Source organism: Ictidomys tridecemlineatus, chromosome 5 (genome assembly GCF_052094955.1).
Source record: "Ictidomys tridecemlineatus isolate mIctTri1 chromosome 5, mIctTri1.hap1, whole genome shotgun sequence".
NCBI classification, from domain to species: domain Eukaryota; kingdom Metazoa; phylum Chordata; class Mammalia; order Rodentia; family Sciuridae; genus Ictidomys; species Ictidomys tridecemlineatus.
In genome coordinates, this window is record NC_135481.1 from 38793527 (window position 1) to 38914311 (window position 120785).

Here is a 120785-nt window from a genome sequence, read left to right on the forward strand (position 1 = left end):
TAGGAATGTAAAATTATTTCCACGAAGAAGCAGTGTCACATCTTACTGAGATAATGTTATTAAAGGTGTGACTATTTTAAGCTACTGTTAGGTTAAACTATAGTACTAATGATTTCATTCTCAGATTCGAAGTTTATTAATTCTAGGCGTTAACACAACACTTAGGGAACAATGGTTCCACTTGGTCTCTGGCTTTGATCCAGTTACACTTTTCTTTTTTTGACCAGGGATTGAACCCAGAGGGGCTCAACCACCGAGCCACATTCCCAGCCCCATTTATTTATTTATTTATCTATTTATTTATTTAGAGGCAGGATCTCGTTAAATTGTTTAGGACTTTGCTAAATTGCTGAGGCTGGCCTTGATTTACGATTCTTGCCTCAGCCTCCCGAGTTGCTCGGATTATAGGAGTTATGCCACCACGACCAGCGATCCAGTTACATTCTTAAAAAGCCTAAATGTTGGCAATTGTTCCTAGCTTATGTGTTGTCTTTACAACACATGGGGCTGGGGCTGCTGCTCAGTGGCAGATCGCTTGCCTAGCATGTGTGAGGCACTGGGTTTGATCCTTGGCACCGCATAAAAATAAACATAAAATAGGGGCATTCTGTTTACAACTACAAAATAATTTAAAAAACAAAAAAATTAAAATTAAAAAAATAAAAGATCAGGAACATAACAAGGACATGGACTCCCACCGTTTCTATTCAACTTATTCTGTTCAACTTTGTAGTAGAGGGGGTAGCCAGTAGGAATAAATAAAGGTAGAGAAACATAAGACTGGGAGAAATAAAACTGCCTTTATTCAGAGATGGAATGATCCTTTGTAGAAAATAATAAGGAATCCACAAAAACCAAAACTTGTATGTTTGTTATGGTCCCAGCATACAAATCAGTATAAGAAAGTATTTGTGTGTACCACAGGCTGAGAAAGGAGGATGGCGACTTCAAAGCCAGCCTCAGTAAAAGCAAGGTGTTAAGCAACTCTGAGACCGTGTCTCTAAGTAAAATACAAAATAGGGCTGGGGATGCAAACCTGGTGCCTCACATATGCCAGGCAAGTGCACTACCTGCTGAGCCCCAGCCCCAGCCCTTACTCCCCATCCTTTTTAAAAATTTTATTTTGAGGCAGGATCTCCATTTCACCAGGCTGGCCTTAAATTTAGGATTCCCCTGCCTCAGCTTCCAGTGAGCTGAGACTAGAGGCCTGTGCTACCACTCCTGGCTCAGGACAGCCACTTTTGAAAAAGAACAAAGTTGGAGGAATTCACTACCTAGTTTCAAAAATGACTACAAAAGCTATAGTAATCAAGATGATTTAGTACTGTCATAAGGATAGGCAAATAAGTCAATGGAACAGAACTGAGAGCCCAGAAAGAAACTGTTAATTTTTTTTTTAAAGAGAGTGAGAGAGGAGAGAATTTTTAATATTTATTTTTTAGTTCTCGGCGGACACAACATCTTTGTTGGTATGTGGTGCTGAGGATCGAACCCGGGCCGCACGCATGCCAGGCGAGCGCGCTACCCCTTGAGCCATATCCTCAGCCCTTAATTTTCAACTAAGATAATACATAGGGGAAAGGATAGTTCTCTGCAATAGAGTATACTGAAAGAACTGATAATAAAATCAGTTTATTAAAATATCTCCATGATTGCTCAAGATAGCCACTGTTCCAAGCCCATGTCCTCTTTATTGCTTCACACACTCAGGATCCTCCCACATTTGCCCTTTATCCAGCAACTGAGGGTTATAGCCCAGCAAAGCAAAGGATCTCCAGGACCCTGCTTTAGCCTTTTTTTTTTTTTCTGATTAGTCATTGCAACATTAATTGTAAAATATTTTCAAAATAAATTCCAGACACAGGTGTTTTTTCTTCCTTGGGTGCAGACAACTAGAAAAGAACCAAATGCAAAATATATGATGTCAACTCTAATAATACAGACTACATCTCATTCATTTCCTTCTAAAAACCACCTCATTTCATATTTAGAAATTGTGTGTTCCTAAAAGAAAAACAAACTTGTTTATCAGCTCCCATTTTTGTAAAATACTGTTACTACTAAGACATACTTTTTTTTTAAAGAGAGAGAGAGAGAGAGAGAGAGAGAATTTTAATATTTTATTTTTTAGTTTTCGGTGGACACAACATCTTTGTTTGTATGTAGTGCTGAGGGGCCACACGCATGCCAGGCGAGTGCGCTACCACTTGAGCCACATCCCCAGCCCCTAAGACATACTTCTATTTAAAGAAATTGTATTAAGCTGGGCTCAGCAACCCACACCTGTAATCCCAGCGGCTCAGGAGGCTGAGACAGGAGGATCACAAGTTCAAAGCCAGTCTCAGTCAGCATCTTAGAGAGGTCCTAAGCAACTCAATGAGACCCTGTCTCTAAATACAAAATAGGGCTGGGGATGTGGCTGAGTGCCCCTGAGTTCAATCCTTAGTACCAAATAAATAAATAAATAGAATTAGTTAAAAGTGGGGGGCTGGAGATATAGCTTAGTGATAAAGCACTTGCCTACCATATGCAAGGCCCTGGTTTTGACCCCCAATACTGCAATTTAAAAAAAAAAGACATTCTTTAAGCATTTCTATCAAGATCTAATTTTGGGGATATTGTTCCTAATTTGAACAGTTCTAGTTATTAGGAACTTCTTCCTTAGAATAAACTAAATCTGTCACCCTTTTATTTCTATCCACCATTAAATTCAATTAAATTTTATATATAATACTTATAGCAGGCACCAATTTAATCCTCTCAGCAACCCATGAGGTTGGTATCATTATCATCATCCTTATAAACCTTATTTTACTATGGAGGAAAAGGAAGGTTATATGAATTGTCTAAGTTCATATAACTGCTTAAGTGGCAAAACCAGGATTTGACCCACCCACACATTGCTGAATTATACATTAAACTACCCTATTATGTCCTCTAAAAAGTAACAGATTCTTAACAATTTGAATGTAGCTAGTGTGGCTTTTTTAGGGTTAAAGTCCTGGGTCTCACCACTGCCCAACCTGAGTTGCCCTGAATCCCTTTACCATTTTGCTTCTTAGAAACACATTTTGACAGTATCCTTCTTTAATTTTTTAAATTTATTTTTTGGTAGTGGGGATTGAATCCAGGGGCACTTAACCACAGAAATTAGACACGTATCGCCATGGCTATGCCCTGCTTGTTCTTTAATTAAAAGATAATGGCAATGGCTGGAGATGTAGCTTAGTGGTAGAATGCTTGCCTGGTATGAGCAAGACCCTGGTTCAATCTTCAGTATCACAAAAACAAGTAGCCAGGTGCGGTGGTACACAACTGTAATCCTGGTAATTTGGGAGATGGAGCTAGGAGGATTACAAGTATAAGGCCAGCTTGAACAACATAGTGAGATACTGTCTCAAAGTAAAATAAAAAGTGCTGGTTATGTAACTCAGTAGTAGAGCAACCCCCCACCCCGAGTTCAATCCCCAGTACCACCAAAAAAAACAAACAAAAAAAAAGTGGTGAATTTGAAATTTGTGATATCTTAAAATACACAGGTGTGTCTTACTTGCTATCTTTTTTTAGGCTAATTAGAATCATATGCATTTGTCCTCTTCAAAGTCTAGGCAGCCCGCACCTGTAATTCCAGCAGACAGGAGGATCACAAGTTCAAAGCCAGCTTCAGCAACGGTGAGGCACTAAGCAACTCAGTGAGACCCTGTCTCTAAGTAAAATATAAAATAGAACTGGGATGTGGTTCAGTGGTTGAGTGCCCCTGAGCTCAATCCCCAGTACTCAAAAAATAAGAAAAAAAAATAATAAAACATACAAAAGGCTAGAGATGTGGCTCAGTGATTAAGCATCCCTGGGTTCCATCCTTGTTATTTACCAAAAAAAAAGGAAGCTCAATGGCAGAGTGCTTGCCCAGCAGGAATAGGTCCTGGTATGACAAAAACAAAGTGAGGGATTGTGATTCCTCTAAATTTGTTCCTTTAAAAAAATTTTTTTTAATTGGGTATTGAACTCAGGGGCACTTGACCACTGAGCCACATCCCCAGCCCTATTTTTGTATTTTATTTAGAATCAGGGTCTCACTGAGTTGCTTATTAGCACCTCGCTTTTGCTGAGGCTGGCTTTGAACTCATGATCCTGGTGCCTCAGCCTCCTGAGCCGCTGGGATTAGACATGTGCCACCATGCCCGGCTGCTCCTTTTTCAAGAAACTGTTTAATCTTCTAGATTCTTGGTGTATAGTTATTCAAGTATCATTTTAATATACATCAACTACAATCCAATCCAATTTCTTCCATTTTAACCACATGAATTCAACGAGACCCAGCCATGTTTTACTGATGTCAGCAATGCAGTGCCTATATCACTGATCTTACATACAAATTTAAAAAGTCTTTGAAATATATGAAAGGGAAAGTAATTTGACATATTTATTTGTCAAAACATTCACATCTGGGCTGGGGGATGTGACTTAAGCAGTAGCGCGCTTGCCTGGCATGCGTGTGGCCCGGGTTCGATCCTCAGCACCACATACAAACAAAGATGTTGTGTCTGCTGAGAACTAAAAAAATAAATATTAAAATTCTCTCTCTCTCTGCCTCTCTCACTCTCTCTTTAAAAAAAAAAAAAAAAAAAAAAAACATTCACATCTCACTGGGCATGGTGGTGCACACCAGTAATCCCAGTGACTGAAGAGGCTGAGGCAGGGGGATCATAAATTCAACACCAGCCTTAGCAATTTAGCGAGGCCCTGTCTCAAAATAAAAATATTAAAAGGGCTGGGGATGTGACTGAGTGGTAAAGCATCCCTGGCAATCCCTAGTACCAAAAACAAACAAACAAAAAACCCAAAATATACATTAGAATCTTGCCGTGTATGATGGTGACTCAAGAAGCTAAAGCAGGAGGATCTCAAGTTGAGGCCAGTCTTGGCAAGACCTTGTCTCAAAGATTAAAAAAAGAAAAAAAAATGTGTCTGTGGTGGGATGCTTAGGCTGAAACTCAGAAGTTAGAATGCTTCTGAGTAGCTCAAACAAACAAAATCCCAAAACAAAAAATGTCAGCATCTCAGTTATCAATTTCTTCTCTATATCTTCACAAACTATGAAATGATTCTAAAATTCTCTTGAGGGATAATGTAAATTAGAGTAAACTGTTTCTGAAATCTACCCTTTTCCCCTTTTGTACACTTTGCTATGGCTTCTTTCTTTCCTATATTTCCCTCTGACTTTTCAATGATAACTACTTAAAATGCCCCTGATCACCCAGGCACAGATTATGTCACTTCATGTTTGTGGTTGTACTTCCCCATCTTCCAGGAAGAGACAGCACAAAGTACACTTAAAAGTTAGCATATTCATTTTGCTAAAATTCAAAGTTTTCTTTGAGACAAAGACAATTATGGGAAAATGTTCATAAAATTCAACATCATGGGGGCTGGGGATGTGGCTCGAGCGGTAGAGCGCTCGCCTGGCATGCGTGCGGCCTGGGGTTCGATCCTCAGCACCACATACCAACAAAGATGTTGTGTCCGCCGAGAACTAAAAAATAAATATTAAAAAATTCTCTCTCTCTCTCTCCTCTCTCACTCTTTCTTAAAAAATAAATAAATATTAAAAAAAAATCAACATCATGACAGTGCCTTTTCTCTTCCATTCATAAAGCTGTTCCTAGATTATTAAGCCTTTGAGCCATGTTATCACACCAACAACTTCTGTTTCTAAGGTGATAAGGAAAAGGATATGACTTCTGTACAGAGGAAAAGAGAACTCACTAAGCTCAAGCAGGACACATAGTTTTGTGGTACAAAGATCCAGGTATATCCTAATTACATAGAGTAACATTTAATTTTCTTTTTATTATTATCTGGGATTTTCACTTAAGTAAATTTCTATTATGCTGAAGCTAAAAGCCTATAATTGCCAGCACATTTTAGACCTTGAGGACTTGAGATCATATAAACTCACATCCTATTACCTTTAGGGTTAATAGGCTGCTTACGATTATTTTATCTATACTAGAATGTGTACAGGACTATCTGGCTTTTCATAGTATCTCCTCATTTATAAGCTTCCCTTCTTGCATCTAGAGAGACCAGAAAAGAAACTGAATCTTCAGTGGAATAAATGGGAATGGCCAAGACTAACAAAACTAGTCCTATGGGCTGGAGTTGTAGCTCAGTGGTAGACGTTTGCTTAACATATGTGAGGCATTGGGTTTGATTCTCAATACCACATATAAATAAATAAATAATAAAGATCCATCCACAACTAAAAAAAAAAAAAAAAAATGGGCCTAGAGGCAGACAGTGTGAGCTCCTAGATGAATACTTCTACTTCTACTTCACATGTCAGGTAGCAGCAGAGTATACTTGTATTCATAGTTAGACAAAGACCTGAGTAAGGAACATCCTGTGTAAAGAAGGAGCCTGCATTACAGAAAATTCTTGAAAAACACAGACAAAATCAATTGAGTTGTTTTATTTTAACCACAAGTATTTATTGATGGATCAAAGAATACAACCGTAATAGGACAATAAGGCACAACTGTGGATTAAAAGTTTGCTATACAGCCAAAGGAGTGGGGAAGCCATAATCTTAGGAACTTTAAAAATGCAAATCAAGGAGACTCTGAAGTACCTCTCTAGCGATCAGTAACAGACAATTCTTTCCTTTTATACAATTCCTATATTACATCACTTGATCACAAAACTGATACTTCTTAAAGAATTTCTCATTCATTTATATTTGAGCCATCAAGCCTGGCCACTCCCCTGTTCCCCACCTTTATCCATCCCTTTGTAGTAATATTTGTTAGCAATTCCCTTCCTAAAGATTGGTTAACACATCTTGAATAGCCTTCTGAAGCAAGGAAACAAGCAAGCAAGCAATGAGTCAGGTGGATTATAAATTCAACATGAGGCGAGGGAGATAAATGAATAGACTCACAAACATACATAGGATGGCAATGGCCAGATTCAATGAAGTCTAATTAAGCTGACTTTGGCAGAGAAGTTGCTCTGACTCACTCAAAGTCCTGTAATGCCACCTCACATTGTCTTACCAGGGTCAGACCCCTTGTTTTTAAGGGATCAGTGGTGGCCTGTACAAGGAGCTATGGAGATAATGCAACCGGGCAGCTAATGACACAATACATTCAATGCTTTAGACCTGTATTGGGATTGAATATGGATTCCAGCATTAACATTTGCCAATTGTAAAGTTCATAAATAATTTTGTGCAAAACTTCAAAACACTGAGGACCATCTTTAACTATTTTGGACTTGGAAAGGTTAGGCACTTCCATAACAACAGTCAAGTGGAAACATGAAGTGAAAAACATTCCAGTGCACTAACAAGGAGGCATAAACCATGCTGCAGAATGTAAACGTAGCAGGTTTTATAAGATGCCCAGCCATCATGTTCAAAAAGTTATGAAAAGGTCCCTAAGAATGCTGTCAGAACAGCTATTCTGTTAGCAATAGTGTCCCAAAGCTAAGCAGACCTATAGGCATATGAATATTTTCTGAATAGTGAACACTGCACTCATAGGAAAAGCCATGTAGGTACATAAGTCGAGAATCAGAGGGCAGAGGCAGAGCAATCCAAGTAGGCCACACAAAACAGGTGGCTCTACACCTTTCAGTTATCAATTTCTTCTCTATATCGTCACAAACTATGAAATGTTTTCACCAAGGCCAGCTTCCAAGAAGGATATCTCCACCCTTTGATGACAGAGAAGTGCAGAAGATCAGGAAAGGGTCACATTCTTTCAAGAGAAGTGTTGATTACCAAAAAGCTCCTGGAAAGATAACATCCTAGGTACTCATTTAAGAGTGAAGGTAGATAAAAACTGCCAGACCACTGAACTATCCTGCCAAGTCAGAAATACATTTAACAGGCATAGTTTGGGGTGTTAACAGTAACACAGGGAATTTTGAGGCTCAATAAAAAGCAGGAAGGCTGAAAGACTAAGTGGAGATAAGTTGTATGACAGGGAAATAAGAAGCAAAGGACATATAAGAAGGAAGTAGGAGCATGCTAAACCTCGCTGAAAGGAGTCTGCATCCAGTTAGAGTTTTGCTGGCTGGTTCTTGGCATGATTCCATCTCTTTCTCAAACTGGATGGATGTGTGGCATTGAGCAGCAGAACAGGGGAACATGGTATTTATAAATGGAGAACTGGTAGATGGATACTGAAGAGAAACAGACTGGATGTACCATTCTGTAATGCCCTGTTTATACACCAAAGGCAGTTTTGTGTACACAGAACATATTTGGGGTTGTCATGCAACAGCAGTAGTATTCTGGGAGAAGGAGAATGAAGGGGTGGAGGTGGGGTTGGTGGACAGGAGGACTCTTAAGTTCCAGTTCTTAAATACTAGAAAGCAAGGAACAGTTTGGTCTCTGTCCTTTAGTGAAGAAATCGGATGCTCATTTTCTGTTCTACATCCACCTTCTCCAAAACCTGGGGTTAAAAAAACCAAAAGAACAATTATAGTTATAAATATCCTAATAGTTTTAAGCACTTTTCTAAATAATGTCCCCCAGACCTCCTGTGTAATAGAATTTAACATTTCCAAATCGAGAGGTGATTGACTGACCTTAACAAATTCTGTGAAAGATATAGCACTGTCCCCATCCTGGTCAGCCTCCTGGATGGTCCTGTCTGCAATGCTGCCCAGCTGCTCATCTGAGATATTCACTCCAACCATCATGCGTAGCACCTACAAGACCAAAAGCCAGGAATTATAGGGGATGTGGGAGTGAGAGGGACTCTTTTACTAAGATTTAAGGTAAAATCACTAAGTCCCTCCCCTCTTTTTTTTTTTCTTCTTTTTTCCTTCAGAGGCAAGAACTAAACTCAGAGCTTTGCACATGCTAGGCAAGCACTCTGCCACTGAGCTAAATTCCCAAACCCTATCTTTTTCCTTTGATACCCTCAAATTTAACAGCTAGAAAGCTAAAATCCTAATTTGTTATCTAGGCCATTTTGGACAATAATGTGAGCGGAACTCTTTGGCAAGGTCACTAGATAGGAAAGCAAAGCCTTGTTGAAGGAGAGTCCTTTGCATTTTGCTAATCTTCATTTTTCCCACCCATAATATAGATATGATGTCTGGTGGTACAGTAGCCATCCTGGAGCTATGAGATGAATCACATGCTACGGATGTTACAGCAAGTCTATGGCAGAAGCCAGGTTTCTTAGACATTATTTAGGTACTATATGAGCAAAAACCTATTCTCAGACTTTTTGTTGCATGAGGCAAACATGTCAGTTGGTTTGGTGGGGCTTTCTTGGAATCCCACCTGAATGCTGTCCTCTTTGAGGAGATGTATTAAACATTAAGCAAGGTATTCCTAGGGTATGGCCCAAGAAATGTAAAGCTCCTTGAAGAGGTACATGCTAAATTCTTTCTTAGAAAAATAACAAGCACAATTAAAGGGCTATGAGAACAAGCAAAGATAATTTAACACTGTTTCATCAAATGTATCTCAAACTTAACAAAAAACCCACCACCCACAATTCTTCTAACATCTTTAGGGTATGAATATACTTAAAAATTTGATACCCTAAACAAAATATGTAATTTTAACAATGTGACTCAGACAATATGCAAAGGTTGAGGCTTCATGTGAAATGGGAGACAAGGAGCTTTTGTGATGCTTCACATCACAGCAATCAGCCACCTCTGCGTTCAAAAGGGAAAAGCTGAGTTTTTCTTTCACAGGAAAGAAGCCCCTCTAGTCCAATGGTTGAGAGGTCTTCCTTTCCCCTACTCTTTTACATCCTTCTCCAACCTCATGAAATAGATTTTTTAAAAGTATAGGACAGTGGGCTGGGGTTGGGGTTCAGAGGTAGAGCGCTTGCCTCACATGTGTGAGGCACTGGCTTCGATTCTCAGTACTGCATGTAAATAAATGATTAAAATAAAGGTCCATCAACAACTAAAAAAATATTTTTAAAAAAGTATAAGACAGATCTGGTACAGTGGCACATGCCTGTAATCCCAGCAGCCTGGGAAACTGAGCAGGAGGTTTATGCACGAGTTCAAAGCTAGCCTCAGCAACTAGCGAGACCTAAGCAACTTACGGAGACTTTCTCTAAATAAAATATAAAAAAGTGCTAGGGATGTGGCTTAGTGCCCCTGGGTTCAATGTCCCGTACCAAAATGAAGAACATGACAGAATTTTCAAAAAATAAAAAAAGCTGAGATACTAATTAGAACCAGCACACTTTTTTTTCCCCTTCTTCTTCTCAAACTAATTGTTTTGTTTTGTAGACAGGGTTTCACTATGTTGCCTAGGCTGACCTCAACCTCCTAGGCTCAGTGATCCTCCTGCCTCAGCTGTCATCAATTCATGGACTCCACTGCATGGTTACAAATCAATTCTTGAAAATTATGAAGTTGTATTATTTAGGTACAAATGCACAACTGAAGGATTAAAAAAAGGACAGCGGTTCAGTGGTAGAATGCTTGCCTCGCACATGTGACGCACTGGGTTTGATCCTCAGCACCACATAAAAAATAAATAAACAAAATAAAGGTATTAAAAAAAAAAAGGACAGTGCTAGAAAAGACTATTTGGGCCAAACCATTTTCCATCTTCTCCAATTTCAAGAGATCAAGCAAATTAATCCATCCTCAAACTTCAGATCTCAGACCAATTATTTTCTAAGGTATTTTACTTTTATAATAGTAGAACTGGATTGTGCATGTACTAGTGTGTTGCATGTATAGGCAGGATGTGACAGGAGGAGTGTGTTTTAAAGTCACCTTGTCTAGTTCAGTAATGAGGATAATAAGGCTCAGAAGTATCTTGACCCCCCCCCCATCTCAGTAACTAGTGGCATGAGCTGTCTGCTCATAGGCCAGTCAATGTTCCTTTCACCTATCCTGGCTGCCACTTATTGTTCCAGTGGGAAGATTATTAGCAAATGAGAACTTTACTATTATTATTATCAATGTTTGGGGAGGGTTATATATATACCCTATATTAATTTTAGAAAACTTCCCGGGCCAGGGATATAATGTGGTGGTAGAGCCTAGCATGCACATGGTACTGGATTTGATACTGGGGTTGAAGGATTTGGGGATGATGGAAAAAACAAAACAAAAAAATAAAACAGAAAGGAAACTTCCTTTTATTTCTGCTTTTATAAGACTTGAAAAAATCATGAATAGGTGGATGAATTTTATCAAATGCTTTCTTCAATGGAGAAGACCATTAGATTAGATTCTCTTCTTTAATCTGTTCACATGGTTATAACTATTTTCTAATTTTATTTATTTATTTTAAAGAGAGAGTGAGAGAGGAGAGAGATAATTTTTAATATTTATTTCTTAGTTCTTGGCGGACACAACATCTTTGTTGGTATGTGGTGCTGAGGATCGAACCCCAGGCCGCACGCATGCCAGGCGAGCGCGCTACCGCTTGAGCCACATCCCCAGCCCATTCTAATTTTAAATCAACTCTGAATTCCTAGTGCAAACTTGCTTTGGATATAATAACATTGCTGGATTCTGTGTGATAATATTTTGTTTTGGATTTTTATATATAAGTGAATAAAAAAGGTTGGGCTATAATTTTTTCTTGTACTGACTTTTTTTTTTTGAGAGAGAGAGGGAATTTTTAATATTTATTTTTTAGTTTTAGGTGGACACAACATCTTTATTTTATTTTTATGTGGTGCAGAGGATCAAACTCAGCACCCCACCCATGCCAGGCGAGCATGCTACTGCTTGAGCCACATCCCCAGCCCTTGTACTGTCTTTATTAAAGTTTTCATGTCAAAGTTATGCTAGCCTCATAAAATGAGTCTTTATTGAAGTATAAATGATGTAAATGGTACATATTTAAAATGTGCTGATGAGTCTTTGTATACATGTACACACCTCTGACACCATCACCAAAAATCAAGATAATTAATATATAACTGGCCCCCAAAAGTTCAACCAGGACATTCTACAAGAATCATACTAAGAACACATGCCCAGCCAGGGGCATGCTTGGAATTCTAGTGTCTCTGGAGGCTGAGGCAGGAGGATCTCAAGTTCAAAGCCAGCCTTAGCAACTTAGCAAGACCCTGTCTCAAAATAAAAATGAAAAGGGCTGAGGATGTAGCTCAGTGGTAAAGTGCCACTAGGTGGAGAAGGAGAAGGAGAAGGAGAAGGAGAAAGAAGGAGAAGGAGAAGGAGAAGAAAGAAGAAAGAAGAAGAAAGGAGGAGGAGGAGGAGAAGGAGAAGAAAGAGGAGGAGGAGGAGAAGAAGGAGGAGGAGGAGGAGGAAGAGGAGGAGGATGACAACAAATCAGCCATTCTTGAGGGTAAATTCAGTACATACTTTTTTTTTTTAAAATATTTATTTATTTATTTTTTAGTTTTCAGGGGACACAACATCTTTGTTTGTATGTGGTGCTGAGGATCGAACCCGGGCCACACGCATGCCAGGCGAGCGCGCTATCGCTTGAGCCACTTCCCCGGCCCCAACTTTTTTAACATTCAATAAGTATCTAGGAACTGCAAGTTACCAGATGTTTTAGAAATTACTGTGTCTAGAAAGATAAACTTTGTTTTCTTCTTTCATTTCAGCAAAATGGTCAGATCCTCTTTTTGCTGGGATAAAACTAGTTGTCTAAACCTAAACAATCCACGAACATGACTAGAACCCTGGCCACATAGTTTCTTTCCTACTTCCTCTTCAGGCTTTCTTATCCAATAACAGTAAATAAATCAACTCTTCCTCCAAAAATATCTTTCTTGCAACCAGGTTTGGGCTTAAGGATGAAAATGTGCCATTACATTTCAGAACTTAGAAGTCAATGTGTAGCAATGTAACAAAAGTAAACTCTTCTCACCAAAGAAATATATTCCCACCTCAAAAGCAAGGGACACTATCATGATCTCCTCGTTGTTTTGGTTTCTGCTCAGGTAGAAATGTAGGAATACTGTGGATGGGTCTTAAGCTGATCTAAGTAATCTTCAACTTGGAAGTCTTCTCAAGATAATGGATGAATTCAGATTAACTTTAAGGGCTGAGTAGAAACAATTTACTTTTTAGGTGTATATTGAAACGGACAAATTTCCCCATGGAAATCCCTAAATGTGTTAGCCTATGGTCTTTCAGACTCAAAACAAGGGGTAATTTTCTCCCCTTCTGAATTTATAAAAGGCAAAAACAATAAATTGCAATGCTAATAGCATGAAATGTTAGTCATCGATAGTAAAGGAATAGGGACTTGTCTGTGGGAACAACAAAGGGCAGTGAATGATTAGCTCAAGGTACACTGGCACAAGCAAGAGTTGGTAATTCTTATGCTAAGTTTAAGGACAGACAAATCAGCAGAATTTACTAGGTATCATCAGAATTATCTGACTGCCAACAAGCTGTTTTGGTAATAACCGAACTATTTTTTTTGGTACCAGGGATTGAGCCTAGGGGTGCCATGTCCAGAGCCCATTTTTCTACTTTATTTGGAGACAAGGTCTCGCTAAGTTGCTTAGGTCTTGCTAAATTACCGAGGTTTGCTTTGAACTTGAGATCCTCCTGCCTCAGCCTCCTGAGCTGCTGGGATTACAGGCATGCGCTATTATGCCCTGCATAACTGAACTATTTGATGTACACAATGTCACATATTTCACCTCTGCCAGTCAGCACTTAGGAAACATTTAGTTAGTGCTTTTTAATATTTTTTTAGTTGTCAATGGACCTTTATTTTATTTATTTACATGTGTTCTGACAATCAAACCCAGTGTCTCACACATGCTAGGAAAGTGGTCAACCACGGAGCCACAACCTCAACCCCTTAGTTAGTGCCTTTAAAAAAAATTATATATGTGTGTATATATATATGTGTGTGTGTGTGTGTGTATTTTTTTTTTTAGTTGTTGTTGGACCTTTATTTTATTCATTTAGCAAGTTTACTATCTGCTGAGAGCCACAGCCGAGTCTGTATGGCTCCTGGGCATTTTGCCAACAGTATTGATTGACAGGCGAGGCATTATCTGCCTCTGTCGCTATTTTTGGACTTCCTGCGCTATTTTGAGTTCTCACAGGGATTCCCCTGGGGTTCCCCTTGGTTGGCGAAGTGCAGGAGGAGGGATTTCCGGGGGAGCTATTTCCGGCTGGGGGTTCCTGCAGGAGCCTCTTGGCTGGTCAGGAGGATTCCCCAGGAGCCTGTGTGAGGTTTTTCCTGCAGTTAAAAAATAAAGTTTGTTCCTGCTTCAGTGGCTCGTGATTTGTGCCCAGCCAGACTGCGGCAACTATCCTCTTGTTCAGAGAGCAAGGCATTAGCAGCTTTTATGTCTTGGTGAATTTTCTTTTCTGATTGCAGGTAGTCCAGACCTTTCAAAATGTCATTTAGCATGGTATCGATCTATAACTCTTATGGAAGACCCAGTGCTGAATCACCACCCAGGTATTTCATTATTACCCACAATTTTGAACTCTTTAAATATGAGCCATAGTATTTTGTCACACGTGAGCTGTCACACTGAGTTGTCACATAGTTTTCCCACATACCTGTAACAGCTCATCACGGGAGATCTTGTCATCTTTATCCAAATCATACAGTCGAAAAGCAACTGGTTGGGAAAAACAAGAAGTTAGTGGAAATTCTGTAGTGTCTTGCTCCTTCTCAAGGAACTAACATGCAAAGCTGAGCAAGGTTGGTGCACATGTGTAATCCCATCGACTCAGGAGGCCGAGGTAGAAGGATTCACAAGTTTGAGAGCAACTTAGTGAGGCCCTAAGCAACTTAGCAAGACTGTCTCAAAATAAAAAGGGCTGGGAATGTAGCTCGGTAGTTAACCAACCATGGGTTTGATCACTGGTACTAAAAACAAAACAAAAACTAAACCAAAACCAAAAAACAACCCTTAAGGGGTTCTGTAAGTTAGGCTACTTCACACAACCCATCAATTCCACTGTGCACCACTCAGAGGAAACCAACAATAAGAGCCACAAAGCTGACTATAAATGTTGCTCTGGGGCCCTGCAGAAGAATCAACTCAAAATGGGTCAAAGACCTAGGAATTAGATCAGAAACTATTCAATTCCTGGAAGAAAACATAGGGTCAGTACTCCAATATTTAGGCACAGGCAACAACTTTCTCAGAAGGACTCCTAAAGCTCAGTAAATAATGTCAAGAGTTAGTAAATAAAATGACATCAAATTTAAAATCTTCTGCAAAAGAAAGGAAACAAGAATGTAAAAAGAGAACTTAAAGAGTAGGAGAAAATCTGCTAGTTACTGACAGAGGATTAATAACTAGAATATATAAGGACTCAAAAATCTTTACATCAAAAAATTAAATGAGGGGCTGGGGATGTGGCTCAAGCAGTAGTGCGCTCGCCTGGCATGCGTGCGGCCCGGGTTCGATCCTCAGCACCACATACCAACAAAGATGTTGTGTCTGCCGAAAAAAACTAGAAAATAAATATTAAAAAATTCTTAAAAAAAAATTAAATGACTCAATTAATAAGTGGACAAATGAATTAAACAAATATTTCTCAAAAGAAGAAATACAAATGACCAAAAAAATATATGAAAAATTGTTCATCATTAGCAATTAGCAAAATGCAAATCAAAACTACACTGAGATTTCATCTTACTCTGATCAGAATGGCAGCCATCAAGAATACAATCAATCAGCTGGGGACATAGCTCAGTTGGTAGAGTGCTTGCCTTGCATGTACAAGGTCCTGGGTTCAATCTCTAGCACCACACACACAGAAATTTAAAAAAAAAAAAAAAGGAATACAAACAACAGTAAATGCTGGAGAGAATATAGAGTAAAAGGAACACTTTTACACTGTTGGTGGGATTATAAATTAGTACAACCACTATAGAAATCAGTACAGAGTTTCCTCACAAGACTAGGAATGGAATTACCATATAACTCAGCTATACCACTCCTGGATGTTTATCTTAAAGAATTAAAGTCATCAGGACTGGTGTTCTGCCTCAGTGGTAGAGTGCTTGCCTAGCATGTGTGAGGCACTGGGTTCCAATTCTCAGCACCATATAAAAATAAAGGTCCACCAACAATTAATAAAATATTTTTTAAAAAATAATTAAAGTCATCATAGCATAGAAATACAAACATACCCATGTTTATACCAGCACAGTTCAAAATAGCCAAACTATGGAACCAGCTTAGGTGTCCATAAATGGATGAATGGATAAATAAATTGTGCTATGTATATATGTATACACATACACATACACACACACACACACACACACACACACACACACACACACACACAATGGAGTTTTATTCAGCCATAAAGAAAAATACAATTATGTCATTTGCAGGAAAATGGATGAAACTTGAGAACATTATGTCAAGCAAAATAAGCCAAATTCAAAGATTAAGGGGCTTGTTTCTTTTATAGAAGTCAGACAGGAAAAAGGATGAGAAAGGTGGTGAGAACTCATAAAAATCAAAGGAAAATCAGTAGAGAAGAGGAAAGGGACCAAGAGAGAGAGGAGTGGAGGGGAAGAGGAAATACTAGGGAATGACATTGGCCAAATTATATTGTGACACTGTATGCATGTATAAATATGTAACAACAAATTCTACCATTATATACAACTACAATGCACAAATAAAAATATGGAAAATAAATTGTTGCTCTGGGAATATATTCTCTTTGATAAATTTGTGCCAAATTTCAAGTAATTCCCTACCATTTGGGAATTCTACAGGTCAAGAAGTTTCAAATAAAAACACCAAGGCTCTGATGGTCTCCAGGTTGTTTCATGTTTCTCTCTCCTAAATAATAGATGAGTTTTCTAGAAAGTAGAATAGATGAGAACTTTACTTGTGTTCATATAAGAGAGAGAATTTAGGAGAGAAAAAAACATTCTGTTTTTGAAGAGCTATTGTGTAAAGTATAACAACACTGGGTGATTATGTAGGAACTGTGAGAATTTCACATTTAGGAGGTGATTATCTTGTCACATAGATAAATTTACAATGATTTTAAATCATGTCAAATAAGCCATGAATATTTATGCTTTTCAATAGGGAAGTGCCAATACTAAAATGCCCAAATGCACTGTTCTAGAGATATTAAGATCCATGGATTTAGATCCTGACTTGAGAACTCATTATCTAGTAGAATACAGCAATACACACTGCTCACTCTAGTAAGTGCTATAATACATTCATAACACTGGGTGAACAAAGTGTAAGGTGGATGTGACTTTCTGGTGGAGTTGGTGAAAATACTAAGGGAAAGTAAGCCTTAAAGAAAAATAGCAGGGAATGTTGGCACAGGCTTGTAATTACAACTACTCAGGAGGCTGAGGCAGGAGGATCACAAGTTTGAGGTGAACCTGGGCAATTTAGCAAGATCCTATCTTAAAATAAGAAATAAAAAAGGGCTGAGGATCACGCACATCAGATAGAGCACTAATCTCTAGGATATATAAAAAACTCAAAAAACTTAACACCAAAAAAACAAATAACCCAATCAATACATGGGCCAAGGAACTGAACAATCTCAGAATATAAAATCAATCAACAAATATAGGAAAAAATGTTCAACATCTTTAGCAATTAGAGAAATGCAAGTTGAAACTACACTGTGATTTCATCTCACTCCAGTCAGAATGGCAGCTATTAAGAATACAAATAACAATAAGTGATGTCGAGGATGGGGGGAAAAAATGCACATTCATACATTGCTGGTGGGACTGCAAATTGGTGCAAGCAATCTGGAAAGCAGTATGGAGATTCCTTGGAAAACCTGGAATGGAACCACCAATTCACACAGGAATGTCTTAAGGCAAAATACATAAGGGCTGGATTTGTAACTCAAAGGTAGAGTACTAGCCTACCATACATAAGGCCTTGGGTTCTACCCCTGCACTGAAAAAAAAAAAAAAAAATCACTCACACAAAAAATACTGTATTTGGGGCTGGGATTGTGGCTTAGTGGTAAAGTGCTCACCTAGCACATATGAGACACTGGGTTCAGTCCTAGACATCACATAATAATAAATAAAATAAAGGTATTGTGTCCATCTAAAAAAAAAAAAACAAAAAACTGTCCTCACTGGGCACAGTGACACATTCCTATAATCTCAGATCTTGCGAGGCCAAAGAAGAGGATGAGAAGTTCCAGGCCAGCCTGGGCAACTCAACAAGCCTCAAAATTTAAAAAGAAAAAAATTTTTAGGTTGGGGTCCATACAGTTCGGTGTTACAACACTTGCCTGGCATACATGAGGCCCTCATTAAAAAAAAAAAAAAATCATCCTCAGGTTAGGGATGAGAGAGCACTTGGGGAAAAAAATACTCATTTTATAGATGCCATTAATCAATAAAAGGAAAAATAAATCAACTGGGTCTCATCAAAATTAAAAACACTTGCTCAGCTTAAGTCCGTGTTAAGAAAGTGAAAACAAACTATAGACAGGGAAGAAAAAATATTTGCAAACCACATATCCATCAAGGACACGTATTTAGCATAAAGAACTTTCCAACCTAACACTAAAAAAAAAAAAAAAAACAATTCAATTAGACCATGGGCAAAGGACATGATTAGACATTTGACAAGCACATAAGATGTTAACATAAAACCACAATGAACTACCACTACATACCTATTAGAATGGCTGAAATTTTTTAAAAATCACAATTAGCAAAATTTCTAAATTTTGGCATTTCAAAAATATTAAATACATACAATCAAACAAATATAACCTTTTAGGATTTTTTTTTTACTTAGTATAATTCTCTGTAGAGTCATCATTGTGTGTATCAATACTTATATGTATCAATAGTTCATTCCTTTTTAGGGCTGAGCAATATATAAAGCTGCTATAAATTTTCACATACAGATTTTTGCATGATCATGTTTTCATTATCTAGATTAAATGCCTAGAAATGGGGGCTGGGATGAGGTTATGGCTCAGTGGTAGAGCGCTTGCCTAGCACTTGTGAGGCACTGGGTTCAATCCTCCTCACCACATAAAAATAAATAAATAAAATAAAGATATTGTGTTCATCTACAACTAAAAAAAATTTTTTTAAATGCCTAGGAATGTACCTTCTGATAATGGTAGTTGCATATTTAGTGTTTTTTGCGGCAGAGTATTGGGAATTGAACTTAGGGGCACTTTACCACTGAGTCATATCTCCAGTCCTATTTTATATTTTATTTAAAGACAGGGTCTTACTGAGTTGCTTAGTACCTTGTTTTTGCTGAGGCTGGCTTTGAATTCCCAATGCTCCTGTCTCAGCCTCTTGAGCTGCTGGAATTATAGGCATGAACCACTGCACCTGATATATATGTAGTTCTTTAAACTGCCAAACTTTCCCAAAGTGACTGTACCATGAATGTTTAAAACAGCTTTATTTGTACTAGCCCCAAACTGGAAACAATCAAAATGCCCTTCAATATGTGAGTGACTAAACAAATTGGTACAACCAAACCATGAAATAAACAAATCCAACAAAATGGAATGAATTATTGAAAAAATGCAAGAAGTCAGGCATGGTGACACACACCTGTAATCTCAGCGACTCAGAGGCTGTAGCAAAAGGATTGCAAGTTCAAAGCCAGTCTCAGCAACTTATCGAGGCTCTAAGTAACTTAGTGAGACCTTATCTCAAAATAAAAAAATAAAAAGGGCTGGGGATGTAGCTCTTAGTAGTATGAGCCCCCTGGTTAAACTCCCAGTCTGCTTCCCCCCAATCCCCCAAGCTATAGAGTTGGGATAAATTAGTGGTTGCCAAGGATTAAGGACTTTTTTTGGGGGGGCGGGGGGTACCAGGGATTGAACTCAGGGACACTCAGCCACATCCCCAGCCCTATTTTGTATTTCATTTAGAGATAGGGTCTCATTGAGTTGTTTAGAACCTTGCTCTTTGCTGAGGCTGGCTTTGAACTCCGGATCCTCCTGCCTCAGTTTCCTGAGCCACTGGGATTAGAGGCATGCACCACTACACTTGACCCAAGAATGAAGAATTGAGGATAGGAGAGGGAGTGTGAAGGTGTGGCTATAAAGGAGTACAAGTTAGTCTTGTGGTACTGTATCTTAAATGTGGAAGTGGTTACATGAAGCTATATAGGTGATAAAATGGTATACAACTTCTCCCCTTCTCTCTCTCATTTATACACACACACTTCCTTGGTCTAATGTGAATAAGCTCGCGGATTGTATCAATGTTAATTTCCAAATTTTCCTGTTACATGATTATTAAGTAAGATGTTATAGCTAAGTCAACCTGAGTGTACGGTATATGGAATCTTCCTACCCATATTTTTCAATTTCCCGTGAATCTAATGATTCCAAAATAAAAATTAAAAATCTACCAGGTATGGTGGCAAGAGCCTATAGTTCCAGTTACTAAGGGGCTGAGGCAGGAGGATCACTTGAGCTCAGGAGTTGGGAGGCCAACTCAGCCACAGCAACACTCAGCTGGGCAATACAAGACCCCTACTTCCGTGTCTCTCCAAAAAGAAAGTAAAAACAAAAGAGAAATCCATTCATATGGTTCTCTTTGCATATTTCTTCACGGGGTTTGTTGATATAAAATAGATGTCAGACCAGGTATAGTAGCTCAGGCCTGCAATTACAGCAAATAGGAGGTTCAAGCAGAAGGCAAGCCTTAAATTTGATTAAGCTTCAATGAAAAGTCATAATGAAAACAAGAAGAAGCTGAAAGAGCCCTGTATCTTAATACTGGCTACTTCTTTCTTTTGTGACACAAATTCCTGTCTTTTGGATTTAGTGAGGCCCTAAGCAACTAAGAGAGATCCTGTGTCAAAATAAAAAATAAAAAGTGGTAAAGTATCGCTTGGATCAATCTTCAATAAAGACATAAAAATGTACAAAAAAACCATAAAAATTAAATAGATTTCAGGATGATATTTAATAAGGGCTACCTTGTTACTCTATTGTATACAATGGTTAGAAAATCCAAAGACAGGAATTTATGTTACAAAAGAAAGAAGTAGCCAGTATTATGATACAGGGCTCTTTCAGCTTCTTCTTGTTTTCATCATGACTTTTCACTGAAGCTGTAATAATCAAATAGCTGATATTCTGGTTGAGTGGAAACTCGGAGGCATAGTGAATACTAAAGACTCAATGCTCAGGTTGCTGGGGATGTGGCTTAGTAGTAGAGTTCTTCCCTAGCATTTGTGAGACTCTGGATTCAAGGTCCAACACCACAAGAAAATAAATAAATAAAGACTCATACTCAGAACCAAAAAGGATTTTGACAGGCCACAAATGTCTGGACTAAATCTAACAAAATAAAAGGTAGGGGGATAAACCAAAGTGCTGCACTTGGGTCTAACAACACATATAAACACTATCTATAGGCAAATCTAAAATGATGCCACCACACATGCTGCCTGTCTACCTTGTAGCACCTCTACCCTCACCCCAAAGCAATAAACTATCAGGCTATGGCAACAATAGCACAACATTAGAACAAGAATAATTGTAATATGGGGTTGGGGTTGTGGCTCAGTGGTAGAATGCTTGCCTAGCATGTGTGAGGCAGTGGGTTCAATTCTCAGCACCACATATAAATAAATGAATAAAATAAAGGTCCATCAACACCAAAAAATATTTAAAAATAAATAAATAAATAGATAAATAAAATAAAGATTAAAAAAAAAAAGAATGGGGCTGGGGTTGTGGCTCAGCGGTAGAGCGCTCGCCTAGCACATGTGAGGCCCTGGGTTCAATCCTCAGGACCAAATGAAAATAAACAAATAAAGATATTGTGTCCAACTAAAAAATAAATATTTAAAAATTATAAAAAAAGAATGCTAAAAATAAAAAAGAATAGTTGTAATCTACCTGTATGCTAATAAGAACACATCTTGGGAACAATATTTCATTTTGGATCCCAGAGATAATGCTACAGCACATTTATAAGAAAGCAGCTAGAAGTTTGAGGGCACAGTTATTTTGTTGTGGTAATAAACATAAAATTTTTTATCATTTTTAAGTTTATAGTTCAGTAATTTTAAGTATATTCACATTGTTGTAAAACCAATCTCCAGTACTGTTTCAACTTGCAAATCTAAATAAAACTCTATATCCAATAAAATCCCCTTTACCCCACAAGGAGGATATTAAAAGAACTGGCATAAAGCCGAAAGAAAGAAATACTGGGTTTAGAGATTTATTTCCAAATACATAAAAGCCTATCATGTAGAAAATTTATGCAATGAGGATCAGGGAGACACTTTCAGTTCAAAAAAAAAAAGGGAAGTTTTTTTCATTTTGTTTTTGAGATGAGGTCTTGTTATGTTGTCTGGGCTGGTGTAAAATGGCAGAGCTCAAACTGCAGGGCTCCAGCAATATTCCTGCCTCAGTCTCCTGAGCATCTGGGACTACAGGCCTTACTGGAAGGGAGATTTTTTTTTTTTTTTTTTGTATTGAAGATTGAACCCAGGGTTGCTTTACCACTAAACCACATCCCTGGTCCTTTTTATTTTTAAATTTTGAGACAGGATCTCACTAAGTTTCTTAGGGCCTTGTTAAATTGCTTTATATGTTGCTGAAGATCAAACCAGTGCCTCACAGGTGCTAGGCACCTGTTAAATTGCTGAGGCTGGCCTCGAATTTGCTATCCTCCTGCCTTGGCCTGCTGAATCACTGGGATTATAGGCATGTATCATGTGCCTGGTCCGAGGAAGAAGTTTTAAAAAAATTTTTTTGGTACAAGGGATTAAATCTAGGAATGCTTAACCACTGAGCCACATCCACAGGCTCCCCTTTTTAAAATACTTATGTTTTAGTTGTAAGTTGACACAATAACTCTATTTTATTTTTATGTGACGCTGAAGATTGAACCCAGAGCCTGACGCATGCTAGGAGAGCACTCTACCTCTGAGCCACAACCCCAGCCCCTCCACAGCCCTTTTTAAATTTTTTTTTTTTTTGAGAAAGGGACTCACTAAGTTGCTTAGGGCATTGCTAAATTGCTGAGGCTGGCTTTGAATTTGTGATCCTTTTGCCTCAGCCTCCCAAGCCACTGGGATTATAGGCATGTGCCACTGCTCCTGGCACTCAAGAAAAAATTTTTTTTAAAAAGAGATGCTTATGGGGTAGGGGCTGTGACTCAGTGGTAGAGTGCTTGCCTGGCACACATGAAGCACTGGGTTCAATCCTCAGCACCACATAAAAATAAAATAAAGGTATTGTGTCCACCTACAACTAAAAAAATACATATTAAAAAAAAGAAAGATGCTTATGTATGGTTAGAGCTGCTATAAAAAAAATTGTTATGGGGCTGGGGTTGTGGCTCAGTGGTAGAGCACTTGCCTAGCACCTGTGAGGCACTGGTTTGATCTTCAGCAACATATAAAGATTAAAATAAAGGTATTGTGTTCATCTACAATTAAAAATATTAAAAAAGAAAAGAAAAGCTGCTATAAGGAAACAATAATTCCCTGTTTGAGAACAGAAGGGTTCTTGTAGATCATTTCTTCTTTTTTTTTTTCCTTCTTTTTTTATGGTGCTGTATGATAAGCAAGTACTCTACCACTGAGCTACATTCCCAGCCTGAGAACATTGCTTAACCCAGGATCCACAGACAAAGGAGTATGTGAATATGAAAGGAAAAATGGCCTATGTTTTCCTTAAAGCTTCTACTAAAATTGGTATTTCCTTCTATTTATTATCTTGTATAGCTGATTTTTTCTTTTTTCTTTTTTGGAACCAGGGATTTAACTCAGAGGCACTTAACCCCTAAGCCACAGCCAAAGCCCTATTTTGTATTTTATTTACAGACAGGGTCTCACTGAATTGCTTAGTACCTTGCTTAGGGCTTCCCCACTGCTGAGGCTGGCTTTGAACTCGTGATCCTCCTGCCTCAGCCTCCTTAGCGGCTGGGATTGCAGGCCTGTGCCACTTCGCCCAGCACTTCAATTATTGATCAACTCTTGTAACATTACAAGAAAATATCTGTTGGGTGCAGTGGCACAGGCCTGCAATCCCAGCAGCTCAGGAGGCTAAGGCAGGAGGATTGTAAGTTCAAAGCCAGCCTCAGCAATTTAGCAAGGCCCTAACTGGTTCAAAATAAAAAATAAAAAGGGCTGGGAATATTGCTCAGTGGTTAAGCACTCTGGGTTCAATCTCTGATATAAAAAAACAAAAATTTCTACCATATTGGGGCTGGGGTTGTGGCTGAGTGGTAGCGTGCTTGCCTAGCATGCCTGACGCACCAGGTTTAATTCTCAGCACCACATACAAATAAAGATTCACCAACAACTAAAAATTTAAAAAAAAATTTTCTACCATATTAACGTCAAAGTCAGTCAAGCATTTAGTAAATATATGCTAAAATGCTAATCAAACTATAGATACAATTTTTTGCCTCAAATAGTATTTAGTCTTGAGAGAAGAAATTGGAATCCATTAACAAAGTATAAAAAATTTGAAGATAATTCATTAGAGTTCTATTTTTTTTCCTGTATTTGATTTTGTTTGTACTAAATTTTCCACCTTTTTGGGAATGTAATCTCCTACCAAAGGCTAAATAATATGTTACCATTTTTGTTCAGAAATCTTTCCTGTCCTAAATAAGAAAGATTCATTTCAGTGCTTCTCAAACTCTATACCTCATTTATCAAGAGAGTGAATTTATACTTCTCTGCCTGGGAAGATCTGGGGAAATAACCCAAAGGCCACAAACTAAAATTTTAAGTCTCATGTGTCATTTTTTCAAATGCATATAAATGTGACATTACAGTTTGTAATTTATATATATATATTTATTTTCCTTGTAAGAGAAGGTTGAGTTCAATCAGTTTCATATAATTTCAGTTTCGACTTGTGTTGAAAGAAAAGAGAAATTCAATTTCAACTTCTTAGAGAAGTGTTGCAAGGGATTGAGCAATATAACACGAATAAATAATGGCAGAAGGGAATTTTAAAGTATCCAAGGAAAGGAGGCAAGAGGCATGGGAACAAAAATTAAATCTTGCACTAACTTACATCACATCTGGTATCTATCAAATTCTATGATGGGTAGAGGATTGTCTACCATAGGTAGGTAGGGCATGGGTCTTGCTCACAACTGTCACTCTAGGACTTACTAGAGTACCTGGCACGCAGTAGGCACTCAGTGAATTATAATAATAACAATAGCGGCAAGCAGCAGGTGGGCTGGGGATGCAACTCAATGGTAGATTGCCTGCTTAGCATGTGGGAAGTCCTGGGTTAGTTCCCCAGTACCATACACATAAACAATAACAGCAACACAGCAAATAACACTTATTGAGTAATTAGTATATATAAAGCACTATTTGAAATACTTGACATACATTATTAACTCCTTTAATCTTTACAACAACCCCATGCAGAATCCCATAATATCACACTTTACAGAAGAGGAAATAGGCCTAAAGATCTTAATATGCCAAGACCTCCAAGGCCAAAAAGAGGTATAGCTAGGACTCAAACTCAGTCAGTTTAGCTCCAGGGTCTAAGCACTGAGTTTGTTCTTGTAAATGTTATTCAATGAATGAAGATGTAAATACATGATTTGTAAGAAATGTAAAGCAAATATTTTAAGTCAGATGACTTTAGCTCCTTACAGTGCAGTTTGTTGCTTCGGCTGTTGAGTGGTTCTGGTCCATTCACATCTTTGCTCTTTTCATTGTCCTCAATGGGTCGGAAATGAGCCAAAGTTCTCATGAATCCACGGAAGTTTACCTGGTCCTCTCTGATTGGGAAATATGAAATACATAACATCATGTCAATCAAGGTCGTGTTTTACTTTTGTTTTTTTGAGAGCTTCACACATACTACATGAGCACTCTGCCAATGAGCTACATTTCTGGCCCCAGGGTAATCATTTCTTATGAACTCAAGATATAGGCAATACCTTTAGTTACATTAGCCTGAAAATTCATTTACCAGGATCTCTTTCCATATATATCATACTTTATGGATCAAAAAACATCTCCATTTAAGCCTCACACCAACCTTGTGAGGTAGATGTTATTTTCTGCTTATACAGTGATGAATCCAAAATAAGAGAGTTAATAGGACATAACTAATCAAGAGTTAGAATTTGAATTTAGTTATATCAATTTTCCAGAAAGAAAAAAGATTTAGAGTAGTTCCAGAGCTATATAATTAGGAGAACCAGGACTTGAACTCACTGCTTTGAACTCTGTAGCAAGCAGCAAATTAGTATCTCAACTCAATGACTCAACCACCATCCATGTCTCCCCTGCAGTAAGTTATACCTACAGACATTTTAAAGTTAAAGCATATTATGGAAAAGTACTTTTAAAATAAAGTTGACCTTTTGACAGGAACCACCATCTTCCAGTAATTCGCCAAAAAAGACGAAATGTAAAGCAAAGGAAAGAAGAGAGGAACTGGAACCTGATATATGTTCTCTAGGACTTTTGAAAAACATGGGAGTTGTTTCTTTGGCCACATATATGTGAATCTACAAGAAGGTTAATAATGCAGACATTAAGAGAATGGCTACTGTTCAAAAAGGAATGCCCATAAATGCTATCATGACAAAACTGGGAGAGTCTACAATGTTAATCAGCATGCTATTGGCATTGTTGTGAATAAGCAAGTTAATGACAAGATTCTTGCCAAGAGAATTAATGTGCATATTAAGCATATTAAGCACTCTACGAGCTGAGGCAGCTTCCTGAAAAATGTGAAGGAAAATGATCAGAAAAAGAAGGAAGCCAGAGAGAAAGGTACCTGGGTTCAGCTGAAGCACCAGCCTGCTCCACCCAAAGAAGCACATTTTGTGAGAACAAATGGAAAGGAGCATGAGCTGCTGAAACCTATTCCCTATGAATTCATGGCCTAGTAAATGTAAAAAAAAAAAAAAAAAAAAAGGCCCATGGACTATAAAAAGGATTTTCTTAATTGGAAATAAAAATAAAATAAAGTTGATTTAGTTATAAAAGCAATTTAACATATTTTTTGAAATTTTAGAAAAATGAAAAGTAGAAAGAAATATGCCATTTGTGGGTCTAATAATATATGTATATTATCTTTCTTTCTCTCTCTCTCTCTCTCTCTCTCCCCCTTTTTCTCCCTCCCTAATCTTCCCTCCATTCTTCCCTTTCTTTTTTTCTTCTTCAATACTGGCAATAGAACCCAGGGCCTCACATGCCAAGCACATGCTTTACCACCGAGTTACATTCCTAGCCCATATTTTAATATATTTTCTTCCATTAACTTTTCTATGTTTTCTGCATAATTGTGAACCTACTACATATATAATTTCATATATTTTTAAATATTTTAAGCATTTCTCCAATCAATAAAAACAGTTTGAAACGTATTTAAATGCCTGCATAATAATTGTGTAGACTTACCATAATTTTATTCCCTCATAACTGGATAGATTTTCCTACTCATTTTCTGCAATCATAAATAAGGCTGTAAAAGATCTCTTTGTGTGTAAAGCTTTTTCATCACTTAAGCTTAGAGAAAATCTTTTTATCATGCCATAGGCTAATTGGTTACCCTGTAAGAAATAATTTTAAAACTTGAACAAATGTTCTGATATTAAAAAGAATGTCTTATGTGACTGATTTATTTATCTAAGGCAGTCACAGAAACCACAGGCGGCCTGGTTCCTGACGCTACCTTGAGTAAAATCCCAGTCTTGGTGTAGCCCTCTGTATAGATGAGGTACATAGAGTCTCTTATGTGCCAGACAGAGAGAGTTTGGAGACCTTATTATTATTGTTATTTTTTGTATGAGAGAATGAACCCAGGGAGGCTTCACCACTGAGCCAATCCCCATTTTTTGTATTTTATTTAAAGACAGGATCTCACTAAGTTGCTAAGGCTTTGAACTCATGATCTTCCTGCCTAAGCCTCCCAAGCAACTGAGATTACAGGCATATGCAACCATACCACACCAGTTTGGAGGTCTTCTAACAGTAGAGTTCAAAGACTAGCTCATGAGCCCACTGTACTTGAAAGAATGACCTTTAGTTCTTCCTGGTAGCTATACTGCTAACATAGCAGTAACTGCTCAAAAATATGATCAAGATCTGAGGAATAAAGGAACATGGAATAGGATTCAAGTCATGCCAGAACAAACTGAATAATGAGAACACATATTACTAGCATCATTTCTAACAAAAAACTAAATACCAATGGTCTATTATCAAATCTCAATATTAAAAATCATAATAAAAAAAGGAAACTCTACCTCCATAAGACCACAGGAGAAATGAAAGCCCAAAAGCCAAATATCTATTTCTAATTAAAGCAAGAAGCAACCGGGCATGGTGGTGCATGCCTATAATCTCAGAGGCTCAGGAGGCTAAGATAGGAGGATCACAAGTTCAAAGCTACCCTCAGCAATTTAGCAAGGCCCTAAGCTACTTAGAGAGACCCTGTCTCTAAATAAAATATATTGAAAAAAAGAGGAAAAGGGCTGGGTATGTGGCTCAGTGGCTAAGTGTTCCTGGGTTCAATCCCTGGTGCAAAAAAAAAAAAAACAAGAAGCAGAGGTGTAGCCTGCCAAGATCCTTGATTGTGACATGCAGGCCATAGATTACACTGCTTCCTCATCTGCACCTTGACTAGATTCCTTCGAAACAGACTGGTAAAGAAGACAATAGGTGATAACCACGGTCAAAGAAAATGTGGTTCAGCCTTACAAAACAGCTTTCCACAAGCTGCTTCTTCAAGTAATCAATGTTGACTAAAGGAAAAAGTTGTTTTCTGGAAAAAAGCTGGCACAAAATAACTACTGATTTTAGTTTTCATTGCAAAAGGTTTGGGTATAGGGCAGGGAATGTGGTAGAGTGTTTGTCTAACATATGCAATGGGTTCAATTCCTCCTACCACACACATACACACAAAAGGCTGAAGTACAAAGCATATCTGTGAACATTATTTTTGAACAGGATTCAGTGCTCCACCAGCATTAAAAGGAGAAGTAGATAAATGGAAGAATTCAGCATAAAAAGCATCTGAAATAAACAGGGCAATATAGGGAGAAAGAGAAAAAACTGAGGGAGGGTATGAGATTGCTCAGGGTTAACATGAACCTAAGAGAGTAGGTTTTAGTCTGATTCAATTTCTGACTACAACTGAACCAGCCTTCCCTCTCTGTCAGTCCAATTTACTAAATGGCCAACCCACAATCTCATTTAGCAAATTTCTTTACTCTCAATTGAAAGCTCTAAAATTTCCTCTCCAGCATTTTATCTGATTGTGTCCCCACTGACAATTCCATTATTAAGAACTGGCACCCTACAGCATTTTGGGTCATACAAACAATTCACATGGAACCAAGAATACACTGTTTAGGAGATTACTTAAGACAAGTTTTATGATACATTTTTGTCATGAAAAGTTCTTAACTGAATCAAAAAATATTTACTTGACACTCTGAAGGCAGTATATTAAGTAGCAAAGAACATCAAAAGCCTAGATCTACATTAGACAAACCTAAATGAAGGAGTAATATGCTTGAAAAAGTGTATGTGGTGAGGGGAACTATATCCTTAGCAAATATCACAATAAAATAAAGGCTGTAGAAATGTTCCAGATTAAAGGAGGCTAAAGAGACACCACAAGTGACCAGGACTAGATCCTGAACTGGAGAGGGGTGCAATATTGAAGTATGACTAATATTAAGAAAAAAATAGATAATAAATAAATGAACTGAATAATAAAGTACTGTATCAATGTTAATTTTATAGAAATGGATAATTACTATGAATACATAAAACAATATTCCTATTAGCAAACATATACCGAGGCATTCAGAGGTAAAAGGCCATGACTATGCAACTTACCCTTAAATGATTTAGAAATACAACCATGTGAATACAGACAACAATTATGTAAGAACTTATGTATATGTGTAAACATGTGTGTATGCAGGTGCATCCATATGTGTTTACAGAGAAAGGAGATAAAGAGGGAGATGGAGAGAGAAAGAGTGTGTTGGGGCAAGTAAGGGGTAAAGGTTGAGGAGAGATAGGAAGGCAAGGGAGAACACATGCATGGGCCGCACTATCCAATACTATAGCCACTAGTCATAGTGGCTATGAGCATATAAATCATGGTTAATCTGACTTGTTATATGTCATAAATATAAATTACACATTGGATTTCAAATTTTAATATTAAAAATTTATAATATCTCAGTAATTTTTAATACTGATTTCATACTGAATATAATAATTTTGGGGGTATGTTGGTTAAGTTAAATCAAATGCTTACTGTCAAAGTTCACTTGTTTATTTTTACTCTTTAAATGTGGCTACTAGAAAAAATGTAACTACACATGAGTCTTGAATAGTACTTTTATAGACTAGTTTTGAGAGAAAGAGCACACAAATGAGCCAAATGTTACCAATAAATCAATATATGCATGTGAGTCAAAGATGCAGGAATTCTTTGTAATATTTTAAATTTTGCAACTTTTCTGTAAATTTGAAATTATTTCAAATATTTTTTAATATTTATTTTTTAATTGTAGTTGGACACAATACCTTTATTTCATTTATTTATTTTGATGTGGTGCTGAGGATGGAACCCAGGGTCTCGCATTTCTAGGCAAGTGCTCTCCCGCTGAGCCACAATCCAGCTCTCAAGTAAAATATCTTTAAAGTCCAATTTTACAATAGTGATAAACAGAGATTAATCTAACACTTTGTTTGTTTTGTGGTGCTAGGGATCAAACCCAAGGCCTAATATACGCCGGATAAACAGTCTACTCCTGAGTCATATTCCCAGTCTGTAATGTAAGAATTTTGAAGATAGGATCACATATATATTTAAGTCTAAAAGGGGGAGGAGACAAGGCTGGGGATGTGGCTCAGTGGTAGAGTGCTTGCCTGGCATTTGTGTGGTCCTGAGTTCAATTCTCAGCGCTACCAAATTTAAAACAGAAGAGATGATTTAGATATGATAAAATTAGGAATGCCCAACATAATCAGGGGATTATGTCTGAAATAACTCAAATAATATCATTATTCCAACTCAGTAATTAATTTAGTTTAAGACAGCCAAAGGAAGGAGATCCAACAGCTGCCCCAACTCACCCCTCTGGAAAGAAGGCATTAATGATCCGGTCCCCCAATGGGTTGATGGCAAGTTCTGGAATCCTCTGGAAATCTTCACGGCTGCCAAAAGAATCACCTTGGGTTAGAGATCAATGGCCCTTAGAAAGAACTCTTACATCTGAAACAGGGTACAACCTAAGAAGAATATTACCTCTTGGAATTTATTTTGGGGGCAAATTATACCAAATAATTGCAAAGAATAGCACTTTAATAGCTGCCAAATATTTCTTGCATCAACTCAGGGGTAAAAGTAGCCATATTTGACTATGCCACATTCCAGTGAATTCAGCACACAGGTTACGTCAACAAACCATCTGACAAGGAAATACTAAGCTGTTCCTTAGTAAATGATTCCTTGAAAACTGCCATTCTGTACTTAGAATTTAAATGTGGGGGAAAAGCTTTTTTTTTTTTTTTTTTTTTTTAACTTTTGAGGAGCTGCCACATCCTGGTGAGATCTCAAGCACCAGGCTGTGGTTGTGGCTCAGTGGTAGAGTATTTACCCTAGCACATGTGAAGCACTAGGTTCGATCTTCAACATCACATAAAAAAATAAATTAAATAAGGGTATTGTGTCCATCTATAACTAAAAATACTTTTTAATAATCTCAAGCACCTACTAAATACAAGGAATTCTTAGATGATATTTACATTCAAGGAAAGAATGTGACAACCAAATGATTTCCATATTTCTAGATTTTCCTCCATCTCCTTTTATATTAGAGCTAGAGAAGTATTTGACCATTGAACATGACAAGAGCAGTCATCCTCACACAACTGGGAAGTTGTGTTCAGTGAATATTAGTAGTTATCATTCACCACATATACATCCTGTACTGCTCTAACTTTGTTTATATACAATATCTCATTTCTTCGTGCCAATGCTTTATCTATACCCTTTTAGGGCTGAGGAAACTGAATCAATTGGGATAAAGTAATTTGCCCTTGACACAACTACTAAGGAGCAGAAATGTGATTTGAATCCAACTCTGTAAGTCAAAGTATGTGCCTTAAAAAAAAAAAAAAAAAAACACATTACTTTCCCATGTTAAACTTTTTTGTGTACGGGGGGAGGTTAACAGGGCTTGCACTCAGGGGTGCTTAACCACACTCCTACCCCTTTTAATTTTTTATTTTGAGACAGGGTCTCACTAAGTTGCTTTGCTTAGTTGCTGAGACTGGCTTTGAACTTATGATCCTCCTGACTCAGAGCCACCACATCTGGCTCCCATGTTAAACTTTTTGAAAGAAAGTTGCTCTCTCAAAACATGTTCAACAGACATTTGTGTGTGTGTGTGTATTTTAGTAATTTATTTTATTTTATTTATTTATTTATTTATGGTGCTGAGAATAGAATCCAGTGCCTCATATATGCTAGGCAAACAGTCTACCACTGAGCTACAATCCCAGATCTCAACAGACATTTTTCAAATTTAGTAACTTTTTTTTTGTTGGTGGTGGTGAGATGGAGTTACCCAGGCTTCCTTCAAACGTGGACTCAAGCAATGATCCCATCTCAGCCTCCATGCAGTCGTGACTACAGATGTATGCCACCATAACTATTTCAAGTTCTTAATAGTCACTCCTAAAAACCTTCTTTAGGGGCTGGGGTTGTAGCTCAGTGGTAGAACACTTGCCTCGCATGTGTGAGGCACTGGGTTCGATTCTCGGCACCACATAAAAATAAATAAATAAAGATACTGTGTCCATCTACAACTAAAAAGAAAATTTTTTAAAAGTCTCAGAATATATATACATATATATATATATATATACACACACACATATATATATATATACCTTCTTTAGATGACATCCTGTGCCAAAATTCAAAGTTGTATAAAACATATTTGTGCAGCACTCTTCAAGAATAGCAATGTTGCCAGGTGCAGTGTTGCACACCTATAATCCCAGCAGCTCAGGAAGCTGAGGCAGGATTTTGAGTTGAAAGCCAACTTCAGCAACTTAGTAAGGCCCTAAGCAACTCAAAGAGACACTGTCTCTAAATAAAATACAAAAAAAGGTTGGGGATGTTGCTTTGTGCACTCCACCCCTGAGTTCAATTTCCAGTATCAAAAAGAAAAAAAAAAAATCTATGTCATAAAGGGTGAAGAAAAGCAGAGGGGCTGAGGTAGAGCATGTACTTAGCATGCATGAGGTCCCAGGTTCAATCCCTACCATTATAGAAATAAACAAAAAGAGAAAGGCAGGAGATTGTTCCAGATCAAAGGAGACTAAAGAGACTAAGCCCAACTGATCCCCTGGACTAAGGAAAAAAACTTCTATAAACAACATTATTAGAAGATAAGTGAAAATGAAACATGAATTATACAGAATATGGACATACTGAATATGGAATATTACATACTAACACTGTATAAAAATGCTACATTTCTTGATTTTGATCTGAGACTATCCTTGTAATAGGAAATAGTCTGAAATATGTAAAAAAAATGTGAACAATTGTTACTCTGGGTATCAAGTATACAAAAGTTTTTTATACTGTTCTTGTACATAGCAATATTCTGTAAGTATGAAACTACTTCTAGATAAAAAGTTATAAAAATACAAACTTCAATAAATCTGATTCTTGCCTCTTAGAAGTTTACTAATAGAAGATAAATACGTCGTTGCTCTGTCTTCTTCATACTAAATGCTAATGAAGGCAAAACAGCATGAAATGCTCCTGTTTTATTCAGAAGTCTTCACACTCTGTTCCTCTTATGGTTTAACATTTACATGGTACTTAACAATTAGCTCATCTTTACTACCTCTGGAGACAGGTAGAAACTGCCCTACTTGACTAAGCACAAAGCCCTGGAACAATAACTCTGGACTTTAATCTTTCATGATCACGTAGGGTAAAAATTTTTGTAACAATGAATGACACAAAAAAGCCATTCATAACTGAATTTCTTAAAATGTGTGAGGCTTTGGATTCGATGCCCTTTACCAAAAAAAAAAAAAAGCTAAAAGATAATCACTTAAGTCCTGATTATTTAACTCAACAAATATGTACCCAGCTTTTATTAAACAATGTCATGAAATACAAAGTCCATATTATCACCAAAATGTAGTTCTTCTTGTTTGACCAAGGTTAAAAAAAAAAATCAATATTCCCTTTTAAATTAAGACTAAAGCTGATTTGAATTGCATGGTTACATACTTAAGTTTAATGTCTAACAAGCTTAATAATTTTAGCTGAGAAAAGACACTTTTAAACACCAGGTCTAGTATCAATTTTGGGGCACACAACTTAGCCTGAAACCCTCAATCTCAATAGTGGGATCTAGATTTGGACTTTTCAATATTAACAAGGACTTAAACCCTGTCCTTTGATACTATCTAGTTCTAGTTTTACTTTTTTGTTTTTATATACAAGTGCTTCCAGTTACCAGACCAAAGGGAATATTATTTAAAACATCAAAGTTAAAATGACAGAGTATTAAAAACAGGTTTTCAACTGTTGAACAATATACAATTGTATAGAACATCTAAAATATGGATTGTCTGAGCAGTTTTTCTAAAAGTTAATTTCTCAAATTTGCCAACAAATCCAATCCCAACAGAGAAAAATTAAATACTCCAAAGGGGTCTACACGCAAGTGTAAAATTCATTTGAAATAAATGTGAACTCATTACAAAACACACCAACATTATATTTAGCCTTATAGCATACCTAGGAAGTTTTTTTGAGAAAAAGACATTGTTACTATTAGTAGGCAAGTCCACAAATGAAACCATATACAGTGGCAAAATGCGGCCAAAAACTTCCTCAGGAGCAGTGGTTTTCCAGGCATTCAAAAGCACAAAGATGCTATGAAAAGTCAGTTTGAGAGAGACTGTGAGTAAACAGAGGTGCTAAACCTCTATACTGATTTCTTTCATTGTGGAAGTTCCTTCTCTATTTTCTCTCTCCTTTTTCTTTTTTTTTTAAATTGTTGTTTTTTGTTTTTTTCTTCCATGCTGGAACCAAACCAGTAGGTTCGCACATGTTAGGTAGGTGCTATACAACTTAGCTACATCCCTAGCCCTAGTAAAATCCCTTCTCTTACACAGAGAGTTGATCTCACAGGAACCTATTTATATTTCAAGTACTCAGAGGTTGATGATTTATATGAATTTTACATAATGAGGTAAATAAAATCTGTTAAGTTGACATTAAACACACATTCATTTGAGAACACAGCCAGGCATGGTGGCATACACCTATAATCACAGCTATTCAGGAGACTGAGGCAAAAGGATCTCAAGTTCAAGGCCAGCCTGAGCAACTTAGTGAGACCCTGCCTCACAATAAAACAAAACAGGCTGAGGATGTAGCTTAGTGATAGAGTACTTGCCTAGCATGAACAAGGCCCTAGGTTCAATCATCAGTACTACAGAATTAAGGGAGAGGGTGGAAGGAAAGTATTAGGGAATGAGATTGATCAAATTATATGGTGTGCATATACAAGTATGGCATAATGAATCCCACTATTATGCATAATTATAATGTACCAATAAAAAAGAGAAAATAATAAAGTAGTTTAACAGATTAATTATATGGTACAACATATTAACACTGAAACAACAATATTTTCTAATACCTAAAGTATTTAATTAATATTTTAAATTCAACTGACAAGATCATTTTGTTGTTATATGATAACAGAATTTTTTCCTATACAGTGCCAATAAATGTTCAAGCCAGTATTTGCTAGTTTATCCACTGTTTGCTAGTTTAGTGTTCCAGGGTCAGACTGGATTATCTGCAAGGCTGCATTCTGACTTTTGGTTGAGAGTGGTGTGTACATACACATTCACCTCCTCTCATTCTTTAAAACTCCCGGAAATGTCAGCCAAAAGGTATACATGGGAATATATCCACAGTATAAACAATCAAGACAGCAGAAATGTACTAAGTAGCTGAGGTATTCTAATAAATTCTGGAATTCAGAAGGCAGATGTGGATGTTGTAACAGAAGTTTGAGCAGAAAGGGTGCAGCAGAGTTGAGAAACATTCTGCCCTGCAGAATTTCACTAAGGCACCATACTCAGTTGCAAAGTAAGGGAAGTAGTATTAAAAGTAATTAATTAAAGGATCTTTTAAAGAATGGGCCCAGGGGATCCAATGTGCAATGACTGCAAACAGCAATCTCCCCAATGGTTTATAAAGCCTGCTGCTTGTACAGGTTGCCCAGGGGACCTTGGAGGCAGCACTTTCCAATGGATATTCATGTCTCTGATCTTTTGTTGTGCCCAATTTAAGCTTAAGACAAGTATGTGGAGTGCCTTTGAAAAACCTAAGAACTGGCTGGCTAGAGTTATAGACAGTGGTAGAATGATTGCCTAGTATGCACAAGACCCTGGATTCTATCCCCAGAACCCCCCTACACACACACACACACACACACACGCATTCACGAGAAAAGAAAAAGGAAAAGGAAAGAAAAACCCTAGGATGATGATCAGGGTTCACAATAGCCAAATCATAATGTCCAACTGCAGAACAAGGATAGAGAACCTACATTTGAGCCACATTCAAGTTCCCTGGCCACCAAAAGACCCACATCTCAATGAAGTGAAATTTTACCATGATTAATGTGGATGAATCTTAAGATATAGAGGCTATGAAGCAGGTTATCATGGATGACTGTAGGGTCACATATATCCCCAATCTTGATTCCTCAGACAAGTGGTGGGCCTGGGATTCATGAGGTCTTCATTGTGCTTCCCACTCCTTATGTACATCCATTAATAAATTATATTTCCATCTAAAAAATTTTTTAAATTGTGTATGCACCTAAAAATAACAATGAGTTGGTTGCCAACTATTGCCAGTGCCCATTCCAGGCATACAAAACCAAAGCAATCATAGAAATATTTTATCCAAATAATGGCATCTAAGTAAGATTTCTAAGATTATAGTATATATTATATTCTATGAAATACCAACCTAAAATTATGGTTTGTGTAAAAAGGAGTCTATAGCAGAAGAGCAAATCAATTTGACAAATACTGTTTACAATATTCTCCCTTGGAATTTCCAATTATATATGAATATATTTAAAGATGTGGGTAAAATACTGTCATAAAGAAGCTTTAAACCAGGCTGGAGATGTGGCTCAAGTGGTAGCGCGCTTGCCTGGCATGCATGTGGCCCGGGTTCGATCCTCAGCACCACATACAAACAAAGATGTTATCAGCACCACATACAAACAAAGATGTTATGTCTGCCGAGAACTAAAAAATAAATATTAAAAAATTCTCTCTCTCTCTCTCTCTCTTTAAAAAAAAATAAGAAGCTTTAAACCTCATTTATCAAACTTTTCACATATTTTTTAATACAATACCTATTGACAGACCAAGGAATCTATTAGTCTATAAAACATACTTTAGGGGCTCGCATTGTAGCCCAGTGGTAGAGCTCTTGCCTAGCATGTGTCAGGCACTGGGTTCAATTCTTAGTATTGCATATAAACAAACAAAAATAATGGTTCATAAACAACTAAGAAAAAAGATACATGTATGTATACATATGTATATAAATATATATTTAAAGAACATACTTTAGAATGAATCTAAAAACACTTTGAAGAAGCTCTATTATAACCAAAGTTTTTTATAGATCGTATTTTATGTTCTATTGAGAAATAATCATTACAAAGGAATGTGAAATGCCAAGAATCTACACTAGAGCTTCTCACTCTGCAGAATTTGGCTTCATGTCACAGATATGGACACATTACCTTTATTTTACTTATTTATATTTATGTGGTGCTGAGGATGGCATCCAGTGCCTCATGCTTACAAGACAAATGCTCCACCACTGAGCTATGACCTCAGCCCAGGCCACAGATATGGAGAGGAAAGATTAAAAACGGTTGAAAAGCCAGGTGTGGTAGTGTGTACCAACTACTCAGGAGGCTGAGGTACAAGGATCACCTGGGCTTGGGAGGTTGAGAGTTAGGCCAGCTCAGGCAGCAGAAACCCCATCTCTAAAAAAAAAAAAAAAAAAAATCATAGAATGAAAAATATTTCTCCTAACACACCCAAATGCCTTCTTAAGAAGGTGGAATCTGTTGTAGCTAATACAAAATTGGAAGTCACTAACTTTCAGCAGAACACACATATGGATTCTGAAAAGATAAAGTTCAAACTGGAAGAAAAGGCTGCAAAGAGCTGATTTGCTCTGTAGTACCAAAGAATAAGGGTTCACCAGCTAATTTCCATGGTTAGAGGGAGTAGGAGAGTAGTTGGCTGGAATCTGACCAAGGCTAGAGGTTGAGATGTTTCTCACTGGAAGCTCAGCCAGTGAGAAATCTCTGAGAATGAGTGGATTCATCAAAATGAGTAACATAAAATGTGCTAGTTGCTTATTATTTGACATATTATTTGGTCTATTCTAATGGGATAATTTCCTTTTTGTAGTCAAGGTGGTTTGGTGTGTCTTCATATTCAAATCCACTCATAAGAATGATCAAAGAACAGGTTTAAGAATTAAAGCTTGGTGAAGCTAAGTACAAAAAAAATCAGATTCAGAGGACTGTGAAATCAAAAATTACCCATCACTTCCTACCAACTCTTCTCACACAAAGAATTTGTAGAAATCAGCACTGAGAACTGTGGCTAGCACATTTATAGGTACTCAAAAATCCCTAACAAATGAGCAAATGAGTCCACCCATTTCCCACAGAGTACAAAATGGTGCTTTAGTGGTCGAGGAAATTTTTTTTTTTTTTTTTTTTTTGGTACTAGGGATTTAACCCAAGGGCACTTTTCCACTGAGCCACATCACTAGCACTTTTTAAAAAAAATATTTATTCTAAAGTTTTTAGGTGGATACAACATCTTTGTTTTACATTTATGTGGTGCTGAGGACCAAACCCAGTGCCTTGTGCATGCTAGGCGAGCACTCTACCACTGAGCCACAACCCCAGGCCCTTTTGAGACAAGGTCTCATTAAGTTGCTTAGGGCCTCACTAAACTGCTGAAGCTGGCCTTGAATTTGTGATCCTATGAGCCATCACACTGGCAATTCAGAGGCTGTTGAATTTGTAATCCTTTTACTTCCATTTTCTGGTGGGATTACAAGCATATGCTACCAGGCTAGGCTTCAGCAAATCTTACCTAGACTTTAAAGAGTACATGACACTAGCTGACATCTGAAATGTTTTCTCATTTTATAAAAACTTTTCCATTGTTTTCCAGCAAAAAGTGGGAATAATGAAAACATATACATTTACGAGTTGCCTATTTTCTACAAAGAAGAAAAGAACTTGGAATTAACATAAGTTCTCTATTTTTATTGAGTAGTTCAATGTGAATTTATGAGGAAGATATAAATCCAAACTCAAAGGAATGATTAAAGTATTAAAGCTGTTTCATTCCAATATCTTTCCATACCACCATAGTTGTACACATGAATCCTGGCTAGTGTCCTCAAGATCGTCAAGACTGCTAAAAGGCAAGCACATGGTTCTTATTAGGCCATGTTCAAAGCCATCATCTGGTTTCCTCCTAACTATGATGATGAAGCATGGATACACTAGCAAATTGTAAATTACTAATGGTCACTGAGCTTGGAAAATGCTGTGAAACTTACAGGCAAGTTAAGCAAGTGTGGAATGATCAGTTCCAGATTATCTATCTATCTATCTATCAATCTATCGGTATTGAGTATTGAACCCAGGAGCCCCTGCTTAACAACTGAGCCACATCTCCAGCCCTTTCTTATATTTTAATTTAGATACAGGATCTTGCTGAGTTGCTTAGGGCCTCACTAAATTACTGAGGCTAACCTTGAACTTGCAATCTTCCTGCTTCAGCCTCCCAAGCCACTGGGATTACAGGCATGCACCACTGCACCCGGCTCAGCCCCAGATTTGATGTGCAACTGAAAGACCTAGAAAAATGAGAGAATGACATGCTACCATCCTATCAGTTTGGTTTCACTGTTCTGAGAGCCTAAGATGGCATTATGGACCACGAAGAAGCAAGATGAAAAAATGAAAGGAGAGAAAATCCTGCAATTCTCTTCTTTTTTTTTTAAAGGAGGAAAATTTTATTTGGGGCTCACAGTTTCAGAGGTCTCAGTTCGTAGATGGCTGAATCTATTATCTGGACTCAAGGTGAGGCAGAACCACATGGTGGAAGGGTATGGTAGAGGAAAGCAGTTCAGGATGTGGCACCAGAAAGCAGAAAGCCTGCAATTCTCTAAGAATATAATATATATATATATATATATATATATATATATTCAAATAAAATGCCTCAATTGACAAAGAGAAAAATAGAGGTTTCTACTCTGGTTACCTTTCGAGTACAAATCCATATAGTTTTTTTTTTAAATATTTATTTTTTAGTTGTATTTGGACACAATACCTTTGATTTTTTTTTTTAAGCTGTTGATGGATCTTTATTTACTTGCTTACTTATATGTGGTGCAGGGAATAGAACCCAGTGCCTCACACATAGGATGCAAGCACTCTACCACTGAGCTACAACTCCAGCCCCACAATACCTTTATTTTATTTATTTATTTTTATGTGGTGCTAATGAGGATGGCATGTGCTAGGTGGTGCTCTACCACTGAGCCACAACCCCAGCCCAATCTATATAGTTTTAATAGTATCTTCAACAAATGATGCTGGGACAACTGGATATCTACATGCAAAACATGAAGATGGACTCATACTGTATAGAGAAAAACAACTCAAAATTAATCAAGGACTTAAGAATAAGCACTAACACTACAAAACTCTTACAAGAAAAAATAAGGATAAGTCTCCAGGACCTTGGATTTGGCTATCATTTCTTTCTTTCTTTTTTTTAAATATTTTTATTTATACATGGACACAATATCTTTATTTTGTTTATTTATTTTTATGTGGTGCTGAGGATTGAACCCAGTGCCTCACGTGTTTGAGGCAAGCACTCTGCCACTGAGCCACAACCCCAGCCCCTTAGCTATCATTTCTTAGGTATGACACCAAAAAAAACTTAAAGAAGTTGTGCTCCGTGAAAATACAAAGTTTTGTTAATAGTGAACCCTACCATTATGCACAATTATAATGCACCAATAAAAAATGGAAAAAAATTAAAAATTTTTCTGCTTCAAAGAACAATGTAAAGATAGTAAAAGAAATTCCACAAAGCTGGGATGTAGTTCAGTGTACAACACTTATCTAGCATTTTATCTTTAAAAAATGTTGATTTTATCTTCAGCACCCAAGGGAGGAAAAAACAGAAAGAAAAGAAAATCTGTAGAACAGTAAAACAAATACTTGCAAATAATATATAAAGGTCTTGTATTCAGATAAGAATTAATGTTAAGGGTCACATTACATAAAAAACTCTTATTAATCCATGTTAATCCATGTTAAATATCCAGATTATACAAAGAGTCCTTACAATTCAACAACAAATAGACAAGAGAGAAAAAGAGAAGAAAAAACCCAAACAATTAAAAAGTGCAAAGTAACTGATAGGCATTTCTCCAAAGAAGTTATACAAAGGGGCCCATAGGCATATGAAAAGCAGCTCAAAGTCAAGAAGAGTAGTACATTCCTATAATCCCAGTGATTTAGGAAGCTAAGGCAGAAGGACTGCAAATTCGAGGCCAGCCTCAGCAATGTAGTGAGAAAAAAAATAATAATAACAAGGGCTGGGGAAACAGATCATACTGATGGACCTGTATGTAGAGTACCCCTGAGTTCAATCCCCAGTACCTCCAAAACATAAAGAAAGAAAAGAAGGCTCAACACCATCAGCCATTAGGGAAATATGAATCAAAACCACAATGATACACCACTTCACATCTACTGGGATGGCTACAATCAAAAGAATAAGTGCTGACGAAGATATAGAGAAACTAGCATCTTTGTACACCACAGTGGAAAAATCTTACAGTAGAGTCCCTGAAGAAAATGGTGTGGCAGTCCCTCGATAAGTTAAGCAAAGAATTACCATATTAACCACAATTCCACTCCTAAAGATATCCCCAAAAGAAATTAAAACATATGTCAACACAAAAATGCTCAAAGTTAGACTATTTATAATAGCTAACATATATAAATGCCCATCAGACTTATGAATAGATAAAATGAAATGTGGTATCCATAAGTGGGATATAAATCAGCCATAAAAAGGAATAATGTATGATACATGCCATACATGAATGAACCCTGAAAATATCATGTTAAATGGAATGAAGCTATTCCCCAAAAGATCACATATTATATGATTCCATTTATAAAAAATGTCCATAGGAAGACAAAGTATAGTAGTGGTTGCCAGGGGTTCAGGAAAAGGGGAAATGGGAAGTGACTGCTTATGAGTATAGAATTTTCATTTGGGGTGATTAAAATGTTCTAGAGCTAGATTATGGTGATGGTTGTACAATACTATAAATATACCTAAAGCCACTGAGTTGGTTATGTTATATGTATTGTGCCATATAATATAAAAAAAAAAAAAAAGCTGCTGGGCATGGTGGTTGGAGTCTTTTTTTAATTTTTTTGTCTTTTCTTTTTTGGAACTGGGGATCAAACCCAGGGTTCAAGTATGTGAGGGAAGCACTCTGCCACTAAGCAACATCCCAGTCTCAATCCCAGCTACTTGGGAGGTTGAAGCAGGAGGCTCATGGAGTCCAAGGTCAGCCTGGACTCCCCCACACCTTTTTTTTTTTTTTTTTTAGTATTTTGTTTTAGTTGTAGTTGGACACGACACGTTTTTTATTTTTATGTAGTGCTGAGGATCGAACCCATCGCCCCGCACATGCTAGGCGAATGCTCTACCACTGAGCCACAACCCCAGCCCCCTGTACCCCCTCTTAAAAAACAAACCAAAACAAAAACACCTAGCATGGTCTTTGCACATACTAAGTATTCACTGACTTGAACAGCATGATTTCAGTTTTCTGTGCTAACAGATTTTTGCCCTATAGAAATACAGCCCTCTGAATTTACCAGCATTCTCTAGCTTTTTTGCCTAAAGATTATACCTAAAGGGTATAATCATGCTACATTCTAGGAATGTGCTAGAAGCCATTGCAAAGAAGTTCCAAACTGTTTCAGGCCAGTCACTAGAAAGGCAAATAGCTTTATTAATGCCAATCAAAGCTAAAAAACAATGGCATTAAAAAAAAAAAAAGGTTGCTAATGAGAGGGTGGGGATGATGGGAGGAGATATTTCATTTGACTATGACAATTGCAAGCACAAAACAATAGAGCATTACATTACTCTGAGATTATATATTTAATCTAGAGCAGAGTTTCTCAAATGTTAGCACTACTGACATTTAGGACAATATGAGTCTTTGTCATGGAAACTCTTTTTTTTTTTTTTTTATCCTGTGCATTGCAAAACACTTAGCAGCATCCTTGGCTTCTACCAGATACCAATAGCATTCTCTAGTCACAGCAATAAAAAAATGCCTCCAGACCTTTTGCCCTGTGTGGTAAAATGGCCTTCTAATTAGAATCATAGCTCTAGACAAAATACTAAGCATTTTGTCTAGTATTAACATCAATATACACAGAGTCATGTACCCTAGGGTTTTAGTTTGGGATATAAGAGGAGAGAAGACAAAATCACCTACACCACCTGTGGGTCAGCTTCTTTAAAAAAAATCAACATTTAGGAAAGAGCTGTGGGGAAATGGTAGCAAAGAGCTAAAATCTCTCTTTTTTTGGTACTGAGAATTTAGCCTAGGAGTACTTTACCTCTGAGTTACATCCCAAGCCCTTTTATTTTTATTTTGAGACAGGGTCTCATTAAGTTGCTAAGGGCTTCACTAAATTGCTCAGGCTGACCTTGAATTTGTGATCCTCCTATCTCAGCCTGCAAAGTCACTGGGATTATGCGCATAGAGCTGAAATCTTGAAAGTACATTCCTAGGACCAGACAATGGACACCTAAACAAAGGGGAACTGGAATAAAGCAACACCTAGTGGTAAATTTAATGTCATTGTTCTGCTAATTTAATTCCCTCATGGATGAATGATACTCAAAGACTGGTGATGAAATGCTTCTTTGACTCCTCACGCTGGACACCTATCATGTCTGCCCGTGGGATAAGGGCAGCTATTCAGACACTGCCAGAGTTTCTGGCTTCTGTGAGGAAAATAAAGAAAGACTAGCTGCCTACCTGAGAGTTCCATTCTCTCCTTTGTCCAGGCTGGTGAATCGGCTGTAGAGACGAGTGATCTGACTGTGGGAAACTAAAGAGCACAAAATTAGTTCCGGTTGGAAAATAGGCACCCATTCACACTGCACAGCTACATGCTAGCCCATCGTGAAATGCTTTGGAGTGTATGAGATGGGAAGATGTCATAACGCTAGGCAATCTAGAGTGTCAAAGCACAAAATGTAGTCAGGCCTGGTGGCACAGGCCCATAATACTAGGTACTCAGGAGGCTGAGGTAGGAGAATCCCGAATTCTAGGCCAGCCTGGGCAACTTAAAGACACCTTGTCTCAGTAAAAGTAAAAAAGAGCTGGCATGTAGCTCAGTGATAGAGGAATGCCCAGTACCCTCCCCCCCACCAAAGAAGAAAGTTTGAAAGATAAAAGTGGAAAGGACTCAAATAAACTAAATCAAGAACAATCAAAACTGACTCTCAATAATGATGTCTAGGTTTAATTAAGAACATTTTAGGGGCTGGGAATGTAGCTTAGTTATAGAGTGTGTGAGTAAGGCCCTAGTTTTGATCCTGAACATCACACGCACTCACACACACACACACACACGTTACATATCAGATAGTTAAGATTTAACACAATAAAGGAAGGGAGGAAGGAAGATTTTGTGTCCATCTACAACTAAAAAAATATTTTTAAAAAAAGACAGGGCTGGGGTTGTGGCTCAGTGGTACAGTGTTTGCCTAGTATGCATGAGATACTGGGTTTGATCCTCAAGCACCACATAAATATAAAATAAAGATATTGTGTCAACCTAAAACTAAAAACACAATTTTTAAAAAATGTTAAAAAAAGAGAAAAAGATAGGGCTAGGATTGTGGCTTAGCGGTAGAGCACTCGCCTAGCATGTGCGAAGCCCTGGGTTCGATCCGCAGCACCACATAAAAATAAATAAAATAAAGGTACTGTGTCTTACCAAAAAAGAGAAAAAGATATTGAGAATTTCACATTTCAACATCCTGAGTTACAGGCTGTGAAAAGGCATGCTTTGCTTTGATTAAAACCTCAAATCTACTAATCAGTTTGGTGTTTCAGGTTGGCATTGCTGGGTAAGAAACTTGTACTGAATTAGAAATTGGGGTATATCAAACATTCTATTTTGAAAATCTGATTTACTCTTGCACTAAGCATTAGAGGTCTTATCTCTTCCTTCAGGACTGACCTATGGGTAAAAGAACCCCACAGCTTGGGGTCAACCTCTTTTCTGTGACTGCATAAACTTCACTGAGTTCCCAGGAAAGAAACTTTTTCCAAAAAGCAAATTAGGCAATTTATAAAATGGTCATGCCATCATCAGATGACATCTGCAAGAAAGTTATTTCTCTCTCTCTCTCTTTTTTTTTTTTTTTTTTTTTTTTGGTGGTGCTGGGGATTGAACCCAGGATCTTGTGCATGCTAGGCAAGCACTCTACCAACTGAGCTATATCCTCAGAGGAAAAGAGTTATTTTGTCCCTAATTTTGAATTGCCTCTGTAAACTCGCATACAAGTTGACAACTAAAATTAAGTAATTACTGCAAGTATGCAATAAAACTCCGAAAATGCAAAAAAGCATTTCTGGGAAATAGTTTAGTCTCCTGGCAAATTGGAGGTAAGAGGTGGGGAAAATGATCACAGGAGAAAAGATCACAGCCAAAAAGGGTGTGACAAGTTCGGACTTTGTCCTGGGCTGCACCTTCAGGGGCTTAAAGGAATGGCTGAAGTAGTTCTGGTAGTTATCCTCCTTCCCCAACTCCAGCAACAAAACTTGACTTGCAGTACTAGGAACAATGGAACAAAGTAAACAGAGCAGGCAGGAGAAAACAGGAAGTGAATGAGTGGTCCAGGGCTGGGATCAAAGAACACACTAGGGCAGCTGTGACTTCTTCAAAATTAGGTTGCACCCTCAAAGAGGAACTCTGTCCATGGTTAGCACTCTAAGGTGATGCAAGAACAGAGCAGAGATGCAGAAAGAATCACTCTCATCCTGGGCAGAGCCAGCATGGGTCCAGCCACTAAGGAAACAGAGGTGGACTGTTGTGCAGTCAGGCAGGTGTGAAGAGCTCTCTGTGAAGAGTACTAAGGGTCAGGTGGACAGATTATGATTCCATTCATAGCATCACTGCTTACCAGCAAGGGGTATGTAAATGTGGCTGTGGTGAGCTGGTGAAAAGAAAGTGCTTGGCAAAGTGCCTGGCACTTGGTAAGCATTCCTGGTTAGTTATTATCATTACCATCCTGACATAGCCAGCCTGAAGGTTCAGTTTTATTGCTGCGCTAATTACTCTCAACTTTCCTCTGGACTCTTGATTTTTCTTTAGGAAACTGACTGGTTTACCCTGGTCTGGCCTCGGGTCTCAAAAGCTACTCTTGTACTAAAGTTCCCTTTAATTTAGAAAAGAAGTCAGTTGAAGAATTATTACTAAATTTCCCCAAAAGATTTTTTGAAAAAACAAAATTTCTTCACATACACAATATTGTTGTTTTCATTTCCATTATCAGTCACATATACTTCACATTGTTGTAATAGCTTACTTTTCATAGTAATTCATAATTTTCCTATACTGCCTAGGAGTACCTTTTTTTTTTTTTTTTAACATATACTGGAGACTGAACCCAAGGGCGCTTAACTACTGAGCCATATCCCTTTTTTATTTCTTATTTTGAGACAGGGTCTCACTAAATTATTGAAGCTGGCTTTGAACTTTAGATCCTTTCAGATTCGCTGGGATTACAGCTACAGCTACTGCTATGGTGCCCAGCTCAGATTACTTTTAGGAAGAGTTGTGTTTTGTTTTTGTTTTTTGGGGGAGGTACTAGGGATTGAACCTAGGAGCATTCTACCACTGACCTACACTCCTAGCCTTCAGGCCTCCTTTTTTTTAGACAGGGTCTCTCTGAAGTTGCTTAAGCCCTCACCAAATTGCCGAGGCTGGCCTCAAACTTGTATTCCTCCTGACTCAGCCTCTCAAATCAGTGGGATCACAGGTTTGCCAAGATATATTTCAATTTTTATATTAGCTTTAATCCATGCACATGATAAAAATGCAAATGGAACAAAACACAAGGAAAATCTCCCTAACACCTCAGTTTCCCACTCTCCCATCCCAAAGACAAACACTATTACCAGTTTCTTTTGAATCTTTCTAGAAACACCCTATATACATAAATAGTGATTTATACAATTTAAAATTTGGAAAGAATATTATGATCTAGTCCCAACTTCTTCAACTAACAAATGAGCCATTAAACTTTCTAATCCAGATCATCTAATAGAATGGGATACAAGAACTTCTTACTAGTATAATTTTTAAAACTCCTTTATTAAGTATTGGTGTGGCATTACATCCCAATTTTTGGAGGGAAACCAGTATATGGCTGCTTGAATTTATAATAATTTACCAACATGTTCACAATAAATATGTATATATATACCATCATGAAGTTGTTATTTCCAGGACAAACTGCTATATGGAAATAAATCACTGGAGAAACACACAACCAAATGTCAACTTCTAACATTACTTGTACTGTCATATCTGAACCTATCTTCTAAATTTCTGAACTAATGTTATGATTCTGTTAGAGAAAGCTATGTTGATAGGGGTATAGCTCAGGGATAAAGTGCTTGCCTAGCATGCATGAGATTCTATACTCAATCCCCAGCACTTCAGGGTGGGGGTGGGAGGGAGAGCCTTGTTAACAAAAAGAAAAAGCTTTCATCTAGGTGCTATATCCATGACAGAGTATAATGCAACTTCCAAGATGTAAAACTCCGAATGACTCATTCTACTTTAAAGGAGCTATAGAATCCAAATGCAGAAAAAAATTGCCATTCATTTTTCCAGAAAAAAAATGAAGGCAGTTTCCAGGTGCTAAGCTCATCAGACAGATGCTCAAAACCTGAACCACTCTTGATAACCCAAAGGAGTTATCAGGAGTTGATAGTTACTCTCATAAAAGTCTGTATACCAACATGTTTTGAGTGAAACTGTATTTTTCTTCACCAAATAGGCAAATAATTCTCTTATATTTTAAAAAGAAGTTTAATGGCTCATTTGTTAGTTGAAAGGGCTGGACTAGATCATAACATTCTTTCCAAATTTAAAATTGTATAAATCACTCTTTAATGTGCTAACTTTCCTCACTAAAGACCATTTTATTGTCATTGCTTTGTGCTCAGAATAGAGAGGTATTTTGCAGAGGTGCCAAGCACCAAGATGGAAAGGAGAGGGAAGAATTAAAGCAAAAGAGAATAAGAAAAGTTATTTTACCCTTTAGTTTACCCTAAATCTTAAAGCTGAAGATAACCTATGCAAGGGCCACCTTAAATAAAGTCTGGAAAATTGAAGCTTGTACCATAATCATTTCTTCTGAGCACTCCACACCCCAATATTTCCCCTGATATGAGGACTTCAAGGTGTGGCCTCCTCTTTTAGGAATTAAGAGACTTGTTGGGCTGGGGCTGTAGCTCAGTGGTAGAGCACTTGCCTGGCATGTGTGAGATACTGGGTTCAATCCTCAGCACCACATAAAAATAAACAAAAAGTCATTCTATCCATCTACAACTACAAATAAATTTTTTAAAAAACACTATTGTTTTGTATGGGGGATTGAACCCAGGGGTGCTTACCCACTGAGCCACATCCCCACCCTTTTTTATATTTTATTTAGAGACAGGGTCTTGCCAAGTTGCTTAGGGCCTTGCTAAATTGCTGAAGCTGGCTTTGAATTTGCAATCCTCCTGTCTCAGCCTCCTGAGCGGCTGGGATTATAGGCATGTGCCACAAAGCCTGGCTTAAAATATATTTTATAAAACAAACAAAATCTACCTTTTTATATTTGGGGAAATTTGAATATGGACTGAATAGTAGATAATATCAACTTTCTTAGGCACAGTAATTGTATTGCAGTTATACTGGAAAAATCCCTTTTCTCAGGACATGCAGAAGTATTAAAGGATGAAGAGTTCCAATAGCTGCAACTTTCAAATTATTCACCAAGAAATATAAATTGCGGGGCTGGGATTGTGGCTCAGTGGTAGACTGCTTGCTTGGCATGTGTGATGACCTGTGTTCAATCCTCAGCACAGCATATAAATAAATAAATAAATGAAGGCCCATCAATGACTTACAAAAATATTTTAAAAGAAAACATAAACTGGGGTTGGGACTATAGTTTAGCAGTAGAATATGTGCTTTAGCGTGCATGCATGAGTGAGACCCTGGGTTTAAACCCAACCAAAAGAGAAAAAAGGAATAAAGCAAATATAGCAAAATGTTAACTGCTGGATTGAAATAAATGCAAATGGGTGTTCGGGATACTATTCTTTTAACTTTTCTGTATATTTGAAAATTTTCATCACAAAAAGTTGGGGGAAAGAAAACTAAACTCTTATATCTTATAAATTCAGTTCACAGTAAGTTTCCTTTCCCACTATAACCTAAGTTATCTATTCATTCTTTTCCATAATAGCGTTTACTGCATGTAATGCATTTATCATTATTTTGTAGTATAATATTTTGGATTTTCTTCTCTTCTCCTAAACAGAGAACTCAGCTTATATCTTTATAGCTGCTGCTGGGATTTTTTTTTTTTTTTTTGGGCGGGGGAGGTTCCTGGGGACTGAACCCAGAAGCACTTTACCACCCAATGCTGAGGCTGGCCTCAAACTTACCACCCACCTGCCTCAGCCTCCTGAATCTCTGGGATTAAAGGTAGTGCCCAGATGGGATTGATGGATCTTCTAAATGAGTAAACATCTAAATATTCTACGTTCTGGACCACCTTCCCCTACCACAAAATGTTTATAGGGTCCTACTTTCTTAGAGCCCTGTTCTCAAATATGGCATATGATTTCTTCTTACCCATATCTGGTAACAAATGAGAATAAAACTTTAAACTATAACTAGAAAAGTAGAAAGCTTTATAAACTACTTAACTCAAAAATCAGCTAAAGGTGTTATCCATGCTTTTAGATTTCAACAGAACATAGAAGACATCAAGGTCTTCTGTAATGAGAGGACCATAAAGGAATCTTCCATTTGGAGTCAGCAACAGCCAAAGCTGAACTTCAGGAAATTGTTCTCAAGCAATTGCCTTTGCCAAGCTTGTGTTCTTTGTTGAACTACAGAAAAACCCACACCCATCATATAATCACTACACCCTTTCAAACAAACAAAACCTCACCAGCCTGTAGAACTTACTTCCTAAACCTGTTCAACGCCCTCCCCATCCCCACGTGACACACCAGAAGGTACAGACTAAAAATAAATCAATCTGCTTCCATCACTATTAAGTTGGCATGAACTGTTTCTCATACTTAAGATTTTAAGTAATTCACAATCAGATTATTGCTACAGTTTAGTGAAGTAAAGGGAGACTATACAAACTCCAAAGACCTTCCTCCAATTACATCTTTTAATCAATTGAGCTTTAATTTATAAAAATATAGACATGTGAAAGAAGGTAGTAGAAACAAAGACACTCTAAGAAATGTTTGATATCAACATAAAATGTTTCTTGGTTTTTCAAGACAGAATTTTTATTCTTTGGGTTTTACTTCCTTTGAATTGGCAAAACATCTGTACTTTTTTTTGTAGTTGTAGATGGACAGAATGCCTTTATTTTATTTGTTTATTTCTTTATGTGGTGCTGAGGATCGAACCCATGCTAGGCAAGCACTCTGCCACTGAGCTACAGTCCCAGCCCAAAACATCTATATTTGATTCATAATCCAATGATCTCTGAAAATAGGAAAAATATAAAATTATTTTTATATTTTATAATTACATAAAATTATGTAGCCCCAGGACATACTTTTGCACATGTGTGTTTCAGACAGGGTTTTGCTGTATTGCCCAGGCTGGCATTGAACTCCTGGGCTCAACTAATTCCTGTCTTAGCCTCCCAAGGAGGGAGCATATGCAAATGGTATTTTCCCAAAAACATGATATTTATCTAGGGTTCAAAATAATAAAAGCTAACACTTATAGTATGGCATTCATTATATCAGACTACTCTAAATAATTTATTTTACTTACTGGCAAAAGAATCTTATAAAATAGGTACTATTATTATTCTCATTTTGCAGATAGGTAATTCTATGTATGTATGTATGTATGTATTTATCTATCTATCTGTACTGGGAATTGAACCTAGGGGCCTCATGCATGCTAGCTAAGAGCTTTATTCCTGATCTATGTTCCCAGCCCTTTTTGAGACAGGGTCTTGCTAAGTTTCCCAAATCGGCCTTGAACTTTTGATCCTCCTGCCTCAGCCTCCAGAGTAGCTGGGATTATAGGCATGCCCCACCACTCTCTGCTCACAGATAATTCTTACCTAGAATTACTTTTCCAAACATTTAGTGGCTAAATTTCAAATACCAGCTAAAGTAGTCATGTGAATTCTAATCAATCTAAATTTGCCAAAAATATTTTAAATATAATCAATTCCAATGCAAAGCATTCATGTTGAATATAAAGTCAGTTTTTCACAATTACACTTTTTTTTTTTTTTTTTTTTACTGGCAAAGGGAGTAGTAAAATGTCTTATACTTCCTAAATTTTTCTGATTAAAATAGTTCTCTAAATTCTTCCTCTCACAAGAGGCAGATGAGCAGGGTGCACACCTGTAGTCCCAGGGGCTCCGGAGACTGGAACAGGCAGGAGGCTCAAGAGTTCAAAGCCAGCCTCATCAATTTATTGAGGACCTAAGCAACTCAGTGAGACCCTGTCTCTAAATTAAAAAAATAAATAAATAAAAGGGGTGGAGATGTGGCTCAGTAGTTGAGTACCCTGGTACCAAAAAAAAAAAAAAAAGAGGCAGATGAAAACAGGACAAATTTCACCTCTTTACCCTCCAGATATCTGTTGTTTTTAATTCTTCTACACCTTTGCATCATGCTAAATTTCTGTTTAAAAAAAAAAAAAAAAACTCTGCTGAAGGCTGATGGACAGTAACTAGATAAACTGAAGACTTACCTCCTAGAGTGGAGGAATGACTTTGTAACAGACTGCAGGAGATTGCTCCTGGAAGCCACCCAAAATACCCTAAGTTAATTTATTCATATCTAATCCATTCAGGCATGCATCAAGGCCCAATTTCTGTTCTCCACAAGGCCTGTTCACAAAGACCGTCTTTTCTCTGAGTTCTGAAAGTGGGTGTCACATAATTTCAACTTCCTTATGTCACGATGCTAATCTTTTTTGGGCTTATATCTCAACCAGATTGTGGGTGTCTTTGTCACACTTTCCCGGAATATCTAGCTTAATAGTGAACACAGACACTGAAAAACTCATTAAGCAATTGTTTCACTAGGTTTACTGGCTTAATACAAACATATGCACTGATTTTGGTTGAGAATCTCCCCCCTAAGGCTGGGCACAGTGGTGCATGCCTGTAATCCCAGCGACTTGGGTGGATGAGTCAAGAGGATCACAAATTCAAAGCCAGCCTCAGCAACTTAGAGAGACCCTGTCTCAAAATAAGATATAAAAAGGGATGGGATGTTACTCGTGGGTTCAATCCCTGGTACTGAAAAAAAGAATCTCCCTCATGCTTGAGTCAGTCTTCAGCAACTGGAAAACAGTTCTTCCATGGTACTTAGATGTTTGTACCCAAGTCACATAATATAACCCTAACCCTTTAGCAATCCAGGCCCTTTTCATTTGATCATATGTAAATAAACCAAAATGGGATTATTGCTCCCTTCATTCTGAGATAAAAATAGCTTTTCACATCCTCACTATGGTTTACACTTCCTCAATTTATGACTCTTTATTTTAAGCACAAATGCTTTAATTTGGGTGTCATTCTAGACTTAAAGTAGTCATTATATCTACAAGTATGGCCAGAAGTCATGGCCACAAAGTGTAATAAAAGCTTGCTCAATCCAAAATGTCTATATTTCCACTCCTGGAGTCAGAGTAAGTCATAAGATGACTGACTGTAGTATTGTAAATTGTAAATAGTAACCATTTCTGTCATTCATTCAAAATCATGAAAAGGATTGCCTTGGTAGGTAATAAGGTCATCATGGTTAAAAAATCTTTATGGAGAGCTTTAATGGCCATATGTTAGAGGATGATGAAAGAAGCAAACCAATTTGATATGATGTGAGGCTAGATAACACCTCTTCCAACACAAAGATTATAGAAAGTTTAACTTGTCAGAAAGCATGAGACAGCTTTTAATTTATCCCAGGATACCACTGCCTGAGTAATTCTGTAGTTCCCCCAGTGCCTTTCAGTACTATCTGCCTATAGATCACAAAATTTACTTAACAGCCATGTCATCATCAAAGACAAGTATCATAAAAAGAACTTACATAACTTATAACTCAACAAGAGTTATAAAGGATTAGTAAGAGTTATAAAGGATTATAGTATTCAGCAATACAATTGTATCATACATTGCATTATCAAGGGCTATTCAAGTACACTCTGACGTTTCTGAGTTTCTGAATTCCTAAAACCCTGTTGCTCCTTTGTTCAGGTTAATGAGGAAGAGATTGGACTATTTAAAAACCCGTTCCCAGTACAAACTCACACAGAGAATTTTGGAGTGTATCCAATTTCAATAGCCACTGCATATTCAATCAATATATACATGAAATCAGGGCAGAAAACAACCTCAGTGTAAGTAAAATCACCCAGTAGTCAACTATGCTTTTTCTCCAAAAGTTCAGATTGAAAGACGCCTCATGCTCTCAGACCCCTGATTTTTTAAAAGTCTATAATCACCCAGGTCACATCTTCCAAAGACATGCGGTGCTGCTTTCTGAGCTTATTTCTTCAATCTGTAGCGTGAATTTGTTTGTGATTTCCCCACAGATGTCAGCGGTTATAGGTCCTAGCCCAGAAACGTCACAGGAATGGATTACGTTTTCTACAGGATCCATTCAAAGTTCCTGAATTTGCTTCTCGGGCTTTATCTACTGTTCAAAATGTTTTTGTTTTTTTTTTTTTAATAGGGAAGGTTGATTCGAGGGACGATAAAGGAAGGGAATTCGGGGACGTTCGTGGTCAAGGAGGGAAGAAAGAGAGGTGTCCGCGCTTTAGGGGTGACTCCCGCTTTTGAGGGAATGGACAACCCCATCAGAGCCACAGCCCCACTCTGGGAAGCTACCGCTGGACAAACAGGTCCTCCAGTGGCTCGTTTCCCCGAAGTGCCAGTGCTAGAATTTGCCCAGGATCCCCCAAACTCATAGCACCCCAGTTCCAAACCTCAGTGACAACCGCCCTCGGTCTTGAGGCCAGCCGGAGGCGCCGGGCCGGCTTCCCACCCCCCAATCTGAACTCACAGCCAGTCTCCTTTTTGATCTCCTCGAGCTCTTCGTCCCTCAGTAACGTGGAGGCCCGAGACCCCATCACTGTGCTGGGAGCTCCTCCGGGAGCGGCGGCGCCTGAAGCTAAGGCAGTGGAAGGGAGGGTGGGAGGGAAGAAAGGGCTAGGGGTCAAGAAGGGAGAGGGCAGTGTTTCTACGGCGGACTCGGGAGGCGACCCAGGGGTGGTGCGAGGGGAAGGGCGGCCCCGAAGACCAGCCAATCAGGAGCGAGGCCGCGCCCTGCACCCGAGTCGACGTCAGCGCTCGGAGTTCCAGCCCCCGAATGAATCAGCCCAGCGCCAGCTCCGGCTCAGCTACAGATAGACCCCGCCCCCGGAACCGCGGCTGCCACCGGGCTTAAAAGGGCGATGCCACTGTGGCGCTAGCGGCCTCAATTAAAGGGGAAACTCCATCAACCCACCGTTTTCCAGCAAACCAACCTGAGACCGGCAGTGTAACCAACCGGTTTTTCACAAACTCTTAACACCAGGAATCTCACCGTACAAGTCATTGGGATTGCAGAAAGAAGCAACAAAAATTTACGTGGAGGAACCCTAGGGTGTGTCCCCTGGGAACTGCATGCTGGGAGTTGTAATTGGTCTTTGCCTGGCGGCCCTCTCTCCGCCCAGCCGCGTGAGGGCGCTGGGGAGCCGGCCTCAGGTGTCGAGTCAATTGGCTCCTCGGGAAACAGCACCTCGGTGTTCTGCCCCGCGGACGTCGGCTGTGCGGTTTGGGTGCCTGGCGTTGAGAGCTCTTCTCTAGTTTGCTTCAGGACTGTGCTTTGAAAACCGTCGCTCAGTGACTGAAGTACCCCGAAATTTCTTCTTTAACAGTGATCCCTCTTTTAGTTCTAGACTGAAGTTCAAGGAACTCACCATTTGGCTGAAATTAAGGTCCGGATTTCCCAAATTTCTTCGGTGAGGGGGGAGTCTACAGGTGGAGGAGAGTGAATTCCTAGCATAGGGCCCACCTTTAATTTGAAGTTCTTACTTTATCTTGAAAATGAGAAATTTTGCATTTTATTTTTTTATATTTTATTTTTTAGTTACAGTTGGACACAAAAACCTTTTTTTTTTTTGAGAATTTTAATATTTATTTTTTTAGTTTTCGGCGGACACAACATCTTTGTATGTGGCGCTGAGGATCAAACCCTGGCCGCACGCATGCCAGGCGAGCGCGCTACCGCTTGAGCCACATCCCCAGCCCACAAAACCTTTATTTTATTTGAAAATTTTTATTTATCTATTTTTATGTGTTGCTGAGTATCTAACCCAGGGCCTAGCACATGCTAGGCAAGTGCTCTACTGCTGAGCCACAACCCCAGCCTCACATTTTATTCTCAGAGTATATTCTTGTTTGATAAGGTTGAATGCCACTTTTTAAGTTAGTATACATCCTCTCAAGAGAATGAGTAATTTTCCTGAGTAATTTGACCCCTCACTTCTCTGTTCAAAACCGGTTTGAGATATGAAAGAACCAAATTCTAATCACTCTTACCTAATAATTTGGGTACTACTTCAGCATACTTTCCCATACCAACTTAGCTTAAACTTCACCTCTGCTTTGCAGCTTAGCCTGAGGACCCAGAAGTTCCTTGCAGGCTGAGGTTCCAGTTTCACCCTATTGTTTTCATGATTGACTTGCTCTTGTTTTCATGGGCAAGCAGTAACATTTTAGATATGCCAGTCAAAGAAGACAGGAGGAGCTGCTTTTTATCTTGGAAATATGGGTTTGTAGGAAAATTTTTGTCAGCCGCATGATTGCCTGTTTCTCATTCTGTTTCATTCTGCCCACCTCTGGATCCTGACTTTTTTTCCTTCCTAATTTTGAACCTTAACATTTGCAGCTGTCTTCAATCAAACTTTACTTTGCTTGGTGTTAATGCTTTAACATTTTTTTCTTCACCTTTTTGGGGAAAAGAGGTTACAGAGATTGAACCCAAGGCACTTTGTCATTAAACTAATGACTTTGTCATTAAACTACGTCCCCAGCCCTCTTTTTTTTTTTTTTTTTTTTTTGTTACAGTTTTGGAGAACTTGCTGAGGCTAGCCTGGAACTCTTGCCTCAGCTGGAATTACACCACATGGCACTCTTTAGCATTTAATTTTTTCCCAAGCATTTCACAAACTTTTTTCTTGGGTAGCTTTTAAACATAAATTTATTTTTACATCCAAAAATGTTGCCTCTATGAAGCTTGTCAAGGCTTTCTCTTCAGTTTTGGGACCTCCTTTGTTTCTGTAAAGAGTCCTCTTGTGTTGTTGGTTAACTTGAGCAAGGAGTGATTTTTCTAAGGCTTGTTTTATGCTCTTTCTGGGTGCATAATGCTTGGTCATACTTTTGACCTCAAATATCTTCCAGTAAGGGCCTGGTTTAGTTTAGATTCTATTATCTTCTAGTTTTGTGATTTTGGGCACATGTCTTAAAATCTCTAAGCCTCTGATTTCTCATCTGTAAATTAAATTATGACTATAATATTTGTGAAAGCACTTGACCTTAAAATCTGAAAACGTAGGTTATTTATTTGACTAAAAATGCTATAGATCATGGGGCATGGTGGCACATGCCTGTAATCCCAGCGGCTTGGGAGGCTGAACCAGGAGGAGAGTTCAAAGCTAGCCTCAGCAGTGGTGAGACACTAAACAACTCAGTGAGATCCTGTCTCTAAATAAAATATAAAATAGGGCAGGGGAGGTGGCTCAGTGGTTGAGTGCCCCTGAGTTTAATCCCTGGTACCCCCCACACACACAAAAAAAGCTATAAATCTTCACTTTCTTCCCAGGCTGTAGGTATTTCATCACTGTTTTAGAGAGTACATTGCAAAATTCTCTGAACTTTCCCAGTGTGGCAAAGTCAAGCAGCTTTTATTATTTATTTACTTATTTGTTTTTGTTACTGGGATTATTATTTATTTACTTATTTATTTTTGGTATGGGGACACTTAACTACTGAGCTATAACCTGTTAGCATAAATGACACACATATGAAGAAGGCAGGAGACTTGGAAGCAAATCTTGGATTAGCCAGCTTTTCTTTATTCAGGATTCAGTGGCAGAGTCAATTAGTGGAACCCTGATGTTGCTCATTTCAGGGGGCAGAAAATGGCAGTGGGCTGAAGCCAGGGTCTGGGTTATAAAGGCTCTGTTTAGGGTGGGACAGGAGGGTAGTTTGGGGGCTTCACTATATTGGGGTGGGCTGATTAGAGTAAGACAGGCATGTGAATAGGGAGTTATCTGGGGCTTATTGTATTGGGCTCAGCTGACAATTGGGTCAGATGCCAATCAGGTGTGAATTCTTTTTGTGTTCCTTCACTCTGACTGGGCTTTAAATGACAAAAACTTCAATTTTACACAGGAAAGGCCTGTGGGGGAACAGCTGCAGATAAAGGGAAATGTCCTTGGACTTATTCTTCATATCCTACATTCCAGACTCTGAAAGGGACATAATGAATTGAGCCATCAATATCTAGCTGCTTCCTGGTGAAAATGGGCAAAATAGGGGACCTCCCCCTTTCAGAGTTCTGGAAGAGAACATGAAGACCCTGGTGGTTGAGGTATAAGTGGGCGGAGTGGCCAGATTGTCTGATTAAAGCCCTCTTTTTCAAAAGTCAGAGGATGAGCATGGGAGGAGATGTGCCCTGGGGAGGTGGCTTGGGTTGGATAGGTCACCTTCCTAAGAAACCATTTCTTGGAACCATATTTTCCTGATATTTTAATTGTTTCTATCCTGCTTGACAGACTATGCAAAAACAAGAACAAAGTTTAATAGTATGGTTGTAGCTAGTAACCCAACTACATGTATAGGAAAGTATTTAAAAGGCTTAAGGGAAGAGATGCTTCAGCCAAATTGCCCCAAATCTCTTCATTGTTAAAAGCAGGTGCCTTTGCATCAACCATGGCCATAACCTAAGGTTTTAATTCCAAAATATCCTATGTGTAATTCCAACACGTCCCTAATGGAGATCAAGCCCCATTAGGTGATTATGTTTATTTTGCCATTGAATCTTAGTATCACTCTATGGAACTCTAGTAAAACAAAATTGGGTAACATTATAATGACTTTGAGGTCTTTGAGCCCATCATAAATCTTGTACTTGTTCTAGCCATATGATAGACTTTTAGTTTTTGAAAAAAATTCCTGATCAACTTTTTTTTTTTTTAAAGAGAGAGAATTTTTTAATATTTATTTTTCAGTTTTTTGGTGGACCCAACATCTTTGTTTGCATGTGGTGCTGAGGATCGAACCCGGGCCGAATGCGTGCCAGGTGAGCGCACTACCGCTTGAGTCACATCCCCAGCCCATCAATATGTACTTGAATTTGTAAGATCTCAGTAAATTTCTTCTGAAATTGCTGAAAGGGGATGCAGAAGCAATTATCTCAGCCAAGATAACAATGCAAGCTATTAACCATTAGATGAAACATTTAGCACTTTTTATAAGGAGCCAGATGGCTACTGGCCTTTTGAGAATCATAACAGTTTGTCCTGAATTTTGCCATACAGTTTTATTGACACATTTTTGTAGCATATAGTTCTCACATTTAACATTATATATATATATATAATTTTATGAGGCATTATATTGTACTTGATTAGGTTTAGACAATAAAATATGGGTATTTAATACATTTGTTATGAGATAGAATTCCTTATGAAAAGAAATATTAAGATGGGTAACATTTTTAAACTTATTATATTGAAAAATCACATTTCATATCCAAAAAAGTCTTGTAACTCATATCTCATTTCCATATTCCAGATGGTCCTGAAGACTTTTAACCTTGTCTTTTTCCACTCCCAAGTAGTTTACATAGAAATACCACTCTTCCCTGATTGACTTTGTTTTTGTTTGTTTGTTTGTTTGTTTTTTATTGGTTATTCAAAACATTACAAAGATTGCAGAATCACATCAGTTACACATCCACAGTTTTACATAATGCCATAATAGTAACTGTTGTATTCTGCTACCTTTCCTATCCTCTACTATCCCCCCTCCCCTCCCCTCCCATCTTCTCTCTCTACCCCATCTACTGTAATTCATTTCTCTCCTTATTTTTTTTTTCCCATTCCCCCTGATTGACTTTGGAGGAAGACAGATTCTAGGGAGTCCAACTGATTTTGTAAAGTCAATACCAAATCAGTGATCTGTTGGATATCTGCAATAACCTGTTCTGATGATTTTTATAGTGAACAGATATTCCTAATCCTCTGCTCCTGTACCAATCCCAGTGGATGTTTTTAGCCCTATGAGTAAGGGAATAACTGGGTGGGTGGGTGGGTGGGGCTCTCCTACATCCGGTGTGTGCTGTTATTGGAATGGATAGGCTTTGATTTTGAGGTAAATTGTCAGTTCGAGGAGTAAGGAAGATTGAGGTACAGAGGTCAATCTAATTTTGGTAGCAGGGACAATTATGAGACAAAAAAGTCTCAGAATTTGGGGGACATCAGGGCTGTGGGACGGACAGAAGTGTACATCTTAACCACTATTAAAAAGAATCATAATTTTTCTTTTTAAATGTGCAGTAATTGCTGTATTTTGGTTATACCTGTTTTTATAGATATTTAAGATCAAGCTGCTCAAATTGACCTTGTTCCTATCTGTTTTGGTGAATAGCTGAGTTCCCATAGGGGTCACTCTTGGGGAACTTGAGAGCAGCTTCTTAGCTCTCTAGGTAGGGTCTCCTTAATGAGGTGGCCTCCCTTAGAAGCATTAGGGATGTCTCCCTTTTCCAATGTAAAGCTCCTTAGAGGAGCAGAGGGCAAGAGCCAAGATGTGGGTATTTGGGTATTTTTTTTTTTGGTCCTTTAATTTTAATTTTAATTTTTAAGCCTTGATCTTAAACATCCAACAAGCCAGTCTCAACAGTCTTAAAGTAAAAGAACTGAGCTTTAACTTTGATGTCCATAACCTTATAGTCATTTACCCCTTTTATTTAATTGAGGTCTATTTTAGGACTGGAAGTTAGCCTTATATCTAATCTGTCCTATAGATGATGACTTAGTATCTCAAATTAACACAGGTTGTTTGTTCTTTTTTTTTTTTTTTAAGAGAGAGAGAATTTTTTAATATTTATTTTTTAGTTTTCGGTGGACCCAACATCTTTATTTTATTTTTATGTAGTGCTGAGGATCGAACCCAGCGCCCCACACATGCCAGGCGAGTGCATTACCACTTGAGCCACATCCCCAGTCCAGGTTGTTTGTTCTTGAAGCAGTACTTCTGCAAAACATAAATAGGCAACAGCTATAGAGTTTTACAAGGAAAATAAAAAATTAAATTAATAAGAGTAAAAGCATATTCAGTTTGTGTAATAACTATCATATATATATTAGTTGTAGTTGGACATAATGCCTTTATTTTGCTTATTTTCATGTGGTGCTGAGGATCGAACCCAGTGCCTCATACTTGTGAGGCAAGTGCCCTACCAATGAGCCAAATTCCCAGCTCCATGTAATAGCTATCTTGATTTTTGGCTGAGTTATATATTATATCCTCTGTTTGAGATCACAATATCTTTACAACAAAAATTAATCTTTTGAACACAACTTTAAATAAGCTAAAGTCTAGCTTATTTTAGAGCCATTCTAACATGCAGTAAGGTGGGATGCAGAGTCTTAGGTAAGGTAGGACTCCACAAATTTTAGATAAAGTGTTCCTGTTCTAAAGATGATCTTTGCCTCTTTCTTAAATATCATTTTACAAAGTTTATTTATATTGTTTCCTGAATCTACATGAACATTAATTAACATAGTATAACATTACTTTTAAAATGTGAATCAAAAAACGGCTGAGGGCTGGAGATGTGGCTCAAGTGGTAGTGCGCTCACCTGGCATGCGTGCAGCCCGGGTTCGATCCTCAGCACCACGTACAAACAAAGATGTTGTGTCCGCCGAGAACTAAAAAATAAATATTAAAAAAAAAATTCTCTCTCTCTCTAAAAAAAAAAAAAAAAAACGACTGAGAGCGTTCAACTTCCCTTTTGTATGGAAAAATGGTAAAATGCTTTCATGTCTCACAATATTAATCTTTAAACAGATTGGGCTCTCGTTTTAGAAATATATTTACATTTTAACCCTAAGTTAAAGGTAATGTAAGGTTTAGGTTTGGTTACAGAACATTAAATAATATAAATAAATCCCCAATAAAATTTGCTATTCTTGGGCTGGGGTTGTTGCTCAGTGATAGAGCGCTTGCCTCACATGTGTGAGGCACTGGGTCTGATTCTCAGAACTGCATATAAATAAATGGATAAAATAAAGGTCCATCAACAACTAAATTTTTTTTTTAATTTGCTATTCTTATAAGCCTAAAATTGCCATTATAGACAACTTTAGTTTGGAGAACATCAGCTTGATAAAAATGTTCCTTTAAACCTCCTGCTTTAAAAACTTGTGTGCCTGGAAGACATGAACATATTTAGTATGCTCTATTGAAATTTTTATTTTAACCAAGTTTAGCTTTTAAAGGACAATAAGACTCTGTAATGTAGTATAATATTCGAAAATAATGATTGTTGTGTAATCAGTGTTGTATGGATCTTAATTCCTTTAAATTAGTTGCTTTAACAAGTAAAACTTAACAAACACAATGTTAAGAGTAAATTAATGTTTTAAGAAATCCTTGTCAAGTTAACATAAAGATTAAATTTTGGTTTTATATTGGTACATTAGTATTTGACCTTAGGGGAAAAACTTAAATGCTTTGATTGTTCCAAATATATATATATATAACCAACTTTATTGAAATTTTCCCTTTACTTGCATAGATCCTCATGTTGTTTATTTCATCACACAAACACTTTCTTACCCAGAAACATTTTCCTTCTATTAAATATATTTCCATACCTGGAATCTTCTAATTTCTCTTTCCTATCTGTTAATCCTGTGTTTGTATAGTATCACATCTGCTTGTTTATCAATTCATGAAAACAAACAATGTTCAAGTATATCACCCCATGGAATTCAAGAAGAGTACTTGATGTTATATTTAACAGCATTTTAACTTTGCAAATTAATCAATGCTTCTAACACATTTTTGAAGATTAATCCCATATATGTGAAATCTAATATTTTTTAAAATATTTGTTTTTTAGTTGTAGTTGGACACAATACATTTATTTTATTTATTTATTTATTTTTATGTAGTGCTGAGGATCAAACCTAGGGCCTCGCATATGCTAGACAAGCACTCTACCACTGAGCCTATAAAAATCAAGGTATCAGACAAGTATATTGAACAGCATTTACTTAGTAACTTTAAATACACCCTTTATTCTCATTTTTTACCCAGTTTAAATCGAACTTTTTAAATCACGTGATTCAAATGTATTTGGATCCATATTTTTGAATTTTAGTTTGTAAGCACTTTATATGTTAGTTTTGATACACAAACACATGTAGACAAGATAATACACAGAACAAACAAGCAAAGGCCTTATAGCTTTTTAAAACCTATTAGATTATGAGCCAACCCTCACAAATTGGCTTCTGAGTAAAGCAGAGGGTAATAAACCTTTATAGTTGGATAAAATAGGTCTGATCAGAAATTTTAACTTAAGCACACAGAATCAAAATCATGAGCTCAAAAGAATATAGAATTTAAAAAACAAGAGTCCTAGAAAAAAAAACGATATGGCCATTAATTATTACAGTAAAGCAGCATGAGAGAATGAGAAAGAGATAGTAAAAGGGAGAGAGAGCCCTGAAGTCATTTTTCTGTGTTGCAGCCAGGGAGATATTAAATGGATATTTTCCTTCTTTTTTCTTTAGTTTCAGATGGGTCCCCTACTGGGCTTGGGGGCTTCTGCAGTTTACTCTCCAATGCAGGCTTCAGCATGGCCTAGCCAGGGAGATTGCTGCCTAGGGCTTTTTAACCCTTCTTCCCTGGTTGGTAATTAGGCCAGGTTTGGATGGGAAAAATGAAACATTATCTCCCATTACTTTTAAGAATGAGGCCTGAGGGCTGGGGATATGGCTCAAGTAGTAGTGTGCTCACCTGGCATGCGTGAGGCACTGGGTTTGATCCTCAGCACCACATTAAAAATAAAATAGATTGTGTCCACCTAAAGCTAAACAATAAATATTTTAAAAAAAATGAGGACTGAGACATGCTGCTGTTGGGCTGGTTAGAGTTATTTTCCTCTCAGTGACAAACATTAAATTTTTTGCTTAAATTTAAGTTGAGGGTAGGTGCTTAACATAAGGCTCCTGTTTACATGGTTGGAGCTGGGACCTCACTCAGAAAGGAAAATACTAATTAACCTTTTGATAATTATTTTAAGTTAAGGGAGGACATATACCAGCTAGTTGTACCCTTAAAATTTCTTCAGAAGAGGAATATTTGCCTGCTACTTGGCTGTTCACCATCTCTGTAACTTGAGGCTCCTAAGGTATATTATCTGAGGTGACAGGGGCAGTAAGATTTGGATCTTCTTGTTTCAGCAATTCAGTGTATGGGATTGGGAAGCTGCCCTGGGGACAAACCACCTTCCAGTTCCCCATTGCTGCACTTGGGACAGGGCTTGGGGAGCAGGGTTCAGGTTAGGGCAAGCTTTTGCCCAAAGTCCAGTTCATCCACTTGGGAAACAGAACGCAGGAGATGTATTAGAAGGTCTGGTGGGGCCATGAGCAGCCGTGGGTTTTTAGACCTATGGATAACTGAGGCTAGGAGCTGATGTTTAATTTTAAGAAACTTTTCCTTCTCCTATTTGGTTTTGTCTTCCCTATTGTTAAAGGTCTTGAAAGCAATATTTAGAAATTGCTTCTGGGAAGCCTTGGCATCCTTCTCTGTTTAATTTTTTATGGGTATCAGGTGCAGATCTGCTGATAAATTGGACAGAGAGAAAGTATCAGCAGGAGTATAAAGATCTGGGGTAGTATGAAAGAATCCTCCACGCCAGACAATTTGCCGGGGAGAATTCCAATTTTATTGCAAAAGGCTGTGTGCTTATATAGATCTAAGGAGAGAAGGCAGGGCTTAGATAAATGGCAGGCAACCCATTTATTGGCAAGTTCTTCCAGATATCAGCTCCGGAGCCCAGGAATTAGTTCTTATTGGGGCTAAGGTTCCCCACCAGCGAGATTTGAAATTGGCGCCGGCCGGGGAGTTCACACCCGCAGGAACTTTTCACGCCAGTGGAAAAAAAAAGGGGAAAGTAGGAAGAGAAGGTCCTTAGGCGCCATGTTGGGGTTTTTCTCTGTGGTGCGGCTGCCGTTATACTTTTCCCAACAATTTGGTAATTGAGTGATGGAAAGATGAGACTGGTGGTGGATGCAGAAACAAAATGGCAAGTAGGTCCTTGCTGGGTGTGTAAGGTTGGAGGGTGGAGTAGAAGTAGGCCTCCTTTAATGTTAACAAAGGATTTGGTTGAATCCCTGGGCTGGGGATATAGCTCAGTTGGTAGAGTGCTTTCCTTGCAGCACAAAGCCCTGAGTTCAATCCTCAGCATCACAAAAAAGAAAAAAATCCCTTTACTGTCCATGTGGCATAAAGCCACAAATGTTTAGCAGGTGATTGATATCTAGTACCCCTAAGGGCTGTTGTAGTTGAAGTTTAGATTCAAAGCCTTCATGCAACACTAGGGAGTTGCCCTAACCAGATACTTTCAGTTGCTTTGAGTTCTCCCCTGTGTTTCACATACCAAATTTTTCTATATAAACTGAACAGCAGAGAGTGTGAAGGGCCTATGTACTATGGGGTAAGGAAATGCAGTCAGTTTAGAGATTCAGCTGAAGCTGCATGAGCTACATGAGTTCCTGGATCTCAGAGATACTCGCGGGTGGCTAGACAATGAGAGGAAGGTGGAAAATAGGAGACAGAAAGCAAACCTCAGATAAGCAAGCTTTTCTTTCTTTTTTATTTTAAGATAATTTTATCAAATTTAAAATAAATTTATTTATTTTTATGTGGTGCTGAGAATTGAACCCAGTGCCTCACATATGCTAGGCAAGCGCTCTGCCACGAGCTACAACTGCAGCCCTGCAAGCTTCTCTTTATTCAGGATTCAGCAGCAAAGTCAATTGGTAGAACCCTGGTGTGGCTCTTTTAGGGGGCAGAAAATGGCAATTGGCTGTAGCAAGGGTCTGGGTTATATAGGCTTCGTTTAGGGTGGGACAGGAGGGTAGTTTGGGGATTCATTGTATTGGGGTGGGCTGATTCATTAGAGTGAGATAGGAATGTGAATAGGAAATTTCCTAGGACTTATTGTATTGGGGTCAACTGACCCATGGGGGTGGTTAAGTGCAAGTCCCTTTGTGTTCCTTCACTGGGACTGAAGTCTGGGCTTTTAAATGACAAAAACTTCAATTTTATCTAGAAAAGGCATAAGTAGGAATGTCCTTGGACTTACTCTCCATATTCTCTTTGACCCCAGTCTTTTTAAAAAATTTTTTGAGACAGGATATGTATAAGTTGCTGAGGCTGGTTAATTACAGGCACATTTGCTACCACACCCAGCCATAAGCAGCTTTTGTAGTACAACAAACATTTACCTAGGATTCCAAATACAAGGACATTAAATAACAGACTTGTTGGATAAGATACTTAAAAAAGAAAGAGTTGATCTTTTAAATGATAGTTTAACACTGAAGAACTTAACAGAATTTACTATAAATGAAAGTTTATTCTATAAGGTGAAGTTTTTTTCTTTGTACTTTATTGATATAATTCTAATGACAGTGCTTCATTTTTCCTTTTTTTTGTATCGGAAATTGAACTCCTCAGGGGCACTCAACCACTAAGCCATATCCTCAACCCTATCTTTATTTTATTAAGAGACAAGGTCTCACTGAGTTGCTTAGCACCTTGCTTTTGCCGAGGCTGGCTTTGAACTTGAGATCCTCCTGCCTCAGCCTCCAGAGCCACTGAGATTATAGGCATGCACCATCGTGCCCAGCCCGAAAGTACTTCATTTTTTGCAAAAACATTTGAATGTATGGCATGTGGTAGTTTGATCTGTCAGGCTACACATGACTGGTTGGTGACACTATAGGATCCTTGTCCCTGAGCTATGGCCAGGGTAATGGAGAATGGGCCTTACAGTGTGACATCTTGGAAGCCAAAATGGTAATGCATAAATTCTGATAGTTCTAACATTTATGCTTTGGTTGGTAACAATGTGTCACACTCTTAAAATATTAATCCAGAAGTGGTTATATCCCAGACAGTTCTGGGTAAACACTTACTGCAACATGTGTGGCAAAGTACTCTTGCCAATTATCAGTTTCTTTCATTCCTTTTTTCTTTTTTTTGTCAAAAACAGCACAGTGTGCCATTAAAGCAACTCTAAATGTTCTGTTTGTTCTATTTAGCTACACTTTCGGTAGAAAGAAAGGTTATATTATGCTCATCTTATAAAGGAGTCAAGCCTCTCTTGCCCCAAGTCTTACAGTTTTTAGTTTCCCTTGTATGAATTTGAGTTGTGCTTGCAATGGTTCTTTTCTCATTAGCATTCTAAAAAGATGAACAAAAACAAATTACTCCTTTTTTTATTTGTATCCCTTACAAATAGGAGAGTAGGGAAAGTAATATTCAAAATAGTCTTTTTAAAATCATAGATCTCCTTAATTAATTTTCAAGTGTTTGGATGCTTAAAGAAGATTATTTGAAGACTTCTTTTGGAATCAAAGAGCATGGATCCCAGCAGTGACTACCATTTCCTCAATCAGATTTTGTGGAGAAGAGTGAAACTCACATTGGTTTGTGGCATCTTCGAGGGCGTGCTCCAGCATGTGGACCCTAACAAGATTGTTGTCCTGAAGAAAGGTCTTATTTATTTCTCATATTCTTCTGCCTTTTAAGAGATGACTGAGTATGAGTGATGACTTTGGGCTCCATTAGCAACTGTACAAGTGACATTATTCCTTTTTTAGGGAGGGATGGAAATAAGATATTTCTTAACACAGCAGCACGGTTGCAGATGCCAGTTGATCCCCATTTCTATACTTTTATTGATGTGTTAGTGGAAATGTCTAATATATAATTTTTAATTGGGTATTTCTTTTCTCTACATAAACATCTTAAATTAAAAATAAAAAATCTCTTAGAAGCTTTTGGCTTCAACAGACAAATCACAAAGATGGTAAAGCATTAATTTTTCTCAACTGAGTTATATCCCCAGTCAAGAGTTTGTGAGCCACATCCTCAGAGTTTCTGTTTCTTAAGGTCTGGGATGGGCCCACAATTTTGCATTTCTATCAAATTTTCCAGGGATAGATAGGGATGCTGTGTTTTGAGCCACACTTTTAGAGGACTACTGTTCTAAGCAGAGGTATGAGTATGTACACATACATAAAGACATTTAGAAAACCTAAGTAAATTTCAATATGAGGATATGGAGAGAGGTAAGAATAGAGAAGTAAGCAGATCGGGCAGATCAGAAGGACTTGAAAATTATACTGTTTGAACATTATTCTGAAGGCAGTGAGGAATAATAAAACATTTTTAAGTGGGAAGCATATGAATTTACAAGTTAGTTGCCTTTAAAAAAAACTTTATATATATATATATGTGTGTGTGTGTGTGTGTGTGTGTGTATGTATGTGTATATTATATACATATATATATAATTTTTTTTTTTTTTGCTATTAGGGATTGGACCTAGGGACCCTATACCACTGAGCTACATCCCTAAAACTTTTTATTTTTTATTTTAAGACAGGATCTTGCTAAGTTGCTTAGGGCCTAAGTTGCTGAGTCTGTGCTCAAACTTGATATCCTCCTGACTCAGCTTCCTCAAATTGCTAGGGCTACTGGGGTTCGTCACTTTACCTAGCAGTTGCCTAAAAACCTTAATGCTGTGTCGGGAATCACACTTAGCTTCCATTTGAGTGTATGGCATGTGGTAGTTTGATCTGTCAGGCCACACATGACTGGTTGCATGTGTGGCCTGACAGATCAAACTACCACATCCACATTGCCATGTTGCATCCAGTGGCTTAAACAAATTAGAAATGTATTCTCTCATATAAAAGAAGACAGGGATTGTGGCTTAGTGGTAGAGTGCTTGCGTGGCATGTGTGAGGCCCTGGGTTCAATCCTCAGCACCACATATAAATAAACAAAGTAAAAAAATCCATATTAAAAAAAGAAGAAGAAGAAGAAGACAGGTGCTGGGCATGGTGGCACACACCTGTGATTCCAGCAGCTCAAGAGGCTGAGGTAGGAGGATCTTTTGATCAAACCCAGCCTCTGCAAAAAGCAAGGTGCTAAGCAACTCAGTGAGCCCCTCTCTCTAAATAAAACACAAATTAGGGCTGGGGATGTAGCTCAGTGGTTGAGTGCCCCTGAGTTTAATCCCCAGTTAACCTCCCCCCGCCCCCCCCACAAAAAAAAAGACAGGTATCACAGGGTTGCTGCAACTTATGTCAGCAAGGATCCAACATTCTTCTTTTTTCTGCCCAACTATTCCTTAGCACATGGCTTCAAACCTCTAGGACAAATGATAGCTGGTAGAGTTACAGATAGGAAAACAAGGAAAGGGGGAAAGGATGTTTCTCTCATCTGAGTCATTCCCCTTAAAGAAATGTCCTGGAAGTTCAACAGTCCATACTTATCTGCAGGGTAGATTGGACACATTGAAAACCTGAATAAATAGCATGGAGGGGCTGGGGATGTGGCTCAGTGGTAGAGCACTTGCTTAGCATGTGTGAGGCACTGGGTTCGATTCTCAGCACCACATATAAATAAATGAATAAAATAAAAATCTACTAACATCTAAAAAAATAAAAATAAAAGAAGCATGGAGTAAACAACAAGCAGTAAATATCATGTGCTTGATTCCAAGGTGGTTAGTCCAGGTGTATTTTTTAATAGGCTAATTATAAAGATTTTTTTACATATTTTTATTAGTGCATTATAATTATACATAATGATAGGATTTGTTGTTACATATTTATACATGCACATGATATAACAATATAATTTGACCAATATCATTCCCCAGTATGATTATACAGATTTTACATAGTTGATATAATAAATTATATCTATCATACATACTCTTTTTTTGTAGGGCATAGTACAGGGGATTGAAAACAGAGTTACTTTACCACTAAACCCACTCCTTTTTATTATTATTATTATTTTTTAAAGAGTGAGAGAGAGAGAGAGAATTTTTAATATTTATTTTCTAGTTCTCGGCGGACACAACATCTTTGTTGGTATGTGGTGCTGAGGATCGAACCCGGGCCGCAAGCATGTCAGACAAGCGCGCTACCACTTGAGCCACATCCCCAGCCCCCTTTTTATTATTATTGAGACAGAGTCTCCCTAAATGGCTGAGGCTGGCCTCAAACTTGTGATCTTCCTGCCTCAGCCTCTCAAGCTGCTGGGACTACTGGTGTGTGCCACCATACCCAGTTCATATATACTTTAAAATTTTTTTAGATGTGGATGGGCCAAATACCTTTATTTAGTTAGTTTTATATGGCGCAGAGGATGGAACCCAATGCCTCGCATGTGCTGGGCAAGTGCTCTATCACTAAGCTACAACTCCAGCCCCGCAGAGTTGGTACTTTTATTTTTTTTAAAGCAGGATTCTCATGGGTACAGTGGCACACACCTGTAATCCCAGCAGCTCAGGAGGCTGAGGCAAGAGGATCTCAAGTTCAGCAAAAGTGAGGTGCTAAGCAACTCAACATTGTAAAGCAAAAGACTTAAAATTTTTTGTACTTGGACTTACAACTATTTTTTTAGGAATAGTTCCTAGAAATGAAATTACTGGGCAAAGGTGAGGGATATTTTATTTTTATTTATTTCAGTACTGAGAATTGAATTCAGAGACACTCTACCACTAAACTATATCTTTTTTTTTTAACACAGGGTCTCCCATAGGTCACAGTGTCATATACCTATAATCTCAGTTGGGAGGCTGAGGCAGCAGGATTGAAAGTTTGAGGCCACGGGTTGGGAGGCTGGGGCTAGAGGATCATGAGTTCAAAGTCAGCCGCAGCAATTTACCAAGGCCGTAAGCAACTCAGCAAGACCCAGTCTCTAAGCAAAATATGAAAAAGCGCTGGGGATAAACAGGTCAATGGTTAAGCACCCTTGGGCTTAATCCTTAGTACCAAAAGAAAGAAAAGAAGAAACAAGTTATTTTAATTTTTGCTGAGAGATGTAGAAATAAACAGATAGTACTTCCATCTAGAAAATGATAGCATGACTGTATATTGAGGACTTGACACCTAAACTTCTCCTAATTCTCTTATGCACAGAAGAGTTGGGAATCAAATTATTGTCTCTGATACTTTTAAGCACATAATATGACATAAAGTAGCAATTTTAAAAAGTATCATATTGCCTCTCTCAGTTTTAGGAAAATAATATTTATTATTAATCAAATGAATTACTTTCTATAACAGTGAAGAATGTGGAGACAGGCCGGAGTGTTCCAGGAGTGAAGATGTTTTTTGGGCATGAGATTGTGAATGGTGAGAGTTTCGTGTTCCCTAAATTCTGGTATTGGAATTTGTAATAGTAAACTTACTGCTCTCTGTCATTCCAATATTTGAAATAAAATGAGATATTGTCTTTTAATATTGCATTTTTAAATTCTCAAAGTTGATGTTTGAGAAATATCCTTTCTTATATTGTTTCAGAGGATGTCTTTGAATAGAATAGTCTCACAGAATTAGAATCATTTTGGTTTCTCAGTCTGAGGTCCACTCACAACTATAGAGTCAGCCAGCAAGCCAAGTCAGGAACCTGAATAGGAAGGGTTTGCCTTGGTCAGTAGTCTAGTCAAACACCACACATTCAGCATCTATTCACAATCCCTTTTCTGAAAACTGGAAGTCACATATGTGAAAATTCAGAATTGTTCTGAGTTTTTAGAAAATGCAACATAGACTAGATAACACCCTGTAATAAAACATTTTTTTTTTCTAGAGAAAGGGGTCGATAGTCACACTCAGTGAAATGAAGTGGACTATAAATAAGTTTGTCAAGTGAGGTTTTGCCACCAAGAGTTAAAACAAAAATTTTGTTCTCATAGCTTTTTAGATTTTTTATTTTATTTAAATGTAATACTAGGGATTGAACCCAAGAATCCTCTGTCACTGAGCTGCATCCCCAGCCCTTTTTATTTTTTGAGGCAGGGTCTCACTAAGCTGCTGAGGCTGGCCTGGAATTTATAATCCTCCTGCCTCAGCCTCTCACATCTTTGGAATTACAGGCATGCATTACTGCACCCAGCAACCTTTTGTATTTTGGAATTGCAGGATGTAGTTTGTTCTCATTTCTTTTGGCCAAAGACATTTAGTAAAGAGTAGGTCCAATTGTTGCTTCAAGAGTAGCTATAGAAGTTCATCTAGTCTGCCCTTCAGATAAGTCAAATCTGATAAGAGAAAAACAGTTTGTGAGCAAGATGTACAATACACTTTCAAGAACTCAAATGATGCCCTCCAAGGAGAAATAAAGATCAATGTAGGGTGAAAGGGCAGAGGAACAGGAACTCTGGGATGTAGGGCTATGCATTTCTCACTATTGGAGCATTTCTGAGGAAAGTTTGAGGACTTCTGCAAACAAGACTTTCCAGCTGTATGAAAGATTGCTTTACTTTGTGAGAAGTAGAATTTAGAAGGAGATAAAAATCTCACCAAATTAATGATTGCCAATTCAGAGCTACTTCAAGCTAGATAGGTCTGGATAGCTACCTCACTGTCCTTTCTTACTGAGTATGCTGCTATAAATGCTTTGTACCTTGAACTTCTTTTTATAGTGGTGATGAAGATGGCAATAGTAAAAGTGAAATTCTTTTTGCTCTTTTTTTTTTTTTTTGGTATCAGGAATTGAAGCCAAGGGCACTCAACCACACAGGGTCTTGCTAAGTTGCTTAGGGCCTCCTTAAGTTGCTGAGACTGGCTTTGAGCTCACGATATTCCTGTTGATGCCTCCCATGCCTCTGGGATTATAGGCATGTGCCACTCACTGAATGAAAGTGAAAATTTTACTTTTTTTTTTTAATTGTCAAAGGATCCTTATTTATTTATTTATATGTGGTGCTGAGAATTGAACCCATTGCCTTACACATACCAGGTAAGCACTGTACCACTGAGCCACAACCCCAGCCCTGAAATTCTTACTTTCGTTTTAATAGCCTTTTCAGGGCTGAGTGTGTACCTCAATAACTGTGCTGGCCTAGCATGCACAGGCCCAGGTTTGATCCCCAGCACCACCAAGGGGGATAAATAGCCTTTGTAGCAGAGCAGAACTTGACTAGAACAGAACTGAATGGTGGTTGAGTCTGTAAAGAAGTGAAGGAATCACTAGAACACCTCGCTAATCCAAAGAAGGCTGACACTAACTAGTTCTATAATCTTTACACATATAATTTATTTTCTCCTAAATGCTCTCTGAGGTCTTGACTTTTATTCATAATTTTTAAGCTCAGAGGATGGTTTTCTCCTTTTTTGTCCCATGGCCTAATCAACCATGAAGGAATTTTCCCAGAAAACACCTTGAGTAAGAATTATCAAGAGCACAATAATGACTAATTGGCATTTTTAGTAAATTCCAATTTTCTGCCTTAGATTCACTGGTACCAGAAAAAAAAAAAAAAAGACATTGAAACACAGTGGCCCTCTGAGAAACTTTTTCCATGAAAAATAAAAAATACTGAATGTACTGTATTGAATCTAAGATGTCAATAATTATAAGATTCTTACTTTTTTGAACATTTAGAAAGAAGCTGCAATGCAGCTAAAATGTGCAGTTATTGTAAATCACAATAAATTTCAGAGCTGTTTAAAATGTGCATCTCGGAATCAATGAAATACAATATTTCCCTAGATTCCCTGAACAATTAGGTTAAAGCTAAATGGTTTCATAATATCCTTGGAATATTTCTCTTGTAATTCTTTTGGGATTTTCACTCTACTTTCATTGCACTGAGCAATAATGACATTAGCCTGAGAGTTGCCAGTGACAGATCTGTGTATGATTACCCTTCAACAGTATAGTGTGAGGGAAGGTGCATTAGAATTGGGATGAGTAAAACAAAAACTCTAGAACCACTGTGAATGACAGCAAAGGCAGCCTTGGGGATGTAAAAGGATAAGGGGGCCATATTGAGAAGTTTTAATCCTGCTAAGTAACCAAGAAGCTTGGGACATAATATTGGGAATCCATAGTACTTTTTTATTTTTTAAATTCTAATTTGTTATATATGACAGCATAATGCATTACAATTCATATTACACATATAGAGCATAATTTTTCATATTTCTGGTTGTGAATATAAAATGTATTCACACCATTTGTGTCTTCATACATGTACTTAGGGTAATGATGTCCATCTCATTCCACCATCTTTTTGCACCACTTACCCCTCCATAGTACTTTTTTAAAAAAATATTTATTTAGTTGTAGATGAACACACAGTATCTTTATTTATTTTTATGTGGGGCTGAGGATCAAACCCAGTGCTTTACACATGCGGGGCAAGCCCTTGACCACTGAGGTACAGCCCCAGCCCCTCGATGGTACTTTTGTTTGTTTGTTTGTTTGTTGTTTTACTATTTATTTTTTAGTTGTAATTGGATACAATACCTTTATTTCACTTATTTATTTTTATGTGGTGCTGAGGATCGAACCCAGGGTCTCACACACACGAGGCGAGCGCTCTACCGCTGAGCCACAACCCTAGCCCCCTCCATGGTACTTTTGATAGTCTTTTTTGCTGTATTTATTGCTGGCCAATGTAGCTCTTTGTGTACTAACACTTTGCTTCCAATTACTATTTGTAATACATAGTCACACTGGGTCTGGGGCTGAGGATGATTAATTGCTTTCTGATTGGAAACTGTTGGAAGCTATTTGGTTATTTTTTCAGTGGAGCTACTGGATGAAGTGGAGCAAGGTGCAGTGAGAGAAAAGGCATCTTCTGTTAGGTATGATGGGATAATTTTCTTCATTATGAAGTTTTCCAAATCACAGTAGGGAGAAAGACTTAACTCTCATCCACTAGCTGCTTGATTCCTAAAATGGCCTAAGGGGAGAGAAATGAGAAGGAAAATGTGGATGTCTCTTCCATCTCTAGATAGCATCCTTATGCCCATGTAAACAGTGTGTGAAAGGATCCTCTCTTTAATGGAGAAGAACAGACCCTTAATGTGAGGAAAAATCTGAATTTGACAGTAATTAAAAACAAGTTCATCTAAGTGTTGTTCTTTTGTAAGGGTAGTCTAAATACAGAAAGAGCCAGGATAGATAAAATGAAGGATGAAGACCTAAATGTGTGTGAGCCTGCTTCACCTGCCTCTGAGGCGCCAACTACCTCTTTGCTAAATGACCTCAAGTATAGTCCATCAGGTGAGTGCTCTGAATTTTCTAGGCTCTCTTTATTATAGTTCAGAACTCTTTAGAATTGGCATAACCCTGAATCCAAATTCTACATGAAATGCTGAGCAACTGCTTCTCGGCTCAGAATTAAAATAAATATCTTTTGATATGTGAATGCATACTACAGCCGTGCATTGGAGATACTGCCCTCGTTGAGCTCTGGAGGAGGCAGATACCAAATAAGAATAATGAGTAAAATATATTGTATTCTAGTCCCATATATCAAAAGGAAAAGAAGAAGAAGAAGATGATGATGAGAGGTATTTGGCTAGGCTGATAGAATATCCCTGTCAATCCCTAGTACATCCAAAACAAAAACCATAAAAAACAAGGCATAGTGCTGGCATTGTGGCTCAGTGACAGAGTGCTTATCTCGAAAGTATGAGGTACTGGGTTCCATCCTCAGCAACCACATAAAAATAAGTAAATAAAATAAAGGTATTGTGTCCTTCTACAACTAAAAAAATATATATTTTTAAAAAAGGCATAAAAGCCCTGAAATAGGACATGCCAGGGACTCAGATAGCAAGGAGATGAGTGGAACTGGAGCAGAGAAAGAAACAGTAGATGAGACTAGATGAATGGTCAAGGAGGAGTTTTTAGATCCTTGAAGGATATCAGCCTTAACTGTCTGAAGTGAGAAGAGAAGTTATTGGAAAACTTTTTTTTTTAATTAAAAAAAATTTAGCCATTCTAATAGATACGTAATAATATCTCTTTGTGGTTTTAATTTGCATTTTCCTGATGACTAAGAATGCTAAGTGTCTTTTTCTTGTGCTTATTTGCCATCTGAATATGGAACTTTTTTTCATAATTTTTGCCCATTTTCTTATTGGCTAGTTTTCTTTCTCAGTGTTGTGAGTTCTATATTCTGGATATAAGTTTTGTTCTCAGAGAAATGCTTGGCAAATGATTACTCCAAATATCTGTGGTTTGACTTTTCCTTTTCTTAAAATATCTTTTGTAGATGGATATTTTTAATTTTTTAACTCTTTTTAAAAAAATATTTATTTTTTAGGTTTAGATGGACACAACACAATGCCTTTATTTTTATATGGTGCTGAGGATCGAACCTGGGTCCCACCCATGCTAGGCAGGCACTCTATTACTGAGCCACAATCCCAGCCCGATATTTTTAATTTTGATGAATTCCTATTTATTCCTCTCTCTCTTTTAAAATGTTTTTATGGACACAATACCTTTTAAAAATTTGATGGATATTTATTTATTTATTTATTTAGATATGGTGTTAAGAACCTGATTTCATCTCACTCCACTTAGAATGGCAATTATCAAGAATACAAGTAACAATAAATGTTGGTGACAATGTGAGAAAAAAGGTACACTTGTACATTGCTGGTGGGACAGCAAATTGATGCAATCACTCTAGAAAGCAGTATGGAGATTCCTCAGAAAACCTGTGCCTCAAACATGCTAGACAAGCACTCTACCACTGAGCCACAACCCCTTTATTTTATTTATTTTTATGTGGTACTAAGGATAGAATCCAGTGCCTTACATGTGCTAGGCAAGTGCTCTACCTCTGAGCTACTGGGTTCAATTCTCAGCACCACATATAAATAAATGAATAAAATAAAGGTCCATCAACAACTAGAAAATAAGTATTTAAAAAAAAAATATATATATATATATACAGAATCTGTTTCTCAATTTCTTAAACAAAATAAAAATTCTCTAGACTTTTAATTGGGATATATTGAATCTATACACAAGTTTGGGAAATATTGACATATGAACAATATTGAGAATTCCAATCTTTGAACCTGGTATATTTCTCCATTTGTTTAGATCTTCTTTTATTTCCCAGCAGTGTTTTATAATTCTTAGAGTTTTAAGTCTCTCATATCTTATATCCTATTTACCCATAATTATTTTGTATTTTTAAAATTTTTTTGTGGTTATAGATGGACAGCATGCCTTTATTTTATTTATTTTTGTATGAGGTGCTATGGATCTAACCCAATGCCTCACAAATGCCAGGCAAGTGCTCTGCCACTTAGCCCCAGCCCCAGCCCTATTTCATATTTTTATACTATTATAAATATATTTTTTTAAATTATAGTTATAGATGGACAGCATGACTTTATTTTATTTATTTATTTATTTTTGTAGTGCTGAGGATTGAACCCTGTGCCTTGCACATGCTAGGCAAGTGCTCTGCCACTGAGCTATAGCCCCAGCCCTATAGAATATATTTTAACTCCAATTTTTCACCGGAAAGATTTTTTGTTTTTTTCTTTGTTCTTTTTATTTATACATGGGAGTAGAATGTATTTTGACATATTATACATACAAGTTCATACATGGAGTGTAATTTCCCATTCTTATAGTTGTACATGATGTGGAGTTACAATAGTTGTATATTCGTATATGAACATAGAAAGTTATGTCTGATTCATTCTACTGTCTTTCCTATTCTCATCCCTCCTCCCCTCCTTTCACTCCCCCTCTTTTAATCTATCCACCACCTATTGTGAGTCAACATCCACATATCAGAGAAAACATTCAAACTTTGGTTTTTGGGGATTGGTTTATTTCACTTAACATGATAGTCTCTAGTTTATTGGCAAATGCCATAATTTCATTCTTCTTTAAGGCTGAGTAATACTCTATTGGGTATTGGGTATATGTACCACATTTCCTTTATCCATTCATCTGTTGAAGAGCACCTAGATTGGTTCCATAGCTTAGCTATTCTGAATTGAGCTGCTATCAATGTTTATTGATATGGCTGTCTCACTATAGTATGCTGATTTAAATTCCTTTGGTTATATGCCAAGGAGTAGGATAATGGGGTCAAATGGTAGTTCCATTCCAGGTTTTTTGAGCAATCTCCATACTGCTTTCTAGAGTGATTGTACCAATTTGCAGTCTCACCAGCAATGTACGAGTGTATCTTTTTCCTCACATCCTCGCCAACACTTATTATTACTTGTATTCTTAATAGTTGCCATTCTGAGTGGAGTGAGAGGAAATCACAGTGTAGTTTCAACTTGCATTTCTCCAATTGCTAGAGATGTTGAATATTTTTTCATATATTTGTTGACAGATCCTATTTTTTCTGTGAAGTGGCTGTTCATTTCCTTTGCCCATTTATTGATTGGGTTATTTGGTTTTTTTTGGTGTTGAGGGTTTTTTTTTGAGGGGGGGGCGGGGGCGAAGGTTCGATTGAAGTCAGGGGCACTTGACCACTGAGCCACATCACAGACCCTGTCTCTAAATAAAACACAAAAGGGCTGGGGATATGGCTCAAGCAGTAGCGCGCTCCCCTGGCATGCGTGCGGCCTGGGTTCGATCCTCAGCACCACACGCAAACAAAGATGTTGTGTCTGCTAAAAACTAAAAAATAAATATTAAAGATTCTCTCTGTCTCTTTCTTAAAAAAATAAATAAATCTTCTCTGTTTTATGTGACTTTAAAAAAATAAAATAAAATACAAAAAATAACCAGCCCTATTTTATATTTTATTTAGAGACAGGGTCTGAGTTGCTTATTGCCTCACTGTTACTGAGGCTGGCTTTGAACTTGTGATCTTCCTGGCTCAGCCTCCCAAGACTGGGATTACAGGCATGCACCGTTGTATCCGGCTTCTTGTGTTAAGTTTTTTGAGTTCTTTATATATCCTGGAGATTAATGCTCTTTCCAAGGTGCAGGTGGCAAAGATTTTCTCCCATTTTGTAAGCTCTCTCTTCACATTCTTTTTTTTTTTTTTTTTAAGAGAGAGAGAGAGAGAGAGAGAGAGAGAGAGAGAGAATTTTTAATATTTATTTTTTAGTTTTCGGCAGACACAACATCTTTGTTTGTATGTGGTGCTGAGGATCGAACCCAGGCGAGCGCGCTACCGCTTGAGCCACATCCCCAGCCCCCATTTATTGATTCTTGATTTTACTTCTTGTGCTTTAGGAATCTTGTTGAGGAATTCGGTTCCTAAGCCAATATGATAGAGATTTGGACCTACTTTTTTTTCTAGTAGGTGTAGGGTCTCTGGTCTAATGCCTAGGTTCTTGATCTATTTTGTATAGGGTGAGAGATAGGCGTCTAATTTCATTTTGTTACATAGGGATTTCTAGTTTTCCCAGTATCATTTGTTGAAGAGGCTATCTTTTCTCCAATGTATGTTTATGGCACCTTTGTCTATTATGAGATAACTGTATTTATGTGGGTTTGTTTCTTTCCACTGGAAAGTTTTGATCAGAGGACTAACATGAGATTGAGGCTGGTATGCTTTCATGCTTGCCTTGCATGCATGAAGCCCTGGGTTCAATCCCCAGCTCCAAGAAAGAAAAACAAACAAACAAAATAACATGATGTGGATATCCTTAATTATTCTCAAAATAAAATGTGAGATGAAAGACATTAAAGTAGGGCTGGGGATGTGGCTCAAGCGGTAGCATGCTTGCCTGGCAATAACGAAACAATAAATATTTTAAAAATTCTCTCTCTCTCTCTCTCTCTCTCTCTCTCGCTCTCGCTCTCGCTCTCTCTCAAAAAAAAAAAAAAAAAAAGAAACACATTAAAGTAAATGGTTTGTCACCCTGATGTCACAGTATTCTGTTTAAATTTGGAAAAAAAGTACACTTGAAATCCATTAAAAATTATGTTCTAACTATATTTGGAATTTAAAAATATCTTCTGAGTCATATTCTCAGTAGGTTTATGATTAACTTCTTAAATCAATACATTAAATGTGGCAATAGATATTTTTTATTCCTATTGCGAGCTTTTTGTGAAGAATTTCATGAAGTCTTATTTATACATTTTTGCATATGAGTATCTCTATCTTGAATTTAGGTATGGTACATAGATGGCATACATATACACATACATACACAAATATATGTACATATTTTTTCACTTAAATTGGTCATCAGTGTTTATAAATTTAAATCTATGTAAAGAATAAACACAGTAGTGATGTTAAAAAAAATAATGGTCTGACTTCTGAGATTTTTATTTTATTTTTTTTAAATTTTTGGTACCAAGGATTGAACCCAGGGGTGCTGAGCCACATTCCCAGACCTTTTTTTTTTTTTGGTGGTCCTGGTGATTGAACCCAGGGCCTTGTGCATGTAAGGCAAGCACTCTACCAACTGAGCTATGTCCCAGTCCTCCAAGTCCTTTTTTTGTATTTTATTTAGAGATAGGGTCTCACTGAGTTGCTAAGTGCCTTGATAATCTGCTGAGGCTGGCTTTGAACTCATGATCCTCCTGCCTCAGTCTCCCAAGTAACCAGGATTAAGGCATGCGCCACTTCACCTGGCCTGAATTCTCTCTTTTTTTTTTTTTTTAATATTTTTTAGTTTTCGGCAGACACAACATCTTTGTATGTGGTGCTGAGGATCGAACCTGGGCCGCACGCATGCCAGGCGGGCGCGCTACCGCTTGAGCCACATCCCCAGCCCCCTGAATTCTATTTTAAAAAGCTCACTTTATGCATAAAGTTCCCAAATAGGAATGACAGAAGCATCTAGTCAATTTACACAGTAATGAGAAATAATAAATATTTCTATTTTTTTTAAAAAAAGCTCATTCTGGATGTTATATGGGTACTGAAAGTGGAGCAAAGGTAAAAACATGGATACCAGTCAGGAAGCTAAGAAATAATTAAAACAGATATGGTGGCTTTAGACCCTGATGGTGGCAGTAGAGTAAGAAGTGTTGGAATTCTGAATATATGCTAAAGGTAGAGCCCATGGGGCATACTGACAAATATTGGTATGAGATAAAGAGAGGAATCAAGGACAATTTCAGGGGTTTTATAAGAGCAGCTAGATAGAGGATAGGAAAGGTAGCAGAATACAACAATTACTAATAGGGCATTATGTAAAATTGTGGATGTAACCGATGTGATTCTGCAATCTGCATTTGGGGTAAAATTGGGAGTTCATAACCCACTTCAACCTAATGTATGAAATATGATATGTCAAGAGCTTTGTAATGTTGTGAACAACCAATAAAAAAAAACTGAAAAAAAATTAAAAAAAAAAAGCTAGAAGTGTGGAGTTGCTATTATAATGTGGTAGGAAAGACTATGAGTGGAAAAGATTTTGAGAAGCTGATTAAGAGTTCAGTTTTGGTCAATTTAAATTTGAATAAAAGCTTAAGATGAGAAGCAAGGTATGAGAAAGTATTCATAAGTAAGCCCGTAGATGATATTTATTTAAAATCTGAAACTAGATGAGGTCACCAAGAGAATGTAGGTACAAAGGGAAAATGTATGTGTCCAGTGGCACTCCGCCTTAGAGATTGGGAGCTAAAGAGGGACTGGGGATATAGTTCAATAGCAGAACCCTTGTCTAGCATGTATGAGGCCCTATATTCAAACCAACACCACAAAAAAGAAAGACAAGGAAAAGAAGACCTCTATGTTAAATTACACAACTAAATTATTGTTATTACTACTGAGGATTGAACACAGGGCCTTAAGGCAATTACTCTACTGGGCCATACCCCCTATAATCTAATTATTTTCAATTATATCATTTTTTAAAATAATTATTAGTACCTAGAGAACTCTAAAAAATTGGGCATAGGCCCATCTCCAGGGCTCATTTCTTTTAAACCATTACTTTGTTTTATAAACATGCTTTAAAAAAGTACGTGATTGATTGGTGCTGGGGATGTGGCTATAGTGGTAGTGAGCTCGCCTAGCATGCATGAGGCACTGGGTTCGATTCTCAGCACCACATAAAAATAAAGATATTTGTCCACCTAAAACTAAAAATAAATATTAATAAAAAGTATATTATTTGCCAGGTGCATTGGCATATTCCTATAATCCCAACTTGGAAGGCTGGCAGGAGGATCACAAGTTCAAAAAGCCAGCCTCAGCAATTTAGTGAGATCCTGTCTCAAAATAAATATGGACTGGGGACGTGGCTTAGTGACTAATTGCCCCTGGGTTTAATCTCTGACTCAATCAATCAGTCAATCAATAAAAGTGCATGTCTTGAGGTGTTCAAAACAAATCTTTCCAGGTGTGGGAGCACAAGACTGTAATCTCAGCCACTCAGGAGCTTGAGGCAGGCAGATTTCATGTTTGAGTCCAGCCTTAGCAATTTAACAAGACTCTCAGCAATTTAGAGAGAGCCCTGTCTCAAAATTAAGAATAAAAAGGACTGGAGATGTAGCTCAGTGGTACAGTGCCCTGGGTTCAATCCCCAGTCTAAAAAAAAAAAAAAATGCATATCTGTGAGTAGGGAAATATTACAGATTACCAAAGGAAATGAATAGATAGTTCATTTGTAAGATTATTGCTGGCATAGTGGCACATACCCATAATCCCAGCTGCTCAGGAGGCTGAGGTAAAAGGATTACAAGTTCAAAGCCAGTCTTAGCAATTTAGAATGTGTTTCAGTTAAAAAATAAAAAGAGCTGGGAACATAATTCAGTGGTATACAATAGTATACCACACCTGGGTTCAATCCCTAGTATTGGAGAGGGGATAAGGTTATAGTTAGTAGGACTTTTATCTACTCTCAATGGACAAACAGGATGCTAATTTGTATTTTCTGCGGGAGGGACTGACACAGATGATAATGAAACAACAGTAGACATTTGAGATACAATAGAGTAAGAGTTTATGAGTGTGATCAAAACTGGTGGGAAGGCTTTTCTATTACCAAGGAAGATAAATATATTTAATGCTATGCTTCTCTTATAGAGGAAGAAGAGGTGACATACATAGTCATTGATCAGTTCCAGCAGAAGTTTGGTGCTGCAGTAAGTATTATCCTCAATCATTTCTAATATTGGGAAAGGTATTATGTTTGTGTTTCATAGATTTTTTTTAAACTTTATTTTATTTATTTATTTATTTTTATGTGGTGCTGAGGATCGAATCCAGGGACTTGCACGTGCAAGGCAAGTGCTCTACCACTGAGCCATAACCCCAGCCTGCCCGCCTAAAGATTTTTTTTTTAATTATAAGATCTTTGATGCCTGACATGTTTCTCTATTAACTCAACAAAATATTTGGGGTGTTTACTACATGTTGGGCACTGTTCTGAGATAATCAAGACAAAATTCTAACCCTCAAGGAATTTACATCCTTATATAAGATAGTAAAGAGGGCTGGGGTTGTAGCTCAGTGGCAGAGAACTTGCCTCATATGCATGAGACACTCAGGTTGATTCTCAGCACCACATTAAAAAAATAAGGAAAATAAAGGTATTTACTACATAAATAAAGGTATTTATGTAGTAAACACCCCAAATATTTTGTTTACAGCTCAAAAAATTCTTTAAAAAGACAGTAAATAGATAATTGTGTATTAGCTGGCAGTTATTGCAATAAAGAAAAAACAAGGCATAGAGAATAGAGTGGTGACAGGGAGGTCCTATTTCATATGGATGGACAGGAAAAACTTCTCTGAAGAGATGACACTGGAATAGGGACCTGAAGGAAGTAAGGAAGCTAGTCGTGTGGGTATCTGGGTGAAGAATTTAAGCAAAGTAGAATTAGCATGTACAAAAAGCTAGAGGCTGAAGCGTTTCTGACTTGTGTGGAGGAACAGCAGGGAGGTTAGTGTGATTGGACCACAATAGAGAAGAGTGGTAGGGGATAGAAGTGGGTGGGAGGCAGATCAGGTCAGGCTTTTCAGGATTTTGATTTTGACCTGAGTAACATGGAAAGCCATTGACAGTTTCAGAGAACAGTCAGAAGTTATCTGACTTTGATTTTAAAAGGACCACCCTGGATGCTATACCTAGGCAGTTTCTCAATAATCATGTATTAATTTGAGAAGTGGCAAAAACTAATCAGCCTACAGACTAGTGCACAGATGGGCTTTAGGAGAATAACTGAACTTTCTGTTGGATGCAGGCTTGTACATGTGTGTGTGGGGGTGTGTTTTTTTTTTTTTTTTTTTTTTTTTGGTCAGAGTAGAAATTAGAAGTTTATTAAAGGACAGCAGAAAAGACTTCTCCCAGAGGAAGAAGGGGACCCAAGAGGTGGAATTCGGGGGGGGGGTGCATTTTTAAAGGGAAGAGTTTCAACAGATTCTTTTTTATTTTTCTTAAAACCTTTATTGAGATATAATTCAAATGTCATATGATTCACCTTTGGAAAATGTACAGCTCACTGGCCTTTAGGGTATTCACAGAGTTGTCTTTCTGCCATCATAATGAATTTTGGAACATTTTCAATACTCTAGAAAGAAACCCCACACTCCCCACCTTTTAGCCATTACTCCCAAACCTGTCTCAGCCCCCAGCAACCACTAATTTACTTTCTGTCTCTGTGAATTTAACTCTTCAGGACATTTAATATAAAGTCAGTCATGAAATAGGTGATCTTTGTTTATTTAACATAACGTTTGGAAATTTCATCCATGCTGTAGGGTATATTAGTATTTTACTTCTTTTTATCTTCTTATTGCTTAATAATACTATATTTATAGATATACTACATTTTATTCATTCACCATATATTTGCATGTGTGTGTGTGGTGCTGGGGATTGAACCCAGGGCCTTGTGCATGTGAGGCAAGCACTGTACCAACTGAGCTATATCCCCAGCCCTCATTCACCATTTAATGGACATTTGAGTTGTTTCTACTTTAGGGCTGTTATTAATAATGCTTCTATGAACATTCATATACAAGTTTTTATATGAACATTATCTATCCAAATAAAACTTATTTTTCTTGGATAGATACCTTGTAGGGAATTTACTGGACTATTTAGTAACTTTTTAATTTTTTGAGGACTGGCCAGACTTTTCCAAAGATGCTGCCTGTAATATTTTACATCCTGACTAGTAGTATATGACGATTTTTACTTTTTAAATATCCTTGTCAATACTTGTTATTATCTGTCATTTTTTATTATAGTCATCTGGCTTGTGTGAAGGGGTATTTCATTATGATTTTGATTTACATTTCCTTGATGTCTAAAGATGATGAACATCTTTCTGTGAGCTTATTGACCATTTGTGTCACTTCTTTGGTGAACTATCTATTTAGATACTTTGCCTTTTATTTTGTTTTTTGGTTTTTTTTTTGTACTGGGGATTGAACCCAGGGGTGCTTTACCACTGGGTGATAGCTGCAAGTCTTTTAATACTTTTTATTTATTTATTTATTTTAGTTGTAGTTGGACACAATACCTTTATTTTATTTATTTATTTTTATATGGTGTTGAGGATTGAGCCCAGAGCCTCGCACGTGCTAGGTGAGTGCTCTACTGCTGAGCCATAACCCCAACCCCAAGACTTTTTATTTTTTATTTTGAAACAGAGCTGAGTTTCTTAGAGCTTCACTGAGTTAATGAGGCTGGCCTCAAACTTGCAATTCTCACACCTCAGCAATACTAAGTTGCTGGGATTTCAGGCATGTGACACCTCACACCCACCCACCCACCCTTATTTCTGTAATTCTGAACAGTAGTTATTGTGTTCCTTTCAGATGTAGTAAATTGCCTGATTTAGGGCACCACAGTTTGCCTAAAGAATCTTGGCTTAAATACTAGAATTTTTTCAGCACCATTTGTGAAAATAAAAGGTATCACTTATAATTAATTCTCATTAGCATTTGGGGTATGAGTGATTTATCTTCCAGTTGTGGAATACATTTGCCAAAACTAAAAAGAGGATCAGAAGTGTTCCGTGATGATTTATGCATGCTTGTGAATCTGAATCAGTGTTTTAGATTGGTCAAATTTGTAAGTTGAAGCAAGGTACAATGGTGTACACCTATAATTCTAGCCATCTGGGAGGCTGAGGCAGGAGGATCACAAGTTTGAGACCAGCATGGGCAACTCAGCGAAAACTTGTTTCAAAATAAAAAGGGCTGGGCATGTGGCTCAGTGGTAAAATTCTCCTGGGTTCAATCCCCAGTACCAAAAACAAACAAACAAAAAAAAAATTAGAGAAAATGATGTACTTTGTTTATCACAGATGCCATTCATGGTGTTATGATGTCAATATTTGTTCCCTGGAATTTCTTTTTTTTTCTCCTTCTTTCTTTTCCTCTTTTTCTTCCCCTTTCTTTCCCCTTCTTTTTCTCCCTCCTCCTTTCTTCTTCTACTGGGATTGAATCCATTGACACTCTACCACTGAGCTATGTTCCTAGCCCTGTTTTTATTTTTATTTATTTATTTTTTTAGTTTTAATTTTAAGATAGGGTATTCCTAAATTGCTAAGACTGACTTTGAACTTCTAATCCTCCTGCCTCAACCTCCTGAGTAATGAGTTTACAAGTGTGCACCACCACACCTGTCCCTTTTCTTCCTTATCTTACCAGATGCTCCATATCAAGAAGCAGAGTGTCCTGAGTGTGGCTGCAGAAGGAGCTAACGTGTGCCGCCATGGGAAACTGTGTTGGCTTCAGGTAAAAGATTTTTTAAAACGTTTTATTTTTAAATAATTGTACATTCAATATATTATTAATTGTCTTCTCTCTGTTATCACTGCTATTATTATTCTGTAACTTCTTGGGAATGTACTTCATATTTTTAGTGCTCAATTTATTCTTTTCAAAAGAAGGAACTTCTAATAGATTCACTTTAATAGCCATCATTGCTATCTCACAGATTCTGCAGGAGATCTTCTTTCCCAACTTTGACCATCTTTCTGAAGTTAGGTTTGATACATGTCTCTGCCACACTAGGTGAGTTTCCTAGAGATAGGGTACCATTATATCAAAAGAAGTTTGAAGTGAGCCTTAAATAACTAGAGGATGAGTAAGCTACCTTTGAGTCAAGCCAGAAGCATCAGTATGCAAGGTGGTCAAGAGAGCAAGCTGTATCCTCAACCAGCGGTTTGAGTCACTATGAGAATATTTTTTCCAAGAATATAGCCAACTGGGTTAGCAATCTGCCCTCTTAAATTCCTCCTTCTGCAATATTCAACTTCTCTAAGGAAAAGGAATAGAGGTGGCTGAGCCTAATTTTGCTTGGTATTAGATTGCCTCTCTCTTGTTCCCTGCACTTAATTGGTAAACCTTAGCTCTTAGAAAACCAAGTTAGCACAAAAGCAAATTACTTAAACAAAAAAAAACTTTTCTCTAACAAAACAGAATGAAGGACTTTCTGGTAATACATGCTTGGATAACTCTAGGTTATTTCTGAATTTGTCCCCTTTAATTTCCTAAGTACCAAAGGAAATGACTATCCAATTAGTTATAAATGTCTTCTTTGTGACTGGAAGCAAATGGGCACATTTTCCCCAGTCAAGCCCTTGGGCTTATGTGTTTAATTTTTTTTAAACAATCTCTGGCATTTTTAAAAAAATTATTTTTTTTATACATATATATGACATTAGAGTGTATTTTGACATATTATACATACATGCAGTATATCTTATTCTATTTTTTAAAGGTTTATTTATTTTTTATTGTTTAGAGAGAGAGAGAATTTTTTTTAATATTTATTTTTCAGTTTTCGATGGACACAACATTTTTGTTTGTATTTGGTGCTGAGGGTCGAACCCGGGCCGCACGCATGCCAGGCGAGCGTGCTACAGCTTGAGCCACATCCCCAGCCCCACTTATTCTAATTAGAATCTCATTCTCGTATATTCATATATGAACATAGGAAAGTTATGTCTGAATCATTTTACTGTCTTTCCTATTCCCATCCTCCCTCCCTTCCCTTCTTTCTCCTTTGTCTACTCCACTGAACTTCTATTATTCACCCCATCACCCAAAAAAGTTAAAACAATTTTTTTTGCATGTTTTGCTTTTACAGTCTGTTCTGAGATGTATCTACCTTCTAACAATATCAGAAATCACCTAGATCTATGATAGCCACCTTCTAACAGTATCAGAAATCACCTAGATCTATGATAGCCACTGGGCATAATCTGTATTATTTTGTGCATGTTGTACCCATTTCAGTATTATTGCCATCATGATTGTGTTCAGCAATTTGAGCCCACATGGCTTAGTACTCTGTTTCAGATTTCTTCAGAACTGGGAAAGTGTTGTTGAGGATGACCAATTTCACTCTGCCCTGCCAATTCATCTTCAGAATGCCCTTGTACTCCAGCACATACTTTCCACTTAAGTTGATAGACTCCAGTGATGTTTTTGTCATCTTCCAGCATTAAGGTGTGGGATAGCTCCAACCAAGAGAAGCCACCAAGAGGCCTGGGGATGTGGCTCAAGCCGTAATGCACTCGCCTGGCATGCACGGGGTGCTGGGTTCGATCCTCAGCACCACATAAAAATAAAATAAAGATGTTGTGTCCACCAAAAAAACTAAACTAAATAAATAAATATTTAAAAAAAAGAGAGAGAGAAGCCACCAAGATGGCTGGGGAATGAGAAAGATGGTTCCAACCCATGTCCCACGCGGGCAGTTGAAAATGGGCTTCCTCTTGGTGGAATGTGCTGGCTGTCAAATAAAAGCTAAGGAAAATAGTGTAGAAAAAAAAATCACAGGACACAAAAAAAATTAAAAGCAGGGGCAGGATGGGCTAGTCAATCTTAGGGATCGGGATCGGGATGGAGCTTCTACACTGAAAAGAGCAAAATGGAGCCACTCTTGCTTTATTTATATGAGGGATCATCAAAGATTTTCCATGGAATGTTCTTTGCCAAATAGGGTAGGAGGTTCCAACAGGTCCAGTTCTCAACAGATTACACCCAACTCTGGAGCTACAGGAGGGGTCTTCCTATTTCAGTGGAAACAAAGGTCATCTGCTTCGGACAATCTAATGCACCCCTGGGAGCCAAGGATAGTTCTCAAGGAAAAAACTAAATCTTTGTGGCTCCATTACTTGAGAAGACCCTCAAGTAATTCATGGGTGGCTTCCCGCAATGATTAATTTTTAAAAATTCTTTTTTGTAGTTGTAGATGGATAGAATGCCTTTATTTTATTTGTTTATTTTTATGTGGTGCTGAGGATCGAACCCAGTGCCTCATGCATGCTAGGCAAGCGCTCCTGCCACTGAACTATAGTCCCAGCCCAAAGATGATTATTTTTTTTAATTTGTTAAATTAAAAAATTTTTTTGTAAGATGATTATTTTTTTTAAAGAGAGAGTGAGAGAGACAGAGAGAGAGAATTTTTAATATTTATTTTTTAGTTTTCAGCAGACACAACATCTTTGTTTGTATATGGTGCTGAGGATCGAACCCGGGCGCAAGCATGCCAGGCAAGCGCGCTACCTCTTGAGCCACATCCCCAGCCCCTCATTATTTTTTTAAATCCAAGTATCACATCAACTGTGCATTAAAAGCCAAAAAAAAAAAAAAAATCAAATAATGGTAAAAGTTTAATGAGGAAAGAAAAATTCTTACTCTAATACTCCTTCAAGGCAGTTTTTTTTTTAAAGACTTCCATTATACAGTTGTTAAAGCAAAGTAAATTTATGTAGCACATTGAAAGACAATTATATTTTCCAAAGCACAGTGAAAGACAATTCATTTGTAAAGGCTACGACTTTTAACATGTTGAAATACTCAGAAAGATGGGTCAAAGCTGGGAAAGATTATTATTATTTTTAATAATATGGGTATTGATGTATCTTGATTCATAAGTTTTACACATTTTCTGTGAACATTTACTGTAGTAAAAATGCTCCTTTTAGCACCTACATAGCACCTCCTAACTTAGTTACATCACAATTTTTAGTTAAGACAGAATTCAAGATTTATGTTAGTAATACTATGTCTTGAACTGTTACTTCCTGCTGATCCAGATTTTCTTTTCTTTTCTTGAACAAACTTTTTATTTTTCACAGAATTAATAAGTACTCAGTCCCACAAGACAGCCCCTCACTTTAGATACCAGTCAGAAGCACAGGACACAACCTGTATCTGATTATAAATTGGGAGTTCCCACAAATTGCTTTTCAGGTTTAATTAATTTGCTGTAGTAACTCACAGAACCCAGGAAAACATTTTTACTCACATTTACTCATATAAGATAAAGGTTATAAAGGATGCAGATAATCAGCCAGATGGAAGAGACCCATAGGGTAAAATGTTGAAAAAAGGGGTATGCCACCCTCCAGAAACTTCCTTATGCTTAGCTATCCAGAAACCCTCCAAACTCAGTCCTTTTGTGTTTTTATTTATTGTTTACTTTTTTAATTTTTTTGGTACCTGGGGATTAAACTCAGGAATACTTAAGCACTGAGCCACATCCCCAGCCCTATTTTCTTCTCATTAGCATATAAAAGACACTCATCACTATGGAGGCTCCAAGGGTTTCTGAAGCTGTAAGTCTGGAAATTAGAGGGGGATTAAATACATATTTCACATATCACAATTAGAATGGCATAGGTGAAACTGGTAAACATTAAAGTTAAGACTGTAGCTGGGTGTGGTGGCACATACCTGCAATCCCAGCTGCTTAGGAAGTGAGAAAGGACAATGGCGGGGGCTGGAGATGTGGCTCAAGTGGTAGCTTGCTCGCCTGGCATGCATGTGGCCCAGGTTCAATCCTCAGCACCACATACAAACAAAGATGTTGTGTACACCGAAAACTAAAAAAAAAAATTCTCTTAAAAAAAAAAAAAAAAGAAAGGACAATGGCGAGTTCAAAGCCAGCCTCTTAGCAAGACCTTGCCTCAAAATAAAAAATAAAGAGGACTGGGGTTTGGTTCAGTGGTTAAATGCTCCTAGGTTCAATCCCTGGTACTAAAGGGAATAAAAAAGTTGAGAAGATAAATAGTGGAAGTCTTACTCACCAGCTTATCCTTTTCTTTTCTTTGAAAAATTACAGTGATTGTGTCTGTTATACTGGAGATCCAACCCAGGGCTTCACGGATGCCTGGCAAGCACTTTACCATTGAACTGTACCCCAAGCCCCACTGTATCTTTTTTAACTATGTAGGATCAATTTAAACTTGTTTTCCCTAAGAATCATTGAGTATCTATTATTTATTTAACACTGATGGTGTTAAATATTTTATCCATGTCTTTTTTTTTTTTTTTTTTCTTTTTTCATGTGTGCTGTACTGGGGATTGAACCTAGGGGTGCTCTACCACTGAGCTAAATTTCTAGCTCTAGTCCTTTTACTTTATTTTATTTTGCTACCAGGAATCCCAGGAGTGCTTTCCCACTAAGCCACATCCCCAACCCTTTTTATATTTATTTTATTTTGAGACAATGTCTCTATAAGTTATTTAGGGCCTTGCTAAGTTGCTGAGGCTGGCTTTGAACTTGTGCTCCTCCTATCTTACCCTCCTGAGTCACTAGGATTACAGGTGTGTGTACCACCACACCTGGCCCATCTCTTGTATTCTTTTTTTAATATTATTTTTTTAGTTTTAGGTGGACACAATATCTTTATTTTATTTTTATGTGGTGCTGAGGATCAAACCCAATGCCTCATGCATGCTAAGTGAGTGCTCTACCACTGAGCCATAAACTCAGCCCCCACGTCTTATATTCTTTTTTAAAAAATTTTTTTCTTAGTTGTAGTTGGACACAATACCTTTATTTTATTTTTATTCATTTTTATGTGGTACTGAGGATCAAACCCAGTGCCTTGCACATGCTAGGTGAGTGCTCTACTGTTGAGCTACAACTCCAGTCCTATGTCTTATATTCTTGTTCTTCAGATCCACTTCCACACTTGCTCCTTATCCTAATGATGTGGTCTATTATAGGTGGCCACAAATAGCCGAGTTTACTTATTTGACATTTTCCTTCTGGGAAGTCGAGCTTTCAACAATGGACTTCAGATGATATTAGAAGACAAGAGAATTCTAAAGGTGAGTATTTAAGCTGATTTCTTTGCCAGAAGATTAGCAACCAGATTCTAATAACTGTCTCCCTCTTCTGATTCCTTAGGTCATCCATGATTGTCGCTGGCTTTCCGATTGCCTCTCTCATCAGTATGGAATTATGCTGAATAATGTCTTTGACACACAGGTACTTAAAGGAAAACACTGGATTCAAACCAGTGCATGACATCTGGTAGAAAATAGTCCTTGTTCTGATAAATGATCAAAAGTCTCTTTCTCTCTCTCTCTCTCTCTCTCTCTCTCTCTCTCTCTCTCTCTCTCTCTCTCTCTCTCAGTGCACCATTTCTGCCCACTTCTTATATAAGATGTTTATACAATATGTGAGAACATTTGGTGAACTAAAAAAAAAAAAAAACTGCAGAAAAGTTAAAATTACTTGGTCATTTGTTTTCCTCATTTTGCTCCAGAATTTGTCAAATAAGAAGCAAAATCCATTCTCCATGCCATTCAGAAACTTTGAGCAGTTTATGTGTCATTTAAAGTCTGACATGGGAAACTTTGTGAAATGAGCAATCACATATTGGTTTTTACCATCTCTGTACCTCAGGGGTATAGATTGTTCTGTCTATGCCCCCAAACCCTATTCTGGCCCAAAATAGCTGAAGAGGTATGATTTGACTCATATCTATGAGGCCTTAGAGAAATGAGAAAGCTGCTGGGCACAGTGGTGCATGCTTGTAATCCCAGTACTTTGGGAGGCAGAGGCAGGGGAATTGGAAGTTGGAAACCAGCCTCAGTAATTTAATGAGATCCTGTCTTTAAAATAAAAAAGGGTTGAGGATGTAGCTTAGTGGTAAGGTGTCCCTGAGTTCAATCCCAGGACCTAAAAACAAAAATGAAAAGAGGCGGGGACTGGGGTTTTGGCCCAGTAGTAGAGAGCTCGCCTAGTATTATGCATGAGGCACAAAGTTTCATCCTTAGTACCACATAGATATAAAGTAAAGATATGTGTCAACCTAAAAAAAAAAAAAAACTGAAAAGAAACCCAGGCATGGTGGCACATGCCTGTAATCCTAGCAACTCAGGAGGCTGAAACAGGAGGATTTCAAGTTCAAAATCAGCCTTGCCAATTTAGTGAGGTTCTAAGCAACTTAGTCTGTACCTGTCTCAAAATACCAAACAGAAAAGGCTTAGGCTGGGAATGTAGCTCAGTGCCCCTGGGTTCAATCCCTGCTGCCAAAAAAAAAAAAAAAAAAAAGAGAGAGACAAAAATGAGAAATCTCTTGGGGCTGGAATTGTAGCTCAGCAGTAGGGTGCTTGCCTCACATGTGTGAGGCACTGGGTTAGATTTTCAGCACTGCATATAAATAAGTAAATAAAAGGTCCATCAACAAGTAAAAAAATATGTATTAAAAGATGAAAAATCTAGATTATGTTAGCTCTTAGAGCTGACTTACATTTTTGGCTTTTCTGTGAGAGCAGTAAAACCACCAGTTTTTAAATGGTTTTGTTTTGTTTTTGTTTTGTGTACTTGGGTTTGAACCCAGGGGTGCTTTATCTCTGAGCCACATCCTCAGTCCTTCATTATGCATTCTTTATTTTCTTCTAGTTTTTAGGTTTATGCCAATAAAAGGGATACATATACCCAGAACTGTGAAGAGGAATTAAACTAATGAATTGGCCAATTATTTTTGAGCAGCAATTCCTAAAAGTTCAATTTCATTACTATGTATGATTCAATTTTTCTCTTTATACATGTTTATAATAAATTTTATGTCATTTATCTTATTTTCATATTCCTTTGGGGCTTCTCTCAAGAGCTTTGACTATATAGCATAGAGATGTCTTCTATGCTATGCTTACTCCAAAATGTAAGAGAATTGTTCATTGTTCCCTTGAGACCATCAGGTTTCTTTTTGAGGGGGTGAGGAGATGGGGTACTAGGGATTTAATCCAGGGGCAATTTACCACTGAGTTAAGTAACCAGCCATTTTTTTGAGATAGTCTCACTAAATTTCTTAGGTCCTCACTAAATTGCTGAGGCCAGCCTTGAACTTTTAATACTCCTCCTCAGCCTCCCGAGCCCACAACAGTGCACCTGCTCCATTAGGCTTCTTGATTAGAACTCATATGTATTTCTAGTGTAGCCTCCAGCATATCTTTCCAAAATTTTCTTTTTAGATTTCCATAGTGCAAAAACAGGAATTTAGAATTTTACCAATTTGTTTTCCGTTAATGCAGTATATTTGTTTTCTATTCTTGATGTAACAAATCACCACAAATTTGGTGATCTAAAACAACACAAATACATTATCAAACAATTCTGGAGATCAGAAGTCTCAAATCACTTTTCCTAGGTTGAAGTCAGTGTGTCAGCAGGGTTTCTTATGGAGGCTCTCAATGGAAGAGACTTTCGTTTACTTTTTAGTATCTAGTGACTACTTGTATTCCTTGCCTTTTGGTCCCTTCCTCCATCTTTAAAATGCATCTTTCTTTTCTCTGTTACCACCACTGGGTCACCTTCTCCTCTGACCATAGTAAAATCTCCCTGTCTCCTTTTTAAAGTATCACTTGTGGGCTGGGGTGGTCACTCAGTGCTAGAGTGCTTGCCTAGTGTGTGTGAGGCCTTGGGTTGGATCCTCAGTACCACATAAAAATAAATAAATAAAATAAAGATATTACATCCATCTACAAATAAAAAAAATAAATATAAATAATACTAAATACAGCTAAAAAATTAAAAAAAGAAAGAAGGAAACACTTGTGGGTGTATTTAGAGTCCACCCAGGTGATACAGGATAATCCCCTCATCTCTAGGTCCTTAACTTAATCACAGTGGTAAAGTCCCTTTTGCCATATCAAATAATATTCAAAGGTTCCAGTGATTAGAATGCCATATTATGGGGATCATTATTCAGCCTACCATAAATAGTTATTGCAATTATTTTTTTAAAAAATTAATATTTTTTTAGTTGTAGATGGACACAATACCTTTATTTTATTTATTTATTTTTATGTGGTACTGAGGATCCAACCCAGTGCTTCAAACATGCACTGAATCACAACCTCAGCCCCTAGGTATTGAAATTCTTAATTTGATTAGCTTTTCATACCAAAACTTTTATTAATAAAGTTGCTAATAGATAATAGAAAATAATTCTCAAATTTATTTTCCTTTGCCCAGTCCTTTCCTTTCTTTTCCTTTTGGTTCACACAGGCATCAAAGTATAGTAAATGACATTATACTAGGCAAATAAAAGAAAGTGGATAAGAAAAACTTTACCCAGGTTTGGTGGCATATTCCTGTAATCCCAGCTAGTAGAGAGACTAAGATAGGAAGATGGCGAGTTTGAGGCTGGCCTGGGCAACTTAGTGAGACCCTGTCTCACAATTAAAAAAAAAAAAAATGGTGGAGGGAGGGAAGTTCATTGGATTAGACAAAGGGAAATGAGGGAAGGAAGGGGGTTTGGAAATAGGAAAGACAGTAGAATGAATCAGGCATAACTTTTCCTATGTTCTTATGTGAATACACGACTAGTATAACTCCATACTCCATGTTTTTTTTAATTTTTTTTTTTTAGTTGTAGATGAACTTAATACCTTTATTTTCTATTTTTACATGGTTCCGGGGATCAAACCCAGTGTCTCACACATGCTAAGCAACTGCCATACCACTGAGCCACAACCCCAGCCCTCCATGTATGTTTTTTTTTTTTTGAGTGATGTCATACTCTTTTTTAAAATATTTATTTATTTATTTTTAGTTGTAGTTGGACACAACACCTTTATTTCACTTGTTTATTTTTGTATGTGGTGCTGAGAATTGAACCCAGGGTCTCGCACATGCAAGGCGAGCACTCTACAGCTGAGCCACAACCCCAACCCCTCCATGTATATTTAATATGCCAAAATATACTCTACTGTCATGCATATCTAAAAATAAAAAATAAAAAATTTTTAAAAACCTTTAAGGGCTTGAACTGGGTATAGTCATGCATGCTATAATCCCAGGGGCACAGGAGGCTGAGGCAGGAGATTCACAAGTCCAAACCCAGCCTCAGCAATTTAGCAAGGCCCTGAGAGAAAGAGAGGGAGAGAGAGAAAAACAATAACAGAAAAAAAGTCAGTAGTTTCTACTTTTAAAAATTATTTCAAAATAATAAACAACTTTAAATTTCCTGGTGGTGTGGCCTAACGTGGATCCTTGGGGAAAATGGTATTTAAAGTATTTCTCTTAACGGGCTGGGGATGTGGCTCAAGTGGTAGCGTGCTCACTTGGCATGAGTGCGGCCCGGGTTCGATCCCCATCACCACATACAAAACAAAGATGTTGTGTCCGCCGGAAAAACTAAAATAAATATTAAAAATTCTCTCTCTCTCTCTCTTTCTCTTTAAAAAAAAAATAAAGTATTTCCCTTAAAATAGTTTCTTGTTGTTGGTTTTGGTACTGGGGATTGAACTCAGGGATACTTAAACACTGAGCCACATCTCCAATCTTTTTTTATATTTTATTAGGACAGGGTCTTGCTAAGTTGCTGAGACTGGCTTTGAACTCCCAATCCTCCTGCCTCAACCTCCTGAGCTGTTGGGATTACAGGTGTATACCACCACACCCAGTTTAAAATAGTTTTTAAGAGAGCTAAACTAAAAACTTAAAATAGATTTTTTTTTTTTGTACCAGGAATTGAACCCAGGGCTATTCAAGGTATATTCAACTACTGAGCCATATCTCCAGCTCTTTTTATTTTTATTTATTTTATTTAAGTTTTTTTAAATTGTCAATGGACCTCTATTTTATTTATTTATATATGGCGCTGAGAATTGAACCCAGTGCCTCACACATGCTAGGCAAGCGTTCTACCACTGAGCCACAACCCCAGCCCTTATTTTTTTAGTTTGAGACAGAGTCTCACTAAATTGCTTAGGGCCTCACTAAATTTCTGAACCTTGCTTTGAACTTGAGATCCTCCTGCCTCAGCCTACTGAGCCTCTGGGATTATAGGCATGACTCACCACTACTGGCTAAAATAGTTTTTAATATAATTTTGAGATAGTTTTCTGTATACACTTAACTGGTTAATTTGTCTTTTTTAACACTGCAGGTAGCAGATGTCCTTCAGTTTTCCATGGAAACAGGTGGCTTTCTTCCAAATTGCATCAGTACTCTGCAGGAAAATTTAACTAGACACCTTAAAGTAGCCCCTAAATATCTCTTCTTTCTAGAAGAAAGACAAAAACTGATTCGGGTAAGTATTAAGGGATATCCCATTTGATGTTATTTTTTCAAGTGTTTTCTTGAGCACCATTAATAGTCTATTATATTGCCAGGTACAATGGTACATGCCTGTAATCCAAGGAGCTTTGGAGGCTGAGGCAGGAGAATCACAAGTTCAAAGACAGCCTCAGCAACTTAATGAGGTCCTAAGCAACTTCATGAGAATCTGTCTTAAAAAATAAATAAATAAATAAATAAATAGATAGATAGATAGATAGATAGTCTGGATTTTTCTAAATTGTTGGTGCCCCTGGCTGTTGGCTGCCATGTAAGCATATGAGCATTGCCAGAATCTTAGTTGTGCCAAGTAGAAAAAGGTTTCAGTTGGAGAAAAGATTTGTTGATTATCATTTTTAAAGTACTCTGAAATAAAACCAGGCTTTCTTGAGCCTACCTATAATCCCAGAAATTTGGGAGGCTGAGGCATGAAAGATTAAAGTTCAAAGCAAGCCTCATCAATTTAGTGAGACCCACTCTCAAAATAAAAAGGGCTGGGTCTGGGTAAAGAGGAGAGAGGGGTGGGGAGAGGGGTATGGGGGCAGGAAAGATGGTGGAATGAGATGGACATAATAAATTACACATATATAAAGTGTACAATTTGGTTAGTTTCAACATTGGTATATCCCTGTGAAATTATCACCAAAATAAGGGGGAAAAATCTGTATAGCTCCCTCTCCATGACCTACTGTAGAAATAGAATAAATCAGTATGTACGTATGGATTATTTCATTTAACAGAATTATTTTGAGAGTTATCATGTTATAGTATGATAATATACTTCTTTTTGTTGCCTAGTTTTATTCTCTGGTGTGCATATATCACAGTTTACTCATGTGTTGCTATGAATGGTATGAATTTTTGTGGATAGGCTTTTGTGTTGATGTATACTTTTCACTTCTATCTGACAAGTATCTAGGAATAGAATTGACAGATGATATTGTAGATGTTATGTTTCACTTCCAAATTGTTTTCCAATTGGCCTCTATTTATTCACATTCCCATCCAGAAGTGTATGAAATTTCTAGTTCCTATGCATCCTTGCCAACACTTGGTCACTCTTTTTAATTTTAGTCATTCTTATGGGTATTGACAATATATGGTTTTAATTCAACACTCATAGTGTTGAGCATCTTCTGTATTTATTTACCATCTGTATGTCATCTTTTTTTTTCTTTTTATGGCACTTCGATTCAACTCATGGGCACACCCCCTTTTTATTTTGAAATATGTTCTTGTTAAATTTCCAAAACTGACCTTAACTTGTAATCCTCCTGCCCAGCCTCCTTTGTCACTGGGATTGCAGGTGTGAACCTCTATCCCTGACTTATTTATCATCTTTAATTTTAAAAAGTAAGGTAAGACCTGGCCAGTCACTGTGGCACATACCTGTAAATCCCAGCAGTTCTGGAGGCTGAGACAGGAGGATGGTGAATTCAAAGCCAGCCTCAGCAATGGTGAGAAGCTAAGTAACTTGGTAAGACCCTGTCTCTAATAAAATACAAAAATTGGGCTGGGGATGTGGCTCAGTGGTTGAGTGCCCCTAAGTTCAATCCCTGGTCCCCCCCACATAAAAAAAGTAAATTAAGCCCTGCTTGGTGACTCACTCCTGTAATCCCAACTACATTGGGGCGCTGAGGTAGGTGGATATCAAATTAGAGGCTGGACTGGCAATTTAGTGAAGACCTTTCTCAAAATTTAAAAAGAACCTTGGATAAGCTCAGTGATAGAGTGCCTCTGAGTTCAATACTCAGTACCAGAAAAACAAAAATTAAGTTAGGTTGTTTGCTTTCTTTAAAAAAAAAAAAAAAAGTGGGGGTGGGGATTGACTCGGTGGTTAAGTGCCTCTGGGTTCAATCCCTGGTAATCCCTTGCTCTTACCCCCCAAAAAAGTATTGTGAAATATAATTCCATGTTGGGATAATTGGGAAATTTTTGTAGGAATTTGGATTAAGCTGGGTGCTGTGGCACACCCCTATAATCCCAGTGACTCCAGAGACTGAGATGGTAAGATTTCGAGTTCAAAGCCAGCCTAGGCAATTTAAGATGTTGTTCAGTGTTTAAGCAACTATTTCAATACCCAGTACCCTCCCCCCCAAAAAAGAAAGTGAATTAAGCTGATGGAAACAAAATTATCCAAGTTATTTCTCCCAAAATAATATAAATTTTCTTTATATTATGAAGTATCCTTGAATATAAACTTAGATCATGACCATACTGTCTACAAATTTGGACATATACTCCAGTCTGCTGCCTCCAACTTTCAGAACTCCTGATTGACCAATATCCCTGTGTCTCTCATGCACCCTGTATATGTATGGGTATGGGTGCATACATGCACTCAGAAAGCTACTGATGGTGTGAAAGTAGGAGGTAAAAATAGAAGGGAATAACAGTATTTTAGATTAAGCAACCTTTATACAATTATTTTCTGTAAAGTTTTACTTACTCTTTATTTAAAAAAAAAAAAATTTGTTTGGGTGTTTCTAGGAGAATCCAGAAGTGTGGTTCACAAGACCTCTTCCACCCTCTTTGCTGAAAATTTTGGCCCTGGAGGCAACCTACCTGCTACCCCTTCGCTTGGTACTTATGGATGAGATGATGTCTGATCTAACTACCCTGGTGGATGGGTACCTAAACACCTATAGAGAAGGGTCTGCAGACCGGCTTGCAGGCATGGAGGTATGTGCACCTCCTTTTCTGCAGTTTTTGCCTCTTCCTCACGAGGGCACAATGATACCTATTCATCATAACCATAGTAACTTTCATGGGCAGACTTAGTGATAAATATTCTTAAAGAGAATATGGTTTGTGCTTGATCCATCCCTTTCAGCACCTTTTCCCCAAATCATCATGTTTCCAATGAATGTTTCTGTCAATCAAGTAAACATAAGATTTTATGAATTATTTTTAATGCAGCCAGAGTAACATAAGAGTGTATAAGTAAGCAGTTGGTGACAGATAGATAGATAGATAGATAAATAGAAAATAAATAAATATAAATATGTACACACACATATATATATAAAATAAGTCAACCATCATAAGTCAAAGACTGTCTGTATATGAGACAGAGTTTACAGCTGACAAAGCCCAAAATATTTATTCAATTCAATATTTATTCAACTTACTACACATTGTATACATATATATATATTAAAATACACACTGTACTTGATAAGTATGTACAATTAATATGGCAATTAAAAATAAAGATGTAGGGGCTGGGGTTGTGGCTCAGCTGTAGAGCACTTGCCTAGCTTGTGTGAGGTGCTGGGTTCGATCCTCAGCACCACATAACAATAAATAAAATAAAGATATTTATTTTACTAAAAATATTAAATAAATAAATAAATAAATAAAGATGTATACAAACTCCACTTAAAATGTATGATATTTTGCTTTTTTTTTTTCATGTCAGACCAGAAATGTGCCAATATCATAGAAAGGCTTGAGGAAGGAACATCTCACACAATATCATGAAAACCTAATTATCATGTTTATGAACTACAAAAGACCTATATATTTTTATTTTAATGTGTTATTGGATTCTAGTTGCAAACATGGTTCAATATTAGGATATTTCTCCATTTTCCGTAGAGCCAAGAAAGATTTATGATTATCTCATAAATGCTGAAAAAATTTGTATAATCCTTTACATGCATTACTGATTAAAGTCAGAATGGATGGGTACTTTTCTAATACACTGGGCCAGGCATGGTGGTGCATGCCTGTAACCCCAGCAACTTGGAGACTGAGGCAAGAGAATCACAAATTCAAAGCCAGCCTCAGCAGCTTAGTGAGACCCTAAGCAATTTAGCAAGACCCGGACTCAAAATAAAAAATGCAGGCATGTAGCTCCATGGTGGAAAAAAATCCCAGTACCAAAAAACAACAACAAACAAACAAACAGCTGTCATAAGCAAAAAGAAAATTTAACAAAATAGTAATAATATAAAAGTTAATAGGTTTTCTAAATCTATATAAACAGCTAGAAAATATAATAGGAGAAAACATCCTATGTATAGTTGTATCAAAAAATACAGGTTGCCAGATGTGGTGGCGCATACTTGTAATCCCAGCAGATCGGGAGACTGAGGCAGGAGGATTGCAAGTTTAAGACCAGCCTCAGTGACTTAGCAAGGCCCTAAGCAACTTAGTGAGATCCTATCTCAAAATAAAAAATAAAAAGGGCTGGGGATGTGGCTCAGTGGTTAAGTGCCCCTAGGTTCAATCCCTGGTACCAAAAAAAACCAAAAGACATAAATGAAGCAAACATTTTAATATTACTGCACAGTGTAAAGGAACACTTAAATGAACGAGAACACTAAAAATTTTTAGCTATTGATTATTCCTAAATTAATCTTTGAATTTAATTCTTTTCCCATAAAAATAGTAACACCATGGGGCTGGGGATGTGGCTCAAGCGGTAGCGCACTCGCCTGGCATGCATGCGGCCCCGGGTTCTATCCTCAGCTCCACATACAAACAAAGATGTTGTGTCCGCCGAGAACTGAAAAAAAAAATAAATATTTTTTAAAAAATATTTTTTATTGGTTGTTCACAACATTACAAAGCTCTTGACATATCATATTTCATACATTAGATTGAAGTGGGTTATGAACTCCCAATTTTTACCCCAAATGCAGATTGCAGAATCACATCGGTTACACATCCACATTTTTACATAATGCCCTATTAGTAACTGTTGTATTCTGCTACCTTTCCTATCCCCTACTATCCCCCCTCCCATCTTTTCTCTCTACCCCATCTACTGTAATTCATTTCTCTCCTTGTTTATTTTCCCATTCCCCTCACAACCTCTTATATGTAATTTTGTATAGCAATGAGGGTCTACCTTAAAATAAATAAATATTAAAAAAAAATAGTGGGGCTGGGGATGTGACTCAAGCGGTAGCGTGCTCGCCTGGCATGCGTGCGCCCCGGGTTCGATCCTCAGCACCACATACCAACAAAGATGTTGTGTCCGCCGAGAACTAAAAAATAAATATTAAAAATTCTCTTCTCTCTCTCTCTCTCTCTCTCTCTCTCCTCTCTCATTCTCTCTTAAAAAAAATAGTAACACCTGGATTATTATGACAGATTGTCATTACAGACTTTGTAAAAACCAGTAAATATGCAAGAATAGCCAGGAAACCTTGGGAAAAGGAGTATGCTGAAAGAAGACTGGCTTTGTAAAATATTAAAACAAAGCTACACTAAAACATTTTTTTAATTAACTTTTTTTAATATTTATTTTTTAGGTATAGATGGACACAACACAATGCCTTTATTTTTATGTGGTGCATGAGGATCGAACCCGGGTCCCCACCTGTGCCAGGCGAGCTTTCTATTGCTGAGCCACAATCCCAGCCCTAAAACATTTTTTGACTGATACATGACCAAGCAGGTCAATGGAATGAAGTAGAGAGCCAAGAAATAAACTCAGTATCAATTTGCCAAGATGATTGTGATAAATTAGCATTTCCAATCAATGGGAGAGATTATTCAGTAAAGGGTCTTAGGCAATTAATTTACAAATATAGAGGAGGAGAGCCAGAGTTGGATTGTTCTCTTTCATTACAACAAAATAAACTCCTTGGATCAAGTAGTTGTATAAAAAAGTGAAATTAGATGGGGCTAGGGTTGTAGCTCAATGGTAGAGCACTTGCCTAGCACATGTGCAGCACTGGGTTCTATCCTCAGCACTACATAAAAATAAATAAATAAAATAAAGGTATTGTGTCCATCTACTACTAAAAAAATTTTTTAGTGAAATTAGAAAATTATTAGAAAAATAATTTTAAAATTTTAATACAAGAATATTTTAACATAACACAAAAATACTTGAAGATCATACATAAAAAATTCATAAATTTGACTTTGCAAACTTGGTGTGATAGTTGGGCCTAGTGACATGTGCCTGTAATAGCAGCTATTTGAGACGCTGAAGCAGAAACATTGTCTGAGAACAGGACTTTGAGGCCAGCCTGGGCAATGTAACTAAATCCTGCCTCAAAATGAAAAATAAAAAGGCCTGGGGACATAGCTCAGTGGTGGGTCACTGTGTGTGTGTGTGTGTGTGTGTGTGTGTGTTGGGGGTGGGGAACACAACAGGTTTGGTTAAGTAAGTTACAATATGTCCACATAGCCCTTAGAAATGCTAATATGGAACAATTTCCTAAACATTTGTTTTTTAGTAAAAAAACAAACAATCTAAAACAAGATGCTGAAGAATATATAATGTATGGTATCATTTGTGTAGAATGATTTTAGTTACCAACATTAAAAGTTAGGGGAAAAACCAAAGATGCCATCAAGACTGGGAGTGTAACTCAGTAGTAATGCACTTGCCTACCATGGGCAAGGCTCTGGGTTGGATATCTAGTATTGCAAAAATAATAAAAAAGTAATGCATTGGAAATATAAACATGTAATAAGGTGTATATGTATACACTTATAATCATATATGCAGACTTCCTCTGGTAGGTTACACAAGAAACAGCTTTTTAGAAGATACATCTGCTAAGGCAACTGGGGCCAGGTTGGAAGACTCACTTTCCCTGTATAATCTTTACACATACATATGTACACACACATGTGGACTCATTACCTTTTCAAAATATTTTTGCTCAAAAATAGTACAATTATAGTTGAAGACACTAGAGGGTGATATATGAACACATTTGAATAGACTCTAGAGCACCTATTCTTGTCAGGTATAATAGAAGTGATTTTTAAGTACCATATTCAAAGGTTAGCTATCATAAACCTATGTTCATTTTCTTTTCTTAGCCTACATGTATGGAGCTTCCAGAGGAGCTACTTCAACTCAAGGACTTCCAGAAGGAGCGCAGAGAGAGAGCTGCAAAAGAATATAAGGTGAATGCAAAGGGACTCCTAATAAGGACTGAGCTACGCCCAAAGAAATCAGTGGCAGAGACAACAGGAAAAGAGGAAAAAGTCAGAGGCTTCTTATTTTGTAAAAATTCTAGAATAGATAAAGCTCCAAGTTTTACATCTCCGGAATTTCATGAGGATGTGAATTTTTTGAAAGAAGGAGCCAAACAAACAACAGTGAAGTCTCATCTACCTCCCATAAAGGAAGGAGAAGCCAGTGACAATTCCAGTAACAAACTCATTTGTCCTGAGTTAAAAGGGTTAAAGGAGCAAAGAATAACTCAGAAAGAACACTTTATAATACCCAAGCATGAGTTCCAGGCAAGTTTTTCTTTGAAAGAAGAGATAGAACAGTTATTGATGGTGGAAAATAAGGAAGATTTCACATGCACAAAGCAAGAAGTTTCAGTGTCTTCTTCTCTTCCTCAGGAAACCATCGTGTCACCAGCTGACACCTTTCATCCTTTCAAAAAAGCTGTGATTTCCACACTCCCTCCCTGTCCAGCCTTGGAGAAAACAGATTCATGGATAAATCCTTCTTTAAATCTGCCTTAGGATTTATAGTTTGTCCCTGAGGCCATAAAGATGGCTCATTTCTCTGCCATACAGGGTCTTTCGAAATGCTTAAGTTTCTCATGTTGTAAGTTTTGTATGCCTCCATTATAGGCTTCAGGGAAAATTATATCCTCTTGCTTACTGCCGAGTTCCTGATATTTGGGTTAGAATGAGAATGAATAACTAATGAAAGAAGTACAATTTCTGATTATGTCACTATGCAGAAATGTTGCCAGTGGACAGAGTAAATTATTTCTCATAATTTGGATTAAGAGGATTTGAAGAAGGGAAAAATCTTGGCCTTAGTATCAGGAAGGATCTGTCATTTAAAATTTTTGCTTTGTGTTTTGGCTTTCAGATTTGTTTGAAGGGGGATCTGCAAAATTCCTATTCATAGGCTGAAAAGTATTGGTAGTAGTTTTTTTAGTAAAAAAAAAAATGAACAAAATACTAGAGGGTGATATATGAACACATTTGAATAGACTCTAGAGTACCTATTCTTGTCAGGTATATAGAAGTGATTTTTAAGTACCATATTCAAAGGTTTAGCTATCATAAACCTATGTTCATTTTCTTTTCTTAGCCTACATGTATGGAGCTGCCAGAGGACCTACAAAAAAATTGCCAGTACTTTTCTCCTCTTAAAATATAACTTTATGCCTAAATTCTGAATGTTTTATTGGTCTTATGTTTTAGACAAACAATAGTTAATGTTATTGTAGGAATCAGTATCTCAATTTTAATTTTTTTATTTCATTTACTTCCAGCAGTTTTTATTTATTTCCTAACAAAGCAGGAGCTTTGAATTTCTTTTTAGTGTGTCTATTATGTGAACTTGAAGTTTGGAGTTGGTATACTTTCTTAGGGTATAAGGGAGGCAGCTTGTATCGAGCCTTTTTTATTTTGAGTACTTGCAAATTACTCACATTCTTTGGCATAAAATAACCAATAAACCTGTTTTGGCATTAGGTTAACTCTCTCTTTCCTTAATGGGGTTAGGTAGGAAGATGTTGGAATATATCTGGATTTCCAGGTCTATAGTACAGTTTAGAAATCTATAATTTGACTGTTACAGGACTATATTACTTATTGCACTTAGGGGAAATGTAGGGACAGTCTAAGCTTAGGAACATCATTGTCTGTACCAGCTGATTCTGAGTGCTAAAGAAAGAATTGCTGTGCCCTTCCTAACTGCAGAACCCAGACTTAGTCTGAGTTTAAGATTAAGGCATATCCAACAATAGTCGCCTCAGCCCAAAATTGCGTTATCTCACCTTGTCCCTAGTTTAGAAAGTCACTTGGAGCTAATGTGCTTGCTGGATCATTTTAGGTGAATGCATTTTCAGGTTGAGCCCAGAATGTGGTTACTCTAGGGTTACTCTAGATGAGGTGTAAATTCCTGTAAAATTCTTAGAATTGTTTAGCTTCTTGTGAAATCATTAACTTACTACTCATAGCACACACACATACAGACACATACACAGACACACTAGGAAGTATAAAATGCAATAGTTTTCATATTAAAAAAGGATTTTTCTTTCATTGCATAAGTTTTGTTGTGCTTGAATAAGAACAGCTGAGCATGGTGGGGCAGACTTGTAATCCCATCTATTTGGGACACTGAGTCAGGAGGATCCTAGTTAAGGGCAGCTTTAGCAATTTAGCAAGTCTCTCTCTCTCTCTCTCTCTCTCTCTCTCTCTCTCTCTCTCTCTTGTACTGAGAATTGAACTCAGGAGCACTCAACTACTGAGCCACATCCCCAGCCCTATTTTGTATTTTATTTAGAGATAGGGTCTCACTGAGTTGCTAAGTACCTTGCCATTGCTGAGGCTGGCTTTGAACTGGAGATCCTCCTGTCTCAGCCTCCTGAGCTGCTGGGATAGCAAGAGCCTTTCTCAAAACAAAAAATAAAAATGGCTGGGGATGTAACTCAGTGGTAAAGCCTCTGGTTCAATCCCCATGATCAAACAACAACAACAAACAAAAGGCTCAATATGATAGCCTTTAGCCACATGTAGCTATTTAATTTTAAAATTAAGAGCCAGGTGTGGTGGTGCATGCCCGTAATACCAGTAACTCAGGAGGTGGAGGTAGGAGGATGGCAAGTTCAAAGCCAGCTAAAGAAAACTTAGCAAGACCCTCTCTCAAAACAAAATATAAAAAGGGCTGGAGACATTTAAGATGTCCCTGGTTCAATCCCCAGTACATAAATAAAAAAATAAAACTAGAATTCCATTCCTCAGTTACACTTCTCACAATTCTAATACTCAGTGGTCCAATATAGAAAGTGGTTACCATAGAGAACAGAACAGATTTAAAACATTATTGTCATTTCACAAAATTCTTCTTATTTTAACTTAATTTAATTTTATTTATTTTACTTTATTGGTGCTGGGGATTGAACCCAGAGCCTTGTGCATGCTAGGCAAGCACTCTTCCAACAGCTATATCCCTAGTCTTTTCACAAAATTCTTTTGGACAGTATGGTAGAGATATACTTTGACTCGCCAAACTAAATGAGCTTTGGGGTGTTTTCTCAGTGTAACACTCATGTACTCAAAACTGCATTTTTCTCCACATCCTCATTTTAGCTGGGAGTTAGGACCAGCCATAAAGTTCTGTTCTTTGCTAGATAGGGTATACAAAGTACCTGGGTGTTCTATGCCCTAAGATTTCTTGGAAAAATCTTGATGCTTGTGTTTCAACCCATTGTTGAGTTCTTCCTCTTGTACTTTTAGAAACTTGCTCAAATCTACCACTAATTTTCTGCATCTGCCCTACTTAGCAGGGTTTTCTATATGTGACCTTCAATTACAGACTAGTAATCTGACTCTTAAAATTTCAGAATTAGGAAATTAGGTTAAATGACCTCCCTGAACAAAAATGCAAAACTGAGAATAGAACCCATGTTTCTTGGCTTCTTGGCCCAGTCATCATTATTTTCAACTGAAGTAGAAAAGCCACTGTAAAAGCTTTGCCTTTTATCTTTCTAAGGGCTTGATAAATCCTAACATGACAAGGTAGAATTTAAATGTCTTATATGCCTTTCATTATTTTGACACAAAACAAGCCCCAGCAGCCTGTTGAGATGAAGCCTGAGGTATATCTCTAACACAGGGAGCCTGGGGTAAATTAACTTCATCTATTGCAACTAGGTACAGTTATCAAAAAGGTTTTATTACAAAAGAAAAACAAGTAAATAAATTACAGAAAATCTAGAAAATAAAGAGGAAAAAAAAATTCTCAACTACCATTCCACCTTTCTTGGTATTCTGACATTTTTCTCTGTATTCTCTTACTCTTTCATCATACAAATGTACACTTGAAACAGAATTACAACCATACTATAAATACTTTTCCTGTGCTTTTTTTTGGTGTATTTTCCATTTTAAATCCTAAGAGCCAACATATTCAGTCAATGTTTCATTTTTACGTTAGCATACTATTTAATAGAATTTGGAAAATGCAGAGGAATAGGAAAAATGTCTCCTCTATCCCAATGGAAAAAGCAAGTAACACTTTTGTTCATTCCACCTCTACAGGTGGAATTTCTTTCTGCCATATAGTTGTAATCATATGTGTGTATATTTCCTGATTTATGAATGCTTTCCCATGCTGTTTCACAACCTTTACAAAAATTTTTAAGATGGCATTTATCTAAGAGGATGCAGTATTGTTTGTATTTTTGGACGGTATTTTGGTATTCAGTTTTTTTCCAATTCTTCATTTTATACATAAATGTTTTCCATGTTTGATTGTTTTTTGGTTCTGGGGTTTGAACACTGGGTGTTTTATCATGAGCTGTAATATCACCTGTTATGATTTATATGTGGTATCCCTGAAAAGCTCACCAGTGAGACATGCAAGAAGGTTTGGAGGAGAAATGATTGGGCTGTAGCAGTTAATTAATCAGTTAATTAATCCTTGATGGGATTAACTGGTAGCTGGAGGCAGGTGGGTGTGGCTGGAGGAAGTGTTTCCTTGGGGGCATGGCTATAGGGTATATATTTTGTATCTGGAGAGTGGAGTCTCCCCCTTTCTCATCTTCCCCTCCCACTTTCTCCTTCTCAATTCTCCCTCTGGAGGGAGGGAGGGAGGGAGGGAGGGAGGGGGAGAGAGAGAGAGAGAGAGAGAGAGAGAAAGAATATGAGAGAATTTTTTAATATTTATTTAGTTTTTTTGGCAGACATAACACCTTTGTTTGTATGTGGTGCTGAGGATCCAACCCAGGCCGCATGCATGCCAGGCCAGGGCGCTACCGCTTGAGCCACACCCCCAGCACCTGCCAAGATGTTCTGCCTCACTTTTAACCCAAGAAATGGACCCAGCTTGCTTTGGGGCTGGGGATGTGGCTCAAGCGGTAGCACGCTTGCCTGGCATGCGTGCGGCACGGGTTCGATCCTCAAAAAAAAAAAGAAATGGACCCAGCTTCAATTTAGCTTCAATTTAGACTGAGAGCTCTGAAACCATGAGCATCAAATAAAGTGTTCTTCTCTAAAATTGTTCTGGTTCTGTCTTTCAGTCACAGTAACGAAAAAGCTGACTAAAACATCACCCCTCTAAATTTTTAGACAGGGTTTTGTTAAACTGCTGAAGTTATGTTCCATTTATGATCCTCCTGTCACAAGCTACTGGGATTATGGGCCTGTGCCACCATTCCCAGGTATAGAAAGCATTTCTTTCTTTCTTTTTTTTTTTTTTGTACTAAGGATTGAACCAAGGAGGATTTTTACCACTGAGCTATATTACCAGTACTAAGTTGCTGAGGGCCTTGATAACTTGCTGAGGCTGGTCTTGAACTTGGAATCCTCCTGCCTTAGCCTCTGAGTCCCTGGGATTCCAGGCATGTGCACCACCCAGCTTAAATAGCATTTCTTAATTATGTGGAATAAAAAATACCAACATGCCTTGCACATTGTAAAGAGAAAGTATTGTTTTGTGAAAACAAATTTCACAGTTTGTATGTGTTGAATTATATGTGTTTTAGTGTTGGTTTGCTGTAAAAAGAAAAAAGCCCTCTAAAGATAGGAAAGAGAGATGTAGCTTTAAATGCTTATGTAACAAAACAAAAAAAGATATAAAATTATTGATCTATGCTTGTACTTTAATCTAGAAAACTAAGAGCAAACTAAAGTTGGAGTAAGTAGAAAATGAAAATAATAATGATAAAATTCAATAAAATTAAAAGAAGACAGAGAAAGTCAATGAAACCTCAAGTTAATTCTTGGGAAAGATCAATAAAGTTGATTTTTATAACCAGATTGAACAACATTGAAAAAAAAAGATTTATTTTACTCATATCAGAAATGAGAGGCTGTCATTGCAGATTCTATATATATTAAAAAGTAAATAAGTGGCCTGGGGCTGTAGCTCAGAGGCAGAGCACTTGCCATGCACGTGGGAGGCACTAGGTTGATCCTTGGCATTACTTAAAAAACATACACAAATAAAATAAAGGCATGCTGTTCATCTACAACTACAAAAACAATAAAAAAATTTTTTTTTAAGTAAATAAACACTGTGACACGTGACTGTAATCCTAGTGGCTGGGAGAGGCTGAGGCAGGAGGACTGAAAATTCAAACCCAGCCTCAGCAATTTAGCAAGGTCCTAAGCAACTTAGCAAGGCCCTGTCTCTAAATAAAAAAAGAGAAAGGGCTGGGGATATGGCTCAGTGGTTGAGTGGCCCTGAGTTCAATCCCCGTTCCCCCAGTCCTCCATCAAAAAGAAAGTAAAAAAAGGTGGCTGGAGTTGTAGAGTGCTTTAGCACTTTAGTACTGGGTTCGATCCTCAGAACTACATAAAAATAAATAAAGGTATGTGCCCATCTATAACTTAAAAAAAAAAAAGTCAGGGTACACTATGAAAATTTCTATGCCCACAAATTGAATAACTTAATTGAAATAGACAAATTCATTGAAAATAAAAAATAAAAGTGAATCAAGGAGCAATTGAAAATCTAAATACCTCTAAATGAATTAAAGAAATTTAATCCATAATTTAAGAACTTCTCACAAAAAAAACTTTTTAACCAGATAGCTTCATTGATGAATTTCTATCAAATAATAGAAGAGATAATATCAATCCTTTCAGGGACTAAAAAAAGGAAGGGTCATTTTCTAACTCATTTTAGGAGATCAGCATAACTTTGATACCAAACCAGACAAAATTGCAATAAAACTATAACCTACAACTATATTTCTCATGAACAAAGATGCAAAAGTCTTTGACAAAATATTAACAACTAGAATACAGAAAAAAGGTAATACAGGCTGGGGTTGTGGCTCAGTGGTAGAGCGCTCACCTAGCAAGTGTGAGGCCCTGGGTTCAATCCCCAGTACCACACAAAAATAAAAAAAATAAAGGTATTGTGTCCAACTACAACTAAAAAATATTTTTTAAAAAAAGAAGAAAGGTAATACATCAATACTGTGTGAAGTTATCCCAGGAAAGGAAGTATGATTTTATAAAAAAGTATAATGCTTCATAATAGGAGAATAAAGAAGAATGAATATATGAGTATCTCAATGGCTAAAGAGAATTTTTTTTTTTTTTTACAAAATTGTACATTTATGGGCTGAGAATGTGGCTCAAGCAGTAGCGCGCTCTCCTGGCATGCGTGCGGCCCGGGTTCGATCCTCAGCACCACATACAAACAAAGATGTTGTGTCCGCCAAAATCTAAAGAATAAATAATAAAAAAATTCTCTCTCTCACTGTCTTTTAAAAAAAAATTGTACATTTATGATAACAAAAAGCACAACAAGCTAGGCTCAGTGTTGCATACCTGGAATCTCAGGAACTCAGGAGGTTGAGGTAGGAGAATCGAAAGTTCAAGGGCAGGCTCAGCAACTTGGACGTTGCCTCAAAATAAAAAAATTTAAAAAACTAGGGATGTAACTTAGTGGTAAAGTGCACCTGGGTTCAATCTCTAATACCAAACAAACAAACAACAAACTAGCTTGGAGATTACAAGGTCACAAGCACATCAAATCCAACAGGGCCAGGTATGGTGGCACAGGCCTATAATCCCAGCAACTCAAGAGACTGAGCCATTAGGATCAGAAGTTCAATGGCAGGCTCAGTAATTTAGCAAGGCCCTAAGCAACTTAGCAAGCCTTGTCTCAAAATAAAAAATAAAAAGGCTGGAGATATGGTTCAAATAAAAAATAAAAAAGGCTGGAGATATAGTTCAGTGGCTAAGTACTCCTGGGTTCAATCCCTGGTACTAAAACAAAGAGAAAAAAATCCTATGGGGTGTATAAAAAACATAATAGGACACATAATTAAATTCAGCAAAGTCAGAGTGTATAATATTATGCAAAATGTAAATGTATGAAAACTACTAACAGGGCTGGGATTGTGGCCCAGTAATACAGTGCTTGCCTAGTGCATGTGAAGCAATGGGTTCAATCCTTAGCACCACATAAAAATAAATGAATAAAGTCATTATGTCCACTAAAAAAAGGGGGGCTAGGAATGGAATTTAGTGATAAACTATCTCTGAGTTTAATTCCCCAGTACTGAAGGAAAAAAAAACAAAAACACTTAAATAGTATCCAAAACATGATGTTTTCAGGGATACTTTTTTGGCGGGTATCTGGCATAGAACCCAGGAGCACTCAACCACTGAGCCACATCCCCAGCCCTTTTTAATATTTTATTTAGAGACAGGATCTCACTAAAATGATGAGGCTGGTTTTGAACTTGCAATCCTCCTGCCTCAGCCTCCTGAGCCGCTGGGATTACAGGTGTGCACCACCACACCTGGCTAGGGATACGTTTTTTAAAATGTTTAAAGCCTGTTAAACCCACAAAATATTGTTGAGAGAAATTAAAGAAGACCTAAGGGAAAATATACCATGGAAAAATAGGTATTGTTGTTAGTACTTCCCAAATTGACCTACAGATTTATTACAATCCCAATAAAAATTCAAGCTGGATTGTATGTAGAAATTGAGAAGGTGATTCCAAAACGTTTATGGAATGCAAAAACTCAGATTAGATAAGATTGTTACCAGAGTCCTAGGCCAGAGATCTGGCTCTGGGAATCCAATAAATCAGGTCCAGCCACTTGCCCCCCAAATCAAAAGGGGAGGGTGAAAATCATGAAAGAAACTTCAATCAGTGTAGCCACACCAGGAAGACAAGGGAACCCATGTCCTTGGTCCTGTCTTTGTGGAGTTGACAATGATTTTGAGATTTCATAGAAAGGGGATTGAGGACAATGGTGGGAGATCTGCATAGCTGGAGAGATTGCACAGCTGCCACAACAGGTGACCTAGGTCAGGCTGGTCTGGTGGATCTTCATTCAGGATTGTCTGGTGGCTTTTGTTATGAGAAGAAAGTTCCCCTTGTCTAGACTATAATTTGTTGTTTGATTGGTACAAGGGACTGAACCCAGGGTCACTTTACCACTAAGCCACATCCCAAGCCCTTTAAACAGAGCCAAGTCCTTTTAATAGAGTCTTGCTAAATTGCTGAGGCCATCCTTGAATTTGCTATTCTCCTGCATCAGTTTCCCCAGTCACTGGGATTATGAGCATGTGCCATCAAGTCTTAGGGCATAGTTTTTGTTGTTGTTGTTGTTGTTGTTTTATAGTTGTAGATGGACAAAATGCCTTCTTTATTTATTTTTATGTGGTGCTAAGGATCAAACTCAGAGCCTCACACATGGTAGGCAAGCACTCTACCGCTGAGCTACATAAAGCCTCAGCCCCTAGGGCATAGTTTTGACTTTTGTCACAAGATGTTTGTCCATCAGGCTTCTTGTTTCTGGATTTCACTGTGACTGCAGAGGGGAAAAAAAAAAAAAAGCACAAAGTATGAAGTAAGTAAATAAATAAATAGATCTTATAATGGGATATCATCAAAATTTAAAAGACCTGGCCAGGTTGGTGCATAACCTGTAATCCTAGTGACTAGGAGAATAGCAAATTCAGGGACAGTCTCAGTAATTTACTGAGACCTTCAGCAATTTAGGAAGTCTTTCTGTCAAAATAAAAAAAATTGGGATGTGTCAGTGGTATAGCAGCTCTGTGTTCAATCCCTAGTACCAGACCAAATCAACCTAAGCAAACTAATGTATAATGACAGAAAGCTGAGCAGTGATTGCCTGCGGCTAAGGACAGTCATTGGGGATTGACTGCAAAGATCTCAAGGGAGCTTTTTCGGGTGAAATATTGTTCTATATCTTGATAATAATGGTAGTTACATTAATGCAAACTTTTTTGTTTTTATTTTATTTATTTGTTTGTTTTTTTTTTTTTTTGTTTTGTTTTTTTTTTTTTTTTTTTTTAATATTTTATTTTTAGTTTTTGGTGGACACAACATCTCTGTTGGTATGTGGTGCTGAGGATCGAACCCGGGCCGCACGCATGCCAGGCGAGCGCGCTACCACCTGAGCCACATCCCCAGCCCCTGTTTGTTTTTTTATTTATTCATTTTGGTACTTGGAATTGAACCCAGGAGTGCTTTATCACTGAGCTACATCTCCAGACCTTTTTATTTTTGAGTCTTGCTAAATTGCTTAGGCTAAATTGCTGAGGCTGACCTCAAATTTGTGATCTCCTTCTTCAGCCTCCAAAGTCAAGATGACAGCAATACCTGGCTAATACAAACATTTGCTGAAACTCATTAAACAGTATACTTAAAACAGGTGTGTTTTGTCGGGCAAGGTGGTGCGTGCCTATAATCTCAGCAGCTCAGGAGACTGAGGCAGGAGGATCTCGAGTTCAAGATCAGCCTCCGCAAAAGCAAAGTGTGAAGCAATTTGAAATCCTGTCTCTAAATAAAATACAAAACAGGGCTGGGGATGTGTCTCAGTGGTCGAGTGCTGCTGAGTTCAATACCCCCAAATAAAAACAAAACAAAACATACAAAAAAAAGGTGCATTTTATTGTGTTAAATTATGCTCAATAAGTTTATTTAGAAACATTTGGTAGGGAGTAGTGGTCACCTGTATAATCCTAAGGACTAGGGAGGCTGAGGCATAAGGATCACAAGTTCAAAGACAGCCTTAGCAACTTAACAAGACCCTGAGCAACTTAACAAGACCCAGTCTCAAAATAAGAAATAGAAAAATAAAGGACTGGGGATGTGGTTCAGTGGTAAAATACCCCTGTGTTCAATCCTTAGAACAAACAAACAAAAAAACATTTAAAAGGGGAATGTAGCTCAATGGTAGAGCACTTGCCATGCATGAAGCAATGGATTCATTCTCTAGTAACGCACACACACACACACACACACATACGAATAAAAATAGTGAACAAAAATAATAAATGTGTTACTATTATAGTTGGAAAATTTAATCAAAAATGTAAAAGAAACAGTAATACATGCATATGGTTATAAAATAAATGCTACAGAAAGACTTACAATAAAAAGAAATACATATTTTCCTGGTCGTAGTCGTATTCACCAGAGGCATCCACCTTTAATTTTCTTGTGATATAAGTGTCACAGGAACTGAAACTTTAAACCTTGGTTCTTGTGTTTGTCAAAAGAAAATTTAAAGACAGACACCAAAAGCCATGCAGGAGAACTTTATTATAAATACAAGCAGAGTGAAAGTAAAGTAAGGCTCAAGCAAAGAGCAATCTCAAGAGAGAGTGGGTCAGGGCTGGAGTTGTGGTTCAGCGGTAGAGTGCTTGCCTAGCATGCATGAAGCACTGAGTTCGATCCTCAGCATCACAGAAAAATAAATAAAGGTATTGTGTCCATCTACAATTTAAAAAAAAATCAAAAGAAAAGAATGTGTATATTTAAAAAAAGATGGGGGAGAGAGAGAGATAATCATCTTTGAGCAGAGAATGACAAAGGAGATGATGCATGGTGCTGCCTGCCTGTAAACCCAGCAATTTGTGAGCCTAAGGCAGGAGGATTGCAAATTCAAAGTGTAACTGTGGTCCACTTTATGCTTTGAATATAGCTTTTGCTGCTGTGTCACTGTGACTTATTTTTGAAAAGGACATATTTTTTTTTCTCTTCCTTTCTCTCTCTGCCTCCCTAATCTCTCCCCCTTCCCAATCTCAGTAGAAACAGGATTACCTTTCTTCCCTATCCTAGCAGAGTTATCCATCCTTGAGCACACACCTACCATAGGAACAAAGTAATTCAGACCTGGGGATGACACCAGAAGATCTAAGAAATTACTGTCTCCCAAATTAACTGCCGCAGTCTGACTGGGCACAAATAACCAAGCCGACACAAAGTACTTGTATGTTCAAACAGGAAACTTTATTGCCTGAACTCCACCAGCACTCCATGCACACTTTCTGGGAACTCTCCCAGTTCTCCACTGGGCTCCGCACCTACTCTCTTGGACCCTAGGAGAACTCAACAGGAACTCCAAAGTAGCAGGCACCCGAGGCAGCAAGAGCTGCCCTATTGCCAGACAGTAAAGGTCTATATACAATTGAATACACAGCTTAGTATAACCATCATCATCTCAATGGCTCGCTGGCATCACCTCTCAACCACTCCCTTCTGGCAAAATGCCATGCATCATCCATCATCCCTACTAGGCTGTGGCCCTCAACATCTCCCCCCTTCTGTTTAATTAAACAACAAGCATGTGGCTTAGGGACTGTGCCTGTCTTAGGTTGTCCAATACTACACATGGTTCTTACCCATCATTGGATGAGCTGACTTCAAGGTGTCAGCCTCCTGTCTTAGGTTGGTACCATTGCAATTGGATCTTACCCGTCATTGACAGCCATACTTGTGGATAGGCCTTTGCACCAGTGTTGGGGGGGTGAGGTTCTTTGCCTCACCTCTGTTGGCCCCCAAATTTGGCCTTTGATAGCAGAAGGGAGGAGGATGCAAAATGCCATGACACCAAGCCAAATGACGGCTCTTTTTGAAAAAATTGTACCACCGATGACACCATCAGCAAAGATGCCCCAGCACTACGGCAATTCGTTACACCAACAGATAGTTCACAATGCATACAAGTGATACATAGTCCAGGCAAGTTCTGCAAGCAGTTCAAAGCAGAGAAATCCATCAATATGTCCATTTCCTCCCAAAGTAAATTGACTCCTTGATTGAGCATCACTTGTTGAGTTATTATTCATTGATGCATCAGTTTATACAGTTTACTGTGATAGCTATCGAAGAAGCTGTAGTTTGGTTTTATCTTTGTCTTCACCAGTACTGGGATGAAGATAAGAATTCTGGCAATGATGGCTAAAAAAAATTATGTAACATTCCAGCAGGCACTAAGAGAAAGCAATTTTCTAAACAATTTAGTATCCTGAATAGAATTAGATATAATGAAAAGGAAAGGTGAAAGTAAACAAACAGATCTGTTAACCTCCTTTTTTGTTCACATTTTAAAACAATCCAGAAAAGGATACTTGTACATGATAATACATATTTGGTGGCCACCTAAAACATATTACTTCCATGACTCAAGGTCAGGAAAATTCATATACTTTAATAACATTTTAAATATTTTTAAGTATGGGATCATGAAATACAGTGGCCCTCAATAATTAACAAGTGAATTACAACTCTAGACAGAGAACACATGGATTATGGTCCCTGATTAAACTTCTTTAAAACCCCATGTTCCCACTGATGGGCAGAATCACAGTCTCTGGGACAGGAGTCCCCTGTGTTTCTCCTTCTAGCAGAGCAATACAACTCTGATTCCATTTTCTCAAAACGAAGTCCTTGTAAATTGCATTGGCATCTGGGACAAAGGTGGAGATTTCCAAAACAGAAGCCAGACTCAACAATTTAGGGAGGCCCTAAGCAACTTAGTGAGACCCTGTCTCAAAATAAAAACAGCTGGAGATATGACTCACTGTCCTTGGGTTCAATTCTCAATACATAGATAGATAGATAGATAGATAGATAGATAGATAGATAGATAGATAGATAGTTACAATGGTAATGACTTTAAGAAAACTTGTGACCTTGCCATGTATTTCACTGCTCATTGCTAGCTACTTCCTAACATTAGGAATTGAACCCAGGGGTGCTCAACCATCAAGTTACATCCCCAGCACTTTTTATTTTGGGGACAGAGTCTTCCTAAATTCCTTAGGCTAGCCTCGAATTTACAGATCTTCCTGCCTCAACCTCCAGGGTTGGGATTACAGGCAAGTGCCACCAAACCAGTCTGAAGCATCCACTTTTTAATACTTAAACATTTTTTCCCAATGAACTAAAGTATAATGTGGTGAAGTGGAAAGTGGTGAACTGATGAAAGACATTTGATTGTAAGAGCTTCTGATCTCTCCAAATTGCAGGAATAGCTTCTCTGATTTGTATGAGACACTTCCACATTCTGGAATTCTCAAATTCCCCAAAGTGCATCATTGTTCATAACTTGAAAGCCACCTGATGGCTAAATCCGGAGTATTTGAATAAGAATTTTATAATGCAAACAAATTCTAATTAAAACATTCATTAGAGCCAAAACAGCAAGTTCCAGGAAAGAGTGAAAGAAGGGAAAGAAATTCTCCTTATTGTGCAATTTGTTGGGACATCATCCATAGTTTGCTGCATAACCCCCTCCCTTTTTTTTTATTGGTGAATTATAGTTACACATATTGATGAGATTTGTTGTTACATAATTGTATATGTTCACAATACAACAATATAATTTGGCCCATATCACTCCCCAGAACCCCCTCCACCCCCGCCATCCCATATTTTGCTTTTTAAGAAGCCATTGAAATAGCAAAATTTTGATGTAAAAGGAAGGGAAACTCTTCCTTAGCCTATCTTTCTGAGAAGGCCAACTTAAAAGAAGTAAAATATAAATGTAAATATTTAATGTATGACTTTCACATACTTATACTTGCCTATGAAGGTAACTATGAAGTTACCTGACTGCAGTGTCTCACATAGAAGGCTTTATTTGTATATTTACTAGCAAACATTTTGAAGTGACTTTTTAGAGCCCGGCACTGGGCTGGGTTGGGAAATCAGAGATAACAGACAGAGTTCTTTCTCTTTGAACTTAAAGAGTCTAGTGAAAGACATGTAGAAAAAGTGTAACTGAAATAATAATTATGTTCAAGGTGTACCAGTGTATTGTATAGGCATTAGGGAGGCAGAGAAGCCCTGGAGAGCATATAGAACTTGCCCAGCAGCTGAGATGGGAATCAAGGAGGTCTTTTGGGTTTTTTTAGTGCTCTACTACTGAGTTATGCCCCTAGACTTTTTAGATTTTAATATTTGAGACAGAATCCCACTAAATTGCCAAAGCTAGCCTCATATTTGCAATCCCCCTGCCTCAGTCATCCCAATCACTGGTGGGATTAAAATCATCAGCTCAGCTCAAAGAGCTGCTGCCTCTTCTTTCTTTCTTTACTTATTTAGGGCACATAACCAGTAAGCCACATCCCTAGCTCTTTTTTTTTTTTTTTGGTATTTTTTATTTAGAGACAGGGTCTCACCAAGTTGCTTAGTGCCTTGCTAAATTGCTGAGACTGTTTTTAATTCATGGTCCTCCTGCCCTCAGCCTCCTGAGCTGCTGGGATTACAGTAGTGTGCCACTCTGCTCTGCCAGGCTCAAAAACTTTCTTAAAAGTTGGGGAAGTGTACACTTTGGGTAAGAGAACTATGAAGAGTTCATTATTGCAACAGGGAAAAACATATTATATGATGGAGAAAGGCAACACTGGGAAATAGGTCGGGTCCTTTATTTATTTATTTATTTATTTATTTATTTATTTAGTCATAAGCAAAAGAACTGACTTGGCTAATGTAAGCAAAAAGAGAATTTATTGGAAAAATGAATGACTCTTAGAATTGACCAGAAAGCTAGACAACTAGGCTTGGAAATAGCTGCAGAAATGTAGGTAGCAAGAATTACTCAACTGTCAGAGTGAGTGCCTATATATATATTCCATCACTGCATAATCTGATTCAAAATTCTGAGGTGGGAATGGAAGAATAGGAAAAATTCTTTTTTTTTTTAAGAGATAGAGTGAGAGAGGAGAGATAGAGAGAGAGAGAATTTTTAATATTTATTTTTTAGTTCTCGGCGGACACAACATCTTTGTTGGTATGTGGTGCTGAGGATTGAACCCGGGTCCCACGCATGCCAGGCGAGCGCGCCACTGCTTGAGCCACATCCCCAGCCCAGGAAAAATTCTTAAATACACTAATTTACAATTAGGAACAATAAGTTCTGGTGTAAAATTGCACAGTATGGAAACTGTAGATAACAATAATATATATTTCAAAAAGCTAGAAGAAAGTGTATTGGAAGTTTTCATCATAAAGAAATGATAGCCGGGGTAGTGGTCCACACATATAACCTGTAATCCAAGCAATTTGGGAGGCTGAGGCAGGAGAATCACAAGTTTGAGGCCAGCTTGGGCAATTTAGTGAAATGTCTCAAAATACAAAATGAAAACAAGGCCAGGAAGATACCTTGATGGTAAATTGCCCCTGGTTCAATCCCCAGTATTATAAAGAAGAAAATGATAAATGGTCAAGCAGATATATATTTTTAACCTGATTAAACATTTTTATACAGTGTATACAGATAAGAAAACATCATGTTACATCATTCATATGTACAATTTTATGTGTCATTTAACAATAAATTTAATTTAGCAGGGCGTGATGGTGCTCGGCTATAAACCCAGTGGCTCAGAAGGCTCAGGAGAATGGAAAATTCAAAGTCAGCCTTATTTTTAGTGAGATCCTGTCTCAAAATAAAAAATAAAAAAGGTTAGGGATAGAACCCAGTTATTAAGTGTTCCTGGGTTCAATCCCGGTACAATTGATTAATTAAAATGAAAAAATCCTGAGGAGAATTTCAGGTTTTATATAATGAACTTGCCCATCCAGGACACCCTGGTTTATTGTCCTATCAATACAAAATGGGAACGGTAATTCCTTCAAAAGAAAACTACTTACTGTTGGAGGAAGGGGAATTAAAGATATGCCCTCTTGAGAAGTACAGGTTTTATCCTAACTATAAGAAACCATTGAAGAATTATGAGCAAGGAAATTAAATGATCAGAGATGTAGATTATAGGTCATCCTTCTTTAAATTGGAGCGCAGGCTGGGCAAGGTGGCACAGGCTTATAATTCCAGCAATTTGGGAGGCTGAAGCAAGGAGGATCACAAGTTCCAGGTCAGTCAAGAATTTAGCAAGACCCTACCTCAAAATGAAGAATAAAAAGGACTGTGGATTTGGCTCAGTGGTTGACTTTCCCTGAGTTTAATCTCCAATACCTAAATAAATAAACAAATGAATGAATAAATAAATTGGAGGATGAATTAAAAAGGGGCAAGAATTATATGTGGAAGTCTTCTATAAAAATTCTGTCACTGTCAGGCATAGTGATGCATCCCTGTAATCCCAGCTATTTGTGAGGCTGAAGCAGAAACATCATAAGATCCAGGCCAACATGGGCAACTTAGTGAGATCCTGTCTCAAAATGGAAATAAAAATGACTGGAGGATGTAGCTCAGTGGTAGAGTACGCCTGGGTTCAATCCCTAGTACAAAAACAAAAAAACAAACAAACAAACAAAA

At 37.5% G+C, this 120785-nt stretch overlaps 2 protein-coding genes, 2 non-coding genes and 1 pseudogene across 7 annotated transcripts; 3 read left to right on the top strand and 2 right to left on the bottom strand.

Moving 5' to 3' along the window:
• Positions 1-6466: 6466 nt before the first annotated feature.
• On the bottom strand, positions 6467-54750 carry Chp1 (calcineurin like EF-hand protein 1). Its single transcript, XM_013359576.4, has 7 exons — positions 54526-54750; positions 44194-44266; positions 31041-31121; positions 25575-25702; positions 14515-14576; positions 8596-8718; positions 6467-8459 (listed from the first exon to the last, which is right to left on the bottom strand). The coding sequence occupies exons 1-7, from the start codon at positions 54590-54592 to the stop codon at positions 8406-8408; spliced, it is 588 nt and encodes a 195-aa protein (XP_013215030.1). The 5' UTR covers positions 54593-54750; the 3' UTR covers positions 6467-8405.
• Positions 26189-26824, top strand: LOC101971650 (large ribosomal subunit protein eL21 pseudogene; annotated as a pseudogene).
• Positions 36124-36262, top strand: LOC120887023 (small nucleolar RNA SNORA70). The gene has a single exon (XR_005730194.1). It is a non-coding gene; the product is annotated as a small nucleolar RNA SNORA70 (small nucleolar RNA).
• A 107-nt stretch (positions 54751-54857) lies between the features above and the next one.
• Exd1 (exonuclease 3'-5' domain containing 1) lies at positions 54858-110439 on the top strand. Of its 4 annotated transcripts, XM_078049787.1 has the most exons (13): positions 54858-55441; positions 58739-58809; positions 67123-67308; positions 70905-70973; positions 74375-74432; positions 74726-74853; positions 82568-82626; positions 86147-86233; positions 91466-91570; positions 91650-91730; positions 96646-96789; positions 99306-99497; positions 103611-110439. In XM_078049787.1, the coding sequence occupies exons 3-13, from the start codon at positions 67176-67178 to the stop codon at positions 104268-104270; spliced, it is 1716 nt and encodes a 571-aa protein (XP_077905913.1). In that variant the 5' UTR covers positions 54858-55441; positions 58739-58809; positions 67123-67175; the 3' UTR covers positions 104271-110439. The 4 variants fall into 4 exon arrangements, with proteins under 4 accessions (XP_077905913.1, XP_013214046.1, XP_077905914.1 ...); XM_013358592.4 differs by lacking the exon at positions 58739-58809; XM_078049788.1 differs by lacking the exons at positions 74375-74432; positions 74726-74853 and having other exon boundaries at positions 54860-55441.
• On the bottom strand, positions 100231-100334 carry LOC120887090 (small nucleolar RNA U13). The gene has a single exon (XR_005730258.1). It is a non-coding gene; the product is annotated as a small nucleolar RNA U13 (small nucleolar RNA).
• Positions 110440-120785: the final 10346 nt, after the last annotated feature.

Coding starts and splice junctions, on each gene's coding strand:
- Chp1 (XM_013359576.4), bottom strand. CDS start 54,592: ATGGGGTCTCGGGCCTCCACGTTACTGAGGGACGAAGAGCTCGAGGAG. Junction 31,122..44,193: donor GGAGAGAATGGAACTCTCAG/GTAGGCAGCTAG, acceptor TTCTTTTGGCAG/CCGTGAAGATTTCCAGAGGA. Junction 8,719..14,514: donor CCCGTGATGAGCTGTTACAG/GTATGTGGGAAA, acceptor TTGGTCTTGTAG/GTGCTACGCATGATGGTTGG.
- Exd1 (XM_078049787.1), top strand. CDS start 67,176: ATGGATCCCAGCAGTGACTACCATTTCCTCAATCAGATTTTGTGGAGA. Junction 70,974..74,374: donor TGGGCATGAGATTGTGAATG/GTGAGAGTTTCG, acceptor TTATTTTTTCAG/TGGAGCTACTGGATGAAGTG. Junction 74,433..74,725: donor GAAAAGGCATCTTCTGTTAG/GTATGATGGGAT, acceptor TTGTAAGGGTAG/TCTAAATACAGAAAGAGCCA.